This window comes from Limanda limanda, chromosome 17, assembly GCF_963576545.1.
Source record: "Limanda limanda chromosome 17, fLimLim1.1, whole genome shotgun sequence".
Taxonomy (NCBI): Eukaryota; Metazoa; Chordata; class Actinopteri; order Pleuronectiformes; family Pleuronectidae; genus Limanda; species Limanda limanda.
The window spans coordinates 15,851,971-15,996,149 of record NC_083652.1 but is presented as its reverse complement, the minus strand read 5'-3'; the positions used below and the strand labels follow the sequence as shown (position 1 = coordinate 15,996,149).

Sequence of the window (144,179 nt, the reverse complement as noted above, 5' to 3'; positions counted from 1 at the left end):
TTCTAGCCCAGTGGTTTACAAAAGGGGGTCGGGACCCCCACAAGGAGAAATGACACGTGCCTGAGGGGTTCCAAGTTAATTAACAGGAAGAGAACACACAAAAACAAATCTCTGCTACACAACCTCTTGTTCTTTGGAATGGTTTCCAGACTTTTCCTCTCGTTTTTTCAAAGTGCTCCCAGATTCTTCACGCCTAGTAGCACATTGAAATGCAACAAGGACGAAGCTAAATTATGTGTTTGGATCTTAGGCTGAATATTTTAAAATGCAAAGTTAGTTCTTTCGCCTGAACTTCTTCCCCTTTGTTCAGTGGTTGAAGTTCGCTGCACCCTCAGAGATCAAGAAACCTTAAACTGTGTCTGAATGATAACAGACCCATGGGTGTGTTTGCACGATTCTGGGCAAAAATGAGAATCAGAGTTTTTCCCAACCTGGAGTTTAAATCATGAGCAAATGATCCTGATGATCAGATTTGTGTATTCTGACACATTTTTGTTGTTTCCTGTGAGCTTTCTCTTCCCTAACATGCACTCGTCATGTTTTGATGCAGTTTGGGAAGACGTTGGAAGCCCTTGGTTCGAGGCAGCAGATCTTGCTGCTAATGCAAACACAGCAGGTTTTTCTTTACACATCGAAATGAGATCGCACGGAGCTGTGACTGAAGATTGATCTTAATACGATTTATCCCGCTGCTCTACCAGGGGGAACAATGGCAATTTGATTCCTCCTGGAGAACCTGCCTCTCGTTAAACCGCGGGGTAGCTTCATTTCCCTGAACTATATCCTTCTCTTTTTTAAGATGCATGGTTCTGACGTCTGTGTGGGAGTTGTGTGGTGCTGTGGAAACCAGGTACAAAATTCAATCTTGAATTTATTAAGTTATTATGAATCACTCACCAGAACATGGGGGCTGTTTTTCATTAATTATGGGAATGTGCTTTAGGCTACTTTAGGCCTCTCTTTGACTTCCACTCTAATTAGAGATGGACCATATGTTTCAAGGACACTCGGCTCTGTGCTGCCATGATATGAGGCGCAGAGAAACATGCTGGATTTGACAGCCGGAAACTCCACTGCACAAAGTCAGAAACCTGCTCTGTCCAATCAGAGAATGACCTTTCAAGACAAAGGGAAGAGAAAGGTCACGTTAAAAATCGAACCACCATCATTATGGCAGCTTATACTATGTCCATCAGTTCCTCCATCACACCAGTTAAGACCCTGTAAACATTCCAGCTGCAGGAGCAAACCCTGGCAACGGTCCCTTATGACAACTTGGTCATGAAACCTGGAATCAGGCTCACAGCTCCCTCACTTTCATTCCTTCAAGTCTGTCTTTAAAAAAGCAACACTGACAATTTGCACTCATCCTTAAAAGGAAACTGTTTTCTCCAATTTAACCAGGTGCAGCGAGCAGAGTAAAATCTTCCTGAGAGATTGAAGCAAAGCCCTGGGTCGGATAAACAAAGCAGCGGGAGGGCAACATCAAATCGATAGGTCGAGACAGGTCAGGAGTCAGTGGGGACTGTGAGAGTCAGGTTAGGTCAGAGCCGAGAGCAGTTTGTTTAACAGTGCACATGGTTCCATCCCGGATCACTCGTTTACTTTCTGCAGTTGCTGGAGAGACTGTTTGAAAGACTCATTCTGCACTCGAAAACTAAAGAGAAGTGCAAGTTTGGTCGATTGAGCTTAAGTTTTGAAATGTTTCAGAGTCCATTTTGAAAAAAGATATGAGTGCATTCCGATTCTGTGCTGCTATTCAGGAGAGATTTTCTGACAGTCGCCACGGAAACAAACAAGGCCGCCGGATCGTTTCAGGGCACGAGTTGAAAGCCATCGCCAGAAGGTGTTTCGTTCACAGATGCATTAGCCGCTGATATCAAGGAGTGGGCACTGACTTCTTTCAGTTTGCATTTCCTTCCACCGCACTCCTGGTATTGTGTGTGTGGGGGGGTCATGACCCCTGAGCCAGAGCTACCTCTCCCACCCGAGATCAGACGCACACAGTGGGCCACGCACCCTGACCACACCACCTTACATAACACACACTGATGCCCGCTCACACAGACACACAGTGAGTCACCAGCGCACAGGGTTGCCATGGCGCTCGGGGAAGTGAGGAGAAAAACAAATGGACCGATCATACTTTTTCAAAGTTAAACTTATTCCTGACCTGGCACATTTGTCTTGCTCCTGTCGGCTTGTTTTTTTCCCCCCAACTTGGGTTTGCATCAAATATTCATCAGGAACTTAACTTGTACGGGCGGACGTCCCACCACAGTCACTGGAGAACCAGACAAATGCTAATATTGTTGAATCTTGTTCTGGGAATAAAGCAACTCTGCAGAAGCTGGACTCTAATATCTATCACTTAAATGAATTACCCACTCTTTCTAAACGTATGCCTGTATGACAGTAAAATCTGAACAAAAGGTTAACTCTGGAGACCTGTGCAACTTATTTAATTCTTGTAAAACTCAACCCTTATTGCAACATGAATTGCTTTGAATAAATAAACATGAAATTAATGCATAGTTTAATCTCTGAGGCACAAAGCTGTCAAGCCTCTGTGATTCATCGCGTGGGAAACATGGTAATCTGTCCAAGAGAAGAGATATTTCACAGTGGACCAAAAAAGCAAATCAATTGTCCTTCCCTTTCTACAGCCGACGATCGGCCCAAAATCATATTAGTCAATATCCATAAATATCACAATAAAGTAACATGATTATTTCTTTACTGTAAGAATTTGCACAACGCATGAGCATTAGATCAGTGTATATTGGACTTTTTTCATACTACCATTTATGAAAATTATATTGCAACAATTCTTGACATGAGTTAATTGCAAAAGACCTAAGTCACACAGAATTAAAAACTAAAACACATTTAGAATAAATAAAAACAGAAAAAGTATTATATACAGTGTACGTGTCTGCAGGTCTACAGTTTTAGGAGCTTTGCCATCAAAATAAAACAACTTTTCAAAGATAACAGATGAAGTGCAGTGCATTGGGAATGTTTTGCTTAATCCTCCTCAGTGAGAGAAGTCCATGACCCCACTCCATGTCTTGGAAAAGGACAGATGGCAGAGATGAGTAGCTGCAGCTGCACGAGCGTCCACCGGTTGATGACGAAACACAGACACTGTGCATGCAACACAAAGTGGCTGCAACACATCTGGACCATCTCACACCAGCAGCTCCACATATTGTTATATACACACCGTGAACCCTCCAGTGTCCACACTCGCACTGCCAGGTTCTCCGGTGCCAGCTCAGTTTGTCCGATAATGTCGAACCTTCAGCGAGTTGAGACACTGGCCAGTTTGACTTTGCAGAAATGTGCAGTGTTGCATTTTGAATCCCGGCCAGGTGCTTTGCTTTGATCCCGGCACAGAGGCTTACAAGAGGCAGAGTGGCAGTGGCACCTGTGAGGCGCGTTGAGTTGGGATTGACGGCTCCTGAGCTCCAGGCGTGTCTCCCGTGCAGGCAGGCAGCGAAGCCTCAGAAACCGACACTACATTCCCGCATTAAGTTGGAAATAACGTTGAAGCATTTTGTGCTGAGAGCTATATTAAATTAGCCGTGCTGAGGCTGAGACTATTGAGTTTTTACAGCAGCTGCATATAAAATGAGCAGGGGAGAAACTTCACACTTTCATATTTAGAGCCTGCATTATAAAAACTCGTCTGTGCCATGTGCCCGGGTACGTCAGTAATCGTTACTGTCCGAGCAACTGCATTGCTTGTAATAGGAATGCATTTGACATTAAGATCTTTTGTGGTGCACACTCACATTCCAAAACGGCAAAGTACTTTTTGTAAGTGTCCACTTTATAGAAGATGCTGTTCTGCCGGGTCCTCAGCTTTTCCAAAAGCATTCTGGATGCAGGGCGAACAGGGCTTTTAAAGAGTAAATATAGAGGCAGTGTTTTATGTGCCTGTAGAGCACCTGCAGGCTGTCGGTGAAGATGTACTGCAGGAGAATATGGCAATGCCCTCTACAGTCTACTGGGAGTATCCAGCTTTTAGCATTCGCACGAATATCCAAGAACTTTTAAGTGATGGAATTCCGGTTGTGCAGCTATAAACTGCAAAAGTGAGCGTCTCTCGCTCTCTCTCTGAACTCCTGATGTGATTGAAGTTCTTGTTGAGCAAATGCACAAAGCAGCATACAATAACATGGGCACACCAATGGAATCCTGCTCCTGTGTTTACATGGTCTAAATCCTGCAGGAAATGATGCTAACAGTGGAAAAGTGAATGTATATCCACAAGCAGCGACATCAAAAATGAAAGAAAAGGGGAGTGGAGGAGTGAGGAAAGAAGGAAGGACAGGTAAGAGAAGAGGAGCGGCTGTGAAAAAAAGTGAGGCTGCCCAACGATGAGGGATTTCCAGCCGACCTTGTGTAATACTGAGATATTTCCTATTGACCACCGAGGGCCCAGAGATCAGTGAAACATTACCTTTAACGGACAAACACTGGTTCCCCCGGCTGCTCCGGTCGATGGCCACTGATCCTCCTCCTTGACTGGTTGTTACGGCCATTACTGGTGTTGTCTCCATCGATCACTGGAGAGCTGTGTGTCCTGGTCCCAGCAGACAATGTATGTTCTGTGTCGCAGGTCTGCCGTCCTTCACCTTCTCCATGACTCCCACACGTCTGAGGGTCAATTACAATACACAGACGACGACAGGGACTCAATAACAATCAACGGCAAGAGAATATTAAAAAACTACTATTGACTGTATTATTTATATAGCATTGTTTTGTTTCTATAGCCAGAACAACATTATTTTGATTGTTTTTGTAATTTTAAGATATCTCTCACTTCCTCCTCTTCTTTCTTCTCATTCCCTTATTAAGAGTTAAAGAACCACGACAATCAAATCAGACGCTTGTGCACTGTGTAAGCTGCAGAAGAATCACTGTGCATTTATCAGTTTCTCTCAACTGACTCCGGAAGCACGTTGTTCAAAGATGGTCGCTGACGTGATGCGATGAGAAGGCTGACGGGGGGGGAGCCATGCCCTCGCCCACTCGCACGCCTGTGACCCAGCAGAGCACGGCACCCTGGGTAATGAGGGAGAACATTTATCCTTTAAAGCATCGAAGTTACCGGATGAAATTACTTCAACAAACACTTTGGCTTAGATTTCGAGTCTGTTTTCAAACTCTTCACCCACATACGGATGTGTTCGAGTTCAAAGAAGAAGAAAGTGCAGTCTTCTGAGACCGGAGGGCTTTGTGCTGGGATGGATTTAAAAGTAGGAAGAGCGGAGCCAGTGCTTCTGAAAAGTCCCCACTGGCTTCACAGACCTGTGGTTGTATCAGAGATGTCTATATTTCAGAGAATACCTGCGAATGTCTGTTGAGAAAAGAAAAGTATCACTTAATAACGACTATTTTACTTCATAGTGTGAATCCTATTGTTGTAAAAATCATACTATAATAGGATGTAGTGCTTCAATTAAATTAATGAAGAATGACTCTGCAATGTCATTTTCGGGGTGGATTACATAACCACCACATTCTTAAACCTGAATTAGGATTAATCTTTTAATAGAATATGAAACAGGGAGGTGTGTTTTGCTCAGGTAAACCCTGTGTTGATACAGCAGCCCTGCACAAACACCTCCTCGTCCATAATCCTTTTGAATACCACATTACACTGCGCCTGTGGAAACATTTTTGCAAACATCTTTAAGACAATAACCTGGAATGATTAATGAAGCTGAACCAATGATAATAAATTAGTTGTTCACTGTTGTTTCAAGCTAATGAACCACTGCAGAAAGCGAAAGAAGACATGACTAATGAGCGAAGGGAGAGACGAGGTCAACAGAGAAGCATCCGCTGCCAAGCTGAGGATTAAATGTGTCGCTAAAACAATCTCATGTGGCAAAATACTTCTTTCCAGATGTTTTAATATCCTTTAAAAGCTTTCATCAAGACAAACCCTGCCCGTCAGACTGGAGCTTTCAGGGATGCACATCACATATGAAGGCAGTGATGAGTAAGCACGGCCAAATCCAGCATCAGCACTCTCCGCAGGTACAGTACCTATGAGCCCCATTAGGACACATTACATAACAAACACTAAGTCAACTCTCAGCAGAGCGTTTCTGTCTCCTTCCCCTCAGCGCTTCTCAGAAGTCCTGAGCAGGAGGAGGAGACTGCAGCAGCTGCTGAGCTGCACTCATTCACCTCGGAGATCACCTCCCACAAAAAGAGGAGAACTCCTATTTGTTCAGTGGGAAGAGAAGTGTTTATAAGAAACGAGGAGACTGTTAAAATGTGTGATGCACGGCTGACTGTGGTTTGGAACAGGTCCACTTGTCTCGACGGACATTTCTGTCCCTTTCTGCTCGGGTCTGCCTCGCCGGTGACGGATTAAAGCTCGCACACATTGATTATGGTAAATGCTGTCATCGTGTTTATAGGACAAACGGTGAATGCAGGAACGCAACTTTTAAACAAATGAAACTCATGAGTCAAAGTCAAACAGGGAAGGACAAAACTGTGATTTCAGTTTTTCTTAAAAGAACTTGTGAGGAATCCAGAAACTCTTCAAGTTATCTGACGTCTCTAACTGTTTGCCTGACTGAGCCTGGATGATGGATTTTCTTTGACTGAAACTCTCTTTATATTTGCAAGAAAATGCACTTTCCTAGTTTTTGGTTTCATATAGAAACTAAAGCAGACTGAATGATATACAGTGGCAGAGACATCTCACAAATGTTCGCAACGGAAACAAAAAAATCCCCAACACAAAAAAATCCATACAAGACAAAAATTCACAAAGCTAAAATCAATCAAAAAGTCCCCTAAAAAACAGAATTTTCTCAAAAACTTCAAAAACTCAATCATGACATAGAGCCTACCTAAACATTTTAGAAAAATAAAAAGCCCAGAACATGATAAAAATAATCCAATCTGACAAAGGGATTTATGATATGTCTTATTCTGAATCATTCATAGTGACTTGGCAAAGCTATTTTATTCATCATGGACAACGATTTCCTAAAAGTGTTTTTATTCTCCGATTTATGAGGAAAGTAAACGATTTTAAAGATTTAAAAAATGAAACTTTTAGCAGCCTGATGGAGACGCACTGTAAAGGCCTGAGAGGCGACAAGCTGAATCCGGTTTGAGGGTTCGGGGGGGGGGGGGGACACAGAATACCTGATGGGATATAAGTGGGAAGTTGGAAGTGGAGACTCCTCTGTTGACTTGTTTGCTCATCATCCATCAACAAGACAATGAATAGAGAAAAGGAGAAGGAGGTGGAGAGATAGAAGGGGGGGGGGCAATGAAATATTCAACAAAAAAGGAGGTTCTATTTTTAGAAGCAAGTGGTGGTGGTGGGGCTTCCGATTTATTATTGATGCTGCTGTGCAAGTGGGGGCTCTCTGGTTCATGCCTGAGAGAAGCCTGGTAGATGTGTGTGTGTGTGTGTGTGTGTGTGTGTGTGTGTGTGTGTGTGTGTGTGTGTGTGTGTGTGTCTCTGTGTGTGTCCCTGTGTGTGTGGTGTTAGCTGATCTCTGTGGGGACCGGTCATTCTATTTAACACAAAACACGAAAGCGCTAAAACAAAACGAGCCGGTTGTTAGATGGGAAAGAGACGAACATCACAGTGAAATCTGGGCAGCGCTGCCGCAGTCGTCGGAGCCGCTTCTCCTCCGAGAGAGAGGGAGAGAGAGAGAGAGAGAGAGAGAGAGGGAGAGACACATTGAGGGAGAGACAGAGAGAGAGAGAGAGAGAGAGAGAGTCGGTGCACAGAAATATTTGCCTGCACTTTTTGACACAGGTTTTATTATTCCACACAGATGCTAGGCTGGCTCTTCTCTGGCAGAGGTTCAGGGAGGGAGCCTTCATGTGGAGGCACTGATCCTGCACACACACGCACACACACGCACACATCCACACACTTCTAAGCAAGCTCGCTGAGTAACAAAGTTCAGAGTAGAGATGTGGGAAAATCTTTGAAGCGCTGATATATCCCTCGTCACGGGGCTCGCAGTGTTTATTAACACGTTGGCGATCAGCATCATCATCTGCCAGCTAAGGGATGAGTCATCTTCTTTCTGTCCATTAGAGGCTCACACTTTTATCTCGACGACTTTGTTTCCTTGCCACCGATGATCAGCTGTTAAGCTCGGGAAACACCGAACGCTTTTTAAGACAGTTTTTTAGACACGAATTCTGAGACGTACAGGTTGTAGCGACAAGTGAAAGGCTACAGAAAAGGCTTTGAAATTTCGGTGAAGTCTTGGTCAGCCAAGAGTTGGTTCCCCGAACACAGCGTCTGTTTTTCTCACTGCGCCTGTCTGCAATGTACAAACACAGTGAAAAACGTGATTCTAAACATGAGCTCCGTGAAATGTCTACACAACTGGGTCTGGACTTTCTCCAGAAGAGTCTCCTGAGTGTTTAGGTGAGGGTTGGCACAGAGTCGATATATTCCTCTGCATCTCCTACATGACTGGCTCCTCTTACGGATTTTGTTTGTTTCAAGGTCAGCAATGCACCCACTCGCTCTGGTGAATGATCTCCGCCTGTATTCTCACACAGGCTCATTCAAACATTCTCTCAAGTCTGGAGCCTGTGACTCTGGATCATTTCTGGATATTTGCAGATCATGCCTAAAGGCAGCTGAAGTGAAATATAACACGACTCGTCATATGGACAGAAAACATGGAGGTAAAGTTGGTTGACCTGCTTTTCCGATGTTTCCTCCTCGTACCACGACCAACTCACCGGAAATAAATGAAAGCGCAATAATCTTTTGATGTTTCGGCACATTTTGTGCTTCTCCCTTGCTCTAGCTTTGTGAAAGTACTTCCTCCTCCTTCCTCCTCATTGAGAGCCAGACCCAGTCCAGAGGGGCCAGTGGGTGCGTTCATAAATCGTTTCTCTTTCCATTCCAGGTTATTTAGTCGTAGAGTGCAAATTGGAACACAACAACATTTCTACATTTGCACAGTGTATTGCAGTTTACCGGGAAAAACATCCCGTCTGTCATGGAACAGAACAGAACGTGTCTCACTGTGACTGTACAGAGCATCAAAAGAACCAGAGTCTATGTAAATCTGAGTCGTGATGTCTGCAGCTCAGTTATGCCAAAAGTCAAAAAAGATATTTTATTCGTGCTGTGTTTATCTTCAGTTGCCCTCTACACAAACACACAACAACACACAAACACGCACATGGGACACCAGGGAGAGAGGGAGCAACCTTGATGTACTTAAAAAAAAAAAAAAAAATCAATACATCTTTTCCTGCGTGGCCTCATATAATCCTCTCCCACATTACATCACAGTAATATCCTCTGTGCCACTACAGTAATTCACTTCCAGTCTGGACTGGTCCGTGGCGTGCCTGCTGTACATCCCATGCAGCTGGAAGCCTTTAATGCCCACCATGCTTATGGATGTGGATTAATGAGCAGTGATCAAATGCAATCGTGAAGCTGCTGCATGTCCGACCCGAGCTTTTGGTTAATTGGATCTTTAATCTACAAATAGTTGTGTCGGGTCAAGTGATCGGACGGCAGAGTGCAGCGTACTTCATGGGAGAAGTTTGACAGCATCTTAGGTAAATTGTTGTAAATTGTTCAGAGAAACATTTAAAAAGTCCATGTTTCTCTCAGATACAGTTTCAGAACGTGACTGCGTGACTGCGGCTGCACGTCTCCATGGGGCCTCAACCCATGGAGTAGATTTAATTATAGAGGTGGGATTTTTTCACTTTCTACAACATTTGTAGATAGGGTTGGTATTTTATTGAATTTCTATGGAAATGAGGATATCTATATATAAAAAAAGGGAAATATGGTGTAGATTCATATCATTATCGGGATGTATCTGATCTCAGTACATGTGTATTCATGGTATATTCGCTCTCCGAGTGCCCTTGTAGTTTATTCCCTAAGGCGGTACCATTTATGGTCATGCTAGCAGCACAGTATTACTGACAGTCAGGTTGTTTGGCTGAGCTGTTGTGTTGTGTTGAACTGCATTAGATTGCACGGATTTGAAATAAATAAAGTGGAAACGGATTGATATGTGTCACGGTGGAGCAATGGGTAGCACGGTCCCCTCACAGCAAGAAGGTTGGTCTGAATCCTGATTCAGCAGAGGCCTTTGTGTGTGTCCTGTCATTGAGGGTTTTCTCCAGGTGCTCCCACAGTCTGAAGACATGCAGACTGAAGTTTAGGTAATCAGACAGAGGAAGCTGTGTTTGTTGTCTCTATATTTTCGACCCAGTGATGTTCTCTCCATGATGTACACTGCCGTTTGCCGTATGTCAGCTGGGATTACCTCCTGCATCACAACCCTTCAAGAACAAGCGTTAAGATAAATAAACAAATGAATAAATTATGTTTTATCATCACTCTCCTTTCACAGATAACTGCAAAAGCACCTTCTACAAAATGTACTTGAAACAACATTCTCAGTGTCTAAGGGTGTTTTTTACATTTGTAATTGTGTCAATAAATAAAAAGGGATATTCTCTCTACTGTGTGAGAGGGTTTGAATATTTTAAGAGTTTGTAAGGCATAACTTTTTCTTCTGCAACCTTAACTGTGTTTTTTTCTTTTCTCTCGCTCTCTCTTCTTGCTAGGCGTGATCCAGAATGTTGTCTTCCATCTCTCCTGCAGAGAGAAGGTGCCAGACAGTGGCCTTGAGCAAGTCAGTCACTCTCCTTTTGTGTTGCTCGGCAAGAGTACATCCCTTCATTAGACTGCACCCTCCTGACAGCTATTCATGCCTCCACGGCTCCTTTGACAAGCGAACGGTGCAACAAGCATGAGGCTCCCACCTACACAGTTCTCATGCCTGGCTGGCTTCTCATGTCACGATCATATAAAGTACACAACACTATAGATAGACCATATTGTTTGTATCAAAAGGCTAGTAAATAAAGTCAAACATACAAAACAACCCGCTGCTAACTGAAGGTGAAGAGAGACACAGATGACGCCAGAGTAAGTGGCCGGAAATGTACATTGCACTGTTCTGCATTTACATATCATTTGTACATTATACAGAACGCTCACCTAAATCTGTCACTTAACATGCAAAACAGAAAACCAATTGTGGATTATCCCGACGAAAAAATGGAAAACACTGTGCATGCAGTGTGGTGGTTTGGGTGTGTTGTTGAATAAAGATTCGCAGCAGCTACAGCATTTGTCAATTTGCTGTAAAGAATCATCACACGGTCTTTTACTAGAAGCAAGATTTCCTGTGGGGAGGCATCAAGAACTGTTTGATGTTAAGCAATAAATGTGAGCAGCGCAGAGACTGCGGTCAGCCTTCAGCAGCAGTGAAGGAATCTGAACCGAGATTGAAATCAAATCTGCACGGCCGTTTGTGATGTGAACCTGAGAGCCTCTGTCTGATATCTGATTCAAACATCGCTTCAGGTGCTGAAAGGCCTTGCTGCCGCTTGGATTCATCCCAAAAACAGCAGTCAAATGCAATTGCAAGGGCGATGAGGAGACAAAGAGAGATCGATGCGCTGTACACACCAAGTTCTCCTACTGATGGATAATAAAAATCTATTCGTTGCCTTCTGAAGGGCTTAGAACAGCATGCAGCAGTAATCCAGCAAGTAGGTACACTAATGAAAACTTCCTCTTTTTAAAGGACTTGCTTGTCCAGCTGACGTGAACTGGTCACATATTGTTGCACACGTGCAAAAATTATCATAAACTATCAGACAATATGACAAATCTATGGTAAAAGGTTAATTATAACTACCATGAAGTTTGAGGACTGGCAAAAGATGGAGACAGTTCCTCCCAAAACCCAAAGACTTTGGTTTCCTGGACCCTTCCCTGCTAGTTGGCATCGTTTACGTGATCATCTTCATCTCAGAGCTCCATCTAAGAACCCTGACCACATAGTGACGACGTCAAGAGTATTATCTCATTTAGCAATCCCTACCACAGCGACAGAAGGTATTATTAATACACAATTAATTTCACAAACTAAGTGGCACTTCTCATAATGATCCATGCGTATAATTGCAATCAGCGTTAGTTATTTTGACGATCACTCGTGTTTCCCTACTCTCTATGAGTTTAAAAGAAACTGACAATAGCCAGTAAGCTGCTAAATACATGCATTTGAAGTTAATATTAAAAAGCCAAGTCGACAACAGTGCAGGGAATAACGTATACATTTTAAAAAACGGCAAACAGAGCCACAGGAGAAATGGAGAAATAAGATTATTAAAGTAATAAAAACTGATCATCTATATAGTCCAAACATGCACATGAGAGCAGAGGCGCTGAGCAGGCTGTATAACGAGAAGCCAGTTTGTTTATTCACACACAAATATTGGGTCATAAAGCTTCCCATGAATATGCGAGTGTGTCGCAGATCGCTTGTATTTGACAGCGGACCAGATCAGAGGATTAAATGATGAATGAGTGAGTCGTAAAAAAGGATCTCAGTAGATTCAGAGATACTGTATCTGATCATCACTCACTCTGGGCAACAGGACGGACGGAAGGAAAGTAGAGAACCTCTCTGTGCGCATTGTTCCTCGTCGTCTCCTGCAGCCGCAGAACTCTGTCACATCAGCACCCGGAAAAAACGATCCCGATGTCAGATGATGCATTATATCAATTTCAGAGAGTTGCTCAGCTCGTGCAGCGGGAACAATAATTAAATCACAACCTTTAATAAAACATAAGGAAAGCAATCACACAGCGTGAAAAACTCCATCTGCAGACCAAGAGGGAAATAAAGAAAAGTGATGAGTAAAAATGTCTTTGTCTTAATTAGCCTCTCTGGGCTATTTCTTTTGCTCCGTGCTGCCTGACATTTTCTGCGCTCTAACCAGCCACTGCGCTCTAAAGTTCCAGTGACCCCAAAATGGCAGATCAGTTTCCTCCACTGGAATGGAGGGAATAATGTGGCCTCCTGCACAAAGAAGCAGCTTAATTAGGGTTTCGTTCATAGAAATGATGAAATACCTTCTAGTGATTATAAGACACAGTTTTGCCAGCGCTAACATGGAAATGGAAAATACTAGATTTCCGTGACCTTTTGGTTACTTGAGGAATACTAAAAATATTTTGACACTGCAGCTGCTCAGCTCGTTCTCTGTTATGATTAAACCAGCAGTGTTTAATGTGAATATTCTGGTACGTGTGTTCTTCCACAGAGAATTTATCTCCATGGTAATCATGCTCCTCTTATACATGCAAAAAAGAGTCAACAGTAATTTTCAATGTCAACCACAGGTAAATATTTGGATATTATTCAAAAAATGTCGATACCGATGCCAACATATCAATAGAGTTTTTGCTGTGTAGTTTCAAAACTTGGATCTTGATGACAAAAGTGCAGATCCAAATAAAAACCCAGATCTTGAGAAGTGGACTGTTGGGCCTTGGCGGGGGTTTGATCTCTCCAAGTTTCCTTCTACTTCTGTGTGTTACAGCAACTTGTTCTCTGTTTATGTTTTGGAGAAGAAGAGACAAATTTCCACTCTGGCAGACAGTAAAGAGTATCAAGTGATCAATGGTCAAAGTTAGACACCCAGCTCTAATTTAAAAATGCTCTTTGGTGCAGACATTCTCAAACTAAGAGGCTTTGGATGCTGTTTTCCTTCAAATGGCTCATATACCACTTTACAGCAGAAGGTGGTAGAAGTCTGGGAGAGAAAGTGAGCCGAGGCAGGACGCCAATATGTGAAATTACAACTATTGATTGCTGGTGCTGGAGAAAGCATTTCCACTGGGTTTGAATGCATTATTAAGGAGATGCTGCTCAACACAACAGGTGGAGAGCGGCCCAGTGGCCCAGCTCTAACAGAACCCCGACAATGCCGAGCGGAGGACCGACAGTGTGAGGTTAGTATCTCTGGTGTCACACATGTCTGGCACAATGACTATGACAACAAATAATCATTCCATCCAAACCTTATTATTATTTCATGCACTCCACAGCTAACAGCATTATAAATTCAACAGCTGTTGCGGCTTCTTTTTTTCGTCCTTTAAATCACAACATAACACAATAAGCATTGCAGGGTGAACTTGTGGCATCCAGAGGAAAATAAATATGTTAATTTAAGAGACTGGAAAGGCTGCAACACAACAATGTGCTTGGTGTGAGGAGAGGAGAGGAGAGGAGAGGAGAGGAGAGGAGAGGAGAGGAGAGGAGAGGAGAGGAGAGGAGAGGAGAGGAGAGGAGAGGAGAGGAGAGGAGAGGAGAGGAGAGGAGAGGAGAGGAGAGGAGAGGAGAGGAGAGGAGAGGAGAGGAGAGGAGAGGAGAGGAGAGGAGAGGAGAGGATGGAGGGTCGGACTAGTCGGGTGATGCAAAGTGGTACAGTTTGTTTCCAAGTGGTGAAGGTTGATCTACTTTAAGCGTACAGCTCTGAGACTTGTTTGTGTAGGAGGCAGTGAATAATGAATTTATAATGACAACCAGACTTAGGACATTTTGCTTCGCTCCTTTGGTCCCACCGGGTAGAAGATGTCTCGACTCATCTGCTTGTGTTTACTGTACAAACACAGAAGGATACATGAAATCACGAGATAATGAAAATATACTTTAGTTGTTTTTCTATTCTGATCATTATTGATAAAAAAATCGTTTGAGCTGAAGTTAATAATTTGAAAAAAGCCGTACTCGCATACCTTACTCTGCAAGTGAAAGCTAAGAGCACGACTTCATGTTGCATAACAAATCGAATAAAGTTCCAAGGTTTATTTTGTCGGTTTATATATTTTACCCAAGAGCTATGTAGGTAAAAGAAAGTGTTTTCCACATTTACTGCTCGTGCTGCTGTAAATGTTACTGCTGGATTTTCACAATATTGTATTCCTTTATGGTATCTCTCTGTCTTCTTGTTGTTGACCCTTGATCTGTATTTTCCTTCATGCTTCAATTCTTGTTTTCCTTGAAAACCGCAACAGATCTTCAGCAGCAACTGTGTTACAGAATCCGGGAACAGTTACGTCACCTAAATCCACTTTTTCTTATGATTTTCACGCCTCACTGAGAGATATTGTTTTCTCTGGTACCTGCAAGCTTCATTATATTTTTTCATAACATCAGAACAATTCACTAAAGCCCCCTCTCGCTCTTTTCATTCCTCTTAGATGCTGTTGCATCACTTGTACGAACACTAAATCCCACAAAAGGTTCAGAGGGCAAAAAAATAAAGAATAGGGAAATGCTTACAAGTTATGTCACATATTAAAACATTGTTTGCTTTACCTAATGCACTTTAAGCTGCTGCGTCAAGCTGATGTACTCACTTAAAATCAAAAAGCTGTTACGTTGTGATAGAGTAGAGTTGGATGAATAATTTCGTGGACATATGTGTTGTGTTGTTGAGAGCTTGATTCACTTTAACACTCTCACATGAACGTTTTGGTGGCTTATATTCATTCCCACTTATTAATGATATTGTACAGTAATACAGTGTATTATACAAGCTCTTGAATTTGAGGTCCTTCCTCCTGACGACACTTTACTCCTTCAGTGTTTACATCAGGCCTGCAAAAAGTCACCTGCAGCTATAAATCATTTCGCCTCAGGGAAGTACAGATGACAGTAAATATGTCATGAAAGATCTAATATCCGTTTGTCACATGCAGACTTTTGTCTGTCGCCCTCTGTACTTCAATTTTCAAAAGAAATCTATTTTACTTTGAGAGTCGATATGTTTGCATTACTTATTCAAAATGTTTTCATTTTATTTTCAACATTGACTGAATAAATAAGAGCAGAGTCGGCAACGAAAAAATAAATAAAGTAATAAAATAGTCCTCCCTGAATAATAGATAAGGTAAATTGCTTGGGGACAGATTATCATTTTAGAATCTGAATTATTGAGATGATTACTGCAGCGATGTGGAAAAACAAGAGTGGATCGCCACTGCAAGAGAGAGGGAATGAGGTGGACTGCTGGTGTGGTGGGGACCTGAATAAGTTTACACAGTCACATTATGTGGGTGTGAACCAGTTGTGCGATCTTCAAATTAAATGTATCATCAAATAAACAAAGGAAACAAAAGAGAACATTTTAAAGTGATGTAAAGACCGATGTGATCGGAGCTGTCCTTGGTGCTGAATCAGCAGGGACCACAAACTGCTGCAACTTCTGATCTGCCTTGAGTGTGTGTGCGTGTGTGTGTGTGTGTGTGTGTGTGTGTGTGTGTGTGCGTGTGTGTTTGTGTGCGTGTGTGTGTGTGTGTGTGTGTGTGTGTGTGTGTGTGTGTGTGTGTGTGTGTGTGTGTGTGCGTGCGTTTTCAGTGTGAGCAAAACGGCACAACACCACAGCTGGCTCTCTTGGCACCGCGTCACACAAGCCAACAAATCCGCGTTTTCCAGATGAATAATACAAAGCGAGAAATGACAAAAAGTCCAGGTGATCAAAGATTGAACGCGCGCGGAGCCTGGAAGCGCACAATTGGTTTCATCTCTTGAATGTGACGCCGCTTCAGGAGCCGCCTGAACATACCCCCACCCCCCCCTCCTCCCCCTCCCCCTCCCACCGTGATGCAGTGGAGCAGCTCTGCGCAGAACCTGGCTCGCTGTATAAAAGCGGCTGCGCTTCCACAGGCGGAGTACAACAAGAGGGCGAGAGCGCGAAGTCACAACGGCTCATCAGCCAAAAGCTAAAGAAAAACACGTCCCAGCACAGACGCCACCATGCAGGCCACGCACCAGGCGATCTGCTGGAGACTTTTCCTGTGTTGCTGCCTGTTTTTGCAGAGTTCCTCTCAGGACTTCGGCGGACAGACGCAGTTCATTTGCACCTCCGTGCCCAAGGATATGGACATATGCGCGGCCACGTTGCAGAACAGCGTGCCGGGAGACGACCTGAAGACCACGGTCATGCAGCTGCGGGAGACGGTTCTGCAGCAGAAGGAGACGATCATGAACCAGAAGGAGACGATCAGAGAACTCACCTCAAAGTTGGCCCGGTGCGAGAGCCAGAGCGGCGCCGAGGACGCGCGGCCCGGGGCCCGCAGGAAAGAACCTGGGAGCAAGAACACGATGGGGGACGTGTCGAGGGGCCCCGCGGAGACTTTGACGCAACTATCACAGACTTTACAGTCGCTGAAGCAGAGATTAGAGAATCTGGAGGTAGGGAGGCTGCTGCTGCTGCTGCTGAGGACGGTTTCAACTCTTTGGATGTCTGTGCGCAAAGCTCCGGCAGTCAAAACACCTGCTCCTTTGTTGACCAGTGAATAACACTAAAAACAACAACAATAATCAAATATAATAATTATAATAATTATTGAACTAGATGGTTTCAGTTTATGATTGCAAATACTTAGTTAAGAAAGAAAAACTAAAACAGAGAGGAGCAAATTAACTTTTCCCTCCAAAATAAAAGCTTATCCAGAATTATAACCACTCAAATTCCTTTGTACACTGAGCTAAATCCTCATCATCTCTCTCCTCCTGACAGCAATTCAGCAGAAGTAACAACTCGGTGCAGGCGAACAGCCTCAAAGACCTGCTGCAGAGTAAAATCGACGACCTGGAGAAGCAGGTGTTGTCCCGGGTGAACAACATCGAGGAGGGAAAACCCGGACTCCGGAATGAGACCGAGCAGCGTGGGAGAGTGGAGTCCACCCTCACGTCTCTCCACCAGAGGATCACAGACCTGGAGAAAGGTGGGTGTGTGCGGAGCGTTGTAGGTTGGGTGTAGTGATGGAAGGAATGCTTTGGGGACGATTTCTACCAGCGTGAGAGTCATAAAGAAGAGGCATCAAGGGCAGAAAATGAAAATACAAAACCTTATCCTATTTGGCTTTTAAGGCTGTTATGACCTTAGCAGATGGATTAATGTTTACTTATCCTCACAAAGCTGAACGTGTCCGGTATATTCTGGAGTTTCCTGCTCTGATTCATGCGGATTAAACCGTTTCAAACATGCAGTGTAAGGCCCATCCCTCCATTTGTGCCGTGAGCCATTTCAGAACTTGTGTGCTCTGGGTTTGGGAAACCTCTGATCTCCTGCAGCAAACAGCTCGCGTGGTGGTATAACAGGGAAGTGTGGACGGAGGAAGGACAAAAAACAAGAGAGGAAGGTTATCAACGTTACTATTACTCCTGTGATGGATTTAACATGGGAGATTAAAGCAAATCTGGAGCGTCAGGCTTGTGGATTTGTTGTGTAATATATAATTCCTATGTAAATCCCCTGGATGTGTGCGTTGGGAATGACATATCATAAGAATTTGAGGGGGGAAAAATGAGGAGAACACACATGCTGCATTCTGCAAAGTGGCTGAAGTCAACTGTGTTTTTTTCTTCTTCACAGGTCAAAGAGACAACAGGCCCCTGGATAAATTCCAGCTCACGTTCCCACTGAGAACCAACTACATGTACGCAAAAGTGAAGAAGAGTTTGCCGGAGATGTACGCCCTCACCGTGTGCATGTGGCTCAAGTCCAACGCGTCTCCTGGGGTGGGCACGCCTTTCTCCTATGCAGTTCCAGGTCAAGCCAACGAGCTGGTCCTCATCGAGTGGGGAAACAACCCGATGGAGATACTCATAAATGACAAGGTACGTCTGAAACATGAAGGGAGTTTTGCCCTGCAGTCATTTCAGTTCACTGTGGCAAATATTAACCTCCAGTCTCTTGTGTTTGAAACCACTCCAGGTTGCAAAGCTGCCGTTTCTTATCAATGACGGGAAGTGGCATCACATCTGCGTGACCTGGACAACTCGTGATGGCGTTTGGGAAGCGTTCCAAGATGGCGTCAAGAGGGGGAGTGGAGAGAACCTGGCTCCGTATCATCCAATCAAACCACAAGGCCTGCTGATCCTCGGTCAAGAGCAGGTAATCATCGGTTTCCAATGGGATCCTCTCTAAAGGAATGAGCTTTCAGCACAATGACACAGGATAAGATGTATTTTTCTTATATTACTCACTTACAAGCCTAAGATAAGGAACTAGCCCTAGGATATCACTTTGTTAAATTTAAGAGATCTATGCACGATACCGAAAATTACCCAAGCTGGAGTTATCGTCCCATTTGAATGTGAAATAAAAAATCCAATCCCCAACCATCCTTTACAGTAATTCATATAATATCTTTAATAATGTGATTAGACCTTTAACGGCAACTCATCAAGAATCCCAGTGATTTGACGACGCAAATTTCCTCATTTAATTTAATCAGTCAAAAAGAATCTTGATAATCCAAGAAGTAATTTCGTTCTATGCATGAAGCAGCCTTAGGGGAGGAAATCACATCATCCTTGATTAAATCCATTTGTCTCTACCACAGGACACGCTCGGGGGAGGATTTGACGCCACACAAGCCTTTGTCGGAGACCTGGCGAATTTTCACATCTGGGACCGGAAACTATCTGTGGGAGAGATTTATAATCTTGCGACTTGCAGCAGCAAAGCGCAAGTGGGCAATGTTTTCGCGTGGATGGAGACGAGCCTTGATATTTACGGAGGAGCCTCCAAGTGGACATTTGAAGCTTGTCGCCAGCTCAACTGAACTTGCGGGGGAAGAAGGAAGATCAATGCAGTTGTCAGAGCCACTGTTGTCCCAGCAACTAATTTGAAAGATCAGGAGACGTGTCAATTAATAGCATCTGGATTCGTTATAGATATTTGAAAGCATCATTTGTGGACACCTTGATAAGATTTTTACCAGATCCTCACTGGCGACGAGTCACTGGAAGAGGACGCTTGACACTGGCGTCTTGTGTTGCTCGAATGCACACCGGGCCTACTTGCGGTTTTGTTTTTGGAAGAGCAGCTGTTGTCTGTCCAGAGAGCAGAGGATGTTCCTCGGAGACAGAAGCAGCAGGCCGGCGTCAGAAGTACAGCAGGAGGTCGTGTAGTGTGTAGCACACGAATCGACAAAACGACTTGACTTCTCCGAACGTCTTTTCTGTCTCGACTGCCAGGGATTTTCACTGTGAAAAGGGACAAGGAGGACTTCTTTAACAAAAGGAACGTGATCGACCGAGAGGTTTTGAAGTGGACGACGTCGTTTCTCTCTCTCACTCTTCTTTCTCTACCACCACCTGCTTGACGTGATTTTTCGTGTAAAGAATGACGATGTATTTGTTGCCAACTCTCGAGCCTGAGTGCCTTGGGCTGTTGAAAAAAAAATCTCAGCACATTCATTATGATTTGCAGAGTGTTAGTGTTTATTTTTCCTGTAAATTATTTTTCAAAATAGGTCTTCTTGTAACACTTTGAATGAGGATGGCATAAGTTTGTTTAGTGTAAAATGCAATTCATCGATGGCAAAGGCGCATTTGGCAGATGTTCATACTTGGTAATGGTAATGTTCTCTGTACAGTAACAGCATGTCTTAACTTCTGTAAATGCTGCGTCAGCATCTATGATCTTTGCTTTTACCTTCCTACTTTTGGGTTGGGATTTTATACTGTATTGTTATATGCTTAAAGCATGGCAACACCAACAGATGAAAAAAAGTTCTAGTTTTTGTAATAAATTGTCATACTTGAATCATTAACAAGTGCAAACATATTCATTTATTCCCGGGAGACAGTCAGTTTAAGAGACGCCTCCCAAAACTTTACCAAAGAGGATTTAAATGAGATTTTGTACAGATGTTCTCCTGGTTGTGCTTTTCACGTTTGCCAATGGACCACAACCATTTGGCAGGATGGTTGGCCTATTATGGTTTCTTGAAATGGCTTGGTAAAACCCAAAAGAGTTTCAGTTAGTCACACAAGACAAATCCTCACAATTTGAAAGCTGGAATGATGATTGATTGAGGGATTGAATGCATGGTTACAGTGGTGGGTGAGGTGAAACCAATATAATCTCCTGTCCAGTCAACATTTTCTCGTAAGACCAGCCCACAGTACAATAGCAGATACTCAAGCCACACTTCTCAGAGATGGGAACCAAGAGTGCGGCTCAGGAGGCAGATGTAACAGAAAAGAATAAGAGTCTTTACTGTGGAAATAAACAGGGATATAACAATCAGGCATTAAGGTCAAATAACTATCAGGATGAAAGAAGGCAGGCAAAGAACAGAGAGCTGGAAAGATGCGGCAGAGAACAAATGTAAACAAGGTGTATGAAGAGCAAATGAGGTGCAGCAATGAGCATCCATTACTTTCAACTAGTCACTGAAATAAACCTGTGTATTTTAGATGTGACAAAAACATAGCAGAGAGAATGAAAAGAGCGAAGGACCAAATCTCAGGGGAAGTTCAAGAAAACATCTGCAGTCGTCAACAGAAACCCCGTCTGGTAAGGAGAGAAGACACACACACAACAATACACATGTGTACACAATATATTGTACACACACGGCATCAAGGTCACTGAAAAGACGGTGTTGAGGTCAAACATCTCAATCCATAAGGTTTCCCTGCTGCCGGTTTCAGACGATGCAGAGTCTCAACCTCCTCAGTCTGTTGTTGGTGAGGTTGTGTGGGACCACCGCAGTCGGGTCATGTGTCCCGCAAATTGGTTTCTATCCTCTTCATCTGAAGCAGCGGGATGTCTTCACATCAATCGGCTTTCTCCCCAGACACCAGACTAACTACAGTCATGCCAACAGCACAGCCATTACAGGCAGCTACTGTGACACACCTGGGCTTGTGTTTCAGTGCAGATACAGACACGCGGTGTAATTTCCTCCCGAGAGGCCACTGGAGGCTTCGTTAGGAATCGACTTCCTCACCCTTATCCACCCGACCCTGTTGACCTACAGATCACGTTCTGTCCAAATACTCTTTGCTTCTTGAACTGAATCTTACCCCAGATTTTGTCGGTGTATTTTTGGCACGGCCTGATAACAGTTGGCCTGTTGACCTCTCCCCAGCTTCCCAGAGCCCTAATTGGTCTGCGTCTGCTAGGAGGAAAGGTCAGGAATGAGGTTAATTTCCACACCACATCTGGCTTCTGTCTGTCGGAATCGCACATGACATGAACTCATAACATCCGGGTTATTGCTTGAAATTACTATTGAATTTGATTATGTTACCGTCCTTAAAGCAACAATATATAACTTTTACTGAGCAACAGCGCCCTCTGCAGCCACACCAGGTGGTGGAGAAAAACAGCAAAGACCATCAATCTCTTGCCAGAGCTCTGACAGCAAGGTCCCACTGAACTGACACAACCAAACAGGTGGAGATTCCTCATGATACCAGAAGAGCTGCAACTGCAACAGATCCACCAAACTCTTGATGGAATTTACCGCTTTGAATATTGAAGATAAACATTGGTTTCTATAAGGACTACTAAGCTTTACTACTCTTGAACTTGCTGGACCCAATTGTACAATTGTCAGTTGCACACTTGTCAGTGGCAGGTATACAAGGTGAAGAGTGGGAATAAAAGCGGCACCATCCTAACTATTCCAAATTAGCTTAGATCACAATCCCAAATCTACAGTGGAGAACAATGCTAATGGTTCCATTAGACAGACACAGCTGTTCATTGAGCTGAACAACACATATACAAATATTTAGTAAATATAAAGTTCCTCATATCCTCCACCTTTGTTTAGCATGCTAGCATATTACAATTTCCTTAGTATAAACAGCGATTCATCCTCTGGGGACCACGAACGTGTGTATTCACATATCCATCCATGAGTTGAGATATTTCACTGGAGTGAAACACGTGGTGGCGCTGAAGGAAGAGTGTCAGGGGTCTGCAAAGTCTAATTATAATCAAAATCTATATCTGCAAAACATTTCACGTCAATCATCAACAATTCATTGTCTCTCATCGGAAAACCATCTATTATGATGCAATGAGGATCACAGGGGAACTAAACTCTTATTTCACACATCAAAGATTCACAGGTGTTTGGGAGCAAGACAAAATTCCTTTGGGGTGAGAAGCACATAATCGAACATTTTCAAATTGTTAAAACAACACTTCTTTGAGGCAGCGTCATTTAGTTTGCATGCTACAAGTTTGAAAGTGGAAATCATCTGGGAGACGTGGGGTTGAAAAAAAGATAGTTAGTTAGACGTCTGAAGTCCGATCCTCATCTCTACTTAAGGTCAGTGGCTTGAGGATCAGGAATCACAACTTGTATAACACAACCAAATGACAACACCACCTCTGAATCTGCTGCTCTGATTAGGAACTTAACAGGAATGTAATTGTACAAAAGTGTAGTAAACTCAAGTTGCCCAACTCATTTAAACTGCTCTGAATACTAATATACCTTTTCTTACAACGCAAACAAAGGTAAACAGACAACAAGTCACTTAGAGACAATGTATCATGTTTTTAAAAGCCAAGGCAGAAGTGGTACAGAGGAAAAACATCCAAACGCTCATCAGAAGGATGATGAAAAATTCATGACAAGTGAATAAGAAAACAAACAAAAACTCAGTGGGCGTGAGAGAAACTAAGCTGTCCCACTGATGCTGAGAAATAACTGTTTTCGCTGAACAAATGTAATATTGACAGAGGCATTGTGTTGATAAATGATGTTGAAAGAAATGCATTTTTAATAGCGAAAGAGATTACGTGCACAAACAGGAAAAACCTAAAGTTCATCGTTATTGGATCATATTCTGCTCACTGCGAATAATCCGCTGGAATGTGTTTTTATCTTTCAGGATTCCTAGTGGATGAAAGCTCAGAGAGAGGAGCGAGGGGAATAGGATTTATAAGGTAATGGCTCAGATACAATCCAATATCACAGGTCTCCCACAAAACAAGTCTGTTTTTTTGTTTCATAATTTCACGTTGATTCTGATCCACTCATTCAACCTGCTCCTGAACTCATTTCACTCATTTGTTGCAATTTAAACGATTATAAATGGGATAATGTAGCAGAGTAATTGTCCGTTTTAAGTGTGTTTTAAAAGCTGCTGACGGCAGAAAGGAGAGAGGAGTTTGGAACAGATTATACATGAGGCCCACATCCATCCATACTTGTCCTTAATCTCAGAGCTGCTGTCGGGGCGGTGCTCAACTCTCCATGCCACAGAATGAATAACTGATTTCCTCCCGACACAGGAAATTCCCCTCGCAGAGTCTCACCCAACAAGCTCCTGTACAAATATATTCTTGTGGGAAATGGAAACACAAAAATCTGATCTTTTTGTCTTGAATCCTTCCTTCTTCGATGGGCAGGTTGTTTCAAATTGTTCCATCGCCGCTCGATTTTTAATCTGCTTTACACACATTATGAAATCGAGGGATGTGTACTGAGAAAACACAGCACCGCATCAGAGAAACCATATTTGTAGCTTAATCTAAATACATACTGTAGTTTTTAATTATTCCAGCCAGCCCTCAAACAATTGGCACCAGAGTCTTAAATCACGTCTCCTCCATGCTAGTGGATGGGACATGGACCAAACCAGTTCCTATCCCACTGATGTATACCTGTTTACTTTTCTAATAAGGTTTTAATTAGCTATTTGATGCTATGAAAACTGTGTGAAACATCAGGATTGACAGCTGAGACTGAATCATGATTGATGACGGGCGGTGGCACAGTCAATCCTTCTCCAAATCCACAAAGCCTTTGCAGACTTGATGGACAAACTCCCGACCCCTTCTGTATCCTGAGTGAGTGAAGCTTGTGCACGTTTCTCTCCAGACTCCACATCCAGCTCTCTCACTCGTGCTTAACCACAGAGCAGAGTGAAATCCTTTTTCTTTCTTTAATAAGAATTGGAAGCCACAACCTTGACTGCATATCTCCAGCAGCCATTAATAACTAAAACCTCTCAACAGTGCAACAGTCCGATATTATTACTCGACAAGGTAAAAGCTTTGAGTTGGAGCTTGTGTGGTCAGTTCATCTCGGAGCAGTTTCTCTTGTCCAGCGGCTGCTAGAGCAGATTAATGGCACAACACTTTTTGTTGGCCTTCCTTCTTCTGGCTTGGGGCCACACGATCTGCAGGTTGTTTCTTATTGCATCTGCTCACTAAGGAGAAGTTTGCATTATTCTCTCCAGTGATCGAGAGTATTTGGGAATACTGAAGAGAATGATTGTGTTTCACTGTATTAACAAAGATACCTACGTGCTGTGTAGTCTATGCATTTTAGACTTGGGTAAATTGAAAGTGGATTTTTGCATTTTTTTTTGCGGTATTTATTAATGCGCTTCCATAATATGTGATGGGAAGAGTAATGTGTTGAAGCCTCTCAAACACATTTGAAATACCCTGACGGTAACTACCACTTTACTGACATCAATAACTTTCACCATAAATCTGAGATGACATAAATGCTGCATAATTCTTCTCCTCTTCCTCCTTTATCTCCCTCTATCCCAGTCTTCCCCCCAAACTCTGTTTTGACAGTCTGCCAGGGCTGGGCTTTTGCCAGGACTGGGCTTTTTAATGCGTCTTGTGACAGAAGTAAGCCCGACAGGAATATTTTTCATGAAGAAGCCGCAATCCTCGCGGCCTCTGGGAAGAACGCCGGGGGCTGTTTTCCATAATCAGGTCAATCACAAACGGGCACCGCAGAGCCGTCCGCCCCTTTACTCCGCCCCCCCACTCTCCAGGTAGAGCAGAGTAAGGAGGTCTGCTACACAAGAGTCGTGATCTCCACTTGTACTGTTTGTGAAAAGATGGAAGTCAACAGCAGACTTGCTCATAGCACAATATTGCAAGTTGTGTTGAAGGATACAGTTTAATTTTAACTGCGTGACAAAAGGTGGCCGTGAAGTCAACCGTGATGCCGGCGAAGGACGGAATTTCTTGGTTTGCAATAAAACCGAGCTGCACAATACGAATCATAACGTTCCAGAGCTGTCAACAGTTTGCATTTGGTAGTGTGTATGTGTGTGTTTGTGTACGTGTTTGTGTGTGGGTATAAAATGAGTGGAAGGCTTAACAGCTCGAAAAATTCAAAGCATTAAAACGTTGGCGTCGGTTTCTCCTGCATAACAACTGAAGGTTGTGAGTCCTGCTATGTAAAGTAAAAGCAAACGTCTTTCAGATTGTTGAAAGCATCATGTCGGCAAAGTGTTTCTTTACAATGTGAAAGAGTGGAGGGGGTGTTAAAGGAGGTTTCAACACAATACTCCAAACTTCAAAATGCATTAAAAGGACTTTACAGCATCACATAAAGACAAAGACACTCGTACAGAAAGGGGATTTATTTATTGTTCCTATTGTCCACCTAACACAACAACCCCCACAGTTTTAGACAGTTTTTTGGCGATGGTCCCTGTGTAGGAAGTCAATGAAGCTCAGCGCTGTCACTTTTGGCAGTAACATTATTCTTAAACAAACTGCAAAGCTTATGCACTTAAAGTTCAAGGTGACTAAAAGCAATCAGGTATGGCACAGGTAAAAAAAATCGGATGGATCCGACATTTAAAACAACATTTGTTAAAAAGCTATACTTTGCTGGTGCCCGTCGATAAAATCCAAAAAATTAAAGTCATCTGGCAAAACTGCTCCTCTGTGCAGATGTAACAACTTACTACAGACATCCTGACATTGGCCTCTAAGCCTGGAGCTGAACAAAGACTTATTCAAGTCAAAGAATATTTCAGCTGGGAGGAAGAAAACAAGAGTTTACACACAAGATTGTCCAGATTTTTAAACAAACTGAAGGTCAAGCAGTCAGTGAAAAATCAAGGCTGTTAAGAAAACTTACAAGAAGACTAGAAAACTAAACATCTTGAACACACACAAAGAACAAAAAAAAAAAACCACCAAAGGAAACATCCAACAGTCTGAGCTCAGAAAAGATCAAGATCCAGCAGATCAGGTTTTTCAGTAATGACGACAATTTCATATCCATAGCTTTAAAAAGAGATGAAACAGGTGAAGGTATAATTTCCCACCAGGCTGAAGAAAGAAAGAAACCATGCGGCAGAAGAAAGGGAGTCCGCGAAGATGAAAGGAAAGCGAAGGAACAATGATGACAAAAGAAGGGAGTCTTACTCTAAAGCACATTCGCAGACCTTGACCTTGTTCACTATGGAGGGAGGTGGAGACTGAAACTGACAAAAACATTAAAAAACTGAAAGTGACACGTGGAGACGAGCTTCGCTAAAGAGATGAAGAAGAGCTGGAAGATTAGATCTCAGAAAAAGCACCAGATCCTAGAAAGAACATTTCTCATGTTCCCGTCATAATGTAAGACTGCTCTGTCACGAGGGGATTAGATGATATGAAAGGGTTTTTACAGAACCTGGGTGAGAGGCTGGAAGTCTGGTCTGTTCGTCAGGGGCAGGAAGGAGCCACGGAAATGCTCCATCGAGTCCAACAAGTGTTTTCTGATCTGGCAAAGATAGGAATTATAAAGTTGATCTTGACTTCGTTTTCAGTCGATGCTTCAACTGAGACGACCAAAGGACACGAGGAAGACATTTCACCTTTTTCGAGGGAAATCAAAAATCAAATGCATCAATCACACTCAATTGTCTCTGCTTACTCACACTGTTGAGAAGAGGAAGCAGACAGGCTGTGGCTCAGGAGGCAAAGCGGGTCATCCTCTGACCAGAAGGTCGTGGTTCGATCTCAGGCTCTTTCAGTGTGTGTGTCAAAGTCCTGCGTGTCGGCCCCTGGCCAAGACCCAGAACTTCAAATTGCCATGTGAGAGAAAAACTACAATAAATCTCCAGTCCTCAAGGTTTCACAAGCCACAGTGAAGTATTGCTACCTGTGTGATAGTATGTGAACAATAATTAAGCATAGGAGCATTAACACACAGGTATCAAGCTGTAAAGAAAAACACAACAAAATCATCACTGCAATGCATCATCATCCGTTTTACCCGCTGACAGCGACAGCTCAATCCTCCTTTACTTTCCTGTACAGATATTACAGGATTATTTCATCATCATTTCAATCCACACAAAGTAAACAACAGAACGAATAAACCACCTTTTTATTTCTGCAATTTATTAAACTAAGAACTGGGAGCGGATCAGTTGCTTCATTGATCAATACAAAATTAAAATAAACATCAGATATTTCTCTCCAGTGGGATGACAAGAAAATTAAAATACCCAACATGTGTTCTACCCACTGAAAGAAACACAACAAATACCAGCATCGCTAACCAGTGACCGTGATCAGTTATCTCTCCCTGTTACGATCTCAGCTGAACTCAGGTCATCTTGTTTTTTCAAAAAATGTCTGTTGACCTGATGCAACCGCCTCTGTCACGTTCACCGGGACACGAGCCACACAACGGGACTGCATCACCTCGCTGCATATCTCATGAATAATCCATGAGCTCAGAGGCAGAGGGAACAGCTCTGGGTTCTGTGCGAGAGAGTTTCACCACAAACTGTCAAAACACAGGTGTTTACGTGCACAGGAGGTGTGAGGAGCTGCACAACAGTAACACCCCCGGTTGTTTCAGTGTTTTTCGGTGGGGAGTTCAATTTAATTTCTCAAACTTGTCATCACAGACAAAGTGAGTCAGTGTGTTTGCTTGATACGGACAAACGTACAACCTGCTGATTATGTTTCATGTTTCATTTTCTAATTTTGTGGCGTAAAATACATAATTTGCACAAAATACACTTCATCCACAATTAGGGCAATGACCAATAATGATTTCTAACATGAGACGCACGATGCAGCAAGTGTTTCACAACGTTGAATTCTTATTTTTCATACACATGTGTACATATACTTACAAAGAATAAAGGGCATTACAAGAACAATACATGCTACAAGAAGTACTTCAATTGAAACCTGATACCTGATGCCCACACAGCATGTTTTTCATCATCTCAAAGAAAGATTATCAAAGTTTTGTAAAGAAAGAAAATCAGTAAATAGGGAGAAATGTGATAATTTCACACAGCCCGAGGCAATGTATTCAAAACCGCCCCCAACCACCAGTCACAAGTCAAAGATATTGAGTTTTCTATTATAAATGAAAAGAAAAACAGCAGATCCTCACATATGAGAAGCTGAAACAAGGAATACTGGGCAAAAAAAAATAGACTGTAAATGATTCATCGCTTTTTAAAATAGGTGCTGACTCATTTTCTGATTGATTGATCAGCAAAGCAGCTCGACCCTAATGTGCATCACACTCTTATAATGCTGACATCCCACAAGGAGTCTGTGGAGTTGTTCCTGAAGTATCACGTTCACAATGTGACGTCACAGAAACCGTGACCTTTGGATTTTGAGAACTGACTTCTAATGAGTTCATTGAGTCCAGTGTTTTTACTATAATTGAAGAAAGTCCCAGCATGTACATTCATCACCGATAGATTGACAGCTGCTCAGACAATAGATGCCACCCTCTCTAGAGTATAAAAATATGCCTTCACTAACAAAGTCTTTTCTGACAGGGAGACTACAATAGCACAGTCCTCTGGTTTACCTGCTGGAGAACATTCCTCTGGCAATGACTGGCCCATCTTCCCCCCCACATTCTGCAGCACCAGCCAGGTTCCCATTCCAACTCCCTGTAGCACACTTAATGAGCGACCTGCAGAGTGTGTGTGTGTGTGTGCGAGTGTGCATGTGTGTATATCACAACTTCAACTCTTTACAACTCTCCTCCGCCTCCTCCCACCCTTCAGCATTATTCCCTGGCTGCCTGCCCACACACACATTGTCCTCCTATGTGTGAAAACTCCCATCGTGCTGGGGTCTAACCAGGACAGAGACGGCCTGATTTAGAGGTAATGAGCGGTGAGCAGTGTAGGGGTTGGCTGACAGACCGACATCGTGACCCCTCCCTACGCCCTAACAGCCGGTATCAGCCTGATAGGTGATTTAGGTTTTTTAAATGCTGATGAATAAAGTGTCTGGCAAACTGAAACTGTAGAATATCTCACACCTTCATTTAATGAGCGACTTGTTCCAAAAAACTGAAAGTCAGGGTTCAAAATTAAAATCACAGTAAGCTTAAGGCGTTGATGTGATATGAATGAGAGTGCATTGTGGGAAAATGGCATCATTAACACTGAGGTGAAGCTGGCATCATGCAGACACACACAAACCCACAACAGGTAATTTAGTTTGTTGGTCTCGGCTGATGCTACAAACAAGCGACACTCAACACCAGCTGAAACTGAGAAGCTGCAGCTGAGTGATTACACAACATCTCTAATGCTAATGATGATTCACACCAGAGACTGTTTTCTCAGGGAGTACTGCTCCACAAAATATGTAAATGCTAGAAGGAGATGTGGAAGAGAGCTGTCTTCATTATTTTTCCCGATAGGTTGAAGTAGCAGTTGGGTCTATGAGTGAATGGTCTCTCTGCAAAAACTCACCCGTCCTTTTAAATACTACTTGAAGTTAGGATACAAAAAGATCCATTCAATCTGCAAAAAGAACGACGAGGTCATGTCAAGCTAATTGACACAGGAGACTGCAGTGCATGGAGGATCATCATAACACTAATGGAAAACAGCCATTACAGTGACTTCGACATAATCCCTGTTCAATTAACTGCAGCCAGCACAGAGAGCAGAAACATCTTCATCGACCCAGTGTCAAGTCTAATTGTGAGCTTTACTCGGTTTGTAAATGAGGTTCTTCTGCGACATAAAATCATGATCTGAATATATGTAATCTTCAGACAAATACACGCCATCTGCTCAGTACAATATTAAAGACAACTATGTGATTGTCAGGTCGACTGCGAGTGGAGGAGATAGAGAATAACCAGATTGTTTATGGCACCGCCAGAGAACAGAAGAGGAGAGATTCAAAAAAGCTCTATGTAGAATAAAAGGAGACAGGCATGCAATAGTGCTTTGGGAATGAGAGTAATTTACTCTCATTTACTTTATCTAACCTTTAAGCACATTAGAGATTGGCAGTATCCTTCAATAAAAGTCACACACTCAGTTTTTGCCCTTTCCAGTTGGAACCCGTCTGGGTCCTCCCTCCAAGGCAAGTAGCGGCTTCGTCAAGAAAATGTTAATAAAGTTGGGTTTCGTTAGAGACTGGCCTCAGGTTCCCCCGTGAGTTACTGTGTCGTGCTGAATATGGGATGTGGCTTTTGGACTGTGCAGGTTTCAGCGCAATTAGGTTCCCTGTGTGACAGGAGTAAAGACTGAGGGGGGGGGGGGGATACGTCCAGGACTAATGACCCAGAAAAAAAAATCATTTACTGAGGATGTGAGGGAGTGTACACGTCCATCTGGGCAGACATCCTGTAGCAGCGTAGTCCAATGAAGAGCATACTTTACCAGGCAGATTTCACCGAATCATGTTTCATATTCATGTGTGCATACGGTGTGTGTCCCTCAGCACAAGGTCACTTCCACTGCCAGCTAACTGCTGCATCCACAGCAGCACCCAGAGAACTTTATCAGGTCTCTCAGGAGCCACAGCTCGTCAGGAGCCAACAGCGGCCTGTCAATCAAACTGGAGCTGCAGTCCAGTGACGTTCTCTAGCTCCACTACACAAACTAAAGTTCTCATGTGTCTCTACGATATGCACTTGTCCACTGGCATCAGCATCAGGTAATCAGAAGTAGTGCTCAGTGAAAAATCAAATAAAAAAAGTCGTAAAACTATACGTAGCTTGAATAGTAAATCGACAAATAAAAATATTATTTCTAAAAATCTGTTAGTGGAAGGTTAATCTTGAAATCCATTCATCTTATCGGCTTTACACTTGACAAGTGTATTGTTTAGGGCCAAAGGAAGTGCAGTGTGGATTTCTGTTTGCGATTTGGATGAGTCAATTTTAATAACCTGTAAAAAAAGGCAGCCAGCGCTCTGTAGCAGTGGCGGCTGGGACTAATCAATGAAAGTGATATTGTTGATCACAGACTGATTCTCCAGTTCAGGGTTCTACACACTGGGTCGATCTTCACTGAGCTTTAATTAAACAGATGAACAGCTCTTTGTGCAGCAGCTGTGGCAAAGCTTCAGTCTTCAGCAGCTGGTTTCTACTTGTTACTCCGCTATAGGTCACTGTTACAGTTTCATGAAATAAAGCTGCAACAGGTATCACCACAGGCCAAGAAAACAGCTTGTTACAAACAGGCATGTTTAGAACAGCCACTGCACTAGTTCATAAAATCGTCAACATCTTCATATACTGTTATACGTCATTAAATCCTTTGTTCCAGATGCTCATATTTGTATATTTGCTCTTTGATGTCATAATCAATCTCAAGATGTCTACTTGGGCTCTGGAAACATGTGTTGAAACTTTTCTTTCTCAATACATATCATTTATCTCAGTATAACATAAAACATTCCACTTTATTACTGAAAACCCATGTTTGAATGATGACATGTGTGCAGAGAGCAAATAAATAGATGGATACGGCTCATTTACACCATCTGATTAAGTTCTAATTTAAGTTTGTTTTGACACATGGTGAGATTCTGCTGTTATTTAGCAAAGTGGAGGGTATTGTGATGAGTTTGCTTTCACTACAAGGGGAAGAATGAGTCCAACCCTAGCATTATACCTCCAGAGGGTCAGACTCATTTTAAAATTCTTATTGGCGAACGCATCAAACTTGGACAGTAACACTGGGTGAAATCCTGATGGGCCGAAGCACCAGTGGACTGTAAAGAATTCCATAACTTTTTTATCATCCCTGCAGAAAAGTCAGATAAATCGAAGTAGAACTTTCTCTCTCTAGTCCTGGGACGTAAAGAAGGATATGTCTGACCCCACAGTTTAAGTTTCTATAGATCCCCATGGTGTTCAACAAGAGAAATGGCCTGATGTGACGCATGTATTATTATTAGACCCAGATTAGATGCAGGGGAGATGTAGAGTAATTCTATCCACGGAGCCATCTGTGCTCCTCCAGCTGATCAATGAGACAGGATGCGATCTCCAGAGGGTTTGACTCATTGTTCCTTAGTCATCACACTATCAGCCACCAGGCTCAATAACAGCAGAACCTCAACCATATTTCATCTCGAGAACGAGGTGGAACTAAATCAGACTGTGTCAATGAGCCGTATCCATTGATTTATATGTTCTTTTGCACATTTTTCATCATTCAAACGTATGACTTACAAATTATGAGTATCAGGTTATAACAATATGGCAATTCATCACGTTAGAAGAAATAGTTCTTTATTATAATATTGTAACAAGATACATTGAAATGAAAGTATCTTGTAAATGTGATACTGATCTGTTTTTCTTTTCCCAATGTGGCACGCGCTCATTGGCACCAACCTTTGTTCAGAGGAAGAAGGTAAGGAAATGAAAGAACGCAGAAGTTAAGCTGCATATGAACTTTTTGCTTTAAACTGCTGAACTCTTTGTTACTTCTGTGGAACCTTCACATCAGAGTGTTAACTTTCCAAATCTCTCTTCAGGCTCACAGCTTTAGGTATAATTCACCCAGTCACATCGAAAAGCCAGCAGCTCTTCTCTCTCTGCCCGAATTGACCTGTGATTAATCTGGAAGGCCGAGGTAAAATGATAACAGGCGACATACAGGGAAACCAACCTATAAAACACAACACTTCATTTAGCTCATTGTTTTACTTATCATATACACGTCACTTGCTCTTGGAACTCCAGACCTGGAAACCTTTATTTTCTTTCATCAAGCCAAATGCAAAAATCCCTGAGTCGTTTTCCATTCAGAATTGAGGTTGAATAAGCAAACAAACCAGGTTATTGCTGCAAATCGAGTTTTCACCGGCTCAGAATCTTTCACAAAGGCTCCTCTACTCTGTGCAGCCCTCACCTCAACAAACTCATCCCCACCAGACTCATCTAATCCAAATGCTGCATCGCCTCAGATAGCTTTCTGTAACTGCCTCACTTTTGGCACAAGGGTTAGACAAGTTTAAAATCTTGTCACTGGAATACAAAGTCTTGAGAAAGACAGATGAGATCCTCACTAAAACTGCTTTTTGCTCTAAATATTCAGGTTTTCTCAGCTGCTGCCAGAGAAAAAAAAGATCAAGACATTCCCACAAAGACATTTTAACTTTGTGTTTAAGTCATTTTGACTAGAGTGTTTGCTAAATATGTCATATATCTGTAGGTAATATATAAAGAAATATGGCTGCTGCATTTCACTGACAGTTAAATGTTTAAGAAAATATGACAAAATTAAATAAACCTTCGCTGTGAGTGAGATTTAACAGTGACTCATGCCACTCACACCTGCTCCATGCTCCGATGAGTCAGTGTTGGGAATTCAAGTCTCTATTTCAGAGCATCTGATACAACAGCTGCTGAGGATATTGGATATATTAAATATATAACACTAAGTTGCTTTGCTACGCTTGTTATGTGACTCTGATCAAAATATTTGTCACTGACAGTTTGTAGCAGTTAAACTGTTTAGGACACACCGGAGTGTTATTTTAAATGATAAAAAAAAGTTACTCTGGTACAAAAACTGATGTGTCCTTGACTCTTAAATCTCCCAAACTCAAAATGTGTGTCGAATCGCCGTTGGGATTTGCCTGTCCACAAATATGTGGTGGTAACTAATCCTGTGTGCGATCTCGGCGGAGTGGTGATTTACGATAATCCCAGGACATTGGCTCTACCAGCAGGTCAGCATGTAGGAGCCAGGTTCTAATCCAAGGTCATTTTAAACGACTGTCCAAGCCCACCGTCATGTTACATAATATTCACTTTTTGGGTAGTATAGATTAAAAACCAGCCAGGATGGTGAGCATGGAGGATAAATCCATTCATTGCAAAGCTGATGAATAAAAAATAGAAACAAACTATTCCCGTTACTGTCTGAGTCAAATAACAGGAGGGAGCATGAAATAAAGATCAGAAGACTGTGTCGCGAGGAACAGACAAAGGAAAACCGTCATTACAAACATCAACAGACTGTTAAAAAACATTGTGGATAGAAATGCTTCCTTTTATTCCGACAAGAGGAGATCACAACATGACAAAGTGTAGAACAGTCAACGAAGAAAGGAACCTTCACCTCATTACTCCTTCAAGCAGCTTCTGCAAACTTACGTCCAGTAGTGATAACCTGAATCACAAGTGTTGTATAATATGTTTGTGGAAATCAGTTTTTACAGATCCTTCTCTCTCTCATCACCTGTTTTCTCCACATTTTAACCCTCAGCCTGTCGCTAATGAAACCACGCAATTGCTTCTACCCGAGCTTTGATGTGTGTAATTCAAAACGCTAACGAGATTGTGCCCCCGCTAACCCCCTGCTTCCTAACGGCTTATTCAATATTAAATTGCCCTGTGGCTGATTCAATTTTCAAAAGTTTCACAAATCACGTATATATATTTGCAAACAAACACGTCGGTGACACTATGCACTACGTCAACAGACGGTGCCGAGCAACGTGAGTACCATTCATTAAGATGAGAGCTGAGGCAGAACTGTTCCTATTGTAGGTTCGTCCTCAATAGTCACCTAATAGTGGCTTATACTGTAGCAGCATAAGAACAAATATGTGAAGATATACTTTGATATCAATATGGATATTATTTTAACACATGGATTAAATTATAATGGAGCATTACCTCCATCAAGGCCCTATAGTCCCCTTAAGTTTAATAAAGCTGCACTAATTTTCACACCCTCATAGATATGAGTCTTTTAAAAATGCTAGATATTTTTTCATCAAGATCCCTGTTGAAGAAAAAGAAATCATGTATCCTTTCACAAAGTTTCGTGGAAACCTGTAAATAAATAAACCCCTCTGGCAGAGGTAAACAATATCGAACACTAATTCATCTTCTGAGCTTTGGATGGACAGGTATTTTAGCTCCTATAAAAAGCTCATGATTTAACTATAGAACTCCACAAAGCACGGTGCTGTTGTGTTCCAAGTTCAACCGGCCATATGGGTGTCCTGTCACCTTCCCGGGACCTGGATTACCACATCAACACTCTGAATTTCTATATTTACACGTACGTGTGCCCCTCACTGTGCTTTATTCCCCGTCCCTACACTTCTGATAATCAGCCACAAAAGGGCTTGTTTTTCTCATGGTGATGATTGAAGAACAAAAAACTCAAAGGCTTTTCTTTCTCCACAATAAATGCAATTATTTCTAATTTAAAACAGGCCTTTACAAATGTGCCCGCTATGGACAAAGTGTTCAGGTTGGATCCCATCCCGACATCAAGCTCTCTGAATGCAAGCTTCACATTTCTATAAAACAGGACAGGGCCAAACACTTCACATTCAGACAAATGGCAGCGCAGCTCCAGGTGGAACACGTATAAAACAACTGGGCTAATAAACACTTCATTGGGCCCTTTATCAATTCAGAAAGTTGTGTCCCCTTTATGCCGCAACCTCTCTCTCCGCGTAACAAATTGTTGCCGAGGCTTAACAAATTAATCTAGTCTGCAGATGAGAGGCAGTTGGAACATCATGAATCACACCGCCACCCACTAAGGTACACACACACACAAATGTGGGCACACAGACACAGGAGGGTTTATAAACACACACACACACACACACACACACATAAAAAGAGCAATGGGGTGTCCTTGGGGAGAGGGCCAGCGTGGCTGTTGTGGCTCTCGTTCAATGGATGACTCAGTGCTCGTGAATACAATCCCATTCAGCTAAACTGATTAATTTATTTTACCTTTGAATGACACGGTTCATCAGTGTTGTTCCGATGCCTTGAGTGTTGATGAGGTGGGTAGAACCAACTGAGATCTGATCAGGGTTTACATATTTCCTGAGGGCGGCACGGTGGTTAGTATACTGTCGCCTCACAGCAAGAAGGTTCGCGGTATGAATCCTGGTTTGGCGTTTGGAGACTATCGGTAGCCCTGTGAGTCATAGACCCGATGACTGACTTGTCAAGACTGACTCACTGACTACAGAAGTGAGGAGGAAATGTATCCAAATGATTACTTAGGTGTCTGTGTGTGTGATCTTAATATGCTGAGCTGAACAAATCAATCTTGTTACCATAAAGAATATCCTTCATGTTTACTGCCTCATAGTAAAACATCCAAGCTCATACTGATCTTAATACGTCTTTTGATGGTGCTCAAAAGCGAATATTCATGTGCAGTGATGATAACACTTTGGTTCTAAAGCAAAGCTACTTCATGTAAACTTCACAGTATCCTCTAGTCTCTGCATGAGGGGGAATGTGGCTGGAATACTTGAGCTTAAACTGTTCCCGTTGCAACTGTAACCTGCTGGTTTCTCCAATAAGCCCGTAAGGAGGAATTTACAGTTTCTATCCATTTGTTTCCGTCTTCGAGAAACTATACAAGTCACAGTTCCTCATTTTCGACACTATCACTAACACGGCGTCTCCAATCTGGATGCCAATCTCAAGAGGTTTCCGATACTGCATTTATATTTGTCTGCATATACTTACAATCTGTTTGAGCCTGACTGGGTCGAGCAGAGCCTGATTGTCACCAGAAGGCTCCACTCTAAATTTACAGTTAGCCAGATTATCTTATATACACAGAAGTTAGAACATATGCTAAGATAAAACATTCAGAAGCAGCGACACTAGAGCTACAACTAATGAATATTTCCCGAAAGCCAACAAAACAAATTGAAATGGCCTTTTTATTAAGATAACAATTTACAATACAAAATCTGAATGATATTCAGTTTAACATATGAAAAAAAAAAGCATCTTTGACAGTTTTCAGAAAGTTCTATAAACAGCATCACCAGAGTTGAAGAAAACAGCCCATTCCAAACCGGTGAAACTAATCATTTTATCTCTATTGCATATGTAGCAGCTCTGACATTTTAACCTCAGAAAAGTCACAAAAGCAGAGTGATTGATTCACTGAATATATAACCACGGTTCACCTACACACGCACCCACACTGATCATCCACATTTATGGTAAATGAACATCAAGATGATTCATTGCCTTACATAAAACTTTAAGAGTGTTGTCGAGGAAGAGCTGAATTGACCTCCTTTCCTTTTTTCCAGCTGTCACTTTATCCAAAGTCTATTCAGACTCACAACCATTGTTCTTCTGTCACAAAAGGCTCTGATGCAATATTATTCTCTCCAGGCCCCTGAATGGAGAGGGTGGTGCTGACAGCTTTCATCTTTAAATCACTCACAGGCTCACTCCTTCTTACATACAAGAGCTGAAGACATCAGTGCTTCACGCTGCGGTTTGTGGTGGGAAACATCAAATATGCATTACTGACAACACCCATCTCATTTACGCTTTGATCAGGAGCAAACAGCGGCTTCGCTTCAGTCTCCTCCAAACACTGGAGCACAAACAAGTAAATTCAGTCCGGATATGAAGTGTGCGCTGGATACATCCATCGACTCCATAAACTCTCCTCTGGCAAATTATAAACATAATGTGGAGAACTCATTTCACTTTTCATCCAGTGGGGAATCTATTAAATGACTGAAAAGATGAAATGGTTCTCCATTAGGTCAACTGGATATTTAATTAGTCACAGAAAACTGAGGAAAATGAATGCAGCATCTTGGGTTGAATCCAAAAACTTGTACCAGTTGCAAGATGAATATTTGATGTTGCCGACATATCATCACATATCAGTGTGGGACTAGATAAAAGCTGAAACTGTGGTTTCAGGAATTTCTTTTTGAAGTTTAACTTTTATTGGTTGTTTACCCTTTTTAGCTTGGCCTCAAAAGCATAATGACTGTGCAGGCACCCTGCATACAGAAACAAAGTTTGACTTAAATTGGAGCAAATAATGAATCCAGATGTTTGTGTTATTCCTCTTTCACAGGAACGTGTCAAAAACATGCATTTATGGGAATTCAAACTTCTAAGTCTTTGTGTGGCAGGACTCCAACTTCCCCTCCTCACCACACTGCTGTTTTTTTTCCTCATTAAACCTGGCACTGGCGTAGAACAGTCATTTTATAAATCATAACCTTGACGCAGGCTCCATGAAAAGAAAAATTGTTCTGTCTAATCGCTTGTACTAAAGTTTATTACCTGACATTTCAGTCAAAAGACCTTCATCAACAAAGCTTAAAACAAGACCAGAATTTATGAGGAAGAGCTGCGACTATATACAACTTTTTTTTTTCTTACTCTTCCCTCTGAGTCACCATCTGTCCCCATTGTCAAGCGATCAACACAAACATCAGCGCTGTTAATTATACTGGCAGCCACAACATCAGGCTTTAATGCCATTAGCCCTCATCTGAGATCGAGCAGACAAAGCAGATGCCACCGGGGATTAGGATCAGTGGTTCGGTCAGAATCTGGCATTCAACAGACGCTCGCTTCCCTTCCTTTGCTCAGCTTTAAATCTTCATCCATTCCACAAAACCTGTCATCCTCCGCTGCGTTCCTGCACCACAGCATCCTGGAATAACCAGCCTCTTTATCTCTGCCTCGTGTTTCTGCCCTCATGCCTCCACGCTGCACACGACTCCCCTCTAACGATACCTGTGTAGAAATATACCAGCGCATTGTATCTGCACCAATTATACGAGATGGTAGGTGGATGACAATGGGTTTCTTTGGCGAGAGTTGGGGCCGGGGCCATTTCAGAGCATAGTTAGTGATGCTATTGAATGGTGGAATAGCACATTGATAGAGAGGCAAGGCACAGAGTGTGAAAACATAAAGAGGACCAGTGAGTCATGTAAGCCACATCTCACTCAGCGCTGCACAATGGTGTGTGTGGAGATTTTAGGCACAAGGACAGTGGTGGACAGTTAATTCAGCAGTTCATTGTGGACAGGAAATCAGTATAGTGATGAAAAGGAGACGAGGAATTAGTCGACCGAACAAATAAAGGAACCTTGACAGAGTGCACAATGACTTGGAAATGACAAACAACGTCAAGGATAGGAGTATAAGACAGGACATGACTGACAGCTGTATTATGGAAAATCCAATTTACTGGACACAGGTCTGGATGGTCAATCAATGTAACAGCAAGCTTTGCTTTCCTCCGTGGCAGCTCTCATATTCAGCCCAGTGTTAGTCATGCAGAGAGCTTCCCTCTGTGTCCTGTCACAGCCTCGTCCCACTGACCATCATAACATCGCCCGAGACCAGGACTGTGTGGAGCTGAGCCCCAGCCCTGCTCGCCTGTGATGCAGTGTTGAGGGAAAAACCCATTAATCCTCTTTGTTATGTTCTTTGTATCTGACAAAGACGATTGAGGGTGAAGAAAGAAGAAAAAAAGGGTAACACTTTGATGTACTGCCTACGATTTACAGTGTAATTTTACTGCATAAGTTTTGCTCCAATAAAATATTTTGCAGTTCCTACCGACGCTTAAAAGAAGTTTCAGTGGAAGAAAACAGGTCAATCGGGAGCAAGGCTGGAACAATTGGGCAATTTAGAGCAGAAAGTGTTTTGAGAAAACAACAGCAATGCTATATGGAATTTGTACAGTACCTATAGTATTTCAGTTAAGATAAATATAATAAAGAATAAGTGGCATACTTGGGGTGGCGAAAATAACTTTCTGGAAGGCACCAAGTTAGAGACTAGAGATGTTCAAAGACCATTTCTCCCTCCCCATCACCAACACTTGGGACTCAATAACCAATCAGATTTCAGTGCATTTAAAACGTCACATCTTACCTGAAGCACTTTATCAGCTAAATAAATATATCTAAATGAAAAAGTCTTGCATAAGGTAGATGTCGGCATATTGCCAAATTGCTGATATGTTAGCAGTCTCTGGATAACACTAGTTTTTCTTTGCCGCTCTAAAAAAAAACACGTATTATTGTCAGAACAGCACAACTACTGGAGCAGCGAAGAAAGAGTTATTCCTAGGAAGCTGCAATTTTATCTATGTGAAGCCAACATACTTTAAAGATCTGAAATCCGATCGGAATTTGCAGATTCTGTGATGTCAGTCCCCTGCCGGCATTGGCGCTGAAACATCTCTGGCAGAGATAAACCTTTTGGGGATTATTTAAATTGTAGGATTCAAACAAAGTAGAAATTAACTTTCAGTTTGAATTAGAAATGAGTTGAGCCGGAGGCCAAATCATTAATTTATTTCGTCTAATCAAAAGCAAATTTGTCAAACAGAAGAGATTAGAAAGAAGATATATAATAAACGCTTGCATTGTGTTTTTCCTGCAGTGTGGCCGGATGTGTTTGAATAACGCAGCCTGAGATTCTCTTGCTGATGTCTTCTTTGCAATAAGCAATCATGAATCAATCAATTTGTATTCGTGGAGCCCATATTCACAAATCATAATTTGTCTCATAAGGCTTATCCTCTGTTCCTAACTCTTAACAAGAGAAAGGAAAAAATACACAAAAAAATCCTATTAACAGTGCATTCGATGACGCATGTAACTGAGAACATCAACAACATAACAGTATTTATGACATTGATTAGATAAAACAATTAGTAACATAATGGAAAAGTGCGTCAATAAAACACGACAGCGGCAGCACGGAGTGTGATTGGCTCAGTGAGGAGCCGACGCGTGCAACACAGAAATCCTCTGTTCCCGTTAACAACAAACAACAGTTATGAAAGTGATATTTTTATACCCGACTGCAGTGATCTGAACAAGGAAGGTAAATAAAACAATGAGGTACGACCCAGCGGAACACAACAAGGAGATAATTGAGAAACACAGTCTGACGCTCGTGTTTCGATTGAGTAGAAATCTCTCAGCATCAGCCGAGACCTCACAGGTCTCTGGAAAACTGTTGAAACTGAAATGATGTGTGAGTGCTGCAGCCCCGAGAGCATGAGAATGATATCCTGCACTCACCTCCGGCAGAGGACTGTAATGAATTTTTATTGCTTTACACTGGCAATAACATAATGAATTGAGAGGAGATGTGAGCAGTTAAAACCCTAATTGACAATTTTCAAATGTGTCATAGATGTGGAAAAGGTGTAAGAGGGGTAGTCGAGTTAAATGATCACTGGATGAAAGGATCACATCCACCAGATCGCAGGTGGAACTGAGCTGTCAGCCGTGGGAGGCAACTTGACAAACAATTAAATGATCAGAACCAGTCTTTAACAGATTACAGATATTTCACCGAAATTTGCAGTTAAACACTATAAAGTCTTCCTCTGTGACTCTTCATCAACCTGAGATAGAAAATCCTCGTCTCTGCATATATCCAAGGCCTCAGACTCTTTAGTTACAACATCCCTTGCTGAATAATCCCGTCTCAGCCTGGAACCTTTGATCCAAAGGCAGAGAGGTAATGTAAAGTCAGACTTAATAAATTGTTTGATCCGGACATGGAGACTTCTTGATCGCAGCTGACACGACGATCTTTCTGATCGCATTCAAGCAAAGGGCTGAACAAAGGACCATCATCTTATGACACTGTATGATAGCAGTCGCTTTACAGGATATCACACAAGTTATAGTCTACCCAGGAGTGATAGAAAGACCTCAGAGCCTGATCTAAAATACAATTACCATTTTATTAGCACGTCATTGTGGTTTACAGGGGTTGTGAACCACTCAATCAGCTCCTCAAAGTGAAGGGACAGTGTTAAGGTCATCCTCTCATCACTGTGCCTTCTTCCTTTTCCATGTGTTTTTATGCAGAACAGCATATTTTAATGGTTCAAATCAAGGTTATCCACTCACATTACTCTCAATCAAAGACACATTTTTAAGCATGCAACACATTTTGTGCCCTGTTAAGTACCTAATAAACTGTGCAAGACGCACACTGCAACATTTGTAATTTGTCTTAATCTTAAAATGTGCATCGTTGTTTTGAGGATGCTCTCTTTAAACTGCCATTAAGAAATATTGCATTACTGATCTGTCTTGGCTGACAATGCCAGCTATAAAGTTGATATCCAGATTTACAACATATTAAGAAATGCAGATACAAAAATAACTTTGAAGTTTTTATTTTAGGTGGAATTTCCGAGGAAAATAACTAATGGAACGGAAAAGAAGTTAAGCTTTTTAAAAAGTGGTTGCACATGAATACAAATGAGGGAAATGTTTTTAAAATCTTAAGAGGAAGATTATTGGAGTAATGTTTCGGGAAATATTTTCAACCCAAGAGTCAAAATACACTTTAATTTATACATAATAAATCAGGTGCATCCAAAGAATTAATGCAAGCGCCCTTTCCTCTTCATATTAACTTCTTACCACTGCTCATACACCAATAATATTAAAGCAGCCATACACGATAAGAGATGCAAATCCCACAAGGATTCCTTGTTTAATGACATATGTAGACTGGTAATAAGCAAGTTATATTCACTGTATGCTTTAACTATGCTCATCATTCTATGCAATAATGTTCCTGCTGCTCGTTCATGTCTGCGTTGTCGTGGAAACAGAAGAAAAAGGAGCTTTAATATGGTTTTTGACAACAACATGGCCATGAGATGTCATTATTTAATCTTTAAACGTCCTCGTCGTTGTAAAAGAGTGTGACATTTGAGAGACATGATGTCAGTAATACAACATCCACAGCTTTCAGGAAGACAGCATGACGCATGGAGAACAGACGAGTTTAGAAGAGCAACTGTACCGAGCGGCTTCGTGATCAAGTAACAACAAAATTGAGGCTGAAATTGCCAAAGATTCATCCCCCTTGATAACCTGCTTCCCTCAGTCATGGCCCCATTCCCTATGAGAGAGAGTGCTGCGTGTGCAGATAGTCTGTGTTTGAAGTTGAGCATCACATAGTTAACAAAATTACTGGATCTGCAGTTTGTCTTGAAAAGTTGAAAATGGCTGCATCTGCGAGATTTACGTCCCAGAGCAAAACAGTAGGACGTCAGAGCAAAGATGCCGTCAGAGGCAAACAATGCATACTGAGCACGATGGTGGCAAAACGAACAGGTCAGCGTTCTTTACCTCGCTGTCACTCTCCCTTCCTCTCGGTCACAGTTAGATTCACAATCAGCTGCAAACAGGGAAATCCTACATGTGTCTGTGGCGGTCAAAACATCCTTAATGATTTTACTGTCTTGGGCAAGCAGGTGGGATTCAGCATAATCGCAAGCTTCGCTGTGCGCATTCACACAACAAGGACACACTCCTCTACTGCAGAGGTGTCTATTAAGACTCAAATTGTACCATGTCAGAGCCGTTACTTGGTCATTGATCACAACTCACACTGGGTTTAATGCACTTGTAACCTCAAGTCGCTAGTGTCCTCTAATGTCACATTATTGGGAAAAGGAGTTAAATTGATGTACACTATCATTATTTCAACCAGGTTCTTGGTGCTGTCGGCATATTTAACTGTAAATTGCCTTGGATTAAAGAGGCCATAAATCTTATGGGGGTACAGGGTGTTCCTTTAATGAACATCAGGACTTTATGTCTTCATTATTTTAATAATAAATACTTCAGGATATTTGTGTAGAGTGTCAGAGGCCCTTCATCTACAGAAAGACATTGTTCCATCATCTAAGCCGACAAGCACGGCCGTCATCAGAGAAGCTTTGTGCCAGCGGGCTACTGTTTGAAACTGTCCAAGCACATTTACCACCAGATTGCATCACTAGGATCAGTCATCAGGCGCAAGCTTTGTTATCGACAAGATCTGCTCCCTGAATCATATGATGTACTTCTGTTTCTGAAAATACCGTTTGCAGTTGACTCCTCTGTGATTTCACGTGAAGACATCCAAGGAAATCGGTCCACGTGAGATCGGAATAAACGCGGATGGTAAAGTCATGACGCAACCCCTGAGACAGCCAATTTACATCCACCTGGTTCCAGAGTATGACCACAACCTGGTCGTTTAGACGAATCCTCCTGACTTCATTGCATTGCCTGTCTTTGTTTTTAGGTGCTAATGTTCTGCACAAACAAAAGAGTTGACAATGCATTTCATTTCAACACAAACGGGATGTAGTGACGCCGAGGCAAGTGGCACAAATCGGCTCTCGCACTCTGGCTTTCATCCACACAGGATTGTGTGTCTTCGTGCAACAAGTATGTAATAGGATTAACAGATCACAGCAGAGAGATCCTTGGTCTAGAGCCTAAGCCAGTCTCGAAGGCAATTACAACCACAATGCCTTTGCAACAACACAGCAGGAGGCTGGACAGAGACATGCGAGGGAGTGATGTAAGAGCCTTCCTCGCATCACACCTTCCCTGTGACTGTCATCCTCCTGTGACTGCAGTGAGAAGAGATTGTTCATTTCAATATCCGAACAACAAACTGAAAGGAAACAAACAAGGTTAACGCGGACGCAGCGGCCTAAAGTCATTTTTGGCAACGTGATGACTTTCCCTAAGGCAAGTACAACAAGCAAACCTGTCAAGCTCCACATCTCATGTCGAACCCAACCAGCCATGAGCAGTACAGACACAAACTACATTTGGATCCAGCACAAACCAAACTCTAAATTCAAGCTGACAGACCTAAACTCACAGCAGCTCTGAATACCAGGGTAGAGCAATATGAAGTGTGGAGATTAATGGTTGCATACATCCCTTAAAAAAGTAGTTCAACATTTTAGATAGAGGCGTCATCATTATCTTGCTTAAGAGTATTGATACCACTGTCATGCATGTAGAATAAATATGTAGTTCAATCAGTTAGCTTAGCATAAGGTTGATATATTTGTTCTGGGCTGTTGCCTGACAGATTTATGGAGAACTTGATCAGGCATCATTCAGCCAATTGTGGATTTTACCCTATAACAGATTTTCAGGTCTGAAATTACCCAAATCTCCTTATATTTCCAAGATAAGGTCTTTGTCTGCGTCTTTTATGCTTATGGCTCCTCTGTTTCATAGTTAGATATTTGTATTTTTCCATTTTATTGTCGGTCACATGTCATCAACACCTCATATGTGAGCCCTGACACATTTATGGGGCTGGTAGGTAAAGTAAAATTCCCAGAACTCGGATATTTGTGTTTTTACATATATTGATTTATCGTTATAAATATTTCTGGAGTAAAGTGACTGTCTTTTGTTTATTGTAAAGAACCATTGGACAGAATCAGACTTGCGCTAGGCAATTTCTTTTTCCAATCTTTGTACTTGCTGTGGCTTCATATTTAATGGACAGAAGAAGACGAGTTGGTATCAACATGCCATCTCATCATCAGCCAGAAAGTATACTTCCCCAAAAGTTGAGCTATTGCTTCAACTCATGACGCAGCGTCAAACAATATGGGGCGGACCTTAATTGGCAAATACACAGAGAGCTCAACGCTGCTGCAGCTTCCCAATTTTTTAATAACCCGAGTCACAGGGAGTTACAGCCAGTATGGCTCTATCCATAACGGCTCTAATGTTGTGCACTCACACTGAAAATTATAATGAACTTACTGTCACCAGAGAATAGAGGTATCACTTTATGTTGAGAATAGTTAATGTTAATTTACACAGCTAGATGAAACAGGTAGTTCAAACCAGACAGGGTGACTCAAGGGCTACAGAGCAGACTGAGTGGTGCAGTGCCAGCACGCATCTAGGGATCGCTTATGGGCCTGGTCTACAGTAACTACCTCATAATGTTAGAGAGACAGAAAGAGAGAGCAGCGGATGCCAGTGCCAGAAAACATTTTCCACTTACACACACACACACACACACCAGTTTGGCTGAGTTTCATCTTGTACTCTCCCTCCCTGCATCTGTAAAGGGCTGCAGACAACAAGAAGCACACAGCAGACTTTTTGTGGGTAGTTTGCATCATTCTGCCTCTGTCATTTTTAAGTGGAGGACGCTTATGAATTTTAATACTCGAAACACAACACCTTTGTCAACGACTTCAGTCTTAAGATTAAATTGTCTTAAATTTAAATAAATCCATATTCGCCATGAACAGGAAGCAAGGTGTGGCCTATGAAAATGTCAGAAACTAGAAAAACAGGCTGTTACAATTTCCCAAAACCCAAAGTTATGTCTCTCACCAAGACAATGAATTGATGAGTAGATTGATAATAAATAATGATTTTTCTATTTTGATAGTCTTTTTTTTTTTTAAACATGCAAAACTACCAAATATTTTCCAATTCGAGGCGTTAAGAACGTTAAAATAAGTCAATTTCATTGCTTTTTCAAGAACCTGCTAGAAGGATTGCTAATTAAAGACACATTTGATCAGACAGATGATCCCTATAGATATATATTATATTACATTTTGTATTGTAGAGAACAAAGTGAAGAAGCAGATGTTCACATTTGAGATCCTGGAACCAGAGGATGTTTGGCTTTTTATTTTTAATGTTATTTTAACCACTTAAATTGTATTTGGCCCAATAAATAAATTGGCTAAATGTTGTAGGTTTCAAAAAATAGTCTTAATCACTGAACATGACATATGATTGAACTACAATATGATTTGGGTCAACAATATGTTGCCTGTCTTGAGATAGAGAAAGTCATAAACAGAACCAGCTGAGATAAACAGAAGCTATAGCACAGAAGACATTTGGGTTCATATACACAGCACAAGCTCAAGTGTTGGCAGCCAGCTTCCCTGACAAGTCACGCTCCAACCAAACACCGCCCACTATAGTCCCCTCTCTACAGAGTTGGACTCAATGGAGGCGAGATGACAGACACTCCCTTGAAAATCTACATTTGATTGCCCCACTCCTCTCTTCCCAAATCCTACCTTCTCTACCTTTGGCTCACTCTCTCCATCAGTCTACCTCTGTGTTTGCTCTCTCACGCTCTCTCTATTCTTTATTCAGCAAACACCCACATCACTCAAGTGTATGGGGGATTCCTGGCAGCCCCTCTGCCTGCCAATGAAACAAACTTGTGGGATGTGAGGGTTGGAAAGACTTGGCAGTGGAGACGAGCAAAGACAGAAGCCTTAAATGTGCCTTTAACTGTCCGAGATGCAAAAACACCAGGTAATCAGTACAGACTTCCACCTATAGGCTGTGTATTAGTACAGATGGATGACAGCTCACCGAAAGTGACGTGTGTCAATCATCATCTGGTGGGTTGCTGCTGCATGGGTTAAATATCATGTCTCTCCCATGTTAGTAGATGGGACATGAACCAAACTAAAATGTCAGAATGCACAGATTGTGGGATGAAGTGTCTATGAGCAATTGAATGCAGGTCAGCTGTGGAGAGGGAGGTGGAGAGGGACGTCCACCAACCAGAAGGTCGGTGGTTTAATCCCCGGCACCAACAGTCTGCATTTTTTGTGTGTCCTTGGGCAAGATAATTAACCACAAATTGCCGCCGCCGGCTGTGCCGACCATGTCTGAATGGTGCGCATCAGAAAAAGCCCTGTGTGTTGAAGCCCCGTAGGAATGTGTGTGTGAATGTGACTTGTGTTGTAAAGAGCTCTGCGAGGTCGATACGACTTGTGGGGGGGTGGGTTGGTGTGTTATTGAGTCACCTAATAAATAAAATCCATTTACCATTTTACACACATTTCTTCATCTTTCAATGTAAAATATAGAATAATGTGCCATGTGTCGGGGCGGACATTTTAACTCACAGGTGTAATTAAATGTACTAATGTGGGCTGTGTTCCATGTATGAGTCAGTCACTGAGCCGTGGAACAGGACAGCAGGGTCCCGACACCGGTGAAGCTAAATGGAGCGCGGCCCCTCGCTCATGGTTTTAAGTTCCACCCGAGGATTTCTTGCTTTGACGTGACAAAATGTCTGTCGTGGGAAAAAAGGCCTGAATTGTCATTAATCCAAATTTGGAGATTTCTCTGGATTCATCAAAATTTTCCTCCCGGCATAATGTATACATATCACATTCAACCTTCTGTCTTAACTTTTTTATTCAACAGAAATGGTAACAGATGTAATGTTCGTATATGGAAGAGCACTCTGCCTCAGAAGCAATTATTTCCACCTTTCACAGGAAGAACAACTTAATTATCTTTTGCATCAGTATCTGACATTGGTTTTTGAACAACCACATTTTTAGTTATAGAAATATTGTATTCCCGAAAAACTTGGATGGCTGCCATGTTACATCAGATATAAATATTCTAAATGTGTATTATTTCGTACACATCTTACCTGACACTATAATTTAGATTAAAGCAATATGGGTTTTGATCACGGTTGACTGGAAAGCATGACTGTGGGATGTGATGACTGATTGTTGTTTGTGAGGAGGTTTCGTGCAGGTCAAGTTGGATAAGCTTGGTATTCTGTCCAAACAGGCAAATGGATAAATAGGCTGCCACCGTAACATTTAAGGAGGGCAGGCCGATACAGACCTGCACAGCTCAGTGCCCATTTAGAGAAAGACGGGGATGGAAATGTCAACAACAGAAGTCAGTGAGCCAAGGAAATACAGGAGAAATAAAAGCACGCTGGTCCTTGGGAACCTGATGAAAACAACATTTGACTTAAGCAGAGCCTTGACAGTTCACTGCAAATGAGGGCAGTGCTCAGAAAATTGGCCTAAATTGAAGCTAGATAAATGGTCTTTCCTGTTGCAGAGAAAAAAAAAATCAATGTTTGAAGATGTGAAGGAAAGCACGAGGCATCAGAGATAAACAGACGTGACTGTATCTATTTGTCTGTGGACATATTAATCAGGCCCAGCGGTACATCAAGTTAGAAAATGAATTTCAACCCCGGCCGATATGAGATTAGTTAAATAGACAGGTCCACAACTCAGATGGAGGGGGCATTAAATGTTTACTGATTTTCAGGTTGCACACAACACGGTGAGAACGAGACCTTGATTTAAGCTTCACATTGGTGCACCCGAACAATCCCGCACAAAGTTTCTCTTGCAAGCGTGTCAAGTCTCCTAAAAATAATTTAGTGCACTCTATTACAGAGCTCCTTTTCAATTAGAGGGAAGGTCAGGATTGTCAGATGGAAGAAAATGAAACACGGTCCTTAGGTTTTTAATGAGTGTCCACATACAGTGAGACTCTTCAACCTTATGTCTAATGAGAATTTTTTTACTGTGATCAAATCAAGTAAGGAAAGAAGCCATTTCCGTGCAATATTTGAGAGGTAGAGGGAAGAAATGGGAAGATATAGTTTTGTGAGTTTTATTATCATTCAACCTTGGCTTCTGAGAAAAGGAGTTGGGTCTTTCAAGTCGATTCAAAGGATGTGATGCATGAATAGTTCAGTTTTAAGTGCAACCTCTCTCTCTGTCTTTTTCGCCATGAATGAGATGTAAATACCAAAAAAAAGAAACCCAACCGAAATCAGCCCCATGTTGACAATCCCCCTGTCTGAGTCTGGTATTTCTGAGACGAAGATTTTTCATTATCATGAACTATTCCCAGTGAAGCCTGGGATGTTTATATCTGAAACAAGACAGACTTATTTCAGCTGCATATTATCACCGCAGCCCGTCTCTCTGCCCACTGAGCTCGCCAAAGAATTAAGAGATCTAGTGTTCCTGGTTGCAGTATTATTCAAAATGTGATTTTAATTTGACTGCTTCTCCAGACTTAGATATCACCGGTGTGGTTGTAAAAATTCGGTCGGCCTGGAGCTTACGAGGCCGGTAAGAGTTTCTCACAGAGATGTGGTGGGGATTTAATCTCCGGGTCTGTTTCTTTGGAGACAAATTCCACATGATCTCCTTCTCATAATATCTGATGATCAGTGCAACCAAGGAATAATAAGACGTTGAAATGTTGAAAATGTTGGCTGCAGAGCAAAACAGTGATACTAGAGGGAAGTAATTTATGTTTCATAATAAAGTTTTATTTCTAAAAGATAGTTTGAAATATTAAAGTCGTTAGCCACATGATTAACAACACCGTAGAATCCTAACATAGACGTGTCTCTCGAGTCATTTAACTATTTTCTATTCTGGTTCTTTTGAGGAAAAGAGATCCAAAGAGGTTCCGTGTGTCCCAGTATCCCATTTATTTCTCAACATATATTTACCCTTTTGGTTCGAGGTAAAATAACTGATACTGGTAATATAAAACAACACTATGCAAAAATTAGGGTTTGCCATTAGATTGCATTCACATTCATGGTCCCCAGAAGATGACTTTGGCTAAATAGCCTACACATTGAAAAAAAACATTTCCCATCAACCTTAGCTTTACTTTGTGATTAGTGCTGCAAATATCCGCATGCCAACGTACCAAACTATGATTAGTAAACATGGTAAATGTAATATGATATAATATTAAGGAGGATTCACTAACAGACCTATATAATGACCTTGTTTTAAAAAGTCTATGAAGGTCACTAACATCAGCCTTAAACCATGCAACTGCTCAGAAAGCATGTGAGGCAGGCATATCATAGGAATGATGTGCTGCTATTTATGTGTCTTGGGAGGTGATTAGACCACACTGAGTAACTCGGAAAATAAGCCCCTGGCAAAAAAATACACTTCCTCTTTCTAACTACTCTGACGCACGAGCAGGAAGTCGGGCTCCCGTTCACCAGCCACACAGAAAACACAATCCACCTGGCCTTGTGTAGGAATAAACAGCAACATTACACGAGTTTGCGAGACACTACAAAATGAAAAACACATAACACAGGAAATTCAATTACTCTTTAGCTGGAAGCATCAGATAGGTTTATGAAAATTAAAGTTTTATGTAAATCAGTTGTCTGCCTGGCCCTGTGGCGGATCACAAGGGGGCTGCACGATATTGCATTCAAATTAGCTGCCTCGGAAAACTCAACAGCTCCGCCTAACAAGCCCAAAAACAACATTACATGGAAACTAGAGAGTGCCCTGCATATTTAATAGAGATTTCTTATTATCTCCTCTCTCTTTAACACCTCACCTATTGCTATAAAAGATCTCTAACAACCAGTCTCCATGATTATGTTATTATTGTCATTCGTCGTTTTTATCAAAATTTCGGGACAAAAGACACATTCTGGAGGATACGTGACTAGTACTTTATGTGTTAATTTCTTTATTTAAAAAACAATTCTTAGAAGAGCAGAAAATGTGTTAATGTAAAACTGCATGTTATGAGAACACTGCAGAGCTGAGAGCAGCTCCAGTCGCAGAGTGCCCTGACATCTTGTGGACAATGAGAGCAACTTCAGGGATAGAAGATAAATGTATTATACAGGTTTCACTTTCATTCAATCTAATCTATAATCTGCATTTCAATTCATTTATTAAACATTTAGGAACATGTACCTAACTAAAAATCTTATATTTAATTTGTTTCTTATACTGTACACAAACACAAAACAAACGTAAACTAACAAAGTCCTTCATCGCAAGCACAGGGAAATACTGTTACATGATTCTGCAGAAACTAAAGCATCAGAGAAACTTCACTCGGCTCTGATCTAAATTACAAACAACATAAGGGAATATCAGTCACATGTCATTCAGTCCTGGGGAATTCTAGCTTAGGGGCAGATACTGGTTGGATGCTACCTTGAGATGGAGCTGGTGTGTGATTGGCTAGAGGAAGTAGTGGCAGCACTGAGCTGTGAGAAACCACTATGAGACGATTCCAGACTGGTCATGGATCCCCTGGAAATAACAGACGATAAATAATAATTTTTAGATTGCAATTAATTGATATTAAAATGTCACCATGTGTACAGTATTGTAAGTATAAAAGAGGCTCTATGGTTTAATGAAACTGACCTGAAGTCGTGGGACGCCAGCACCTCGGTGTAGAACATTATCTTGCACTTGTGGGAGGAGACCTGCAGGGAGGCCAGGACGTCATCCACACGAGGCAGGCTGGAGGCGTTGCACGCCGGCGAGCTGTGGAAACGCCACTGGAGGATGTAGAAACCCGGCCAGCGCGTTACGTGCGAGCCCTGTTTGAACAGACGGAAGCTGCAGGATTAATTTGCAATGATAGAGGTTTAACAACTTAGACAAAAAAAAGACAAGAGTGCAGAGTCCACGGTCCTCCCTCGCACCTGTACGCTCTCTCCCTCCCTGCAGGTGAGCGCTTTCTCCACCAGGCTGTAGTCCTGGCCCAGCACCCAGTTCCTGTCTATCAGCTGGGCATTGACGGCCCCGAGGGACGCGATGCCGTGGGCTCCTAGCGCGTCTTTCTTCTGCGGCTGAGGGGCCCACTTGGAGTGATAGATGTGGAAAATCACATCTCCTTTGCACACGTCAAAGTCCCAGGTGATGACGGAGGACGCCTCTGTGATCTCGATCAGCATCTGCAGGGGGGGGGATGTAAGGAGATTAGAAACAAGGAGCAGCGGACAGGGGGCCATTAATCATGTTTCTCTTTGGCTATAAGCATGCAATGTGGATTTGTACCATATGGTGGTGCCAGATTCCACAACATAAAAATGCAGCATACAGAGAAAGTGGAATTGTGAAGAAATACTTTTGTCTTAACATGATAGAGATCACACACACACACACGTCTCAAAGATGGCGTCTGTGATACATATGGATCAGGAAGCTGAGACTGTACCTCATATGGAGCTCCCTTGAAGACGCTAGCGCTCTTATAGATGGAGTCGGTCAACAGGCGGTTCTCCTCACTCTCCAGCTCCTCTGCGGTCCGGTACAGGGATTTGGGGACCGTGCTTCCTTCAGGGATCTCACACTAGAGAATGACAACACAAACGTTACACACAACTCCCATTAATCTATGTTTACATCTGTCTAAAGACACCGATTGACCCAAAGGCAGTAACTTGATATTCATGCTGGTTATCATTTAATTGTTTAGCTGTAACACACATTATTTATCTATATTTGTTTTGAATCCTAGATGTCAACATGCTGAGGAATAGACTTCACCATGCAGTCTCCTCCCAAGAAGTCAGGGATGATCTCTCTGTCGATGTAATCCACCAAGCCTCCTGGACCCTGGTAGTCATTTCCAGCATAAACAAGGAACTTCTTACGAGTGTTCTCGTCGATCAAGGGGCTGACCTAGAAACCAGACACAGGAACAGCAGCAGGTTCACTCATTGTCAAATGTAAAATAATAATACAGGATAGTATAAAATAATCCAATAACATACCTTAGAGCAGGAAGGTTTAACTAACTCTGAACTGAACCCCCTTCATTTAAATTTAAATTCTACTTTATACTTAAAAACCCGCTCCACATTTAAATATAATAAATTAAATACTGTTGAAACAAGTGAAGACTTAATGCAACTTATGAATAATGAAAAACTACATTTAGTCCAGTTTAAAATGTTATTCTTTAAAAACGCCAAGCATAAAACACCATCTCACTTATGCACTCATCCTCACTCAGAAATATCATGCTCACCAATTCTATAATAACCAATTCTATAATAACTATGACCAAAATGTCCGATCAGTGTATGTTTAAAGCTTTAAACAGTTTGATGTCAGATGAAGGTTTCAGAGCAGGGTCACTTCTAACTGTCCATAGACCCAAAGGATAAAGGCTTTTTTTCTGAGCTAATGACTGATCATGGCAGTAACGTTAGCAGCGGCAGGTCTCGGTTAACAAACTGAGGGGTTTTGATCTTCTCCCGCAAACAGAAACCTCTGCAGATCAATGCGTTCTCCTCTGTGCTCTGATGTGGATTGTGTAAACGAGGAAAGAGGCTCAGCAAGAGGGAAAGAAAACCTCTGAGCGAGAAGTTAATGTTCAAAGAGCGAGTCTCAGAGTTAAAAAAACTAAAATACCCCCCAGTTAACAACTTCACAGCCCATTCTTCGAGCGCTTACACTATGCTTCAACTGTTTTTACTGTGTATACTTGTCTTTATTTCTCTGCTGAATGCTATAACTACACTACAGTCTATACTGCTGCGTATTGCAATCACAATATGCCCCATGGGGATCAGGAGAATCTCTGCATAGCACAGAGCAATAACTATCCTCATTCTGTGATGTTGTTTTTCTCTGTTTCTCCTTCATACTAATGACGTATTCTCATGAAAAACAAGTGTGGAAGTTATTCTCACCAGCGTCCAGAGCACTGGAAAAACTCGAGGCGCCCTCAGTATGAGGAGGCGACCCAGGGTCTCAGGATAGTTGGCCTCCACCACCTCGATGATTCTGAGCAGAGCCTTGACGCCCGGTCGCCACAGGTGACGCATGTTGAGACCCTCCAGATCCACCAGGCAAGTCCAACAGCTGAGCAACATGTTAACACAGACATTGCATAACTATTAATACGATAAAAGCAGGCGACTAACCAAACACAGACAAAGGGCAGATCAATATTTAGGCACCTGATAGGTCGGCCGAAGACTCTGGTGTTTTCTTCACAGCGCCTCAGTCCCTCTTCATTGATGGAAAGGACCTGAGTCACAGTTGTAATGTAAAAGGCATTAATACAACTTAAAACATCTGAAAATAAATTTACTGTGTTAATGTCTGTATTGAGTAGGGCTGTAATAATTCTCAGTTCAGACCTCGATTTCTGTTCCACAGTTTGGTTTACACCTCATGTTAATTTTGTCATAACTAAAGAAGTAAAAACTGCACCTGCAGCGGTGGTAGTGGGTTGGGGAATTTCCTACATCTCAAATTGGAGGCTGTGGTTGTTTGTGTCCAGGTTTCGGCGCCAGTTTCAGAAATGTTACAGCCCTAAAGCTGAAGCATTGACTTGTGCATGTGTTCATATCACCTGTCTGAGAAGCACCTCCTCTCCCAAGGCTCGTACCAGACCCTTTGTGTCCATTTGACCCAGACGCAGGATGTACAGAGGACGGCCCTCTAAGACACACGCCACACGCAGACATGGGTCATCATGTGCACACACAAATTCAATGATTGCACAAAAGAGTAAAATAAATCTGACTCTCACTAATGTTTAGCACCTGCTGTTGCCGAGCTTGTGTTCAACAGGTTCAAACATTCACAGGACACTTCCTGGGTTCACATCCTGCCTCTCACCAGGTGAGCTGAGCTGTTAAAAGCAAGGGCTCATTTACAAACATGGGAGCTCTGGCAGATGGTGCTCCGACTTCATCGTCAATAATTAACAGCCCATTTCAACCCATGGAGACTTTTCTACAATTTCACTGTGGCAGTAAGTAGAGAGGTATAGAGGAGATGTTACGGATACAACAGGCCAGTTCAGGCAGTACCTCTGTCATGGTGGTGCCAGCCTCCAGTGTAATATTCCTGAAGCAGTTGTGGCCGCTCCCACGTGTCCAACAAGAAATCCACCTGATGCTGTTTCCTCCAGGTGAGAGACTGACACAGGAACTCCCTGGCCCTGTCCAGGTTGAAATCTCTGGCTCTCAGGAAGCGCAGCACATGCTGATCCTTTGGAATCTACACACAAAAAGACACGGGTCAAAATGTCTCAATGCAAAGTGTTTGGTTAAGAATGAACCTTTCAGGCAATGACTGCTTATTTTCTATTTGCAATCAGCATTATATCTGCAAAGATCAATACTTTATTTACTGTGGCAGCAGGAGCAAAGCAGAAATCTAGCTTAGGTGAAAGTCTAGAAATATTAGGTATAAAAAATTGATGTGTGCATGTGTGTGTGTGTCTGTCTGACCTTGCCCTTGTGGGTTTCCTGGAGCCACAGGCGCAGTCGAATAAGACAGCTCTCCTGCAGAGGCGTTAAATCACCTAGGTAACGTCTGATGTAGTCAGCATCCAACTTGTCTATGGGCAAAAAAACACAGTGTAAAGATAGCACATATTGAATGTTTCAGATGGAGACATCAGGAGCTATTCGCTGCATTTTCAGCCAGAGATTTCAGTGAACCACAAAAGAGAATGTTGCTGGGGGCACTTAGCAACAAGCACGTTTTCAAAAGCTCCAGCTACGGCTTGAAAAGTCTCTGAAGCTTGGTCCTGTTTGCTGCTCTTCACACTCGGGTTCTTTGCAACGTGCAATGTGTTTTTAAGCCGAGAGGAGATGTGGTGTTTTTGCAAATCACTATTGTGTAACCAGAGATGTGAGATCTCACAACCAGCCACAGGCTTTTCAATTCACAAGGACAAACATGAATTCTGTTTTTTCTTTTTAAATATTAGATTTATCACATTAAACCAGCTTTTTACTTTTTTACTAAAACTGTTTCAGAAACAGACTTTTTGAATGAAAGGATGAGGTGAGAACTGACAGGAGTTAAGAAAGGAAAGTTGTAGCTTCTTCAGGAGCTTTCACAACTTCCTCCTTTGGTCAGTATCTTCTGACTTTCAAGTTTAGTCTCAACCAAAATAACCTCAAACACAGTCCAGATCAACGGATCAAAATTTAATCTGGATCAAACTGGACCAGGGTTTGGGTTTATTTGCAGAATGAACATATTTTGGGGGATGGTTCGGACAGAAATTGGCACAGCATTAAACAATAGAAAAAGAAAAAGAATCACAAGCAGCTCAGTTTGTCTGTAGTCTTCACTACGGATGATATAATGTTTAAACAGCTTACAGGTGTGAAAATGCCTTTAGTAAAGATCTGTACTGTGAAGCAGTCATTGGAAACAAAGGCACAGTTCACACACAATGTTTACTCTGCTCCTTTGAGTTGTGTGGTGGCTGCTACTCTGTACTTAATTGGGACTAGTGAGAAACCACTGACCATCAGGAGAGCCAGACTGCAGCTCTGTGGGACCGGCTGGGTCCTTGCTGGGCAGCCCATGCTTGGCACTGTTCACTGGGATGGCTCTGGGAATAGAAGGGGTTGGCAGCAGGAGCCTGGCCGCTGCAGTCCCAGTGACAACAGGGGGGGTCCAACGAGGTATGTGAGTTACTCCTTCATCCTCCAGCTCTTTGAGGAAGTACTCAATTATTTCTTTACCCTAAAACATAAAGAGATGAAACTAGATTAATAATGTGGAAGATAGACAAATACTGAAATGCAACTCTTTACCAGGTGTATACATTTTCTGCGCAAGGACACAAACCTTTTTAATGCTAGCAGCATACTGTTTCATCGCTATCTTCTCTGCTGAGCTCTCGAAGCCAAAGAAGGACTTCATATCCAGACTAGCTGTCTGTTCGAAGCAGGTCCACTCCTCATTTTCTGGATGAACCTGTGGAAGACAAAAAATAATCCGTTAAGGGGCACAGCAAAACCGTGTTGCACAAAAACAATAATACAAAGAAATAAAACTTCTCTCATTCCAACAACTTTCTTTTACTGTTTGAGAAACTCACCGTGTATTTGCAGCTCTCGTGGACGAGGACTCTGCTGGAAAAGGTCTCGTTGGTGACATCGATGTGGAGCGTCCTGTCCCTGCGGTTCAGAGTGTTCTTTTGGATAAAGTACAGGTAGTCTACACCGGCAATCTACACGCAAAAAAAGAAATATATATTCATGGTTTGTACCAGGTTATTTAAACATTATGATTATGTCATGGTGTTGCACAGTGAAAGGTCGGAAGAGAGTTACTCTTTTAAGTAGTCGGGGAGCATCAATGTCGATGGTGCAGCGCCTCTCTGTGACCAGCGTGGATCCGTCCTCACTCTGGTTTTCACTGAAGACTTTACTGTCCACAAACACCGGGATCAAGTGGCAATTTGGGAATCTCCTTACATAGGCCTGAGAATGAGAAATACCTCACACATTAAATATACTAAACACATACTTGGTTATATTTTGCTTTCCCTGGCTGAGTTCACTCCACTTTTTGTTCTGCTCATTATGAGACAGCTCACTGGTCGGGGAGTAAATATGTTTTGTAATGATCCCACTACAAGGTCTGTTGTATTTGAAATGAGAGTAAATGTCTGAATAGAGCAGAGATTTAAAGCCCATCATCCCTGCATCGGGTAAGGGTGCATTTAACAGTTTATGTAAATGCATATCACTGTTTGTGCATCTGCGGCAGGCGACAGTTACTTCAAGTTTTATTGCTCACAGCATATTGTGTGACCGTCTGCTCAGGGAAGATTCACCACGGGTTCACCTGTCAATATTGACCGAGCGGCTGAGCAGGCGTTTCAGGATGTGCAAAAACAGTCATCAGTGTGTGCAACTAGCAGAAGGATACATTTTACTGATAAACTATTGACGAGTATCTGAGGGGAGGGAAGGAGCTAGACCATTACAACAGGAACAGCTGCCTGTTTAATGTTTTAGCAACAAATGACTTCACCACAGGGTGGGAAACTACTGAAAATACTCTCCAGGAACTCTGAGCCCTAGATATAGCAAACAATGACAACCCCTCAATTGGTGCGTGTGGAATAAATCAGCCCGAGACTCAAACTGTTTTAAAAGTGCAAAGATCTCAACTGATCCTCGTGGATTCAAGGCACAAGAGAACAGAATTTAGAGGAGATTTCCTCCCGAAGTTCACACTGAAGACGTGATCTTTCAGCGAGACACGCCTCCGACATGCACACATCCCAACAGACGTGTGTGAAATGTTTCCTCGCTAAACTAAAATTCAGAGCGACTCTGCCAAGGCCCAGAAGTCCCCTTGTGAAACCACATTTAAATTCACTACATTGACCAGATTGCACACACACTCGTTAATATCAGTCCCCTAAACATGCCGGACTTTTTTGCCATCAAGATCCATAAATGATTCTCTGGGAATCTATAGCAATCTTAAAGAAAGTAAAAAGAATTCCTGGACCCCTCCCCTCTCGTCCTCACCTTCTTCTCAACCCCATACAACATTCTTCCACCAAGTTTCGTGGAAATCAGTTAAATGGTTTTTTTTGTAATCTCGCTTACAAACAAACAAACCCACAAAGAAACAGACAGGGGCGAAGACATAACCTCCACGGCTAAGACAATAAGCAATATTTTCTGGTGGTGTGGAAAAGACACACAGCACAAAAAGTAGGTTTCATTTATGGCAGACGTAAGAAGCATTATTTAATCATGAAGAGCAGAACTCGAACTGTCTGAGCCCCTTGAAGACTGTTTGAGTTAAACATCACTATCAGTCAGACAGTTTCCACTGTTCACACCATTATATTTTACATTAGCGAAACAATATGAGTCTACCTGTGTCGGTCATGTGAAAAATGGGAAAGTGTGTCTGCACAAACACAAATTGAATGTGTTGTGATACTGTGACACCCAGGATCATCCTGCAGACGTGTCAAGAAGCAGACAGCAGTGATGTCCATGTTTCAGAAGACATCCTGGACAATGATTAGAGCCGTGAATAATAACTGGATCAACAGAGGAGCTAATGAGCAGGCTCCCAGATGAATGGGAGCAGAGGAGGTGAACGACTCTTCACTGGAGTCTCCCCTTTATGCTGCTGAGGTCTGAATCTTTTCATAAGAGCCGTTATTCACTTTTCACAAAAGATTTATTTCAGGGTTTTTTTCAATATGACGAGATGCAGTCAGCATTTTAATCAAGAGATGATTCAGGGGAAAGAAGCTCGTTTGGATGTGGACTCGGCCTATGTTGCGGAGGAGATAGTGCCCCGGCAGCAGCATTAGCCTATCTGGACATGTTGCATAAGTGTTCTGCTTAATGTGTAACTGCACAGAGCAGGAAACAGGAGCAGGAGCAGATTGTACAAGTGGGTCTCGGAGTCCCAGCTGACATCGGCTGATAGATTCCGTTCAATCTAACCTATGCCTGTGTGTCTTTGGACCGTGGGAGGAAGCTGTGTACCCGGATGAAAACAACCCACACAGACATGGGGTGAACATCCAAACTCCACGCAGAAAGACCCCGGTTCAACTGAAACAATTAAACCAAAATAAATCAACTACTCCTGACCTCTCAATAATCATCACATGACGTCAGACAAACAACACACAAGGTGTAATGAGTTACAAAGATGTAAAAATATCCAACTGTGAGCCAGTTAAATAAGCATACAGAGTGGTCAGCCTGGCTCGGAATTAGTGGAAACTTTCTAGAAAAGTTTTGTAAGTAGTTTCCTCAACATGTGCACTACCTGCAGATTCCTCCTCCAACCACAACAACAAGAGAGAGACGTTTCTATCTCTATGTTCTGTCCAGTCACTCATCACAGCAGCTGTGGCAGGCGAGCGTATATTGAGTAGAAGACAGACGGCCCCTGGGAGGCCACACATTTTATATTTTGTTTACTGAAAGTGTCTGGATCTCTCTCTGGAACCCAGTGAAACCTCAAATATTCAGGAAAATTCCAAAAGTGAACAGGAGTCAAAGCCACAATGGCTTTATATTGAAGATGCACCTTATCTGCACTTGACTTATGTAAGGTCCCATAAGGTCATAACAGCCATGTCCACTGTCTCCTGTCTTATTAGGTAAGAGATAAAACAGAAAGAATTCTCTGGAACACAAACAGTGATACTCACCGCCATGATTAGCTCAAACGGGTGTTTGTAGACCCGCACCGGGGACTGGTATTCCTGCACCATGGTAAAAGTTCAGTCAACCTGCAGCTGGAAGACTACAGACACAAAAACAGGACACGGCTAAATAAAACAAAAACATCCGGGAGGCATGACAGCAGTTTACATGGGTTATTGTAAGTGTGCAGAACATCAGCTGAGAGGAGTGACACTCATGTGCCCCTCATTTGGGCTGACTCTGCATTCAGCTGCTTTTCGGGAAGGCCCTTATGAGGTTGTTATTCTGACTCCTCTGTGTTCATGTGCTTTGAATTAGGTTGGGAAAAAAAACTTGCTGTGTTAAGAGCGTGTTATTCAGCTACATCTGCTGCTATTTCTACTGCTGTTTGATGCAGCCTGTAGATTAACATTACTTTCAATAAAGTACTTGACTGCGCACTATGTTGTTTTACTTATAAGTTGAGAACTTATATTTTTACACCAGGGATCAAAGAGAAACTATATGTTAATCCTGTCTACGTTCTGCACATATGGCAGATCTGACAATAATGTTGAATTTGACTTTAAAAAACACCCTCACTCCACTTTCTGCATTAAGGCTGGATAATGAGAACAAAACCCACATCAAAATAAACACGACATATAAGTTGAAAACAGGAATTATGACGATAAATGTCACAAAGTTTAAAACTGATTGAACCGAGTGAACGTTGTCCTAGAAATCAATTTTGTAACCTTGTTGACACAATGAGTAAACAAAGTAAAATATCGATAAATATGTTGAACCTTTAAAGTATCTATACAAATCCCAATAGATACATTATCAATAACTTTTGTTTTATTACTTTAGTACTAATTTGAATGAAGGGATCGGGTGCCACATGCAAATCAGGTATTTAAAAACGTCTGCTCATTAATTACAAAACCATCTGCGTTGCCTAATAATGCATTGGCTAAAACGGTTCATGTGACAAAAGTATCATATTTGACAAACTCAGATAAAAAGCTGCTATTCGGGGTTAGTTTTCAAAATGCGTAAAGTAGTTTATGAGTAATCTTTACAACTCGTGTTACAAAACTGTCCAGTTGGAGACTCTATTTTCCGATTGTTCCGCCAGTACGTGAACGCACATCGTCTCCACATTAAGCTTTTAACTAAAAAAGAAAGTGAACATCGTAGAAAGAGAAGAAGAAGAAGAAGCAGAAGAAAGACAAGAAGAAGAAGATGGAGAAAAGTTAACGTATTAACAGTCAGTGTCATGAAGTAACGTGAATAGCTAACATCAGATCAGTTTGTTCCAGAGTGAAACACACAGGCGACAGCGGCGAGCCCAGGCCCGAGCGGAGCGACCACACGGATCCTTACGTGAGAGTTCGATCCCGGCGGGTGGATCTATTCGTCCTCGCAGCTCCTTGTCTCCTCCATGTCGCGTAAGTGGACAAACTTTCTATTGTCTCATCGTCAACAACAGATTAAAAAGTCCATCCGGAGCCGGTCCGTCCTCCACTGTCACGCAGTGTTAGCTCCGCCCCCGCTGTCACGCAAACAGGAAGTCAGCGTAAACCCACATTTAAATAAAAAGTTAGACTTTTTTTTTTAAACAACGATATTGATATATGAGGGATATATTTAAATTTTGAATTCACTTTTAAATCTACATTTTGATTTAAATATTTATTTATAAAAGTATAAAGTGCAGCAGAGTCATACAGTCTGAGGTCAGGACGGAAGGGGGCGCTGTGGCTGAAGTGACAGTGGATTATATAAAAAAGGTTTTACGTTTAATCCCTTATATATAGTCTGTGGTTTAATCACAAGTTTGAGATTCTACGATTTCAATATAGATGCTTTTAACAGTTGAGAATCTATTGCTTCTTAATCTGCTTTAGTTTGTTTGATGATTATGTTAATGACCATAATTATTTTATTTTCTGTCTTCTTGACTCTTTTGTGTTTCCTTGCTTTGCCGCACTTGTAAATCACTTTGGCTCGACTGCAGTTGTTTTTATATGAATAAATCTGACTTTAGCAGCCATGCAAATAATAATGAATTATGTCTTTTGGTTTGAGATACTATTTATATTGCACTTATTTGAGACAACAAAGGAAGGAGGCCCAAGCGGTCAGGCCTCACTGTCGGTGTGTATAAATATATCTGTGCTGGATAATTTATTGTCTTTTTCTGCAGTGTTCATCCGATGCATATTGCTTTTTGTTGGTCACAAAGTTCACAATTGTTTTTTAATATTCATCCAATTCTTAGTCCGACTGAGCCATCACCATGCGCTGTCACAGAACTGTGTGGTTAGTATTACAACTTTGTGCATGTTATTTTCTTGCAAACTGGTCGATTGTTGATTGTTATGCTATGTCCTCCACATAATACCCCTGTGGTAAATACTGTTTGACAGTTATGCAAATCCAGTTGAGACATTTTATCTTGGCATTTTACTTTGCATCTTCTCTTTACAACCTCAACATTGGCTGTTCCAGCGATTTTCAGTTGGTCCCACATGAAAACTCTTGAAGCAGCATCTGGAGCTGGGGGGGTTTCAAAGCTTCTGCATCTGGCAGCTGACAAAAGGTAGAGGAGTCCAGCGGGGGAGATCCTGAGAGGGGGCGTATGAAGTTCAGATAAGCTTCTCTTTCTTAATCAGCCTCAGGCATAAAGAATAATGTTATGACGAAGCTCCTCTCAACAACTGCATGCACAGGCATTGGGATGAAATGGTTCTGCCTGCACAGTCATTCTCATTAGATAGAACAAAGAGATGAAGGTTTTCTCACCAAAGGCTTTGCTTTGTGAGTTGTGGCAACCTTTGTGTTGATTTGGTTTTTAAAGTTCTGGCTCTCAGCATGGAGCTGCGATATAAGTCAAACAAAATCCAATTCAATCATAAGTAGACAGAAATGATTTGGCAAACATGTTGAAAAGTGAGTGAAGCCCCAGATCCTTCTCTGCAGGCCTTTCTGAGACATGTCCTCCTTTTCCTGAGTGGGTGTTTCTGGTTGTTTTCACCGTGGTTATGTAATTCAGGGTGGCAAGCGAATTTGATACTGTAATCATGATCAAGGGCCATAGAAAACATCTTTGACTCTGTTATGACAAAAGTGATTTACTTTGATTTACTTTGAAATTCATATCCTGCCTTTTCTCACCGCTTAGTCATCTTATCCTGAGGATATTACAAAGTGAAGAAGAAGAAGTTTACTTGCATTTTTCTTCACCTATAAAACAAGTAAATGCAATTAATGGTAATAAATAAATATAGTGAAGGATGCAATACGCTCGGAAAGTATTCAGACCCCTTCACATTTTGTATTTTGCAGCTATATACTACAATCCCCAAAATAACTATTTAGTCCTTCTGGAAGTCATTATAGGTTATTGAATGTAGATTGATGGGGGATATTTTATTTTTTTATTTCAGCATAAAGCTGCAACATAACAAAATGTGAAAAAAGTGCTAGTTTCTGAATTATTTCTGCACTGTAACACTCCCAAAGGAAAGATCTTTAATCTTTGCTAATGAATTGTTGATGTGTAGATTTGCCAGCTGGTCAGATGAGACACTGCACACACATCACATAAATGTCAAACTACAAGGAGTAAGTGAGGGTGTCCGTGATGCAACTCGTGCACGCTCCTCAGAAGGAACATTTTTATTTTGAGTGCAGGTTAGAGAGGATGGCAGATGTAGTAATGTCAGGTTAAACACCATTAACATGCCACATCATGACTGACCTCTCACATTCACAGCTTTTCTCCTCCTGGCCCAAAGGGAGATGTTGTTCATTAACTGTCCACTTGAGGTCCTCAGTCATTTACGTATAAGACGAAGATGAGGCAGATCAGCAGTATAATGTAATGCTTTGCATGCTACAATTAGGGGTTAAATTAGGTAAGTAAAAAGGAATGCCACAGTTAAAAGACTGAAATATTGGAGTTATCATTCGAGGATACACTTTCGGAGCCTGAGGACAGTTCCTTCCCTGCAGTTGGAAGTCCTTGCCGTAAGGCTGGGATCAAGCTGAAACTCCAGACTGAAGCTTCTTCTCTTGGGCTTCGCGTGCTTGAGAACAACCTGCAGACGGCTCGGATTTAAAATTCACAGCACCTCCAGTGTGTTTCTGAAGCGCCATGTAGTTCAGACACTGTGGTTTTCAGGTAAGGTGCAGACTTCTGGGCCGCAGGAGAGGTGAGTTAAAGCCTGTCCACGGAATGAAGGTCAAAGTAAATATTACAAAAACTTTTCTGAGCATTTGAACATACTTGGCCAACTTGATTTCGGAGTGAGTCATCCGGTCTGCACACTTACACAAGCCCGACGCCTTTTTAAACCAAGGCTCGTGAATAAGTGCTACAGGAATAAAAGATTATTTATTTATATAAGTGTTTCATCAATATAGCTATAATACAGAAATTGAAAGTACAGCAGCAGATAACAGGATCTACATAGTACATGAATAGAATCTGCCTGTATTAGTTATACATGCATACTGTATAAGCTGTCTGAGCATCAAGGATTATTCTTTTGATTGGATATTTTATTGAAGTGGAAAGAAATTGTGTAACTATTTAATTCAACTGGTACAATATAAATGTGATGTTTAAGATATTATTCTGCTTGAGTTTTTTTTTTTTTTTAACAGGGAAACGATTTCCTCCACCCCCACACACTAACCCTGTGTATTAGCACCATTATATTTTGCTCAGTACTCTCATGAATCCACTCTGAAGGAAAAACCAAGCAGGCAAAGTAAAACATATGAACAAAAGGTGAGTTTTTAACCCTCTGTGCTGTTTTTCAAGACGTTTATGCAGCGGATCCCTGTCAGCTCTGGATGTACAGTACAAAGAGAAATGACTGAGATGAGCAGCAGAAAGAAGTTCTCATTGTCTTAATTGAGGCAACAAATTTGTACAATGACAGGTTTATTTTTACTTCACACCCATCTGGAATATCAAAGGAACTGCGGTGGTGTATTCGGTCTGGGGCGATATACCCGTCTCCCAGGATGCAGCGTGACTGCTGCCCCTTGTTGTCACCTTGAAGCCTTCCTGAGCACAGCGTCAGACATGCAGCTGTCCACACCATCAGCACGGTCACAGTCTGGAAGAACCACGGCACCGCACACACACACACAGAGGCTAATGAAACACATCCCCTCCCTCCCCCACTGTAAAACCCCACATCAAACAGTGACAGCTTCCAGTATGCGCCTAAGGATCGAGTTTGAAACAGAGTGACATGAGGTGTGATTTATGAAATCCCATGCCTCTCATCTGAGAAAGAAAAATAGATTTCTTTTTGAGTGCTGAATACTTCTTCAAAGAAACATCAAGCAGTGCAGGGAAATTAAAGATCCCTGTAAGATGGAAAATCATGTTATGGCCTATAGGAGGTATAGTAATCGGAGAGCAATACATCCCAAACTGGAATTAAACAGGGTATGGAGAACAAGAAGCAGACCCAACAGACATAGATCCTAAATCATGCTTCTTCAAGCCAAACTGATATATTAGCTCAGGATGCAGAGACCATAAGGATGCCAGGACCATGACCCAAAACAAAAAGGAAGTCCCTGCAAAATCCATGTCAGGTTCAGCCTGGTACAACTGCTGCAAAGCCACGAGATCCAGATGTTTATTTTGTACACACTTATAAATATCAGCCCATTAAACATGCTTGAGGTTCCTCATTAAGATTCATTAATTAATCTCTGAGAAATCAAGGAAAATGTTGAAAAACTCACATTAAAGAGAGATAAAAAAACATTTCTGGATCCGACCCCAATCCAAAATTGTATGTTTACTTTCCTGACCAATACTTCCAGTATGTTGCATGGTAATCCGTCCTGTAATCCTTCTCTAATCTTGTTCACAAACATACAAATCAACCAACAAACCCACAGGGAGGTTTAGTTTCACCCAGAAGTGCTCACACATGTTTGTGGGTGACACACATACAGTACATCACTACAATAGATGTCTGTACTACTTTACGACTTTAGAGAATATGGCAACATTTCAAAGTTGAAATGATTTTTCCAGCTCCATAGAATGCGACAAAAAGCCAACGGCTAATGGAGCAATGCTAAAATGTGTTGTACAGGTGTTAGCTGTAATTATAGATGTGGTGTGCAGATCCATTTACAGAGTTGGCAGCTGCAGTCAGTTTTGCTTCAGGTGTAATGATGATCTCAGGATCGTTAATTAATAAATCTATAATGTGGCGGTCGTCTGAAATGAAGATGGATTGCAACGCTCTACATCTGAGGCCCAACGTGACAAATCACTCGTCCTACGATCCGCTCAGAATCCGTCATCGTGATGTATGCTACCCGCGCCCTTTCATATTCAACTGAGGAGGATGCTGGAGTGAACCAGGTCCCAGAAGATTTAAAGATTATCATCATCGTATCCGTCATCTTGGCTCTGTTGTTACATCACGGAGGGGACTCTGTATTCTTCAGGGTCGGGGACTTTTATGGAGAGTTTCCAGAAAATACCATACATAACAAATGCATCTGTCTGTTGTCAGCAGCTGGTTAGCTTAGCTTAGCATAATGATTGGCACCAGCTAGCCATGACTCCATCTAAAGTTCACTTATTCCAATGTTGCATTTATTTTTTGCTGTTTGTTTAATCTGTACAAACAGTTGAAAGCAACTTGTGGTCTTACAGGGGATTATGTGGCAGACTGTTACTTACTTGACGGGAGGCCAGAGCAAGAAGACGGGAGCTCGGTCAGGAAGTGGTGAAGCACAGAGTCCAGACACCACAGCGTCTGGAAAACAAACTGAACTTTGAGAAAATACAGTGTTTGTAGTTTCCTCGATCATCATTGGAAGATTAGCTGCCTGGAATCTGGACAGCTGAGGTTTTCATGACGAACATTTTGAGATGATGGAGCAGGAAAAGCACAGATGTTACACACAACATCAGCAATGTCTCTATTCAGTCTGTAGCCTTGGGGCCTTTATATTTAAATACTTTATATTTACATCGGAGGGTGGGTCCTCTCTACAGAGGCAGCTATGTTCTTTACAGTCATCCGGACTTGAGTATTTATGACAACTGAAGGCTGCCACAGGTTCTCTTTCCTGTTTGGAATGGGAGTGTGATGTGAGGGGTGTTCAACTGCAACATTCAACTTCACCACTAGATGTCACTCAATTCTATACACAGAACCTTTAATTGTAAACATTTTTAGTAAATTAAGTCCAACATTTGATTAAACTTGACTTTCAACCTTGAATTTAATACCATTTATTCTTCTGTAGAGTGTTTAAGAGCAGGTTCAGCTGGGCACTGACCATCGGTAAGGTTTCACAGCCTCCTTGTTCAGAGGTGACGCTACAAAAAAGAGAGAACAAGAAGCAGTTCAGAGGTTTTTCTTCAGCTCTGAGGTCGTCTGTAAGGACTCACCCTGTTGCCAGAGGTAACGTGCTGTCAGATAACAGTGCTGACGTGTAATTAGCGTGCTCTGACAAGCCAGGCAGCAGCTGTGTGCGTCGGTGCAGGCGGAGGCCTTAACCAGCTCGATCAGAGTGGGAGATTACAACAGGGAGATGTGACAGTAACATGCCAGCCTAAGTTATTTGTTCACCCCGATGTCACTCAAACACTGAACGCTGAGCTGATAGAACGACCTGTTATCAAACACACACACACAGTCTCACACACACACACACAACTTCATTTTAGAGTCACTTTGTATTCCGTGAAGAATAATTATCAGGCCATTATGGAGATCTAACAGCTCAGGGAACAATTCTCTATAATTACATTGTCAACCTGTATGAAATGATTTGCCTGTGCAGGTGGCTTAAGTGATTGGAAGGAGAAACTTCTGCGGCGTCTTTAATTGGATTTCTCAAAATAGTTATAGAGCGTGCTTATCAATTATGAGAAATACCGGCAAGATAATTATTTCCCTCTTGAAGAAATAATCGGTATTGACAGAAAAAAATGATTCGTAGAGATCATAGAACATCATTCAGGTCAGTGTCAAGGGATTAGGTAACAACAAACACAACGCTTTCCTCAACCCTTGAATGAGTCCGGGTATTAAACCGCAGCAACAGGCAGGAAGTCAAGGGAATTGATCAGCTGTGTTGAATCATTTATCAAACATCATCTTTTACCTGCTTGGTTTGAGCTGAGGGTTCGTCTGAAGTGTTTCAGGAAGCAAGAGCATCGTTAATCAGGGGTAAACATATTAATGATGCACCACAGAGGATGGGAGTGTTGGCACTCGCCCATTTCTCAGTCAGGAGACGTCGTCTGTGACACCGGCCGTGCAAGAGAGGCAAAGATGATGTGATAATGATGTGTCGTGTGTTTTTTTTCTTGAAGCTAAAAATAAAAACAACTCCAAAGAACAAACTCTTTACAAACCTTTCCTCTTATTAGGGCCACACACACACTTCACATAGGGAAATCCATGAAATCCATCTTCTGGAGGAATCCACTATCAGGCCTTTCTGTCTATGAAAAGAACAATCTGGTTAATTCTCTTCTGTCCCAACATTTTCTTTAGTACCAGGTCGAACGGTTCATTTGTTCGCAATTAGGGATTTTTAATCAATGTGAAAGTACAATCAATATCTGTATATAAAGAGGGATGACATGTCTCCACTTCCTCCCACTATCCAAGAATGAAGCCAAACTATCCAATATACGAGCACTGCCATCTTGTGCTTTTGGAGCCACTCGATCAATCATGAGCCAGCCCTCAGCTGTCAATCATGATGTTTCACCCCATTTTTATAGCATCAAATAACTAATTAAAACTAAAGTTAGCAGAAGAATCAACACTTGGAAATAGATGTGTGAGAAGAACTACAGTCTTTGAGAAGATGTGTAGACTTCTGAGTTAAGTCTCATCTCCTAACATGGGGGAGGAGAGGATTATGACCTATACTGCACCAGGTGGCAAACAAAACAAAATACTTTGGCTTCACTTTTATGGAGCTATCATGTCATCCATCTTCATTTATATATCTGTGAGACAAAAATTCATAGAAGTTTAATAACTGGACCTCCGGCGCAGTTGATTACTTGGAACTTGCAGACCGGCCACATACAGTCTCCTCCACTTCTCCGCGGCCCCCCCTCACATCCCCTATCAATCCATCGTTCCCTGAATAACTCATGAGAACATGCAGCCTGCTGGCTGTAGAGCCGCATGACACTTTAGATCTCTCTAAAAACTTTAACATCAAGGTCGTAACAACACTGATCCGAGAAAACATGTTTTTCACTGATTCCCACTTGAGAGCGCTGCCCTCTTACCGCCTATCCCTGGTATGAAGTTCGTAGGGGAACACTTTGAAGTCGCCTTGATAAAAATCATACACATGCTGCTTTTTTGCCTTTCCATCTTCTCTCCTCCTCTTCACTCTTTCCAGACTCCTTCTCAGCCCCCCCGCCTCTATCCCTTCACCCGTGATTCCTTTTTTTTAACCTTCTTTCCAACCATTTGTCTTCTCCTCTCTCCCTCCGGTTCACTTTCTCTGCAGGACGGTTGGTCGTTTTTCACCTCTCTCCCCTACATCCAATTCCTCTCACGCCTTCTTCACTTCTATTCCAGCTTGACAGCTCACTCAGATCAGCAGGGCAGATGGTCTGGTTACGGGGGATGAGGATCACCCTGTGCAGCCCCACCTCTCGCAGGCTTCTACATTGTCAGGCCTGACTCCCCCACAGCCTCCCACTTCCACCTATAAGAAACCACTGACAGCCAGTCCCTCTCTTCAGACATGAACTGCCTTTTCTTAAACACAGACGAGTGTGGTGGATTGGTCCCTCCGTCTCCAGTGGGCTTCACCCTCAGCTCTATACTCTGTGATAGAGCGTGAGGCAGTGAGACAGGGGAGACGGATGCAGCATGGATGTCTCTAGCTGCGGCTGCCAGCTGGCACTGTGAGCCACGGACGAGGATGACTCAGTAACTGTGGAGTAGCCTCTTGATTTCTCATTGTGCTGCCACCCTGGACATTCATTACTGAAGAAATGAATGCAGATGGGTGTGTTTGTTTACTGTACTGCCTGGAGGACACAACTCTGTGAGCATGGGGCTGGAAAAATAAGAAAATGAACATGAACACACATCAACAACAGTTTACCAGGACTTGTATAACTTAAACCTTCTGGCTGGAGGAAAAAGTTGAACTTCGGTGGAAGCATTTCAGAATACTGATACAAAATGCATCGCTACCCTGGAGAATGTATATAAAGATGATGGATGATACGTCTTCATTTCCTCCCACTGTACAGAAATGAATCTGAAATATCCTGGATGTGAGTCTGCACAGCAGGGATCAGGGGATGGAGCCACAGCCGTGAAGTCTCACTGAAACGTTAACTTGACATATCCCTATTTTTATTGCATCCAATAACTCATTTAATCCAAACTTTAAAATTTACACTTGAACATACATCATTGTGATAAAAACTGCAATGACAGAAACCATCCTTAGAGAAAAAGATTAGTTTGACTCACACTTTGACCATTAAATTTGGTCCATGTCTCATCCACTGCCAGCCACCAGGGGGCAACCAAGTTGCTTTGGCTCCACTTTTTGGGGAAACTGTCCTTTATCTTTATAAACAATCTGTGCAGACCTTGGCACTCGGTCAATGCTCGGGGGGGAAAAAAGGATTTCACTTCATATCAGTTTTATCAAGAGTTAGATGGGGGGGGGGGTCTAAACTATCTTTATAACTGTCTTGTAATTTATTTTATTGAGCATTTTACACGGCACTGGTATTTAAACACTAATTTATTTTACCTGCATTCTTCTAAACCTCACCTCGTTTTGTCTGTTTTGAAAAGTGCTCTATAAATAAAGATGATTATTATTACATTATTATAGTCGAGAGGATAAATACCACTGCCACATCTTTCAGCAGCTGGTTATCTTAGTCTAGTTATCATAGCTTGTGTGAGTGTGTGTAATGGTTCTTTTCTGGAGGCATTAGGCTGAAGAATCAAACAGAGATTTGATATTCACTCTTCTTGCTCTGCCTCCTCACTCCTACCTGCGACGCCTCCGGTTCAGTTGGCTTCACTGTGGCAGAGAGCAAAGTCTTATCATCCTCCGGGCAGAGCTCTCTTTAAGAGGTGAGCAATCCGTTATCTCAGGTGCTACATGCACATCAGATCCTGCGAAAACAGGCACACGCACCTCGAGCCAAGTTTCCATTCAGCTTATTCACTTTGTTAAATTTAGCGGACGCATTAGTTAGCTCCGCGTCGGCAGATCCATTCACATTCACCGATGGGTCTGGTGGCCATTTTCCATTTCTTAGGAGTGTTATTAATGTTCGTACAATAAAAGGCCTCTGGATGCATTAGACGTAGTCAGAGCAACAAAGTGTGTGATGTGCCAAATAAACTTTTACCCAATCTTGAAGGTTGTGAGGAAAATACATTATTTCTCATCAACAAATACTCTAAGTGCAGCTTGTTTGTTCTATTGTCAAGTTTGTGAATAGCGGATCTAACAGAGCCCTCCACAACGAGAGGAGCCATCTTTGAAGGGTTCTGGTCCGTCTCTGTTATGTTCTTTATTGGTGTTGGTTTGTTGGTTTGTCAGCAGGATTGTAAAGAACTATCAAATGAATTTCCTTGAAATCGAGTTGAGGGGGAGGGAAATAAAAAGAAGATCAACCCACAGATAAACGGGCGGATCCAGGATTTTATTTTTCATTTTCTTTAACATGGCGAGATGAGGAAATAGAAAAGGATTCAATTAAAGCAGCAGAGCTAAGAGTGAAACTATGAATAATTATATGTATTATCTGTTGCTCTTTGCATTATTATTCATAATTTGATCCTTTAGTTTTCTTCTTATTAAAATGAGTGCTTTGGCAACACATGTGAATGTCATATATAATGAGCTATCAAACATGTTTATATAACCACATATTTGCAACTGCAATAGCTGTCATGAAACATTTTTAAGCTGCAACATATGTATTTAAAATGTGTAATTACCAACCTGCTGCACCAGAGTATATATATTTGTGTGTGTGTGTGTGTGTGTGTGTGTGTGTGTGTGTGTGTGTCTGTGCGTGTGTGTGTGTGTGTGTGTGTGTGTGTGTGTGTGTGTCTGTGCGTGTGTGTATATAAATAAAACTTGAAAAGGTCACTTAGACTGACTCATATTTCTTCCTTTCTGCAGGTCTCCATGTCTCTGTGAAGCAGAGAGTGTTTTTTAGATTACATCCTATTATTATGGAGAGAGGTGTCTATACAGTATGCAGACACAAGGAGCAGGACACAGAGTCATTATGTGTTATGCATTTATCACTATGGGAGGCAGCGAGAGTAGAAGGAAGCTCGACTTAGCTGTATCGCCAACACTAAAGAGACACCGCCTGCTCATGGAGGAGATAAGGTGAGGACTGAGATTTAAAAAAGAGTCAGAAACAGGAGCAATAATGTGGATGAACTGGGGGGAAAAGTGAGTAAGAGGAAGAAGGTTATTGGCGAGAAGGTGAGAAGAATGAAGGTGCCTCCATGCGCGTGCAGGAAAAGCCATTAATCCTGGTCTGTGTGACCTCTCTCTTTGGAAAAATTGGCCTGACACACCATGAATCAAAGTGTGTCCTGGTCTCTGTCTAATTCACCGGTGAAGAAAACACACTTTCACACAGCTGGGAGACTCACTTCTCAACAGTCACAGACACAAGTGGACTGTGTAAAGGATTTTTCAACCATTGTGTAACTTAAAGTCTGACTTGGGTATGAAACATTTATGAATTCAGACAAGAAGACAATTCAAAAATTAAAAACCAAAGGTAACTATTGCGGCAATTCAAAGTTGGTCTGTAATCGGGTGGATGTCGACAAAACAAACAAAAACAAATCTCTGGTCCACTCCATCGCCATGAAGAAAATAGAGCTTCTGGCATTTTTTAACATTGTAATGATTTTCTTTAGTGCTTGAAAGGGAATTTACTTTGTTCCTTTACATCTGAGTGCACAATACCAGGCACAAGGGGAAGAATATGTTGAAACTTAGTCTGACAGGATTTGGTTAAAATTATGTTTCATAGGCCCGATGACTGACAGTTGGTAGCATGTTCAGCTAAAGACCGGTTACTAAATATCATATTTCTCTGGTTTAAGCTAGTGAACTGACAGAGACGGGAAATAGAGCAACCTTTGAATGTTGTAGAGCGGAAACATGAGTGAGCTCGTTTCTCTGTGTGTGGCTGAATAGGAAAAGGCTCCAGATGTAGATGGGAAGCTTTAGTGAAAAGAAACGTATCATTGGAAAAACTCAGGCAGTGTATGCATTATTATTTTTTCAGAGGCTTTGCTCAAGACCTCAATCCTCGACATAATAGCTCGGACGGACACAAAGCCTTTGTGACTTCTGCTACCACACACAGACAGTCTCTTTCCCTTTGGTTTCTCACAATGAAAAGAAAGTTTAATATTACTTCAGAGATTATAAAGTGCAAGAGAGAAACGTGCATATTGTGAAATGGACTTTTCCATCAGTCAAAGAGACGCTCGCGCCGTCATTTATTGAAAACGGGCAAATTCCAATTCTGTCTACGGAGGACGTCTCATTAAAATCTTCTTATCTTAGCGGCGGGTTTCAGCTTCAGTGGAGCAGCAGCTGCCATGATAATGACTTTGGTGACATTTCAGCATTTATGTGCACATTACAATATCCATCTGTATAGGTCATTTAAAATAAATCAATAAAGTCAGAGAATTTACCTAATAGAATTTTTAAATTAAATATATAGTCACTTTATAATAGTGTGAATCATTTCTGTTTTGTCAAAAGCCACAGTTATGCATGGGTGGTATCATGTTTTTCATAATTTCATACATTGCACTGGGGTATACGTCTGATATCAATTCCACAGTCACGTCTTTTTTTGGATTACATTGAATCGACTGAAGCTAATAAATGTCGCTAGCAGAGCAAACTGATCGGACTACGTTACACTTCTATCTCCAAATAATTTGGCAATAGTTATTCTACATCATTCAACCTACAGTATTAATACTTTAAATTATGGTGTAATGTTTTTGTACCAACACTGTACCAGGACAGTACAGGCCATTATTTATATTTGAGTATTACTAAGGATGTTACAGATTCTACAAAAAACTAACCTCAAAATTATTTAAAGTTTTACCCGAGTTCCTTTGGATACAGTTCAGAAGGAGAAGAACACCTGCACACAGACCAAACACCAATGTTGTCTCCTCCCTCTGTCACACTTAAAATGCAAACATTTATCACCTAATTATTCAAAATGTGTTGCATGTCCCCATTTAACCAAATCTGCTGCAGCACATCCAGGTTCTAAAATTATATTCAAATGTAAGTACGGAAGAAATATGAAAAAAAGCCAAAGTGTGTTATGCGCTTGCACAAGAGATTGTAAGAGTTCATTATTTGATCTGTTATTTTCCCATCACTCAATGTTCAAAACGAGAATTGAATGCCGAGTTTGTGGATGTGCTGCCCAGCTTCTTTCACCAGGCTGCACCTTGAGCAAGTCCTGAATACAACTTGAAAAATGTAGACTAAATCTTAACTCAATGTGGAAGTTTGTTGTGATTTTACAGGCAAATTAATAGTTAATTACATACACGTGTTTGTTTTCATAGAAATAATAGGATCAATATATGGCAGTTGGTAAGAGAGGGTCTGAGTGGTCCATTAGTAAATATGGAAACAATCCGACTGCCTCATAATCACGTTGCAGATCTTGGCGTTCGACCAGGACTGGTTTTGGCCAGAATCCCAACGTTAACACCGAACCAATGTTTGCTGGGTTATTTGACATGAGGAGAATGTGAACCTGCGAAACTTCCTGCCAGTATTAATAGGAACAGCAACAAATAATTTTACAATTCCAGGGAGCTGTGTTCACAGTCATTCTGCAGCTCATCTCTGTGTAGAAGGTCAAAGCCTGTTTCTGTAATTTAAAAAACAAATGTTTGCTATTCAAGAAAATATCTTGCAATCTTGCAATCTAGCAATTTGCAGTAATCAACCCAAACGCTATTGTCATCTCATATCCATAAATTGCTTTACACTCTAATGAGGCCGAAGCAGCATCGTATGAATATAAATCAGTCCAAGAGAAATAGTTTCAATATTATCCTGCATTTGTGAAATTGACCGTAAAAGATTAATGATGTCTGACACTTTGAGTCGTACTTTTTCAAATGCAATGAATTATAATAATTTCCACCCATGACACCACGTTTTCCCCTTCCCCTTTTTTATTAAACAACACTTGTTGTAATGTACAAATCTATTCATTACAGCACATGTAAAATAGTACATCTCAGCATGGTGTAAATGGCTTTGGGTGCATCTTGTACAAATATCCAAACTCTACTATGACACTGCAGGTTTTCACACGACACGGAGCAGACACACTTTGTGATATTCAAGCATTTGGCAACTTTTTTTCTGACGTAATCAAAGCTTCCCTTTTGATTGCTCAGGATTTATTTTAATTATCTAACCGATCCATCGAAAGACACCCTCCATCATGACTTTTTGTGGTGACTGCTTCAAACCCACCAAAGTACAATCATGCAGTTTCCCTGAGAGGTTGATACCACTTCACCTACTTTGGCAGCCGGTCCCATAGGTCAGAGGTAAGGAAGTAGATTCATACAGTTCTTTAACCACACACTCTGGTGGTCAGAGACAGCATCCTGGGTCTCGCCAGGAGCTAGAAAGGTGTCTCCGTCCAATGCTCCTCCTCTGGTCATAGGCAGTCCCTGCACAGCGCCACCTGGCCGACACGATAGTCCCTACAGGGGCACAGGCGCTGGTATTTGGCCCCAGAGCCGGCGCAGCTGAACAGCAGCGGGTCCTGCTGCAGGCCACATTCAGCGTGCTCTGCCGAGAAGGCTGGGAGGAGGTGGTTCATCTCCGTCTCCAGTGCCTCACACTGGAAATCCAGCCTGGACACAGAGACACAAGAGAAAGGACCCGATGTCACATTTATTGTTTTCACATTTAAAGGGTGTTAATTGTTATTCCATCAACACAACACACTGCTATGTTTAATATGCATGTAAGCAGGAGTCCCAGAGGGCAGCAGGGAGTATTCTGCTAATAAATTTAATATTTATGGTACAGTGTTGCCTCTAAGACCTCAAGGGAAATATTACAGGGAAAAGAGTGAGCTGGTGTTTTCTACTTTTGAAATTGGAGGTGCAAATGAAACATAAAACTGTGAGGAGGGAACGTTAGTTAAATTTATGACTTGCAGGGCGAACTCCTCGAGATGTTACATCAAATTTTTAAGATTTTAATGTATTTTTAAAAAGGCTAAAGCATAAAGCTGATATTTCAGAATTAATCCTCACATTCAAACACTGCATTTGAGACAAGTAGTGAAATAAACAATATCTGCATCTTCCAAATGTACAAAGCTGTGTTTGTCATGTAAGAATTATATAAAAACATCATGTTTTATCACCACTTGTTTTTACAACCCTCCTGATACTTGCTGATGAATTCCAGTTCTGTCACAATAAGAAATAAAAACTAGACATGGCTATTTTTTTCTGTAGCTGTTATGTCAGTAGGAGTTAAGGACGACATAAAAAAGTTAATGTGCACAGTCATTTAGCAAATTATCCAAATGGAGAAACATCTTACGCGCTGAAGGCCTCCTTAATGTTGATGAAACGATACAAGGCCGGTTCACAGATTAGTCCTACGCTCTCACACGCCTGAACACATGACCGGCCCTCCAGCGAAGCCAGAAGTCGCAGTGCGCTAAGGGGGGGCCAGGACTCGTAGGAGCTGGAGTTGGAGGCCCAGGTCAGGAGGCTGGAGTTGGGCAGGAGGGTGAAGGGGCTTGGGGGGCCGCCCAGCCACGTGCTCGACGAGTTCCCCGGAGGGAACGGAGCTTCAGGTGAACAAAAGTCCTGCAGGTGACAAAAGATCAAATGGCCCATATCAGTTATAACTTAAGTGTCATTTCTTGGCTGAGGTCAAATCAGCACCGAGCTCCGATGCAGATCTGTGACTTCAGCTCAGACACACGGTCTCTGGGCGGCTAACACAGGAAATAATGAAGGAACGGTTACAGCACAGAGGTGCTTATCAGAACTGACAAGTCCTCTCGACAATCTTCCAGGACGAAAATGATATGAATGCGGTTAGACCGCCCAATAATAAATGATGTTTGGAGGCAAAATTAGGCTCCGGTGAAAGCCAAGATTAGATTCCTCCTCCAGCTGGAGCTATTCATAAGAGCCAGGTAATAACATTTCTCTGACTTGTCCCTCTGGCCTCCAGACCCGTTTATTAAACAGGCTCCTCGTGCCTGCAGGCAATAACCAGGCTTCCAATCTCTCCATCACCTCCACTTCTCAACAGAGATCTCTCACACACACACACACACACACACAGACACACACGCATGCACACACACAGACACACACAGCTCGTCATGAACAGCATGGAGGTTTGGAAATGTCGCTATTTGTAAATGTATCATTTTTTATTCCATAAATTGTCTTTATCTTTGCTTTTGAGTTGGATTTGAGTGTGAGGTTTGATTTGTTTTAAATCTCCATGAGTTCATATCATTGTCACTGTTGACAGGTTTCACCTTTTTGACCATTGAACCATATCATAACTTCTGATGAGTCAGAAAATGTCAATTCCTGATCAGACGGAAAATAAAAAAGGCCAAGTTTAATAAGATTACCCTAATGAAAATGGATGGAGGTGAGAGCGAGGAAGAGAGATTCTGTCGCCAAGTAGAAAAACGAGGATGTGACATGTGAGCGACTTGTGAAGTTGGACACAAAATTGGAAAAGTCCGAGATGGGGAAAGAGAAGGTTACTGACGACTGGAAGGAAATAAAGGGAGAGGAGTCTGATTGGGAGTCTGACCTTGTACACGCTGGACGGTCAGTCACAGTCACAGTCAGACACGGGAGGCTGAGTGTGTGTGTGTGTGTGTGTGTGTGTGTGTGTGTGTGTGTGTGTCTGTTTGTGTGTATGTGTGTTTCTGATAGCAGGGGAGAGATTGTGTCAGAGCAGCAGCTATAACACATTCCCAATGCCAGACACTATAGCAACCATCACAACATGGGGGATGTGAAAGAGGATGACAACATCTATCCAAATATATATTTGTAAAAGTGTGTGTATACAAAACAATATTTGTTTTATCTGTCTGCTTGGAGCATCATATGGACATTTGAGTCTATGTGATAATCTATTACTGTTTTTGATTTAGCCACATCTCCTGATAAAGCCCAGTTTGCTCTGATTGGCCACTGACCCCTCTGTTAGACAGATAACTGTTTTGAACGCATGTAGGAAAGTTGGCCTACGCTCCAGCTTTACCTGGCTTTGTTAGTAGGCCGTGCAAGACTAGTCATTGGGCATGCATTCTGCAAATGTGTCACGTGAGATAATTTTGCCTCGGATATATTGGCCGGCTTTGGTCTTTTTAACTGTACAGACCTTTTACATTGGGTCCACAAAAACCTATATAACACTAGAGGAAAGAGAAGCATCACATGTTTCCCTCGAGGACAGAAGGGTGTGTGCAAAAGAGCTGTTTTATTTTTTTAGCTACAATTTTACATTCATACACACAGGATGTCTTGAAATCTGTGAAAAGTTGAATTGAAAAGGCTGAAATGAACAGGATCATAAATGCAATGCTTCAAGGTCAGGCAGGACGAGCTGTGGTTGGAAGTATATCCAGTCATCATGGACATTCAAATGTGGAGCTAAAAAACTATTTTTCTGACCTTTACTTTTCCTGAGGCAGAATTTGTGTCTAATTTGTTGCAGAGGTTTTAATTTATTCGGAGCTTCCTGAAATCAACACAGGGTAAAAACTTCTCATTCTCCGTCTTCCATTCAAACTCTCAGAGTTAACGCTTCCTCACTCACTCAACCTCTGCCTCAGCATCAGGTTTACTACAGTAAAAGACAATTTATTGTAACTAGGATGTTGCAATACATAACGTTTGGTATTAACAGGTGAGAGAAGCCAGGAATCTACCAACTGCACCTGAGAATGTCTGGTCCGCACCAGCAAGAGTCAAGAGAAGCAGGTAAACAACATAGAAGAAAGTGATCTGAACTCAGGAGGAACCAACACAGCTACAAGTAGTAGTGATAACATGTTCAATGCAAACTATCAACAACTTCTAACACACCTGAGAGTTGAGGACAGTAGGTGTAGTAACCAATGAGAGTAGAGACACAATCTGCAGCTTAAATTTGATTAACAAATCGTTTCGGCGTCATATCGTACAATTGACGCCTTGATCATGTTATTCTCGCTAATGATTTGAATTTTTGACTTTGACTGATTCTAGTTTCAACACCCACCTGCTTCTGAATGTAGGCATGGACTCTCTCAAGCATCCCCTCACAGGTGTACTCGTACGGCAGGAACGGCTCCACCTGCACACACAGATGTCCCCACAGATGAAGACACAGCAAGAGGGGGGGGAAAGAGTCCACAGAACCAAGCCATTGTAATTACAGGAGCCGCCAATTCTGACAGTTAATCAAAGTTGACATATTCATTAGTGTGATTGTGAGAGGCTTATATCATGCCACAAGCCTCACATTAAAATCAATGACCCAATGCATCAAACGGGACAGCTTTGAAAATTGATTTAATTATTTTTAGTGAGGACTCCATCAATATGTCAACAATGGAGAAAGCTGAAGGCGGACTGCGGGCCGTCCTGCGCGGAGGAGGCGGGGTTTTGGTGCATTCTGGGTCAGGCTGATGGTTTTCGGCCGTTAAGACCCGTCACTCACTCGTCGTCTGATTTTTTATCACACAGAGGATTCAAATCCTGAGAAAACCCTGACGATAGCTCACTAAAAAGTGGAGGAAACACGACTCTCTTATGGTACAAGTTGATGTCTCAGGAGACAAATTAACGATAATAAGTGGATTTTAAACCTATTGTGTTTTGACGCCATCAGTCACTATGAAAAGTATCAGGACAGGAAGCGTTCAGTGAGGATCCCTGCAGCAGGATCCCCTCTGAGTGTCTCCCATGGAAGCTGAAGTGAGATCTCCTTGTTTACCATCAGGCCACTAAAGCATTCAGGCTTTTAAACTGATAAATGGTCCCTTTTAGTGTTGTGTTCCTTTTAGCATTCCCGTATTACTTTATTCCATCTGAGTTTAATGAAATGTATCTGGCACTTCATCAGCTATTCTGCACTGCAATTTGCCTTTCGGGCATCTTCATATAATAGATTCCGAGAGTGGGAGAGAGAAAACAGCCTCTTAGGCGGTGATTTGAATGCAGCGGTGGAAAACATTTTTAAAGTGACTGCGCAATTCATGACTGTATCGCTGGGCCACCGAAAAAGATGACGTTCATCATTTCATGTCATCTGTGATGTCGGGAGCAGCCAAGTCCAGGAACAGACAGAAAAAAAGCCGGGGGTGAGTAGTTAGGAGTTTAAAATAAAAACACACAATACAGGGTAATAAAGAATAATAACCCTGAGAGTAAGATCACAGGGAGAAAACACTTTGGTTTAAAAATGTTTAAAAAATATAGAAAATTAACGATTAATCCATCAACTAGGATTTAGTGTTGATCATCAATTTCTTCTTCTTTCATGGTGCGCTGTTTGCCAAAATATATTTAGACAGAACCAGGTCAACATGTCCTTCTGTTTCAGCTCTTTATGCTAAGCTAAACTCAAATCCACTGCACCCACATATCACCCAACTCCAGTTGAAAAAGGAAATATCTCCCAAAATGTCACTTTTCCCTTTTTAAATCCTTACATGAATCAAATACACATGGACTCTGCAGGTACGCTTGTCAGGATCATAGAAAATGAAAGCTTCCTCCTATTTGATTTAAATGTAAGTTGAAACTTGCTCAGTCTGTTTGATCCGTATTGTATCTCCTCTACACACTAAGTATTTCAGCAGTGCCACAGCTACTTCATTTTATTTCTATCAGCAGGAAACACAAGGTCTATTAACACACCTGGCAGAAAGAGGCACGCATGCATCTGCGGCGGCGCGTTGTTCAGGTGACAGATTGAACGCAGCGTGATCGATTAATACCATCATCTGCAGACAACTCTCACCGACTGGCCTCTGGAACGCTGCCACGTGAAACCCAGGTGCGGGCACAGTTTACCTCCTGAGCTGCTCGATATCTCAAGCAATTAGCAGTGCAGAGAGCGGAGAGGGCGCCGGCTAAGCATTTTCCTCTGGATGTCGTGATTAAGAGCTCTATTAACGGCTGAGGGCTTCAAAAGTAGGTCGGGCGGCGTGAAGTGTGAATCTAAAGAGCGAATTATGCTCTCACCTATCTTATTATGCAGCAGTGTGAAGTGAACGGTGGTATAGAGGGATACAATTATGTGAGAGTTTGGAGGACAAACATTAAAACAAGTTGTCGTACATCGCTGTCCATGATCTCACGAATGGTTGCATCAAACTCTTCGGTGTTGTTGAAGTCGACAGTGATGACGTGCGGCCGGCCGATGTACTGCTCTGCGTAGGGATGCTGAGACGACACCTGAGGGAGGCAGACACGGGAAATGTTCACTGTCGATACAAAACAACCTGACAGCAACTTGAGTCAAGACCAAATACATGTGTTGGGTGCTTGTTGGAAATGAATCTGCTGGCAGAAAATAAAACTAGTGCATTCTGTAATAATGTGGTTCACCCCCCAAATTAGGTTTCAGGTTTATTTGTCATATGTGAGTTAACACAGCGTCAAAAGTACAATGAAAAGTGTTGGATGAGAAGGAGAAGTCAGCTCAGTTGTGCAATTAGAGCAACACTTGTTTTTCAATAAAACAAAGTAAAAATATGTAAATATAAAAGTCAAATACAACACTGTAAAACTATACACATTCGAGGATGCAAGTGTAACATTGGAAGAATTCCACAAACAGGTAGATAAACAGATGAGGACTATTGGACGTGAACTGACTCTGAATCTAGAAGCCTGATGATAAAAGCTGCTCTTGAATCTTGTACCATGTGCAGCCCGGCTCCATTTCACATTTTAAAGTGCTCACCATTCCTGTGGTTAAGATTAGAAGATGAGTGGATGTACCTTCCTGGAGGTGGGCTTCCCTCTGAAGAAGTCGTGATTGAGGGAGCTGTGGGGGGGATTAAACTTGGGCTGCAGGAAGATGCAGCCGTTGGCGATGGCTTCCAGGGGGGCGGGACCTTCGTATGGAAAACCAAATCCAATGAAAAGCTTGACAGGAAAAAAAAAAGGAGGAGGAGATCATCAGCATGAACACTGAGCTGCTCATATCCAGGTCAACACTTGCACGAGGCTTATTTCAACTCTTCAAAAGACTCTTCATTATGAAGCAGAACTGTTAAATGCAAACACTTGAGTATTTTCTGAGCCTGTGAAAGCTTCAGTGAAGATCCCACCTTGGCCTTTCTGAGGAGCTGCTGTAGCTCCTGCTGAGGCAGAAGACCGTGGTTCTTCACAAAAGCCGGAACCTCTGGTGGTCGCTGTGTCTCGTAGTAAACCGTCCCATGGATCTCCATGTAGCGGTGCAGAACGGCCAGGAACTTTTCCTTTCCCTTCAGAGACACACAGGAGAGAAGGAGTTAAACAGGCACTGCACAGTAATGAATCACTGCAAGCACTGGTACAAAGGAGGAATTCAAATTATTCAGCCCAACAATTCACTATCGGTTAGTTTGCCAAGGTTTTCAAGACTGTTCCCCTCAATTAACTTTTGGACTTGTCACTGGGTAAAGATATTGGAATTCTCTGTAGCAGTGTTAGGCCGTTTATGTTGTTTTGAAATCTAACATATCCACAGACAGTTGTATGTCATAAGTAAGTCAATTCGTCGATACATCTGTTAAAGATGAGTTGTAAAATGAATGTATCGCTAATGCCTCCCTGAGACTGAAAACCAGTTTGGCCGCTTGCCTAATTTGATGCTGGTTAAAGTCTTGCACATTGTTATGACACCATTGTCAGGTGACCCTCTTTAGCTGTAGATTCATGGCCACTTATGTTGCAGAGCTTTTAGTAAAATGACAAACTATGTGCAAGTTGTCTCTCTGCACTGGAACAAAACACAACCTCTGGAAGTGAGGTTAAAGGCCCATTGTTAAGTGGCGGGAATACTCACATCAGAATACATTTCACACGGCGTACATAGGGCCGGTAAAATGATAACAGAATACTTATAAAGTTTTATATTTCATTGTTAGTAATGGTGCATTAAAGAGATACTGCAAACTTAAATCTGATTTTTGAACTATAAACTCAACTAAAGTCTGCTTCAATTAAATGATTGCATTTAATTTAAGCTAAATATCTCTCGACTGTACAGGCAATAATTCTGTGGATGCTGCGTGTGCATTAATTCGTTTTTTTCATTTGGATTTATTCTAACCTTTGTTTAAAAGTGCTTTAAGTAAGTTTCTCTACCACCAAACAGGGTTTCTTGCCAAGAACATGTAGTAGTGATGGTTGCTTATCACTTAGCCATCGTATAGCAATGTAATAGCAAACACCTCCAGCCCCTTGTTTCTTACACAATGTCACTGACTCCTCCTAAACCACCAACACAACTCTGACCGGTTCAACTGATTTAACAGAATTTCACACAACCTCTTCACAAAGAGCGAAGCAGAGAAGCCCAGAGGTGGCGTGAGGGCAAGAAAATCACTTTGACCCGAGCTTAAGTCGTCAATGGAAATGAGGCGAGCAGATCTAATGAGCTGAGGCTGCTGTTGTTGGCGCTTACATCATCATCTTACTAACTGGTCACCGTCCAGCACCTGCATGTGAAGTTATAATAAAGGAATGAAATCAATCCCGCCTCCATCTGCTGTGTTTTCACGTGGAGACAATTAGCTTGAGTCATTTCGCTGAGGTTGTTCATCTCGAAAATTGTTTCTTGGGGATTTTATGAATTATTTACTGAGCTGATATCTTTAAGGCATAAAGCATTAATAAATGTCATCTGACTGTTTCTCCTCATTTTTCATCTTCGGCCGTTTTAATGTCTCCGAGCAACGTGTAGATTAAATCACACTTTCTCTTATTCAAGTAGTAATTGTAAAATCTTTTTCAGGGGAACCAGTCTTGCATTAATGCAAATTGTATTTAAATATAAATATTTCCATAGAAAATGGAAGTATGACAAATCTTCTTAACGTCATCCCATCATTAATTTAAAACTTAATTTACATGACTTCAATGGGTAATTCTTTTTAGTAGCAGATGGAAACTTAAGCTGCTATGTATAAATTAATTTCCTCAAACTGAAGTGGAACATAATTTTTTTAGTTTTGGTGTTTGGAGAATCGATAATGTCAGTGAGAAGCAGGAAGTACTTACTTGAAGCTGTGTGGATTATAGGGGGGGCAGAAGTAGAGGAAAAGAGAAAGGAACATGAAGTGTTAGTCGTAGAAGAGGCGGCTCTCAAGGAGGAAGGGGGATTGGGGGGGGAGAAGGGGGGTGTGTTGTCGACGACTGGATTTCACATGGCAAAGTTTCAGACGTGCAAACATTACATCGAAGCTCAGGTTGTCCCGAGAAAACAGGGCAGCTGAAGAGTGTGGGAACAAAGCTGTTCGACGGAGGTAAACCTTGGGAGCCGGCAGCACACTTCACAGTTTAAGAGCGAGAGGAAAACTTGCCCTCGTAGCTCCGAGCGAAGATTTACTCCAAACAAAAGCAATCGTTCCTCTACCATCACACACACGATGGATTCCTGGGGGAGTTTTTGGAAAGTGTAATATCCAGTGGGTGTTTCACAGCCGGATTTGTGATATTCAAAGGTTCTGCAAACGCTGCTTTTATCACATTCAAATCAATTTTCTACAGCGTCGATAAAGATCTATAGAGGTAAAGCCGTGGAAAAATGCAAATATGTGATGAGCCCACTCACGGTCAAACAATCGGCCCTTCTCACACATTAGAAACATGCTTCATATAAAGATGTTGCAGAGGTCACTGTGTGATACTGACCTTCCACATGCTGATCTCTTTACCGTACACGACAGCCATATTCTTAACCTTGTTCCTCTGAATGTTCGGTCGCTCCGTCTCATTCAGCTCCTCGGCCACAAAACCCATAAAAGAGTTGTCTGGAGTGTGGGCTGCCAAGGACAAACAGAGCAATTGGCAACACAGCGTTACAAGTCCAATTTCATGTCGGAAAAAACAAGAAAAAAAACTGATTAGACTCAGGTGGCTGTTGTTGGAGACACGGAGCGCTGTGAACGGAGAGAATACTGAACAAAGAGGAGGGCGAGAAGAATCTTGCGATGCCGAATTTGATAACTTCCCTCTCATTATCCAAAAGTGAAGCCAATTATCCCGGCAGTCTGCACAGTGGAGATGTTGCCACGGTTACATGCGCTCAACCGATCGTGAGTCAGCTGTCAATCAGGAGGTTTCACCCCATTTTCATAGCATCAAACAAATAATATATAATAAATATACCGACTACTTCAAATGATGGAAACGATCTTTCAGAAAAATGTATGTGACGTGTTTTTTACTTTTAACCTTGGCTCATGTTCCATCCCTTAACATGGAGGAGGCAGTATTTATGATAAAGACTGCAGTCAGCCACCAGGGGGCAATTGAGAGACTTTGGCTTCACTTTTGGGGAGCTCCTATGTCGTCCATCTTTAGATACAGTCTGTAGGTGGAACCCGAACCACTGCATTTGCTGCTTTCCACACAACAAGCTTACTATCTGATCAATGTAAATAAGATGAATATAAATAAACTTATATATACCTCACATAGAATCAAAAAAATACACAATGTCTCTCCACAGCGTTCCAGCAATGAGGCGAATCATCTTTACAAGTGAAGCTGCCTCTGCTCCATCTTCTTTGTTGTAGTTTGAAAGGAAACAGAATTATGGATCGCAGCTTTAATGTGCCGCAGCTTTCAGGACACAGAACAACACAGAACAACACTGGCAGCGGATGTCGGCCACGCCAGGGAGCTGTCAAGTGGGACGGCCAAAGTAACCGTTGTCTTTTCCCAGTCAATGTTCTAACCTGAGATGAAAGCTGACATCTCCCTCTGTGTTGTGCTGTGTGATGACAGGAAGCAGTTTGGACGTTGCGTCATTTAATTGTAGACAAGTACAAACAGCTGAAGTTTCATCAATTTCATCAATTGTGCGGTGAATGTGCTGGTGTTGTTGTGTGTGAGGCCGCTGGTGCTTGGCCACAGTCGGCGGGTTTAAGCATCTGTGCAGTCGCAGCTGTTTCTGAACGAGTTCTGTGGCGCTGGTGCCCCGAAGCCTCATCTGCGACGGCCTGAGGACTCGGTTCAATCTGTTCACTCTCAGTCACACGGATACACAGGTTCCTCCACCACACACACAGAAGAGCTCAAAACACCTCGTACAATCATAGGTGAGAATTAAAAAGTGCAGCCTCAATCCCGTAGAGAGAGAAAAATCAAAGTGGACCTACGGAACATGGTCATGTACTGCTGGCCGTGCAGGTTCCAGTAGCCCCAGTTGGTCCTGTAGCCGTGCAGGGTGGCGTACTCCTCGTGGTTGTAAGCCGGCTCGGTGCCGAAGGTGTCGATCACTCGCACGCGGCACCTGGAGGACGAAATAAGAAAAGAGGCCGAGCTGAAATTAGAACAAAGTTGTGTCGTGCTTTCAAATCAAACAGTTTCGCCTGAATTAGAAGAACTAAGAAAGTGAAAAATAATCCCATTAGTTTGCTTTATGAGACCAAAGGTAGCACATCCACGCACAATAACAACAATCGTACGTATTAACACACAGACAGTTAGATCCTGGATGACGGCCGTGTGAAAAATATATATCCTCAACTTGAGTTATGGGGGATAATGTCAGGGCTATAACAGTATCTTGTTGTCACAGTGGTTTGTAAAACTGTCAGTGGTGATGGATCCATGTGCTGTGCCGGTCTCTCCTCACTGAGCAGCTCGGACTCGGGCCTCAAGGTGAGACGAGCCAGGTTTTAAATCACAGCCTTGTTTCACAGGCGTCACAGGGCGCCGCTGGATCAGAGCATGACACCACCTGAGGTGAAAGTGAGTCAAACAACATGAATAAATGTTGAACTCTTTCGTTGATGAACTGGAAAACGCTGGATATCAAGGCAACGCTCCAACAGGGATTAAATAACACTGCTTCCACTGCATCCACATTAGAGGATCTCAAAAAGAAACTACTTCCCTTGACCAGTTTGAGCGAATTCGTAAAGAACATTTCGCTGCAGTGAACATTAACACAGGCGAAGTCACAAAATCCATCGATGTAATCCAATCTGAGAAGATTTATCAACGCCCTGCATCTTGAATCAGTGTCAGGGCAGAGATGGAAATGAAACCCTGTCCCTCTTCGACAGCTGAGGAGCGTCCCCCGATCCGTTGACAGTCGACTCACACTGACTGGAACCAGCGGAGGATTTCCCCTCTGCCCTGCCAGGGGAGTGTTTTAGAGAATTAAAGAATCAGGATGTATTATTGTGAAAGTGCCTGCTGCTCAGTTATTTACCAAATGTAGCATCCTCCTCTTCTTCTTATGCTTTGGTTTTTAAGTGAAGGATGCTAGCTGTGATACAGCAGCACCCATCATCTAAAAACTGTAATACACCCATGATGATTATCATTATCTTTGCATTACTGTTATACTTCCCCTTTGCATGAATCTATTTTCCTCTGCAGGGAAGAACGAGTGCATTAAAAGATGTTTGCATAGGTCTTGCCTTTTTTGGATAAAATAAAGTTTGCACACTGTGAAAGCCGAGATGGAACAAAACATTCTACCAACCAGTAACTGTCTTTAATTATTAGAGATCAGCGCCTCCAGCTAAGTTAACTCTCTCTATGTGATGCAAATAAACTGGAAAGGACATAAGGTCAAACATCTGCTCCTGGTTCATTGATCAGTTTGTAAAGAAGCCAAATTAAATTCCTCCTAAAGGGAGACCTTGAGGGAGAGAGAGAGAGAGAGTTGGTGGCCCGGTGACCACCACTTTGAAACGCCTGCAGCTCAATAAGCCAATGAGGACAAGGCTGATGCATCTCATCAGAAACGCAATTATTGATAAAGCAGAATGGACACAACAAAGACACAGAAATGGGTTAACAAACAGAAAGTACAATTGATAACGAGAGGAGAGACAAGGACTGACTTTTGCTTCCTCAGTGACAGACCCAAGTGCTGCTTCATTTGCTGCAGGCCGTGATAGTCGGTGTAGATGAGGTCAAAGGGCAGAGGTCCAGTCAGGGGGCAGCTTCCTCGTCCTGGGGGGACACCCAAAAACCTGCACACACACAGGTCAGACATGATACATGAAAATACAGCATAATCAGAAAGAAGAGATTCATAAATCAATCCATGATCTAAAACGGAGCTGGAGCCAATTAATGCTGACGTTGGCTGAGAGGCAAGGTTCAGCCTGGACAGGTGGTCAGAGCAAACAAACAAGACCCGTCTCTCATTAACCCATAACCCCAATCTGCATGTCTTTGGACTGCGGGAGGAAGCCAGAGACTGACAGAGAGTGGGAGAACATGCAAGCTCCACACAGAAAGGACTGCACCACTGTGAAGAGAGAAGAGAGGAAGAACGCAGATAGAAAACAAGAAGAAAAGGAAAATGTCACTCGTCGAATCATCTCAACAGGAGAATGAACGTTTGCAATGAAATCTTATGTCGTATATTCGTTAGAGTAGATCATTTTGGTGTGTGTTCAAAACATAATGACAGGCTTACGTTTATGATACCTGCCTTCTGGACTCTCAGACATTCTCAGAGAGTCCTCCAGGTGTTTACTTTAGAAGTTCTCTCCCTTTTTGAAATGATCCTTGACTTTGGGAATGACCTCTGACTAGCTAATGGATGGGTGTAGAAGGAATGTTCTTGACCAATGTGTCTTTATGTTCGGACACAAAAACATGTCTTTCTTTAGTCAGAAATCCCATGATCTAATGAAGTCATGGGCGGAACCAAACTCTTTCTATAAATGTGTGTAAGACCACGGCTGGTCAGATTTCACTATTTGGCCTGGGTGATTTCTACGAGTTCTAGAGCTCGTCCTGACCTGTGAAACTTCTGTGTAATAAACATTATTATACTTGTTAGTACTGGGTCCGCGTTTCCTTTCCTTCATCATCAACTTCTACAACAAATATCGACATCTCGGCTGACCAGAAATACACTTCACTTACACAAAGACTTAAACTACTGTAAGATACTTCCCTCCGTCACAATGCAAACAGCGGATCAGGAGAGGAATTAATTTCAAAGGGACGGCTCCAGTGCGGTCCCTCTGAAGTGTGTAAGAGGGTGCACGTATGAATCGGGGACGATTTGGAGAGAGAGGGAGGAGAAGACAGGGAGAACGAAAGCACCCGATTGCATCGTGAGGCGTCTCATCGGCCGCAGCGAGACGACAGCGGAGCCGTTCAACCACGCAACCCAGGATTCAACGCTATACCGGGCAGCGAAGCCTGAGGAGTCACACGGCACGTTCATTAACCACACGTCTCTCAGATGCAGAGCGACTCGTGGTTGGTCTCAGGATGTATTCCTGCAGAATCTGCCTCTGTCAGCAAACCGTCTCAGCACCAACATAACACTGCTTAGAGGGGAAAACACAATAGTGCTGTCTTTCCTGCTCTGGAGCGTTGTTGGCTCTTTTTTAGAGAATGTTAATAAACAACTAACTGAATGAGCTGTGATTAAAACAAGGCTGCTGTGCACTGTATATTAAAAAAGTGTGTATATTGCTGTGCATATTGTGCCCTGCATCCTGCTCACAGGGCACACACGACAGTTTTATTCTTTGTGTATTTATTGCATAGATTCAATTTCGGAGGATGTAAGTCAAAGCCTGAATTTAGTTCCCTTTTTGCTGGGCTATGTTCCGTTCAGGGAACAAGTCCGGCTTGATCAGTCTCGATATCGACTGCTGCCTGAATGAAAAACAATAATCTCACAGGAGCAGTTATAAAAAAGGGCTTTGTCCCCCCCCCCCCCCCCCGCCCAAAAAAAATAAAAGAGGAAGCGATAAGAGGAAATGCAAATGTGTTGTCGGCTATGACAAAGTACAGTGAGGCTTCAGCGTGCTTTGCTTTCAGCCCGGATCAAGGTAGCACTTTGTTAGTGAAAAGCACAATCAAGCGTGTCTGTTTTCATTCCAAGAGAAGGAAGTGCTGTGTCAAACTTCAGAGGTTATTAGAAGCCGCTCGGCTCAGCAGAGGAAGTGTGAGTGGATGTGCAGCCGTGTAAAATACGATGCGCGCTGCATGTACTTTGCTGTGCGTCAACAGATAATGTGACGTGGAACATTTTGAGACAGATTGTGGAGCAGAACATTTCATAAATTTAGTTCTGTACAAAACAGCGAACACTAAAACATAAATCTGTACGTGTGAGGCAGTGTATTCGTTTCTCATTGCTTCTTCAAGACTAAACCAACTCTACCATCGTTATAACCACAACTGCAACAAAAGGACCAGATTTTTTGCAAGAGAAAAGGACTGGTCCTTTTAAATCAGAGAAAAGATTATACAAAATGGGAAGTGTCTGTGAAAGAGTTTATGTAAAAAAGACAATATTTTCAACATAAACTACACATAAACATATTAAACATTAATATTAAAGTGACTAATTGCAAAGAAGACCGTAAAAGATGGCACAGGGAAGGAATACGAAAAAAAACACAGAAACACACAACCCACAATTTACACACACACACACTATTACAATGTTACTATTTGATACATTTCAAACAAATTGCTGTTTTATGTTTTCAATTGATGTATAATTTTGATTTGTCCACCGGCGACAATTAAAGTTGATTTGAATTTGGATATAGCAAAATAGAAATCCTTATGTGGTGAACATGTGGCGATGCAGAGTAAAAATAGCGTTCAGGCACATTCAGATCTGTGTCGTAGCATCGACCACTTGTGATTGGATCACTCAGGATGGATGTTGATCACCTGGTGTGAGCTGTGACTTAGTGATACTCAAACCTTTACCCTTCATCCCACCCACAGTTATTCTCTGGTGTTCTCTCATTCTTAGTCGCCAACAACTTATTGAATCTCAGCAGGTCGTCACACTGCAGCCATGAGGCAGAAGCAGATCCAAACCCTGTTCCCCTGAGAAGGAGGAGGCTTGTCACACACACACACACACACACACACACACACACACATACCTGCAAAACAAGAGACTATTGATCTTCCTTTGGACAGTGAACGTATTCAGTCAGCACTGCAGCCTTGTGGAAACAGGCATGGCGGCCAGTTCCCCGACAATATAAGGGCTAATGAGGGAGAGTGAGTCAGCCAGCGGTGCTTTAAGCTGCGGTCTCATCCCTCAGAAGTACACACCCGGGCAATTTAGTGCTTACACAAACAACAGGGCTTCAGGTATTTGTGTTCGCTGTAGTGTGTGTGTGTGTGGAATGCAGCCAGGTGGACTTCAGTGTGGTCCAGTCAACCTCATCTGAGCCCTAACGCAGTTCAGTAAGTTCACAAGAAAGTAAACTTTATTTGTATGGATCACAAAGCGCTTGACAAAATGGGAGAAATAGGCATAACGAAATAAAGTTTAAAGATCAAACCCAACACTGATTATGCAAATTTCCCATTTTACAATTTAAAGACACACCCTTAAATTAACTTGTCCACACTAAACATTTCCTCTGCTGTGTACGTGTGTTATTTTAATAGCATGTGTGTGCAGAAATGAGCACGCCTTGTGTGTTTCATAAATGTGTCTGTTGGATTTAACTGTGTGGGTTTAAGTTAAGAATTATTGCCTTACTGGTTTAATGCTGACGTGCACTAACGTGTGAGCAGATGTATTCCAGTGACCGAACGTGACTCGGCTCCTCGCACCTCCACTGAAGGTGCTGCTGCCTGCAGGTTTAATTGGATATATGCAAATCCACAGAAACTTTAAGGGAAGAGTAAAGGGATTAAAGAGCATTAGGTGCCAAAGGTGGGGAAACGGGAGGAAACACACACACACAAACACACACACACACACACACACACACACACACACACACAGCATAGACACAAACAAATCTATCTCCTTGACTCCATATCCTTCTCGGGAGCACACAGAAGATTAAAAGGATAAGGCTGGAATTATCTGATCTTTCTATCATTACCAACAAATCCAACGAGAAGCTAAAACTAACTAAGTTCAATCAGCTTATACCTCCATGATAAATATCTCAATCAGAATCGGAAAAAACAGATAAAAAAATCTCACACCTTTAGATATGTGACAATCTTGTTAATTATGATGAACACAGCGTATGCAGTTTAGTCTGAAATGATAAAAATGCAGAAGAACAAAAGTTCAACCCATTCTGCTGTACTGTTGCACCTGTTTTTACAACATGGTCACAAACTCAGACGACACACACACACACACACACACACACACACACACACACACACACACACACACACTGCTTCTAAAATCATCACACACGTCCAAAATCTCGGACATGAACGTCAGAGCCATCACACTCTCGGCACTCAGGACTGCAAACGACACAGCCCACCTCCTGTATCACCACTTAACACCACTACCACCACCACCATCACCACCACCACCACCACCACCACTTCCACCCGGACGGAGGTACAGGACGTTTAAATGGAGAAGGGCCTGTTTCCGCAGGAGCTTTGTTCCTTCTGCCATTACAGCACCTAACAAACTGCCAACTGTGAATGTTACCTGTACATGAGGGTTTATGGTCTATGTTTTATACGTCATGTGTTGTACTCTGCTACCTCATCTGTGTAGACATGTGATAACAAATTTCCCGTTGGGCACAATAAAGTCCACATCACACTTCCTGTTCTCATTAAAATTAAGTAACGTGTCGCCCAATGCAACTTCTTGCTCCTAAATGTGTCTTTTAATCGGTTTTGGATGACACTGAATTTGGCAGAGAGGCTTATGTTGGATCAGAGGTTGGCATACACACTCCGAATTACCAAGTAAAATAAATTCAACTTTATTAACTATTCATTCAAAAACATTAAAACACAATAGCTCTGTTTTAATGACCCTGCTAAGATCACAGAGAGAATGAATAAAAACATTTCCAGCGGGCACACTGTCCTGTTCTGTCACGGCTGCCCACAGGCACCATGGCAACTCACCAGTTTGGGGGGGGAACAGGGAGAAACAGGGAGAGCCTCACTCCACAGCCGCCACCGCATTCCCTCCGAGAGGAAGAACGCAAATATCCAACAGGGAGGGGAATTGGCTGTGGAAGATTTCCAGGCTCATATTAGGCGGCTGAGGCTGGTGCAGGGCTCGCAGCGTGAGGAGAATGACATGGGCAGAGAGGAGGGATGTACGTGTGTGTGTGTGTGTGTGTGTGTGTGTGTGTGTGTGTGTGTGTGTGTGTGTGTGTGTCTGTGTGTGTGTAGACGGCCTGGCACAGGGAGCAGGGTCTGGCATGCTAATCCAATACATAGGACAGCAGGATAGTGGTAGAAGACAAAAAACTCACACGCTGTAACTGCCATGATCACATGAAGCTGCTGTTCCACTTTGATGTGCACGCTCCCGTCTCACTGTACAAACAGAGCACATGGGAAACGCTGTCTCCCTTTGTGTCGTCCAGCTTTGTACACGGGTGAAAAGTAACTCATTATTCTCTGGTTTCATTCAAAAAATTGAAAGATAACTGCATTTACGGGTAAAAACATCAATAACACAACCATCGGGGGGAAAAATCTGATTTTACAGTTTGCTTTTGCACCCGTTCGTTTGTGAGTTTTCTCCGTTTTTCTCTTCCTTCTCTTTCTGGAGGCACTTTCTGAGCCGCCAACATCACAAGAGGACCTTATTTTCTTAAGCTGTGGTAAATCGTGTCCTTATGCTGCAGCAAAAAACAATTTGTGTGTGTGTGTGTGTATGTGTATGTGTGTGTAGGGACATAACATCTGAGTGAAGCCTGATTCGAATCTCTCTGGTGTGGCAGCGTATTGCCGTGTGAAGCGTGAAGTGGAGCGTATAATCAAATTGTGTAAATGAGCCATATTCCGCAGTGTTTTCTGTTCTGTATTAAAAAGGTTATTGCTGCCACAACAGATAGAAAAAAAATGGTTAATATCGAGTAATAAAGTGGAGAGTGTGTAAGTCATGTTACAACAAGATATTTTAATGTTCTTTCAACCTACAGAATGTACCGGGGCTACAACTAAAGGTTGTGAGAGAGATTCTGCTGTTATTGAGCACAGAGGAGGATATTTTATTTAAGTATTCACACTCTGAAAATCGACCTCAACCCGACGTCGGCAGTGTAATGAATCTCTTTGTTGGTGCATCGGGTGCAAAAAAAAACACTTTTGATATCAACTTTCTTTTGTAAACTGCATAACGCCTGCACGCGCTCACCTGTCATCAGGCTCGGTTTGTGAATCTCAGACAAGTTTGACCCCCAATCACACGTTTCTTAAATTGTTTCTTTAAGTTCCTCGATCACACGATTCAACGCTCGTCTGCGACAGAGAAACACAGAGGAATTGCCCTAGGGGTTGTGTTAACGTGCTCTGTCAAGTGCAGCAGTGAAGACGGTTCATACAGAGACGCCGTCGGCAAAGCTTCTACGCAAAGGCAGCGCTCGGATGCTGGAGAAACGTGGAACTGCATCAGTGTGGGACAGAAACACAGGGAGACGGAGTTTGAGCTTGAGGTGGTACTGATGGTGAATCAAAAATACCGGGTGTCTTCAGATTATTTGTGGCTGACAACACGACTAAGTGTGTGCACACAATGCCTCTCCGCTCTGCTGACAGAACTCCCTGTACCTGACAGCCCCCCCGACTCCCCTCTCATAGCTCCCCCGCCTCCGTTTCCTCGCTCCTCAGGTGTTGAGGTGTCATGCTCCGTCGCTGGCTAATTACCCATGTCGCACTGGGAGGAGATGAGGGGGGGGATCCCAAAGCGGAAGTAACAGCTGTCTACGCCGCATTGCAAACTGCCGTTGGGGGGGGGTGGTGATCCCTCTCCTCGGAGTGCGACAAGTGCCAGTGTTACTGACAGAAATGATGTCTAAGCCTCCAGAGACTCCACCTCGATTACAGTAAATCCAGGAGAGATGAGAGACAGAGACTTTACCACTTCTCTTGTTCTTTTATTACCGACACTCGGCTTCTGAGTGGAAATCAGTCTTTTACTTTTCACTTCACGAACCCGGCTTCCTGTCAAACAAGTTCACGTCTCGAACCTCGAATCCCCCTGCAGGCAACGGAAGGTTTCGGAGAAGTCGTGAATGAATAATGCTTGTAGTCTCGGATTGTACACACGCAGTGAATAATGCAGACGGTGGAAATCAATCATGTCTCACCGTGAATCGCTCTCAAATGTCGTTCTTGAATTATTTCCATCGGATAAAATGTGTGTTAGGAAATACAAATTTTCAAACTGGCTCCGATGATTAAATATGGATTCGTTTTGAATTTTTCCAGCATTCATGGCACCATCAGGGCTGTTTTGAATTTTACAGCTTAGAATTACCCACATTTCTTGCACCACCAGAGGCGATGTTCCTCGAGACCGTAAAAACCAGCTCTGCTCCCAGTTCATCAATGCACCTGTTGTATCTTTATCAAGGTGTAGTGGGTAACTGCGTCATAATCATTTTCCTAAATGTGACATGTCAAGGTAAGTGATATCTCATGTTCTGATAAAATCTAGAGGATTTACATGGACAGCTGGGCCGTCCGCTGCACACAAGGCTCTATGTAAATCCCCCAGTCCTCTATGTAAAACACTTACATCCTCATAGTATAACTTACTACACATGAGAAGTTTATAGTGTGGTGTTCATACCCACTTGCATTCATGTGCATTTGCTAGTTGTACATAAGAAAATTGAGGTGGATGGAAACCAACACTTCATATATTTGTGTTATGTTGTTTGTAGGAAAAGTTTTAGACGAATAAAGTGTAGCTGGTTGATGGAGATTGATGTAAAAAAAAACAGGAAAATAACTGCAAATGTACCATTATTACAATTAAATAACTACAATAGGTCCATGGAGCTATAATTGGTGCATCCCTTGAGGATATCTTGCAGCAGTGTGTGGAGAGACAGAAAAGACTAATGCTTTTGTCCAGAGAGGAGAAGCTGCAGGGAAGGTGAGCTGGGATCTGACTGTGAGGAAGCAATGTGCTAGAGCAGCTGATTCGTCAAAGCAGGACTGCGAAGGGGAGACGCCAGCCGGAGTGTTTACTCACTGAAGCCACCAGAGAGTCTCAGCGCTGCCAATTAGAGCCAATTATGTGATGCAAACTAAGAGTCTAGCTGCTCTCAGACATGCACTGAACTCTGCAGTTCTTCTGTATTTTTCTCCAGAGGAGGTGCACGTGTGGACGCCAATTTCCGAGTGTGACATTCTCACATTCTCTGCAGACTTTCTCCGCCTGACCTCCTAGTTTAATGTCCTTGGAAATCCAGGAAGATCCGAGAGCAAGCGAGGCGGATCGATGATGCTACTAACGCGTGAGAGAGACGCACTAGTCATGGCTCCACCAGGACACTTTGCCTCAGCAGCGTTTTAAATTTTACAGCTTAGAATTAGATGAGAGGCGGTGGACTAGTGGCAGAAACTTGGACTATGGGAAGAAAAGGTCTCTGGTTCGACTCCATGGAGAAACAACAAAAAGACGAACCTGGATTGATCTGTCCAAAAATCCAAGAGGATTCTCCTTACCCTGTCTAGTGCCCCTGAGCAAGGCACCTTACTCCCCCAACATCTGCTCCCCGGGCGCCGTACATGGCTGCCCACTGCTCTGTGTGTCCTGCACCAGATGGTTTAAAAGCAGAGGTTAAATTTCCCTCCTTGCATGAGTGTGCTTGTGCATGTCTGCGCATGTGTTTGGGACAAATAAATGTATCTTAATCTTAATGTATCTTTATCAGGGTTTACAGTGGGTAACTGTGTCATAATCATTTTCCTAAATGTGATACGTCAAGGTGAGTAATAACTCATGTTTGACAAAGATCTGTAGATTCGAGCCAACACGGGTGTCTGTGTGTTGTAAAGAATATCCCGTGATACGTCACTTCCTGCCTCCGCCTGCTGCACCCGGCTGCTCCCCATCTCGCTTTAATGAACATGAGGATTCGTTGCTGTTGTGAACGCGTCCTTGCAAACTCTGAATAAACTGCGTAGCCAATTCTATGGATTTTTACCCGTAGGTCATGTCTGAAAACAGCTTATGATTCCCGCTGTAGCCGAGCTCCCAGTGCGGCTAATTTTCGGAGGAAAGCATTAAACACATCAACAATTCCTGTCCACACAAGAACCGCAGCCGCTTCTTTCACAAAGCCTGGGTGGGAAAGTGAAGAGCAGAAAATGTAAATAGATCCGAGCCTGGGGGAATCTGTGGGAGCACAACCCACATAACGATCTGTCAATTTAATGGCACGTGGGAGAGGAAGAGGAAGGGATGTAGAGAAGTGTTCCCTCGCCTCTTTTCATTAACAGTCACAGAGAAGGGGTTTATGGATGTTTGGCATGTGCCATTAACGGGGACAATATTTAGGACGGCCATTAAAAAGACGGGGGATATAAACACTGGGCTGTGTCTTGAGAGGCTAAAAGCAAAGGACGGAATACAATCATATATATAGATACTTATATTCAATACTTTACATATACAGCTTTTATTCTTCAAGGCCAAACCTTTCATTTCCTCAAGAATAGAGGGAAATATCAGCCTAAATGGACACTCTTAGATAGATCTCTGCTGTCTATAAATTCAAACACCACACACACACACACACACACACACACACACACACACACACACACACACACACACACACACGCACACACACACAGTACGGTATAGACATTAATCTACTGGAGAGTACAACCCCTAACCTTGGCTGATGTTTCTCTGTGACTCAGAAACTTCTCCAGTTTTCGAACACGCTCCCCAGGTAGCCCGACCGCGTTGATTCAATACTCCATGACACCAATTAGTGGGGTAAATAACAGCAGGGCCCGCGGAAGAATTCCTCCCGCGCCATCCTCCCCACCTCACTGGTGTCCACAGCTTGTTCTTATCAAAGCTGCTTTTCTCAACAGCCGGGAATCTCAGATCAAAGTGCAGCTCTAACTCATCAATGCCCCTTACCTCATTCCCTACAGTGATGGATACAGCTGCTCAATAACAAGCACACATTATCATCTGCTGCAGCTCCACAGAAACCCACTGAGCGGAAAGGAATCAACGGCAAATCAGGTCTTGTGCACGTGAGGCCTGAGCAGGAAGATCACGGCACGAGAAAACATCCAGGCTGAGACTGCACCAACCTGCGGTGACAGTGAACAGTCTTACATTTTTAGATGGAACCTTTTCCTATGTCTGACTGGAAGACACGTTGTGCATGTTTGTGTGTGTGTGTGTCTGCTGGTATATGGACTTGGGTTTGTGGTGAGGAGCGACGAGCACCTTATCTCAAACAGAAGGACGTGCACAGGCTGTAGAGATGCTGTCGAGCCCTCAGGTTGATGCGGCACTCGGCAGGAGAGAGAGAGATAGCGCAACTGTGTGTGGCGAAAGGTGATGGGAAACAGCGTGGGGGGGCAAAAGTGCTGCGATTTTGCAGAGCGTCCAGAAAAAACATTTTCACTCGAAGAGAAAGATGGTTCCTGCACGTATTCCCCAACATTACCTCACAGAGCTGTGTCTTGTGCCACCAGCTTCAGAGTAATGTGAGAAAATAACAGAATCGGAGAGGAAAGGGTCCAACCTACCCGTGAAGTTCCTTGAGAGAAACCGAGATCTTGAGGTTGTGCCCCAGCACGTGCAGGACGGTGAGGATGTCGGCCCATTGCACCATCTCGCCCAGCGGACCCCCCTTCAGCACTTTGGGACTGAAAACGTCCCCGGACTCCTCCGTCAGGAAGCCCACGTGGACGAGAATCTGAATTCAAGGGGAATAAAACAAAAGTCAAGGCAAGAGAAGAGAAGAGTGGAGCAAGAAGCAACAACATGTGTGAGAGGTTCATCAATCTGAGGTTTTTTCTCTTCCATCTCCAGCCTGCGTGGTGAATCATTGAGATCTCATGAAAGCAATTTTCTCAATATGCTTAGATCGCAATATTTGTCATGGATCAGTGATCTCAGATATTTAAAAATTATTGACTTTCTACCAATGCAGACCCAAAGAAACTAAACCATCTGTGCACGGAGTTGAAAAGTGACCTGTTGAGGGCTAATTGATATGCAGAGCGACAGGCAAGCGCTTTAATTGCTGATGGGGGGAAGATAGAAAGTTCTCAGCTATTAACCACATAATAAAATTACATTTTTCAACAGATGGAAGCAATTTTTACTCAGTTACTTTAGTCTTAAAAACTTTAATAGACCACAGATTTATTTAGCTATTTGTAACAGTGAGTGATAACTGACTAACAACACCTGTGTGAGGAGACACGCTTTGCTTTAACTTACCATCTAACAAACCTTGTTTTCAGATTTATTCTATACTGTCTTCCTGAATCAATTCATGAAAATCCTTGAGGAGACCAACAGACCCCCAGGCTACAGCCTCGTTTCTAAAAATGTAATGGGGTTTCACAAGGTTTCAAATGGATGCTTTTTTTGACTTACAGTTAGAAATGTCTCAATGGCAGTTTTTAAGTTTTCAAACTGATACCATATGTTTGCAGGTCAAAAAACAAGATGATGGAATGTGGTGACTTAATTCAGGGTCAAAGTAAACATAAAGATAATCATCATGAAGTAATTTTATCCAAGCAGATAGTCATAGAGGAAGGAGATCTGGGGCAATTGTCTGTGACAGATCACTGATGCGAACGCTTGAGGGAAAGATTTCATTTTCCGAAGCTGAAAAAGGATTCGCTAAGAGTGAGGTGCACTGAGAGGAGAGAGACAGGAGCAGAAAGAACAGGTTGGCCAGAGATGTTCCATAAAACATCTGCTCTTCTCTACAGATCAGTCTATTTCTGTTTCCCAACAGGACTCCGAGTGGCAGTGATGGAGGCCGTGGCCGCAGGGCCTGGTTAATGGACAAAAACCATTACTGTCAAACACACAGTTACAATAAACACTGCCTGCTCCACCGGGGGGAGGGAGCAGGCCTCTGGGAAGAGCGTAATGTTATTAACACATTTATCCAAGTGTAAACTGGCCGTTGAAAGAAACTGATAACACATTTGAATATGTCACATAAAGTGAACTTGTTTGCAAAAAGCAGAACAGAAAGAATTTCCTTAATTTCTCATGGAGCAGATTGAGGAAGGTAAAGACACCTTCGGACCACATTTAACTGTGCTTTATCTATTTGATGCTCTACACATGCACGTACAGAATGTAAATGTGTAAATTAAAAGGGTCAGAGACGAGTGAAGCATCAACACAAACCTGTGAAATGTGCCAGATTGGCTTATTTCTTGTTTTTATATATATATCCATGTCCATATTTCTTGCTGTGCAGTCCTGGTCTTCAACATGTGTTAAATACACTCAACACTATGTTGCTTATGTTTCTTATTGTGTGTCTGGAAAGCAGCTTCTGTTAAATGTAGCCCACAGCTCATCACATTTGTGCTACATTTTAAATCCGAAGATAATCAGATATATTGTTACATTATGTTTTTCAGATCGTCTGATTCTTGTGAGCACGATCGCCTTGAAAGAAGTTTCATTGGATTTGGTACAAATGCTCAAATGAACAGATTATATTTTGTAGTTTGAAGCTCAGGTTCACTGTGACTTCATGAAACACAAAACATGTTTATGGACTTGTGATTTAATTAAATCTGACACAAAGGTCAGTGTGAGCCCACAATAACCCTTTTTCCTCAACACCTTGAGAGAATCAAGGTTCAAGTTTGGGACAAACATTCACATCATGGGACATGGACCAAACAAAGAGTCAAAGACACATTCACTTTTTTTCTTAGAGGGTTTCTGCCATGTTAGGTATCTCTTATCACACCAATGTTCATCCAAGTCCTTATTTTTCCAGTAACTTTGGTTATAATTCGTTATTTCTAGTGCTCCCAACGACTGAGTCACGATGGCAGCGTTTGTATCTGGGATCTTTTGGCTTCATTTCTGGACAGTTGGAGGAAGTGGAGACATCTTTATATAAATGTGTTCAGGACCGACAATCATGACTATCGTCTGCATATGGCAAATAGAATACAAGGAATCATAATGTCTCCTCCATACAGGCATGGATCTCAAATACTTAGAAGCTAAATCCTGGCCTCACTTAACCAGACATGCGTTCGACTGTCGGACAGCTGCCCTGTAGGAACGAACATCTAAGATTAGTTCCACTTCTGGCTCAACTGCACGTTCCCCTTTGACTAACATGACAGCTACACTGACCTGGTTATTTTTCTGTAATGCTCCATGAAATGTGATCCAGGCGATAAAAGTGATTTTGCAGTCACCTATTTTCTACCATATTCAAATGTCTGTGGATTTGAAAGTGAATTTAATAACCGGCTGACACTGACTGAGTTATTACCTCTGTGGTGTGGACCCAGGCTGAAAAGCAAAGAGGCCTGCTGGCATCACACAGGCAGCCACAGATGACGGTTCCAACAATTCGCTGTTTCATTAACACATGAAAACAGCCACAAAAATAACTCTGCAATCCAAGGATGAAAGCAAAGCAGCTTGGAACACTGAGCTGGCGCAGGGATGTGGGTGTTCTGCTCAGTTACGATTTTTAACATGAAAGAAAATGGTGCTTTACTGTGCATGTTCTGAATATACAGTCCGAATATCAAGGATATAAACTTGATTTTTGTTGTTTGCGTTAAAGTTTGAGTATCTTGCACATGGAAGAATCCAGCGTTTGCAGCCATTTCATCAGTGGTCTGATCCAGCAGGGAGTTGTTAGACATCCCTGTAAATGTCAGGTGAGCGAGTGCACCGGAGCCAATCAGGACCTGCGATTACTCTCCATCATTTTCTACTTATTTCTTCAAGTGGACAAACTGTGATCCTGCACTGATTCACAAAGAGGAGCCAAAGATTAAAGAGGAAAATGCTAGTCTGGCCTGGATCAGTGGTTTCAGCCTTATATGTTGGGATTTAAAGTCTGTGGTGGAACTGTGTGAACCAGAAACATCCTGCGCCAGGATTCTACAGACTAAACAGATGGATTTTCATCAAATGAAGGCCGTAAGAATATGTCTCCAGTGTTGTGGGGGGGTGAAAAAACAAGAAAACAAAATCTCTTGAAACAACGAGAAGCCTTTTCACTGGTTAGTGCCTCTGCTGCCTGTCAACCACCACACTTTGAAAAGATGAAACCCAAACAGATTCTCATCCCGCACTTTCATCCTCGGCTGTGTGCAGATGTAACTCTGGGTGTGAAGCTGCCTCATATTCACCGTTTTCTTCTCCCTCCAGAGATTGCGAAGCTTGTCGTCCAAGCGGCGTGCGGCAGAAGCCCACTGCGCCGCCAGCATGCGGATGCGTCTCTTCATGAAGCTCAGAGATTCCTTCCCCGTGCCCAGCTGCTCCAGCAGAGTCCCGATGTCGGACTGGAAAACAGCCTGGTGGACGGGAGCAAGACAAATTACTGGAAAGTATCAAGAGGGCAGAAAAGAGATTATCCGATCTGATTTCGTAACCTCAGCCGAGAACGTTAGGTTTTTGTCTGTGTTTTTTTGGGGTGTGGATCCTTTTATTTCTCAGAGAATAATTCATGGATCTCGATGAAAAGAATCACGTTTAGGAGACTGGTATTTATGCAATTTGATGCAGATCCAAATAAAAATCCAGATCTAGTTGATTTAAATGTTGTTTTCACAAGGGGACTGTTGGGCCTTGATGGAGGTTTGTGCTCTATCGAGTGTTCTGCAGAACTCTTGCACCAGAAACTATAATACCAGGCAGGATTCATACCTTGACCTAAAGCAGAAGGGTGCAGGACACTAGAAAAATATACGTTGTAAGGCTGTTTTCTGCAAGTGGAGCTATTTTCATTTGAGGTGTTGGAGCGTGTGCTGTCCTGTCTCGTTATCGGCTGGTGCCTTGGGCGAGGCCTCTCTAACAGGCTGCCTGAGGGATTCCTGGATCATCCTCATAAATAGTCTGCTCTCATTTTGAATCTCCTCCTCTGCCCACTATGATCACAGTATCACACTCCCAATACCGGCATGTGAGTGTCAATCAATGGAGTGAGTGGATGGGGAAAAGCCCAGAAGACTTAAACATATACGGAAGAGACACACGGAAAAACACACAACTGTCTCTCTCAGACACACATCGACTGTGCAACGATTCTCTCCAAGACAATCAATATGCAGCTCTGCGCTGTAGTCGCACAATGTGGGTGAAATATTGCCCTGCAAAGCAACTTGTGTATGGCACAGCACAAAATGCAGCGTGCCCAGGGGAAGCCTCCGGATTAGTATCATTGAATACAAGCTGGCAATTAGGGCCCGGCGGTGGAGCTGCCGAACAAATTTGCATCAGGGCCTGTTGTGCCGGCTGTACATTACTCTGAGGAGAAGAGCAGGGGAGGGAGGAGGCAACCGGCGGCTGAGACCTTGAGGAGTGATTATGAGCACAAAGCAGCGTGTGTTAATGCAGAGAATCCAAAAGATTAAATGTTGAAAAACAGCGATGAAAACTGGGACAGACAGCAAACACCCAGTGAGAGATAAGGTAGAGTGGGAGGTTCAGTTACTGCCAGAAGCGAGTGATGAAGAGAACCTGACAGTGAATCTTGTGTACTTAGATAATAGTTTAAAAACCCTGTGTCGCTGCAGTGTGTGGCAAAAGAAAACAAACAGCTTTATTCACACATTTTCATCCAAAACTCGGTCACGTCATATTTTCACTGCTTACAGCTGGACATGAGTCATCTGCCTGCAAAGACTCTGACTTAGACATATCATAGTATAATCTAGTATCATATTATAGTATTCTGTCTGCAGTGTAAGGTGTATATTATGTACGTATGTGTGTTTATTGCATCTAATTTTTATTCTATTCTATTTAGTACATCCACTTGCTGTCTTGTTTATCTGGTTTTGACCATCCACTGCTTTAACAAGTGAATTTCCCCAGCATGGGATCAAAAACTTTTATTTAATCTTATCTCATCTCATCTCATCAAGTGGATAGTGCTGCTGGATAATGTCTCTGCAGTGTTTTCTCTACAATCTAAATTGAAGTGTTGTGTTACCTGTGTCTTGGGCAGAGGCTTCAGGGTGGGCGTGGCGGTCTGGTTCCTCCAGGCCAGCGGGGGGCAGAACCACTCGACTTCACTCAGGTAGATGAGGAAGGAGCAGTCGGAGCCGTCCACACCGTAGAAGGCGTAGCACGGATCCGAGGTCCAACGGGCGCGCATCCACTGGAGAGACCCAAACTGTTATCTCTCAAAAATGTGACCTAAAGTGCTTACATTGGTCGTTTTTCTCACTGTTATGTTATTTCTTGGATTATCCTCCGATGCGTCATATCTGTAGAATCTGCACAATGTAAGCTGAAAGGCTTTTTAAGTCAATCAACCATAAGAAATGACAGTAGTATTGAAATTGTGTTATAAATTACATAATTTGAAAAGAATTAGTACTTTTATGCTATCAGCTATTATGGTTTTTTATTTTATCTCCAACACCCAGTTCAGGCCTTGAGTTTCCGGTCTGGACCCATCTGCCCATTTTTTATTAACTACAGAACCATCTGGAACATCGTGAACACAAAAATCCTTCCGCAAAAGTCTTTAACCAGCTGTGAGTTGACCACCGGGGCCATGGACACACACACAAATTCTCCATCAGCAGCACACAAGGTAGAACAGTCTCTGATTTGCACATAATGCATGTGCAGGGTACATGAGACTGACGAGCATATTGATGGAGGCCTGCGTCATCCATAAACATGTTTGTGATAATAATAGACTGTGCTGCATGTGTGTATTTTTACTCTGTACATTCAGACCGTTTAGTTACTGCTCTTGAATATCGTACAGAAGGTGGATGTTTTTCTCACCTTTTGTCGTGATATCTTGAGTTCCCTCATTTCCAGGCAATTATCGAAAGAAACACACTTTACCTTATTCCTTTATACTTATACTGCACACGCGCTAATTTTTATGCTGCTATTTCTAACAAGGCGTTAAAAGCTGTAATTCACACAACATATCTGTAGAATGTGTGATTACAAAAATATGTTTCACCTTATCTCATTCCTCTTTGCTGTCACTTTTATACAGACATGTTTTGATGGTTTAAACTAGTTCTCCCAAGGAGCTTTTAAACATCCTCTTATCTTATCATAAGAAATGTATGTCGCACCAAGGTGAGTCATCAACAGAGGACATGGGGACGTTTGTTGTCGTGTGTGTTAGATTGTCGGGGCCAAAGTGAGATATGAAGACTTACATCCATCTTGCTGAGACAGTTTGGATAACGGGGATCTTTAGGAGTCTCACATTGTCCTAATGTCCCGTCCCTAACTGGAGAAAAGAGAAATGCAGGGTATTTATCAAAGGCATTAACACACAATCCCACAGACACACACACTAACACACACAGACACACACACACACACACCCACAGACACACACACACACACACACACAATACCACATAAGTTAGCCTCTGTCAAAAATAAGTCAAACACAAGGAGGAAAGTGAAGAGGTGTAATTCTGTCACACAAAACCAACCCCATAAAATTGATAGATGTAAATTACAGATAAACTGTATTAGCCTTTAAATGGTGATTAATACAAACTAAATGGTTAATATTGATTGATTGATTAAAAATGAATGCCCCTTAAAAGCCTGTCAACTCTGCTGGATGTGGAGATAGATAATTTGTGTGTGCAGGTGAACATCCTGTCGTTAAGGCTACTGAATATATCATGAAATCCATAGTTGAAATCCAGTGGCATCCCAAAGGACAGGAGGACGGGTTCTCGCTCCCTCTCTCTTCCACACAAGCGCCCTTTAAAACATCCGTAAAGATAGTTCCCTATTTGGCAGGTATGCAGGATTCAGCTGCTGCAGGGGAGTCCACCCAAAAATTCACATTCACATCAAGTTCGGATGGAAATCTGTTGCGTTTATATTCAGATGATTCGACCGTCCCTCTGGTGAAAATGAATAAATCTCTTTATGCCTATATTAATATAAGTTCCTTCCTTTTGGAGGAACAGGGACGATATGGAGAGTGAGGCTAAGAGGCTCTTACGAAACCCCGGGCTCCCCTGCTGAAAGGCCGAGCCTCTGATCTAACCCACAGGCTGGATTTACTATAGATAGATTGCATGAGTGTGATTCATAAAAATCATAATCTACTCCCCCTCTTCCCATCTCCCTCTGCAGCTCAGCCGACTCTCTCTCCACCTCCCTCCTCCCTCCATTTCTCCCCCTTGAAGCTCAGAGCGGCCGAGCCTAATTAAAGGAGCGGTTGCATCCTGCCGGGCGGCGAGGAGCACGCTCGCAGACAAATAATTGCCATCCATTCTGTCTGATTAGCATGATAACGGCCGACCTCTCGCAGTGAGAAGTGCCACCGCCCGCCGCCGTCAGGACGCCGCCGCGGGTTCGGGAGCGGCCCGCGTTCAAATGATATCAGACATTATGACAACAGACAAATTATCTCACACGCTTTAATGAGACTGTGAGCTGAACTGTTTTTACCGTCGTAAAGTGCAGTGTAGTGGATACAAGGGGGGAATTGAATTGTAAATTAAATTGTGCTGTCCGAAACTCTGCTCGGCGCCCGATAAAGAAATTGAGAATGAAGGCTAATAAAAAGAAAGCCGACAGTCTTGGATCCCATTAACGAGGCGGTAATTCATCACAGTGATTTAAACATCCTGCTGTCACGTGGTTATGCTATGTGGTGAAGATGGAGCACCGTGTGTGTGTCTGCTTGTGTGTCTGTGTTTGTGTGTGTGTGCATCAGAGCTCTTTTCTCCCTGAGACACAACACTGACTTGGTATTTGGACGGGTAATGTGCCGTGAATAACGTCTGTCATGTTCTATACGATCAACCAGCAAGTTGCATGTTCCACACGGATTGTGCATTCGAGCGGTCGACTGGATCCAGGCTCGACAGTCGTGGAGGAAAGTGGGAAAGTGTTTTTGGGATTGGAGGGATTGGAAAAGGACAGAGAGGATTCATCTGAGTGGCTGCAGCTGTAGGCTGTAGTTAGTATTCTAGTATTCTCCAGGTGTGTGACAGAGCAGTGGGAAGAAGGTGTGTGTGTGTGTGCGTGTGTGTGTGTGTGCGTGTGTGTGTGTGTGTGTGTGTGTGTGTGTATGTGTGTGTGTGTATGTGTGTGTGTGTGTGTCTATGTGCGTGCATGTGTGTCGTACCTCTGTTGCTGGCCATACTGCGCTGCAGGATCTGCTCCAACCTCACTGCCGTGTCAGACATGTTCTGGGCTATGGCTTGGATGCGCTCCACAAGCCCTATAGGCTGAATCCTGATCACACACACACAGACACACACACACAGAGACACACACACACACAGACACACAGCAAGTGAAAATCTAAAAATATTCCTGCAACACTCATCTTGTAGTTGACCTGAATTCTCTACAAACTGCAATCAGGCGTCTTCAAAAGAAAGAGGACGGTATATTTCTTTCACAACTTTCTTCCATCGTCCAACAGCCGTTTGCTTTGTTTTCCCTCCGTTTACAAAGTGGTGGAAGAAATGCTAATTGTACAGAACTTGAAGCGTGAAATGGAAAAAGCTTTTAAACAGTGACAGATAATTTATTTGTCGAGATGGAAAAGTGAGTCAGCATATTAAAGCCGGTCCTTGGGGAAGAAATAAGAACTGAAGTCAATTAAACTGTAAGCAAATGTGTTTCGCTGCACTTGACCTCTGTAAGCTGTCGGCAAAACAATGGAAGGGAGAGGAAGCAATATTTACACTGGAGAGAGAGAGAGAGAGAGAGAGAGAAAGAGAGAAAGCGAGAGAGAGAGAAGGAGGGATGAAACTCTGAGAGGTACAAAGGAAAGAGGATACGTGATAATGCAGGGTAACAGTGCCGAGAGATTGTGGAACGCTCCGGCACGACAAACAGAGAAACAGAAAATGTTCCGAAGCTTTGTTCAGTCCGGGATCCCAGTGCTGGTAAAAGTTTAATTTCACTCCGGAGCCTGTTTATCAAAACACTTTCCAGGACGTGCAGCTGTGCAGTGTCACCAGAAACAAACCCGTGACACATTAACCGCTCTGCAAGGTGAAAAAAAAAGCCATCTCAACAATCTGTGATGTTTCTGGGTAACAATGATCTGTCAAAGTAAAAGAGAGAGAGGTTTCCCAAGCTGCAGCACCTTAGGAAAAGCACCGCGACTGCCTACATTAATGCTAAATGGATTTATGCAATAAATTATAGAATTATCCCATAAAAAAAGAAAAAACACGTCTCCCTGCTGGAGTCCCGAAGAATGAAAGTCTGTATAAAAAGTCAGGTTGACCTGAATTAAAAAAAATCCACTGTGTGAGTAGTGGAGTGGAGTTAGTGCAACTCGTTATGGAACTAGTAGAAACACAAATACTGAACTAGGGATTATTTTCATTATTTTTTAAATATTGATATGGAACCATGAGTCTGAAATAAAGCTTAACTTAACTTAATTAAGTGATTGTGGAGATTGTCCATTGATACATTACTATTTATGATGTCATCAAAATGCAATCTTGTATCCATTCTGTGCCATTATTTGATGCCTCGACCAGCAGTGGACATGACAATATTATCAATAAAACAGGACATGATAGAATATTTACTTCGTTTTCACTGGACTAAATTGTTGTGTGTACAGGAGCATATAATTGTGCACGTGTCCTTGTCCTTGATAGATGAATACACTCAATTAAAGTTTGCCTCGTCCATAACGAAGAAGCAGGATCTTCCCTCATCTCCACAGCGAGCGCGTGCCAGCCGCTGAAATATTGATGGAGGTAAAAAAAACACATGTTTTCTGGATAAGCTCCATGTTCCTTGGGTCATTAATGAAAACCATATTCTACACCATCAAGGCCTCATTACAGAAGAAAATATTACTTTAATGAGTTGTTGAATTTCATATTCCACATCTTTAAAAAACAATCAATAAAAAAAGACCTCATCAGTAAGTGATGTGCAGTGTATACAAACATTATTTAACCGTTTACAGTAAGTGGAACTTCAGGAGTAAATTGGTGTTTTCCTGATAACCTGTGAGGTTGTGTAACACTGATCTAATCTCTGTTAGCATTTTATTATTTTATCTTTGTTTACCTGCTCTCTGTGTTTCCTCGTTGTGAATGTATGAGATGTAAGGATAGCGTTTCCTCAGTTATTGTTTTGCTCCGTGTGCGGATGAGGGCGGACGGCTGGTTCAGAGCCGAGAGTTTTTATCGCTTTTATTCTACGAAGCGTTTTGTGTTGCATCGTACAAACAAAGTCTGAAAGGTTTATTGATGATTGATTTTCATTGTAGAAACACATTAAGAAACCGGAGCTTGGCAGAGTCATTAAGGGAAACGAGTTTTATCAAAAATATTTCAATTATTTTTTAATATCACTGAAAATATCTTTTATTTCCTTCTATGAAAGAGAAATTCAATTATCAATGACACACTGAGACACAAAAATAAATGCTCCCCTCGAATTGATGTTTTTCTGTCATTGTAAAAATTCTTCTCAAATCTGACATTCAACAACAAAAGTACAAAATGAAAAATGTAACCCCAAATTTTTCCACATCACTGCCTGACTTTTTAGTTGTGTGCCGACAATGTTATAATCAAAACCATTATTAACGAACGGAAGTGCTGCCTTGGCCTGTTTTTACATGAAAACAAAGGGATATGACTTATTTTAATGAGCTCTCTTTTCATGTAGCGGCGTTATTGGAATTTATATTGCTCGTTAAACTGCTCTGAATATGTAAACCGAGGGAAACTCGCAAAAAACGAATGGCACGGTGGTTCTAGCCCAGATGCAGATCGAGCAGTAAAAAGTCTGAATGTATTTCTGTGTGTTTCTCAGGGGAAAAGCAATCTCACTGTTATATGTTGCGTAACTAAACATATTCCTAAACTGCAATTTCTTTTTGTTTCCGTGCGGTACCCAGAAACTGAGGAAGTGGGAAGTAGCCAAAACATTTCATTCTCCCCTGTGGACCAAGCAGGTCAGAGTAAATTAATTGCCAATTACACTGGGATACAAGTACAAACACAGATTATTGAACGGTGACACAACAGACAGACGATTGTTGTCCCACGCAGATTCATCCCATATGCTAAATGCTACATCCTAGGCAAGGTAAATACTTCTTTAACATTAATCCACCTAGACACAGTTTCTCTCCTGCCCGGTAATCACACACTAATCTTTGGGGTCGACCCCCCCCCGACCCTGAGCCGTGCAGCGCTTTTTAATTACCTGAGCGAGTTTAAACGAAGAAGTGTTGGTTTTAAAACTATTTGGCCTTTTCTCTCTGTTAACATTTCCACTTTCAGTCCCTGAGAGGCCAATTATATGATTGTTAGAACTATGTGACTGAGAGCATATCCACAGGGCACTTTCCAGAGAAAATTAAATTTCGGCGAGTGTTATATCAAATTGCAAATAGAAAACAATTATACGTGGAGCTTTGGCCACAGTACAAACCATTTTTGCCCCCAGGCTTGTGAAAGGCAGGATTCAGACCAAGTGCGACGCCGCATCTCTTCTGTCACTGTTCATTATTTGCAGCCATATTGTAAAATTGCTCTTATTTCTTATTGCAAAAACCTCTCGATGTATCATGAGAGGTTGATAATGTTATGTGTGCAGACTCTATTGCAGAGAGGTTTCCTGGCTGAGAGGACGAAGGAGGGAAAGAGGCAGAAACGCTTCCTCTCCTCAAACCCGGAGAAGGTGCGTGTATGGGGAAAGGTATGTTGCTATGGAAACCGTGGAGCACACGCACACAACCCTGGGCACCGTCAACTTGTCCAGCCAGACCCCTGCTCTCCCTTTTTGTTTTTTTCATGTGACAGACTCTTTCATTTCTCCGTCTGCCCAGGGAGTTTGGGATGCAGGGACGGAGTTTGTTCCAACACATATCTCCTCCAGCACCCGGCCTCCCCGGCACGCCGCCCTCTTCACAGCGTCTCCTCTGCTGGGACGCCCCCAGGCTCTCCACTTGGCCCGCTTCCTCTCTCCTCGCACTGAATCTCTCAGGTCTACCTCAGCCTCCATATTTTCATCTCGCCATCACTGTGCCTGGCGAACGAGACAGAGTGTTCTGCAGACCCGCGCCTCCTGCTCGTCCCTGACAGCCTTGAGCTACGGTTCCTTCTCCACCTGCTCCAGCTCCTTTTCAATCGATACTGACAACCCCGCAGTGACTTCCTCCGACGCCATAATAAAATTCTGCAGTTTTTACTTTTTAACACGAGCAAAACCAAACTCTGCGATTTTTAACCTGGAGCGTAGGTCTGTTAACGAACAGCGTTACTGGTGACGGGCATCACCAGAGCCATGACAGCTGGATCACATCTGTACAAGCACCTGGATATTTACCTCCAACAAACGGTACATGCTAATTTAAGTAATATTACAATACAGCTAGAACCAAGAGATTATTCAGATTATTTGCGAAGCCATATATTATAACAATATGTAGAATTTAGAATTCCCTGATTATTTTTCTGAATTGAAATGTAACGCTCACAGCTATTTGGTCGTCTAGTAGAAAAATTCATCTTAGTTCAGCAGTTAGAACCGTCACCAGTAAGTATAGGTTCCTGGTTTGAGTCCCGGTTTGGTCGTGTCCTCTCTTGGTGGAGTTTTCATCTCTCGGTCTGTGTGGGTTTTCTCCGAGGACTCCATCCTTCTTTCCAGACATGCAGACTGGGGTTATGTTAACTGGCGACTCTAAATTGACCATAGGTGGGTATGTGAGAGTAAATGGATGTTCAAAAATCCCTGCGAGCCTCAAAGGATAAACAGGAGAGATGATATGTGGATGGATGCTTTTCAGTTACATTTTACCACATCGACAGCAGATGGAACAGGACATAGAATCACAGCTTGTGGCTCCTGAGCTTGAGCTAAATTGCCTGCATGGAAAGTGTATCCAAATTCAAAATTACCCACTTTACTCTGCCTCTCTTCGTGTGTTTTTCAAAATTGTATACGAGACAGAGACGAGCTAAAACAGCGAGAGAGCCATTACTTTCCAAGAGCTCAGCCATTTCCCCACAAACCCGCTGCAATGCAATTTCCTGACAATCGTGCAGGTGATGAGCCGCCTCCCCCGCAAAACTCTCAGGGACAAACCCTAAGTGACGGCAGTTTGTCTGTCACATTGTGTCCAGCTGACAAACCGATGCCGTTAATAATCCTAATGAGCAACAAAGGAGATATTGAAATTAGAAGCTGTACCTGTCCAGTGCCGAGCTGAGCTCTTCCAGTCTCTGGCTGTCTGTGGTGTTTCCCAGTTTGGACAGCGTGTCCATCCTCTTCATGATGACCTCCAGCATGTCGCTGATTTTCCTCAGCACCCCCCGAGACTCTTGGCCCCCGAGCACTAAGAAGACACAGACAGATACTGTAAAACACAACCACTGTTATGAATGCAGATGGAGACGAAGAGGAGAAGGAACGAGAAGTGAGTTATAAATTAAATTAATGAGTAAGTTAATGAATTTGACATTTTTATGACATGGTACATCTTTTATATAATGACATTGGCTTTATATAATGTAGACCACAAAGCCACAGGCACAAAACAAACACAGCAATAAATAATTTTCTCTGAAATGATTTACTGTGCTCGCAGTTTAAAAGCACTGATATAGAAAACCAAGGCCACATTTGAAATCCCATTTATTTTATGCTCCATTTTACTGCTGGTTCACTTTAAAACATCATTCCAGCCGAGTTTCTATTTTATTTTCTCCTTCATTAGTAAACCAGCAGCTTGCCGGGGAACAGGCGCTCTCACAAAACAGAGGAGCGGGCAAATTAGTCCGACAGTATTGGTTTTGTCTTCCTGCTTCGCTCAAATTAATAACAACCTGGCCGGCGGTAAACCGGAATGATGCTGCTGGAGAAAACCCAGTCAATTACAGAGCCTGTAGCTACAGACAATAAGGTCACCGCAGGTTACAGACGCCATAGCCACCGTGTTGAGGTCCTGACCCGGCGCCGTCTTCTTTGATGGACACTAAATGCAGAGCGTAACTGCCCCAGAATTCAAAATCACCAAAAGCCTCCCATGCGTCTTCGCTGCAGAGTAAACACAATTAGCTTGTTGCCTCAGACAGAAGGTCCTCGTGCATTTTTGATGAAGTAGATGCGAAGAATCGAGATAAACAACGACGCTCTCGGGACCCGGGACTGGATTCGGGGTCCGCACCCCCGAGAAAAGTGTTAGAAACCCACAGCGGCCTCACGTCGTGCAAGTGAAAATAAAACCTCACCTCTCTGTGTTCCCCCATCAATTGCATTACGCTTTAGAAACTGCAATGTGTGCAGGCTCACTTCCCCTGTCAGGGTTCATTTGTCACTGCCCAGGCTAAAGCCACCTTCACTGAAGAAAATTCTATTACATCACCCGCAAATAAAATAAGGAGAGGGAGAAAATCTCCCATTTCTCTGGGTCCATGTGTGTATATTTGTTGAGGTTTAAAAATGGAAGAGAAGCACTCGGGAAGAAGAATTACAAACAAAGAAAGAAATTCAGTGTTATACTCCAGCTTTAAAGTGAATTGCCCAGATATTCCCCCAGATCTTTTTCCCTTTTATTGCCTGCTCATATTTTCTGCTCCCTCTTTGCACAGTTTCCGTCTTATCCAGAATATCTTCAGTGAAACTGGCCGGAAGATGAATAATTCAGCAGTTAGACAACACTTATTTTCCTCCAGACAGCAGAAAAAAAGGAGAGACTAAATGGATTTCAATTCACATTTGCACGTTTATATCCCCAGTTTAACAATACATTTAAAAAGATTGGCGATAGAAAAGGAGGTAAACAAGTACGGCACTGCAGGGCAACACATTAGTGTGCCGACCAAACCTGTTGCACTTCCACCGCCGTAAAACTTAATTTGTTTTTTTAGAATTGCTGTGTTACAAAAAGAAATTATTCGGGTTCGTGAAGTAGATTCGGGATATTTGCTTCGTCCAGAGGATCGTGATTCAGCCGCAGTGTATTTTCTGCAGTAAATCCAATCAAAGCCTCTGGGCTTTGGTGTGGGAAGAGCAACTCCACAGCAACGCTCCTCGTACACATTGTGCTGCTAAATCACTATAACTGCCACCGAGCACCCGTCCTACACACACAACACATCTTTACAAGCTTATTTGTTTACAATCGACTGTTCCTCGGGCCGGCTCTCGCCTCACTCCGGCCTCTCATGGGAAACATCGGCTAATGGACGGTCCGGCATGTCGCCGGCGCTGCGGCAGCATGTTGATAGCACCAGTGTGCTCCTCTGCGTGATCCCTCATCTGCTGGTTAATAAAGGGCCAATTTAACAGCAGCTAATCTCATTTAACGACTCAATTCCGGACGTGTCACAGCACAAATCGATATCATGAACAAATTCCAATTAAATCACCATTTGTATCGTCGGACGCTGCGTCCACGGTGCAACACTGACCAGCCAGCCGCCAACAGCTGCCCGCAGAGAGTCATCGGCTTCACAAATGCAGAAAACTGAGCTACAGATATTCAGTCCTCGAGACGGATGTTTGGACTGAAGACTGTGAAATAACCTTGAATGCAGTTAATGTTCCTCACACATTATTTTTCACTGAGGCTCAAGCTCTAAAGTTTAAAGCTTGAGCCTCAGTGAAAATGTTTACAGTCTAAACATTTGCTTTCGACTTCCAGTTCAGTCTCTCTAGGTCCTGATCAGACTGTGAATAAAGATGGACGACATGATGGCGCCCCCAAAAGTAAAGCCAAAGCATCTCATTCTCCTCCTCCTAATCTCCTCTGTGTTAGTGGACGGGACATGGACCCAAATAAAAAGCCAAACTATAAAAAGGATATTTATCATTTTAGGGATAGTTCTCACTGATGTTCAGTTTGGTTGTAATTAGTTATTTGATCCTATAAGAAACAGGGTTGTACACAGATTAATCCTGCTCCAGATGATCAAATGTTCTCAGGCGACTGGACTCGCTTGTGTTTCTTGAACACGTCCAAGTCCACTTCCATCTGCAGTCTATGGTCGCAGCCAGAGCTTCTTATCTCTGCTCTTTAACTGAAACCCAGTAATCTTAATGTTATTTCAAACACCACCTTTCCTCCCTCACCTGATCCCTGCACTTCCGCCGGCCTCTAAATCTCTCATCTGCTCTATAATACTGTTTAAACCTGAACCAGATTGTCTATTATCCAATTCCATTTTCAGCGCCCGGGCCTTCTTCCCTTTGTTGGCCGGCAGCTGCTCTTATCACTGACCTTTACCTTTTACCTAACCTGCTCTATTCTGTGCTGCTTTTTTTATCCTCCCCTGCCTCACTGAGCCACTGCAGCCGAATTTCTCTTCTTGACTGATAGATTAGTATTTTGCTAAGCTTCAGAAGTTCCCTGGTGTATATGAGGCTCATCCTTCAGGCGTTTCCACAGACTCTTCATCAGAGTCAATTATCTGTATATACGTCCAGGGTGTGAATGGCTATAAGTGTCCAACAGTGAGAGGTGGCGGTGCTTTTATTGATCCGTCTGTTTATGGATCACTTGAATATGGTCTCTCAACGCTGAATTCACCGATCGCAGATTAACACCCCCAGGGAAAAGTCAAAGGAAGAGAGTCTTTTTAAGAGAGGCTTTTATCCGGACGCTTCAATGGGGATACTTAATTTATAGAAAGCCAGAGTCAAGTCCCTTGACAAAAGAAAATATTGAATATTCACAAGGACAGCCTTTTGCGAAACAGATGAGTAAATGACCGTGAACACAGTGATATTAATGCTTCATGGACAAGTCTTTCATATTTCTGCAGCAAATACAATGTGTGAACAAAAACTGTCCCTCAATTCTGGCCAGTGATCTAATTTAAGCGTCTTCATGACAAAAATCGGGACGGACAAATCATGCAAACCACACGTTGCGTGATGCCTTATTCTTGTGCTCTTTAAACATGCAGCCCTGGGGGGGGCTTTAAAAAACGTGCCAGTGCATCTCAGTGCAACGGCTTTCTTGCCGCGTGTGGACTGAAGCACAGTATGATCTCAGAGGGAGGCAGTGAGCGTGGCGTCTCACTACACGGGGCTAATTCTACCAGCAGCTACTTCCACACTGGATGATACATGCATCTCATCACTTAGATAGGAGGTGCGTAACATCATTTATGTCCACTTGAAATATAATAACCTCCTGAACATAATTAACTATATTGCTTTAAACAGGAAGAACCTTTTTTTAAATGGCAGCACTTTCCAAACAGGTAGTCAGTGAATTACAAGGAGACGCTACCAGTGGAAGTATTAAAATTGTTTCCTTAAAGTATTGTACCTGAAACTATAGTTTACAGTAAAAGTACTGATGAGGCCGAATAAGCTGTGTCAGAGTTATGACACGATTGTACAAATACTTTTGATGCAGTAAATAACGCTATTGTTGTAGAGAAAATAATTCTATCTATAATAGAATAATTAATAATTTAATCTAAAGCAATTAGCAATAGTCAAGATAAAAAGTTCAACGATAGATTTAAATAGATTCCAGATAGAAAAGGAGCTAAAGGAGAAAAGGAGGTAAACAAGGTAATCAGTGCAGGCGAACACGTTGACATGTTTATATCAGTCGATATTGATAATTATCGTTGTAAATGTCACATCCTTATTTCTTTGAACTCTAAAGACTAAATGTTTGTTCCTGGGTGATGGTTGTGATTTGAAAGTATCACGTAGCCGTGCTTGAGTATTTGTTCTTTGTAACACTCTGCAAAACTGCAAAAACCACACAATATCACCTTGAGTAAAGCAAATGACCGAAACTCAGCCGGTAACAGAAAACTAAAAGACTCATGTGAGGCTACAGTGTCAAGGATTCATTATAAAAACACAAAACCTTCTCATTGATGCATTCACATATCCTGAGGAGACGTAGCATTAATGGAAGTACCCAAAATAAACAAATACAGCTGCTGTTGTTGGGATTAATACAGATGTTGAGCAGTATGGTCTCATTGTGTCCGAACTATAAAAGCTTAAACACTATTAGAGTCATTTTATTGAGGATTTACTGATGATTAAATTAAATTATTGGACTTAATTCTTTATTTTTCCTCCTTCAAAGGATGAACGTGAACAAGATATCCGGACACATTGTAACCATCCGAGTTTGTGATGACGTTTCAAGCACAAGGTGTAAGAACCAGACTTCAAAAATATTCATATTCATAAATATTCACTGTAAGAGATGTCGTTTTAGTTATTGGGCTTGCAGATTTGTGATATTTTGTTGATCCAGCATCTGATCTCTTTAAAATGTAAAACATAAACTCTGATACGAGTGGAAATACAGCCCCAGAAAATCTTCTATAAAGTGAAGTTTCTAAAATGTAAATACAACATTTCTATGCATCTTCGTACGTCAGCAAAACTATTGATTGTAGCAGCGTGTCACGTTTGATTTATATGCAGCGATCCCGGCTCCTCCCCACTGGCACCACTGAGAGCCAAATAAATTAATCCTGTCGTCCGTGATATGCACGCCGGCTGGTGAGTTTTCTTTCTGAGGGAGCTCGGGGTCAGACCTTTCCATCTCACCTGTCACCGGGATAAATTCCTTCTTTCCTTCCTGCTCTGAACTCTCACACTCGCACATGCACGGCTCGCCCTCTCCCTTTCTTCTCCCCTTCCCTAATTTCAAACATTCATTACAGGAAAGGTTGATTGAGATCGAGTTTCTCTCTTCGTTCTGGCAGCTTCGGGTTCGCTGCCAGATCCTGAAGCCATTAGAGCAGAAAACCTGCGTGGCTTATTCTGCAGCTCCGGCCTCATCGTGCCTGGCAGCTTGGAAAAGAAGAAACTACCTGCACTAATGAAAAAAGGACTTTGCTTCCTGTAGCTTCATTAAAACCGGAATCTATCTCAACTCTACTTCACGCTATCTAGATGCTGGCGAATACGTTTCTTTCAGAGGTAAAACATATTTTAATTTACATTTCTCAGTCAGACACAGTGTCTACCACTTTATGCTTATTAAAAACCATCATCACACGCTTTACCCAGAAACACCAGAGTGTGATTCTGCAGAGTGCCACAGCCTGCAACCTTCCTCCAGTCTTCAGTAGTTTGATTCTCTTTTATGTTCTAACCACCTCCGATTGTGCCAAACCATAAAAAAACGATAAAAACGTTAAATGCTAATATATTTCCCCCTGTTTTTTACACAGAAAGTTTTGCCCGAGTGCAAACTTTGCAAAATGAACAGAAAATGTGTGAGAAACCAATTGTCAGAATCGATTGGTGTCTCAGTTTGCAGCTCAGACAAAATAATACAACAGATCCTCAGAAAGATAATTTTCCTTTTCAGCAAAACATAGTTAGAGCACAATATCTAAATGAGCAGCGGCGTTGCTTGTGCATATATTACTGAAAGTTGTTTTTCCTCCATGATATCTACAGGAAATATGCATCATGATCATAATATTCATAACAACAATCAGTTAATTCAATTCTTAGCTTGTTGATTTTGTTTTGCAGAGGTTTCTCTAGAGGCAGCGACAGTTACCACACATTTCATCTCCAGTTATTCCTAACTACCGGTGAAGTTCAATCTGCACATACACCCAGCGGAGAGAGAGAGAGAGAGAGAGAGAGAGAGCACTTCTCCTTCCGGCAGATTACTGATCCCATTCTTCATTCAAACAAAGCTCCGGGGGTTCACAGCTTTGACAGACCTGCCGACGCCACGCCCTCCCTCAGAGTGATGTCAGGGGAGACTCATTTTCATGCATCGCCGAGTGAAGACTGCTGAGCCATGAAATACAAGAACGTTCTGTGAGTGACTGGTGGACAGGATGCTAAACAGGATGCTCGGCCTCTGTGATGGATTAAAACTGTGTGGACAAGACGGGTTTTTATTCGGATGGAACCCTGAAAACTGTCTCGAGCTGTTTAAACATGTGTCTTGTGAAGATGCATTCAGCGCGGCAGATATAATTGTAGCGGTAGGTGCAAAAGGTTTAAGACCGAATCAGGACGGCGTGTTTGAAGACTGATTCCTTCACAGCGGCGTGACGAGGCGAACCCGTTTCAAAGACTCCTTCAAATGCAGCTGACAAATGTTTTTTTTCCAACCGGAGCAACAAAGGCTCCAACAGGTGGATCCTCACCGGGGCCAAACTGTCCCAGGATCCATTACGTTCAATGACAAACTGTTTTTCAAAAGAGATAATGGCGACGATGTTTACGGCAATTCAAAATGTAAGTGACTCAACCGAACTACTTATCGTAAACATCGTAAAAAGGTTCTCGTAGCGTCTACAACACTGTTGCTAGGCGGCAACGGTAACAAGCTGGTGACACAAATAATAAAAAAAAATCCTCCTTGGCCAAACCGTCTCACTTTGGTTTGGCCCTTGCAATCTGCTCAGCCCACGGGACCACAAAGGAACTCGTCCACAAAGACCCCCCCGTCCTCTGAAGGAGGCGGCCCCCTGAATTTGGACACAGCAAACGTCCGTCTTCACAGTGAGACACAACATCTGTTTGCCCATAAAACACGTTTTCCACCACTCAGAGGTCGATGGTTCGAAAAGATTGAATGGCGAGCACATTAACATCGAGACGGTTCAGTGTTGCTCTGACCAGGAAATAAAGGCTGAAAACATCCTCGGCCTATTTTGCTCTTCGTGGCCAAGCTGCACTAGGATCTGTGTGGTACGAAGGGACACACACAGCGAAGGTGGTCTTCAAACAGCTTATTAGAAAGATACAGAGCAGCTCTGGAGCCTTTCAGATATCTGGGATCAAACACCTCTGCCTTTCATGCTTCCCTCTCCGGTAGAAACAGTTCCTCTGTCCCCCCCTCTCACTTCTTTTCCACATCATTAGCTTCCTGTACCTTCAAAAGGAAGTAATGAAGCAAAAGGCAGGCATTTTGAAAAATCTGGATACAGCTCAGTGTCCTGGCTGCTGGAGTGCGACACTCCACACAGTACACAAGCATCTATATATATACACGTGTGCAGAAAATGCAATGAAAAGTGTGTTTCAGAGCGTCGGTGCATGTGAGATGATGAAAATAAGAAGAAAACAAGTGAGCGAGACCGACAGAGAGAGAGAGAGAGGGATGACGAGGAAACTAATGGGGAGAGGTAAACGCAGATAGACGAGAGGAAAAACAGAAGGTTAGTCCATAATTTCACATTTTCCTGCACACCATTTGCTCTACAGGCGGCTGTCTCCATTCAGCAGGTGAGTAGGAGACGAGGTAGTGGCTCCTCTGCACACGGCCCTATTACCCTGTTCAAAACACTGCCAGTTTACAGGTGCTGCCTCTGCTTTTATGCGATTTTCACATTTTCTGCTTGGTCGGTGTTGCCCAACACACACACACACACACACATCAGCGTGAGTGACAATAATGGTGCAGGTGAACAAGTTATCTGCACACAGTGTCCAGCAGCAGCAGGATGGACGGATGGATGGACGGACGGACGGATGGATGGGTGTTGCACGCTGAGCACTATCGAAGGTGCTGCTCCGCTGAACAAACTCATCCCAGCTCATTCATTACGCCAGCTCCCCCCCCCCGTGCCACTAATCCTGATTCCCAAACATGCGCACGTACGGAAACACACTGTGGAGGAGAGTTTACACAGCCCGACTCCCCCCCGGTTGGCGGTAAGGCCGAGTTTAATGAGCTGGAGGCTGGATGCCTTCCCTCGCCTGGAGCCGGTGAGTGGTTAATTAATCAGACAGCTCTCTGGTCTCCTACCTCCTCCCTCCCCCCCCCTCCCTCCCTTCCTCCCTCGCAGCTTTGCATGTGCTGTTCCAGAAATGGGTGAGATCCCTTGAAATTGTCTCCCATGATGCCACCTGATGCTACACACTCACACACACACACACACACACACTCCCTGCCTTACTGCACTGATTTCCCCCCGATGAGTCGATATTAAATCTCCGAAGCACGATCACGACGTTATCTTCACGTCGTCACACAAACAAACAAGCGCCGGGCGACACACTGTTTGCTGATTGAGCCAGACTGCAGGACTCGACAGGGAGGAAATGATGTCGCCTCATTTGAATGGAGATGAATTCAGACCAGCGTAATGTTTTGCTATCACAAACAACCGGCGTCCTTGTGATTGAAAGACGCGTCACCGCTCAGGGTGTCGGCGGGTGTTGGTCGAAACAGCATGAAAACGCATTGTCAACATCGTGTTAGGCAGCGATAAAAAGGTGAGGGACGCTCGTCCAGCTCTGACCCCCCCCCCACATGGCTCGTGGTTGAGATGCACAGACACAAAGTGCAAACACGGACAACGTGTTGAGAAAGATACGTTTCTGTCCGGGATGTTGTCTCTGAAGTTTTTGATTTGTGGAGCTCCACGAGGGAGGACAACGTGAATATTAAAATAAGATTTGTGTAAATTTGTCAGACTGGTTATTAAAGGGACTCTTACCTTTGTTGCATTTTTACACTTTTTTTGGATAAGGTTAAATTGGTATTAATAAGGTAATGACACTCTAAAATGCAAGACAGACCCACCAGGAGTTAAAGCAAACAATTATTTCACTCGTAATATTTAGTGAAAACTTCAACCAATAAAATTCTTCGGACCGAAGGACCTTATTGGCCGACAGACCTGTCTGTTTGCTGCATGGAAACAGACAGGAAGCCCGTCTGCTTCTTGTGGCGCATTCGGGCCCGCGTCATCAAGGCGCGTCCTCAACTATAGGGTTTGTTTTGATTCCACGGCAGACAGTAGCGAGTAGCGAGTAGCGACCGTATCGACCGTAGCGACTGACGATGGCAGACCAAAGTGGTCCACGGCGTACTGAATCAGCCGCTCCCAGGGGGAAAAACAAAAGAAAAAACACCGCGGATGGGAACGAGGGGGTGGGGCATTGGAGGAAGGCGGGATGATTCGAATGTGCTGTAATTCTCAAATGCAACAAAGGTAAGAGTCCCTTTAAGGGACAACAAACCATGAGCACTTGTGCTTTGTGTTGATCCTAACTGTCACTTTAACACATCAGAACACATACAGCTTTCACTGCAGTAGCTTCCCTTGATACCAACATCTCCAGCAAAGGTTTATTATTAATAGTAAATGAATAATATATGAATAACAATATGGTACAAAATTCCCAAGATAAGGATGGCAATAACAATTATTATTTTTTATTCCATTAACTTATAAGTGGCTCCTTTTCCGCTTTTCTGCAGCAATCAAAGTGAATTAAAATGAAAAGTCAATACATACAATTTCTACAGCGTCCCGGGTTTTTTGTCCATGACTTACAAACCATCTGTCTATGCAAAGACTGTGTCGAAACACTTTTGCTTCCCTGTCTGATGTGTGATGTGTGTGTCCTGCAGCGTAACAGAGGACAGACGGTCTGGTTGTTCAGAGGTTCATCCAACAGCAACGCAATGAGCCAGAATACGAGAAGAAAAGAACCAGACGGAGGCTTCACATGACGGAGGAGCAGCACAGGCTCCGGAATCCAACCCCACAGAGACGCTTTGAGATGTATTGGACAGAAGGTGCAAGAGCAACAACACACAACATTTATCTTCTGCAAAGGTTGGGACAAATAATATTTGAAATTGCAAAACCCCTAATTTCTTAAACACTATGGAACTTTGAATTGTTGGTTATAACGTTTGACCAGCATGACTTGATAAATTCCGTGTATCTGCACATTCACCTACAGACTCAACCTGATCAACATTATCTTATATCATACAATTCCTGTTAATACTGTAATATTCCATTTATATTTCTACTGTTCAGATCTTATTTGTTTACATTTTCACTTTAATATGCACAATACTCTGCACTTTTACTGCCTTTTTTGCACTTCCGGTTAGACGCTAAACTGCATTTCGTTGTATATGTACCTGTACTGTGCAATGACAATAAAGTTGAATCTAATCTAATCTAATATAAAGACAAATTCAACTCAGCCTCCACCATTTCCAGCCTCTACACTCACAGTGAGTTTACGTGGGTCGGAACGAGGTCATGTGGACACTGAGCAGGGATGAGAGTAGGCGTTTAAAGAAAAAAAAAAGTAGAGGTGCAGATGAGAGAGGAGAGAAGCCTCTCCAGGCGACAGCTCCCCCCCCAGACGCACTCCTGATGAGCAAAATGAGCAGGTCTGGGATCCAACTGGTGGCAATCAAGGGAGCCCCAGCAGGCTCCCAGCATGTTCCCGGCCTGTTCATTACCAGTGCATGCAGCGGAGTCGCAGGCGAGCGAGCAGCAGCTTACCTTCGGCTCGTACTGTGAACGGGGAATCTCCGGGTCGCTTGGCCGAGAACTGGCCCCCGAGAGAGGTCATTAGAAAGCACAGGCTGAAGAAGCCAATTCCCACCACGAAGATCCTGCAGGAGCGGGTGGGGCAGAAACAAGAGGAGGAACAGAAGAACAAGAGACAAGGTTAAAGCTCACGAGATGGGAACAAATAATAAATGGACAGACGAGGATAAGAAAGTAGAAGACATTTCACAGAGGAGCAGGAGAGCTGTTTGAGATCAGATCACTCTGAGCCCTTTGAGAAGCTCCGTGAAGCGTGAACCATGTGGACGTACTAACTTCATATATCGCCCCAATCAACCCACAGAGATGCATTGTGTAGCTTCTAGACTGTGTCGTCTCAAATGAACCACCACATGGATGGGTTGTGTGCACCACACTGTGCTCAGTGAGCAAATATCCAAAACAAAAGCATTGGATTACGGGCGAGTGGCTGCACATTGGGGAGAGCGGTAAACACCCAACACAACATCCCTCCAGTCTGAAAGGCCTCATCCAAAGTCTTTGGACCGAATAGTTGGAAACAGGCTCGTCTCGCTGCTCCAGGACTCACGCTGAGGAACTGTTTGGAAAGGACAGGTTGTCACAGACCACATCTTAGCGAGTTCTGGAGTTTTCACAAAGCCACAGAATTGACAGCAGAGAGGCTGCAGCTCAGTGAGGAATAGAACTATTTATATATAAATGATGTACACAGGGATGAGGGGAACCTGGGGTTTGGTGAGCAGGGAAGCGTGCAGCGCCTTGTGAGGAAACACCTGTGAGTCAAAGGTGAGACATCTCTGTGCAGCAGACAGGTTTCCTGAGTGGCATTTTGAATCAGGTATGGAGCCTTTATTCACCCAGAAGGATGCAAAACATCTGGAAACCTCACGCCTGACAGACTGACTCCCTGCCTCCCTGACTCCCTGCCTCCCTGCCTCCTTGCCTTCCTGCCTCCCTGCCTCTCTGAACCTGTGCCTCCCTGTCTGTGTCCCTACCTGTTTGTCTGTCTGTATGCCTCCTTGCCTGCCTCCTTGCCTCCTTGCCTCCTTGCCTCCTTGCCTCCTTGCCTGGCTCCCTGCCTCCCTGCCTCCCTGCCTCCCTGCCTCCCTCCTTGCCTGCCTCCCTGCCTCTCTGTCTCCCTCCCTGACTCCCTGCCTCATTGCCTGCCTGACTCCCTGCCTCCCTCCCTCTCTGCCTCCCTGACTCCTTGCCTGCATCCTTGCCTGACTCCCTGACTCCCTGCCTCCCTCCCTCCCTGACTCCCTGCCTCCCTCCCTCTCTGCCTCCCTGACTCCTTGCCTGCATCCTTGCCTGACTCCCTGACTCCCTCCCTCCCTGCCTCCCTGACTCCCTGCCTCCTTGCCTGCCTCCCTCCTTGCCTCCCTACCTGTCTGGCTGTCTGTATGCCTCCTTGCCTCTCTGAACCTGTGTCTCCCTGCCTGCCTCCTTGTCTCCTTGCCTCCTTGCCTCATTGCCTGCCTGACTCCCTCCGTGCCTCCCTCCCTCCCTTCCTCCTTGGCTGATGTGCATCCTATCTGGTCAAAGTTTTAATGAGGTTGTATCTGCTCCTCCAGCTGCTGCTGTTGAAACTTCTGTCTGCTTAGTGGAACATTAATTGTGTATCCAGTTGTCCCAATTAACATCGACGCTGTGACCGTGGGAGAGTGGCTCTCATAAGGAGAATAATCATATTCACATACAGCCATGTTATTGCTGCATTAAATATTTACACGGTGGCTTCATAAAGAGCTTGGCAGTTCAGCTGTTTTTTTTAATTCCAGTTTCATTTCTCATGATATCACAGCAATAATAAAGAAGATTGTGTTGTTGCATGAGAGCAATAAACTCAACACATCTACAGTCATCACGTTGAATTGAAGTGAACAGTAGGAAATGTGTGTATCAGAAGCAGGAGACTCTTACCTGAACAGTTTGAAAGTGAGGAGACATCTCCTCACCATAATGGAAAGGTGGCCGCCGCTCGGGATCATTCCGCGCACACGTACAAAGCGCAGGTTCCCGGTGTCATTGTGCAAGTCTGAGTTACAAGCGGCGTCACAAGCAGAACTTTACAACCGGAGGAGGAGGAGGAGGCTGAGGAGGAGCGAGTAACTTCCCACCCGGGGCTGCTGAGGCTCCGGGAGCAAGTTGAGGTTGAAGCCCGCCGGTGCGTCCTGCAGCCTGAGGCTCGAGGACAAGGATCCTGAGGAGGGAAATACAAATATCGATCTGTTGTCCTTCGATCTGATTCTGATCGTATCCGTAATCCGGTTAAAGGTCCAGGAGACGCAGCCACGCACAGGAGCGCTCGGGTGCTGGATCCATCTGAGCGGACGGAGCAGCGACTGGTGCCTTTATGAGCAGATCTGTGGCTGGTGTGTGTTCACTAACAGCGCCACCTACCGTTAGAGTTGAGGTGTTTTTCTGTGTATAAAACAGAGAACAGCACGTACATGAGGAAACAGACAAATACAAGATGCATATTCAAAAGATATACATATAAAACGGATATATGGTTTAAGTGAGTCATTGCAAATGAATGAAAACAGATTTTTAAAACAAGGCTCAAAACTTTTACTCACAAGTGCCTTATGAGCTTTATATTATACAGTTCCATCCATTATATTTGTGTCAATAGGGCCCGAGCACTGACAGACAGTGAGCCCTATTATTTTATTTTTTTTCAGGCAAAGGGCGTGGCAAAATGTCTCAACGGTGCCCCGAGACCCCTGGAACGTGTTCACATTGACCTATCTTCACAAAAATTGATACACAGGTGAATCATGACCAGAAAAACAAAAAAGTCTGTAGATGCAATTCAAAAAACGCAACAGGAAGCCTGCTGTAACGCATTTAGTGGCCATTTTGGACATATTCCTCATTTTTACTTTGAGGTACTTGTCCCTGGGCTTACATCAGATCGATTTCAAATTGAGATGATATTTGACCGGCTCAGCATCAAAGGATTCATGGTCGATGTATGTACAGAACATCATGTTTTAATAGCCAGAACATCGTGTTTTCATGGCGTGTTTTGTTGTGTTTTTCCAATTGCACCTAAGACTTTGTTGTTTGTCTGGTCATGATACACCTGTATATTGATTTTTGTGAAGACCGGTCAATGTGAACACGTACCAGGGGTCTCGGGGGCACCGTTGAGCCATTTTGCGACCCCCTTTAAAAATTCCTTTAGAATACGTAAATTTTCACCACTTACTAACTTTCTGCAAATTTTGGTAAGAAGTTGAGCATGTTAAAGCCCTCAAAAAGTCAATTCATTTGCCTGAAGAAGAAGAAGAAGAAGAAGAAGAAGAAGAAGAAGAAGAAGAAGAAGAAGAAGAAGAAGAAGAAGAAGAAGAAGAAGAAGAAGAAGAAGAAGAAGAAGAAGAAGAAGAAGAAGAAGAAGAAGAAGAAGAATTAAAAACAATAATAATAAATAAACAAAACAATATTTGAATTTATTAATTGGTATGAATGAGGTGATCAGCTGATACAGAATGACTGATGCTCGTGTGTTTCTCAAACAATCTTTGACCTCTCGCTGGAATTCGACATGTTTGTTCATTTTTGCTTGAAAATAAATATCAAAGTAAATTTTCACCATTTTCTAACTTTCTGCAAATTTTGGTAAGAAGTTGAGCATGGTAAAGCCCTCAAAAAGCCAATTCATTTGCCTGAATAATAATAATAATAATAATAAAAATACCCACCTTGTTTCTTCTGTCAGTCAGTAAGGGCAAGCTCAAATCGTGGCAGCTGAGGTCGTAGAGGCACTTCTGGTGTGAACAGAAACTGCAACACTGCCTTATGTAAAGTCAGTGTGGCAACAAAGGCAATTGCCTCTGATGCCACATTGACTTTGTTGCCTCTGAGGCAGCCACCATTGATTCCACACTGTTTAACATTCATAAGAACATTTAAAATGAACTTATTGTTTCTCCTTCAACTTCAATATATTTTGTATGAGTTGGGAACTTCTATGGCGTAAAAGCGTCAGTGCATATACTAGACAAATGACAAACGTAGCTGTACACAACAAACAGTTACTGACCTACTTCTTTTGAACCAAGTTGTATGCTCATTTCTTCAGTATTCATATGAATTCAGTTAACTGACAATGACTCCATGGACACTAATATTGATACAGGCAGGTTTATCCTGTTAAGAATAAAGTGAAAATACTATTCTTACTGATATTGAAGCAAACTGTTTTTTATACTTTCCTGGCTTACCATTTATTTCAAGCACATCTCCACAAGGGCTTCCGAGTACAACTTGAATAATTTGAAAAATGTTGCTGCTGATGACAGATAGACATTAAAAATGCCCCCTATTATTTTTGAGTAATTTGTGCAAATGCAAATCATAAGTAAATTTTCACCACTTTCTAACTTTCTGCAAATTTTGGTAAGAAGTTGAGCATGGTAAAGCCCTCAAAAAGCCAATTCATTTGCCTGAATAATAATAATAATAATAATAAAGAAATAATAATCCTTACAATTTCAATAGGGTCTCACCAGACACCTTTGATGTCTGTGCTCGGGCCCTAATAATAATCCTTACAATTTCAATAGGGTCTCACCTGACACCTTTGATGTCAGTGCTCGGGCCCTAATAATCCTTACAATAACAATAGGGTCCTCCCTGACCTTTGATCAGTGCTCGGGCCCTAATGAGTGTCATCACAACAAGATGGAGATACAAACTGCCTCAAAGATCATTATGTAAGGTGACGTCTTTCTCTCTCTCTCTCTCAGACATTGAGTTTAGTGTCCTATCACCACCAAACTTCTGTCTCGTGATCAGAGTCTAAGCCTGAACAGCTCTATGTGTCAATATTTCCTCAGTCATTATTTATTTTTTTCAGGCAAAATGCATGCAACGCTTCAAAATGCATGTGCTCGGGCCCGCTCAGTGCTGCTTTGCAGTCCTAGAAATTTATATTATATTTGTTACTTGTTCTTTTACCCCATTTCATCTTTTATCCTACTTTTTATAATAATTTATTTTGCTTTTAATTTGGTCTCCGTGTTCTTTTTAAATGTCACTGTACCTTGACTCTCTCTCAATGGATATGAAACATCCTTTATAAATAAAATAACTGATAAAGTGAGTAATATTATTAACTGGTTAAGACAATAAGACAAATGTTAACAGTCCTTGTATATATATATTAATCCTCTAGATTAATGGCAGTGAATAATTGGTTGTGAATGATCTGGAGCCGCATGAATCTGATCTGGAGACAGATTCATTTAATCTCTGGTCCGAACACTAAGATGGAAAAGTCTATGTTCACATTCAGCTCCATTATTAAATCTCATGTTGAAGTTCAATAATGGAGCTTTGAGGTGTCAGGACACATTTCAGCACCGCGGACAGCTCCTGTCAGACCCAGTAGCTCAACAGCGACACCTAGCGGACTGAAGGAGGAACAGACTCAGGTGAATGCTCAGTACAAAGGTAACATGAGCTCATTTGTTTCGATTTATACCCTCGTTATAATCTGAAATATTAGTTTATATGACGAATAAATAGTTGATAATCGGATTCGTCTTCATTTAAATGCACATCTCATTCTTTTACTTCACTTTATTTTATGTAATTATTGAGTAAATCCAATACTGCTATGTTATATAAAGCAAAATAAAATATTTAACAAATTTCAAATATCAACAAATCAAAAGAAACAATAATGCAACCAAACCAGAATACAGCAGAATGTCTATGAGGGAAGAAAAACAGAGGTTCAGTCGTGTGTTTGCCTCTCGGATGAAAAAGTATTGTATTAGACTAAAAGGATAAAATCGGACACAGCCATTAGTCTCTTAGTTCTTGTTGTCTTTTATTATTTTAATGAAGACAAGAAAGTGCCTTGACCTCATCGACTCACAAAAAAAGTAACACAAACAAACTTTCAGTATCGACTGCAAGTGGCAGCATCCTCTGTTGCCATGGTGACTGTGTTCAGTCTGTGATCACGGCTATATTTTCCTTGGCCCGCAGCCGAACCCAGACTGGCTCCGCTGACGTTACAATACACCACCGGTCCGATCCCGTCTGTTTACTTTAAAATGACACCATGACTGCTTTTCAAATTCAACGAGAGTTAAAACGGGACAGAAAGCAGAATATATGTGTGTATATGTTTGACCGCACAAAGAAACTCACACAATATGAATTTCATTTGGAAGCTATGTCGAAGCTCTGGCTGCACATATGAGCAAAACAAACCTCTCAGCCATAAGTGAGTGTTCATAGGATGTGAGAGGAGACTTCAGAATGCATTTGATTAGCGGATGCCAGCTTAACCAGGGACACGATCACCAACAACATCCTCTCAGGTTGGTTTGTACTTTAAGTCTCTTCCATTTATTTCCTTTTTTCTATTCTTCTCACCCATCTCCGGTCCTAAGTGGTTCTGCTCGTCTATTTTTTCTCTCTTTTCATTATTTTTCCTCCTTGTTTTTATCATTTCCTGCTTCTCCGGCTTCGTCTCGACCTCTTCACCTCTATATCGTCCTTGCTATTTGTTGTTTCACTGCCTTTTCTATTCCACTGCCTTAATCTCTCTGTTGTTTCCTCCATCTGTAGATGTGTCTCTGGAGTATCGACTACCACCGCAGTTTCTCTCTCTCTCCCTCCCACTGTTTGGTTTGGACTCTCAGAGGCAGGACGCCCAAGGACAAAGAACTCCTTAAAGAAACGCTTTTATACTAATAAACACTGAATTTGTACAAAACAAGGAAACACACTCCGGGGAGAAGCACGGGCGGAGAATTCAGGCTTGTGTGTTGCAAAAACTGGTAGAAATTCAAATGCACTCGTAAGATCTTAGTGGGAATGAAGCCAATTCAATCACAGGGAGTATATGGAGATTTTACACTGAAAGGAATGTGTGAGGGAAACGTGGGACTGGAGCCTGAGCAACACACTTCACACAACTCACTTTCTTTCATGAACAACAAAAGACAAACACCTGATGTGTTTTCATGAGTAGAAGACACTTCTCGTCGTGATGTCTCACGGAAAAGACAACGGGGTGTATGAGAGATTCATGCAAGTAGCTCCGAGCAGCTTTGGATGTGGAGGTGCTTTCCTTTAAACCTACAGCGTCTTAGTGTGAGATCAAAATGAACCGTTTTAAAAGACCTGGGAACCAAATGAAAAACATTAGTTAGACGAGCCTCCTGCTGTGTAAAGAAGGTGATGTTGAAGATCAAGTGGATCCAGGCTTCATAAAATGTATCTTAGCAGAACTGAACTCTGTCATTTTCAAGTGTTTCGGCACAAAACTGCAGAAAACACTGAATGAACATGAAGAGCTGCTCTCAGGTTTATTTGTCAACGCAGCAGTAAATGCAAATAACATGAAAAGCACTTGTGAAGTTTGTGGGACTGCACCCGTGTTCTGGGCCTCCATGTTGTTCTATTTGTCCATCATCACTGCTGGGAGAACTAAAACCAAGCTTGGATCTTTCACTCATTTGATCAGAGGGAACTTTCCATCCGATCACTTCTCTCACTCAGACGTCATGTTCTGCTCCTGTCTGTTTTACCCCTGTGAGGAAGATGAGGCTTGAGGAAGGAGCCCGACACCGGAACGCAAACAAAACTGTCTTCACCAAACTTTTTTTGTTCCTCATCATGCCTTCCCCCACATGTGTTTGTCTTTATCATTGCAGTTCCTCTGTCCTCCACCACTTCCTTCTCGCTTCCTGTTTTTGCACTTCCTGTCTGAGCTTCTCCCCCTGGCCTGGTCCTCGTCAGTCCACCAGGGGTCCTCGGTGTGTGGGCCTTGTGGTTTCTTCCTGCCTGGATCTGCTGCCCCTCCCGTTCCTGTCTGAGTTTAGAGACCCACATCTTTTAGTGAGGTTGTGCATCATTAGTTTCAAGGTTGGATGATTCACCTGCAGGCCTGTCGCAGCCTGCTGCAGGTTCATCAGCCCACTCCTGACAACTTACTCTTTCTCCCTGCCTGGGCAAGAAAATAAACTTTCCCACCATGAAGTTAGCAAACAGTATTTGTGTGTGTAGATTTTAAGATATCTTAAAGAGTTGTTTTTGTGAGAAAGTTGTAGGCCTAGGCATGTTCACTCATCTCTATGGCAACTTAGACTATAGAACCGAAAGGCATGCTTTTTTTCTAGTCTTTATTAGTCATGTCATATCTTTATGTTAAATCTATATATATATATAGAATAATAAATACAGTGCACCACATGAAACACATTACTTCACATCACTATTGAAAATGCTTTTGAAATGGGATCGTTGTTATTATTATCTGCATATTCTTTGGATGACACTGTGATAATTACCCACATGCACAGTTTGATACAGATTGGAATTTACACTAGTTATCAAGCTGGGAATAATACATTTGACTTTTCTGGGCAGTTATACTCAGTGGTTTATACCTATTTGGGTTCCTTTTGACCCAAAGTCCAAACTAAGGACATACAAAATGTAGTGTCTCCACTTTCTAAATCAACTTGTCTGACTAATATTAATGATTATACTGAGCCTGCTCATGTGACCTGGCTCCTCACGTCACATATTTCTCTGAAGACAGAAAATAAAATGATTGCGCAATACCACCACTGAGTATACTGACAGGAAACTCTTACTTTCGGTTCTTTTATATGAAGCTGAGAAATAATGCCACAAACTCAACTGAACTTCATGTGTAGCAGCAGAAAAGACAAGACAACTTTATCACATTTTAATCTATTTAGGACTAAATAACAATAATGTGTTCTGTCAGAAATAAGTGTGAGACTGAGAAAAAGTAAAAAGAGTCAATCAACAACATCAATCCCTGTGTGTTGAAACTGGTGTGTCTCAGCAGTGATTCATTCCAGGGACAAGTCAGCTCATGTTCACGTGTGAACCTGACACCACGGGACCTGAAGCTTCTCTCCAGGACTCGCGGAATCTTTTTCTCTTCAATAGGTGGTGTTGAGCTCCAGCTCCTCAGATGAAGAAACTTTAGAAACACAGAAGCACTCCGTTGTTCACTGTGAGTTGTGGAGAATATCAGGGTGAGTACAGACGACACTTGTACAGCAGCTCCCTCTGTAGTTTGGCTCTGATCCGGTTCATGCAACGTGATAGATATTGATTGTGCTGCAGGTCAAAGTGATGAGTCTCTGCTCCGCCGCGAGGACACGCAACGCCCTGGGCTGGGTTTCAATTATCTGGTTCACTTCAGGTGTCATCTCTGGTGAGACACTGTTCTGTGCATAAACTACATGGTTTGTAGAGTGAAGAGGTTGCAGCTTATCAGGATGTTTGGGAAATATGACAGGACACAGTTTTATGATTTAAGAAAAAAAGACAAGTTGTGGTTTCTCTTTTTAGTCTCAACTTTATGACATGATGTTTCACCTCGCTTTTTTTATCAATAGAAATATCTTATTAAAACGCACCTGTAAAGTGATCACTTGAACATACACGTGTGATAAGAAACTACCTAAAATGACAGATATCATCTTCAAGAAAAAGGTACAGAACTTTTTTTTAATTTGGTCCATGTCCCATCCACTAACATGGAGGAAGCAGCATCACCTATACCACAGTCAGCCACCAGAAGCAATCAAGAGCATGTAATCTATCTATATTTACTGAGCATAGGTGAGTGGTATTGATCAGATCGGTCAGACTATTCCTCTAAGATGATCGTTAAATCTATTTTGTCCACCCATAGTCTAATCCATCACCGAATAAGGACAAAAACACAGAATATTATCATTGGATTATTCAGATGATATTAACCAAACGTAGGTTAAACAAACACTAACTGAATATTTCGCCCGTTTCCTGCTTTTTCACCATTTCAGGCAGTACAGCTGTGGATCTGCAGGTCAAACCCAAACCCCAGGTGGAGGCAAAGTGTGGAACAAACCTGACGCTGACATGTGAAGCCAACTCTGACGTTAAATTTGCAATTAAATTATTTTCCTGGACGTATGAAACTAAAGTTCTGTGTCGACATGAAAAACACCAGCCTGAGCCTGGGGTCCTGTGTGAGCTCTCTGACCACACACTCACTCTCACTCTGCTCGACGTGATGCCGCACAACAAGGGCAAGTACCTCTGCAAGATACATTCCAATGTGGGAACAGGTCAGGACTCCACTCTGGTCACAGTACAAGGTGAGATGGATTTTAATTCGTTTTTTTTTTTTAAATTTCTGTTTCTTCTTTCTTTCTAAGAGTCTTTGATTTTTTTACAGGTTGTCTCGAAAGATCTGGTTTCTCCACCAATGAGTCTCGTGCTGAGTGCTGGTTCGCTGGAGTCTATCCCAGCGGCGGCGTCCACTGGTTCCAGGGAGGCGTCAACTTAACGGACTCAGCGAGGACATGGGAAGAGGAGGACGGACGAGGACGGTTCAAGGTCATGAGTCACTTAAACGTGGATAAAGGAAACACTAGCCAGCCCTACAACTGCTCACTGTGGATACCGACTGACGGGAAGTATCTCCGGAGTCATCAGATAACTATTGCGAAGGAGACAAAGTCGTCCGGAAGCTCGGTCGCGCTGCAGGGGATCTGTGTTGTGGTTTGGTTGGTTTCTTTTCTTGACTGCATTTGGAAAAGTTGAAATATGACTTAAGTACAAGGTCAAGTTAGTTTATTAGTGCAGCACATTTCTACAACACGGCAAATCAAAGCGCTTTGCATGAAATATAAAAGGAGTAAATACAAAAAATAAGCATTTACAAAAGAAATAAAAAATAAAAAATACATTTATCTGCAGAGGAGGGAGTGAGTTGATTTGTGGTCTTCTTCCAATCAAATCTGCACAACTGGAAGTGAACACTCAAACCAAATCATCCACTTGATGGCAGCAGAACATCGGCCGCAGATCAGAAACAGGAGCAGGGGGAGAGGGTGTGAGACTGAACGACTAGAGAGACTCAGAACATTGACTGAAACCACTGTTTTGCAGATGTGCTTTTTTTCACATTGGATTTCAGATAAATTTATTTGTATTTTCTGCTCACTTGAACCCAAAAATTATCATCTAAATTTCTTCCTGCTGGCCAGAAAGTGGCAGCACATTATGTGGACTCACAGCAAGAAGGTTCCCAGTTAGAATTGGGGATTACACTGGAGACTCTAAATGAGTGTGTGTGGTGTGTGTCTTGGGTGGTGGTGGGGGTTTGTACTTCAACTTTATTTCTTTACACAGAATGCAATAAATAAAACTGTTTGCAGATTGGACTCATGAGGTGCAGTATCATATGTCCCTTCTTGCCTGGGGCCCCAAATTCCCTTGACACGCCCCTGCACGTGGGAACAAAGGTGATGGCGGAGCGAAGCTGTCTCACTGATCCCAGTCTGTCTGCTGTGCTAAGCTAACAGGTTGCTTCATGTTTACTGTCTGAATTAGTGAGGTGTTGCGCAACTGGTATCCAAGCACAAAAAATCAATATACCATAATAATCAGTCAAAGCGATTTTCCTCAGTTTCATTATGTTTCATTTAAGTCCCCTGTTTTCAGAAATTGAACTTTTATCCACAGAACCATAATTATGTGAATAACTTTCTTCCTGTTTTATCTGTGAATGTGTCTGAAGTGGTGAAATGTGTCGTTAGATCCAAGTGTCCTGTGTAGGCGTCTCATTTACAAACACATTAGCACTGACACACAACAATGCATATATTATCTTAGAGATTTTGTTTTTTTTTGCTTACTATTTGGGATCATATGAAATAAGTGAGGTCCATGCATTTAATCAGGTCCCAGTTTAATGTTACTGCAGCCGACAGTAAACAATGGATCCTCATCTGATTCAGAGATGAGCTCTAGCAAAATCCTTTGGGCGCAGAAGCTACACGATTGATTTCTGTTATTCAGATACAGCCCTGTTGCCATGGAGAAGTGCAGCTGCCGAGGCTTCGTCTTAAGACAATATATCAGCTTTTCTCTTATGTGTTGCACCTTTTACAGCTTACGACTGAATGAGTCCTTCTGAAAGACCAGTAATTAGATCAGGTCGGCATTGAGAGGCACTCGCTCCATTTCCTCAGAGGTCAAATCAGAGTTTATTATCCGGGGATTCATTCATGTGCCTTCATCTGCAGAAGTGTGTATCGTGGTCAGGGTGCATCGAGTTCCTGGAGACATACACAGGCGGAGCTATTTTCATACATGGCACCTATCCTATTCATTCATAATGACATATGGCTTTAGCAGCAGCAGGTTCGCTTTATCTTTTGACTGCAAATAAAGATGAACGACATGACAGCTCCTCAAAACTGGAGCTGGCTGCAGCATAGGTGTTTCCTATCTTCTCCAGGTTAGTTGATGGGAAATTGATCAAACACTAATTACTATTTCTTTCACTTTATATTTAGTTCTTATCACACTGATTAAGTATTGATTTTTTCCGGTAAGTTGGGTTTTATTGCGTCATCCATCTTTATATACAGTCTGTGGTTGAAATAAGTTAAGACAATGTTAGGACAATGGGAGACAATCGAGTCAAACTTACTGTGAGGTCACACACATTTATACAGTTCCACGCAGATGCAAATCTTTGTTGTTGCATTTACAATCATAATGCACATCATCTAATTTAATAAGGAGGAAAACAACATTTTCACTTTTTTATTAGACTCATTGGTCGGTGCAAATGGAGACTCACGATCCCAGACCTCTCACATGTTCAGAATCCAGATGTTGTTTGCTCTATTCTACATCTGTTCTTCTTATGTGAAACAAATTCTTCACAATCATCTCAATACCAGTTGATCAGAGCCGCACACGCTGCTGCAGTGGTGAGTTTTGATCACACGATAAGGTCACAGGACTGAGTTCACATCGCTTCTTTGCACACGAGCATAAATTGGATTCACAGAAAAACGCACTTATGTGCATCACTCAGTGGAACGGAGACATACACTTGAAGAGAGACATGAGATCGAGGCAGACTTGAATCTTCTGGTTTATAAGCTTTGCTGGATATGTTGAATTGGAAATGTTTCAAAAACGTATGTCTGATAGACAAAACACGTAAGGAGTACAAAGAGTAACATCTATTGGGTCATATTGAACATGATGAACACGTCTGATTTATTCATGACATTTTTTGAGGCGAGAAGAGAAATGAATTTTCCACCATTTGCACGCAAGCGCTTTATTATGTCCTTCAGTTGTTCAAACACATTTGTAAAGCTTTGGGATACGTAAAAAATCTTTAACCTAAGTTGAAACATGTTCAGCTCCCATGGGTTCTTCCTTCCATTGACTGTATATGAGCACATCACCCTCAAGATTCTGTCTGAACCCCACAGACTGAATAAAGAGGACGACGTACTTCCTCGACTTGTGCAGAAGTGAATATCGTTATATACACGCTGTCCAGGTCCTAACGTGTATTTTTACTCATTAGTTTGGTCCGTGTCGCATCCACCAACATGGAGGAGGAGGGATTATAGTGCAGCCAGCCACCAGGGGGTGATCTAGATGCAGTCATGTCGTCCATCTTAATATTCAAATACATCCTCTGAACAAAGAGTTACATTATTTGTTTTTGCTTTGGAAAGAGATAAGTTGCGGCCAAATTCCATTCAGCGGTTTTGTTGTCCGGGTTCTGCTGCATCTCACACTGCTACGTTTTACTGAGACAGTTAATTAGAACAGGAACATTTCAACATTATCCAGTCAAATTCCCGCTAAAAGGCTCCTGAGTTTCAGTAACCTAAAAGTCAATGACGTGCTTTAATCATTTTCATGGCTCTTAAGTACCCCTGTTGCATTAATGTGCTCTGATTCAAGTAAACACGTCACCGTTGCACTTCAGCAGCCTTCGTGAAACAGAATCAACATTTGTGAATCACGGCGAGGGTTTGGGCCCTGGAGTGGGCGAGCGACCTGCAATCAGAAAATGTTTTTAATTGACAGAAAAATTGACCCCTGCCGCACGAGCTCCATCAAAGGAGTCAGACATCAAAAAAAAAATTGAACAGTTATATAAGCTTCCAATTATTTTATATAACTGCGATGGCTCCGGCTCCTCCTCCTCTTCGCTCCGACGCTGCAGCCTTCTTCCATGTGCGGATACTGAGCACATCACATAGAGTACATGACTGCACTCAACACATGCACACACGTCCACAGCCGTGTGGAAGAAGTGGCGGCGATGGCAACAGTGATGAAAAGGACATCCTCCGAGCTGCTGCATTCAAAAGCATTGACTTCTTTTGAATGAAACTGTGAAATGTCTGCCACTCACATCAGACAGCGATGATAGAGAACAATGGAAGTTGGCTTGCCAGGTCTAAGAATGTCCAACAAGGTGTATTTAAAAACAAATCTGTTCAACTGTCACTTTTCTGTCTCTAAAAATACGACGTTATGATCCCATTTTTTTTTTTTAATATGACATTTCTTCACCTTTCTTTGCACTTTGGATGTTTCAGGATGTTATGATGTCGTTTCAGGTGTAATGGGGATAGATTGTGTTATGTATGATGCGATGTAACGCATGTTGAACGTTGTGATTATTCCTGGTATGGATTTGAAAAAGCACAGGCGTTGCCAAGGTAACAACACATTCATCTTTATTTCATCTCAGGGCCCATTGATGGACATTCTATATTCAAATCGCACATTATTCACGCTTGATTAAACAGCTCAGGGGCATTGTAATGAATTTTAAATATAATCTCAAACAATTTATTACATTCGACTCCTCCACAGAACTAAAAGCAGAGTGGTGACAGAGTGGGAAAGTAAGAGAGTGACACAAAGGCAATGTCAAATCAAGGTGACAGCTCGGAGCTTTAGGAAAACAGCCGTAAAACAATGATTAATATCAATATTTCACCATCTTTATGGAATTTTAATGCACAAGTGACACTTCTCCTGAGTGACACCATCAGATAAGGAGCAGATGTGGACTCGACCCACTGGGATCTACAGTCGTCTTATCGGTGGACTACATTATACTCCATTATCTCACTACATTACACAGTCAAACAAAGCCTCAGGGTCGTGTCCCTCGGAACTCAAACAGGGAAACTGATCACTGTGCCCTCATGATACTCCAGAGGTTTCACACTTCTGCTGGAGATGAGTGTGTGTGTGTGTGTGTGTGTGTGTGTGTTTACATTTGCAGTCTAAAGCTGGAGAATCAGGTGAGAGTTCAGCTTGAATAGTATGTCAAACCAGAACCATCAAGATTTCCATCACAAATTAATAAAATAATATAAATGATAACAAAAAATGTGAATAACAAAAAACATCATGAAGTAAATAAACTATTGATTAGTCACCAAAGTGCTGCTGATTGTGGGAACTGTTTCTCTATACATTTTAAGGTGCGGACCTTATTATGGTTAGAGATAAGTGCCTCACAAACAGTTATTATTAAATGAAATTCCGTTCAATGATAATAATAGGATTATTATTTTAAGATGATCTTTTCTAAAAAAACTATATCAGATATTGGCATTTTTCCTAATGGCACTTTATTGATTTATTGCACTTTCATTTTGTTGCCGCTCCAGTGAACAGAAGCTTCTTCAGGCGCAGGGATCATATGAAAACTGACAGTGTGATGATGCATCTCTATAATAATAATAACATTTTTACATATTTTTTGACCAGGAACTCTTTGCTAAATCTGCATTTTTTTGGAGCTTGCTCACTGAGGAGGCAGAGATTATGTGAATGGCTGAAAGGTGACAGGCTGGCGATAACATCTTTGTCGTAACATGTGACATTACAAAACCAAATATGGCAACTAAAGCATCACTGAGAAGAAAAATGAACACGTGTTTGTGTATCTCGCTCATCCTGAGTGTTGACCCACTGATGCAAATTTCTCTAAGGTCGCTGGTTGCCTGTAGTCATGCACAGCGCTTGAAGAATGCATTCACCTTGACGAAGGACTTGAGAGGAACAATTGAAACCCGGGGCCTTCAGAACAAAACATGTGAGGATGCATTTATCTCGCACTGGGCAGACGATGCTGGGAGATGGAAACAAACGCAGTTGAACCTTTCCCCTGAGAACCCATTATTCAACTTTACTCCAGGGCAGCTTGTTGTGTAAGTTGTTATTTGATGACTGTGGTGAGAGGATCAATTATATAACTTCAAATTTCATGTAAAATGCGGGTCTAGTCAGTTAAGGGTCATTAAAGTTTGATTTTGTCCTTCACGTAATTGTTGGTTTATTGTTGAACCCTCAGCAGATGTAGAGCAGAAGGAAAATGTGGTTGTGTTTGCTCAATATACGTGAAAATGAAACGTATATGAGAAGAATCCCTTTGCGTCGCTCAGGCCTTCGTGTCCCACGGTGTCACGGTGACCTACTGACCCAGGAAATGAATTTCACTTCACAGGATGTTCCAGATGTGAAGGTCAGGTGGGTGTTTGTGGGTGTGTTTGAAACATCCTCACAGATTCACCCATCCACGAATCTTAATCTCTATATATGACACTTGGTTCAGATCTTATTCATTTGTAAGTATGATTAATTCTAAACATCATCATTAAAAACTCTCATGTGTGGGGAAGAGCTCACCTTCCGTTAGACTGTCTATTGGTGACACAGCCAATAATTACCTCCACTGGGGAGGTTATGTTTTAATTTCTGTTTATCTACTACTGAAGAGTAGTTATTCCAGATTAGCATAAGGAATCATAAACAAAATTACATTTTCTAAATCCCATCCCATATTTTAATCCTGGTTCTTTTTCTCTGTAATAAACAACGAGCTCGGCCACTGCTGTTCATCAATAGGTCTTTATAACCTGAGGGCGAAATCTTTCTGCGTCTGCTTCGGTGGGGAAATATGTGTAAAAGTTTGAAATGTAAAATTGATTTATAACAATTTTAAATGCATGCTCCGAGAAAAAGTAAGCAAATCGATTCAGTCAACGAATGTAATTGCATATTTTCACCCTAGAGTGACTCTGATAAAACCACAATTTGGAAAAATCCAGTTGAATCCCCTCCCCCCCCCCCGAGTCTCCATCTCCAACAATCGATAACAGTACAATCCTGCTCGGTCAGGCAGAGACAGCAGCGCTCGGCCAAACAACAGAAACAGCTACTTTGAAAAATAATGAGAGTGGAGGTGCACAGACGTGTCTTGTTAAGTTTAACACAGAAACTCCTTCTTACTACACCTATATGGGAAACAAAAGAAAATCATTGTCAGAAGTCAGTGATTCAGCTAGAAACTTCAACGCAAATTATAAGCTTCTTGCTACAGTTTGTTTCTGATGCTTCAAATGACCCAGAGCCACAGTGATGAGCACTGAGAAGTCCACGGTGTCTGCAGCGCTCGGTGAGGACAGTTCAGCTTCATGAGGTCAGAGGCTGAAATGAAGACAGAACTTGAATCTATCATCTCTACCACATAAATATAAACGGTTACATATATTCTTAAGGGGCGTTTGGACGACCTGCAGGAGTGATTGTGAGGTGTACACACTGATTAAAGGCTTTTAGCACAGTACATTTAACTGTAAAACCAACAGCAGCTATACGGGGAGAATCACATATCTCCAAATCTCAACATTTTTTTCATTAAAAAATATGATCCAGTTAGTGTTCCTGTGTATTGACTGAGAGAATGATGCTGTTCTTAAACAAAACACACACATCATCACATGCTTTTCTTTGGCGAGCTCAGGGAAGATGTATAAAATAAGCGTCTCCAGAGAAAATGTATTTAACGCATATAAGAAAAGATGTGAACCAAAGTAGTTGTTATAATTGGTGACTGCTGGCTTTATATTGTCTTTACAAATGCAGGAAAAGTATCACAGTATCATCTCTTTCTCTACCTGCTGAAACACGTACAGCAGGTTTTCCACTCCCCACCACACATCTCCAGACTGTACGGTTTACACTGTGTGTGTTTACCGAAGGTCCAGTCAGCGATGAGGAGAGGGACACTGAACATCAGACATACTCCACTCAATGCCAGAATAAACACCGTAGAAAACATGTAGATGTAGAAAACAAGCATTTCTTATCTTCATCTCGAGTCTTTAAACTCATCCTAATGCTTCTTCAAACAGAGAGAGCTCTGCAGTGTGCAGCGTGGCGTAGTGACACTAACCACGGCTGTATGCCCCCCCCCTTCACTGCCCCCCCTCTCATCATCCAGGCCATGATGTTCCAGAGGCGAGGGACAGTGTGTTGACCTGCTGCCGACAACAAGGGAGGAGGCCACACACTCGGCAGAAGGTCCCAAAGCCGAGGACTGAAAAGGACGGATTAAGACAAACTATGAGAAATTAGCAGGCTGGTGTTAGTGGGTTAGTGAGTTCTCTGCTCTGTGCTTGTTGTTGACATGTTATTGGATATTAGCATCCTCAAAATGAGATGGGTTTGATTACGATATATTAAAAACAAGGTTAGAAATATATAAAATAAAAGTTGTCATTATCAGCTGTTCTGGGCTTTTCTCAGTTGAAACCTTCCATCGAGGATCCAGCTGTGAAGCAGCAGCTGCTCGTGGAACTTGTGTCTGTTCCTGTTTAAAAGTATTCACACAGCTTCAGTCTCCACGGGAGAGAATCCATGGGTCCCTGTCCCAGGCCATTATGCACACGTCATGCTGTTTCTCATGCCAGACGGATGATGGTGCGGCATCAGACCCTTGGTGTCACATCAACGTCATGTTGGGTTTCTGGGTCAAACTCGACACCAGCGTAAAGTTCACATGATTTGAGGGCACACAAGACGAAGACGAAGAAAATGACTCATGTGTGACTAACACTCCCTCACTGATAATTATCAGGAACTGTTTGTTTTGCACTGGGCAAACTTTACCTCTTCCAAATATAAACTGCTGGGTACATACTGGTAAAACCACAGTGTGACTGTTCGTCTGCCTCCAGGGACAATGAACCAAGACATGAGTGACACACGGGCCGGGCTGCCACTCAAATCAACACACACCTAGATAAACACACAAAACCCACACCACACTTTTATCATGAATACACACGTAACTGTCTCAGCCGGGTTCTGTGTGCCAACGTCTGCAGACTGCACCGACCGATGCTCACGTACCTGCACCCGCTTATCAAACACTGTTGTGTAAATGTCATCAGGTGCCACCTCCTGAAAGTAGAACTAGACGTGGAGCTTTTCTCAGGAACCTGAAGGGAAGTGTAAACAGAACACACACAGCCCTCTCTTCTTTCAGGACTTTAATGAGACGCTGCTGAGCCGTGCGCAGAAATCTGAACTTATCGCTAAAGCAAACAGGGTCCGGAGAGGGTTTGCTTTCTCTGTGAGTGATAACAGACTTTGTGCTCAGAGAACAGGCCGTTCTTACAGTAATCAAATATAGACTAACACCTCGGAGCCGGTGGGAACAGCTCAGTGCTGCACAACAGTCCAGGAACAACCAGCTGCTGGAGAAGCTCTTGACAGGTTCTTTGGATTTGCTAATTTCTTTAAATTCAAGGGTCCAGACCAACTGGCACTGCACTGCCATCCCTGGAGTCACACTGCTATTTAAAAATGTAAACCACAAATGAATGCTAGATCAATGGGCTCATGTTTGTCTGATAAAAATGAATACAATTCAATGGCTTTAAAAAATGTACAGCAAAAGTGGTGAGGTGATAGCATGGCATTAAAAACGGCCCTCATCAATGTGTATATATCAACAATGGATCAATTTGTTGTCTGTAATGTGACAGTGGTCGTCCCATAGTGAAGAACCTAGAGATTGTCTCCTGCTCTGATAGATGGAAAGTTCTAGTTCAAGATAAACAAAAATAAAT

The 144,179-nt window shown here is 42.5% G+C and overlaps 3 protein-coding genes across 4 annotated transcripts; 1 reads left to right on the top strand and 2 right to left on the bottom strand.

Moving 5' to 3' along the window:
• The first annotated feature begins 16,688 nt into the window (after positions 1-16,688).
• Positions 16,689-19,507, top strand: nptx1l (neuronal pentraxin 1 like). Its single transcript, XM_061090644.1, has 5 exons — positions 16,689-17,126; positions 17,455-17,662; positions 18,313-18,557; positions 18,655-18,834; positions 19,286-19,507. The coding sequence occupies exons 1-5, from the start codon at positions 16,689-16,691 to the stop codon at positions 19,505-19,507; spliced, it is 1,293 nt and encodes a 430-aa protein (XP_060946627.1).
• Positions 19,508-51,607: 32,100 nt separating this feature from the next.
• Positions 51,608-62,402, bottom strand: LOC133022617 (SEC14-like protein 1). The gene is made up of 16 exons (XM_061089460.1): positions 62,246-62,402; positions 60,883-60,977; positions 58,010-58,159; positions 57,775-57,906; positions 57,522-57,650; positions 57,197-57,416; positions 56,162-56,271; positions 55,739-55,928; positions 55,276-55,364; positions 54,878-54,948; positions 54,608-54,779; positions 53,457-53,591; positions 53,125-53,259; positions 52,610-52,861; positions 52,326-52,504; positions 51,608-52,208 (listed from the first exon to the last, which is right to left on the bottom strand). Exons 2-16 carry the CDS (start codon positions 60,943-60,945, stop codon positions 52,106-52,108), a joined length of 2,130 nt encoding a protein of 709 aa, XP_060945443.1. The 5' UTR covers positions 60,946-60,977; positions 62,246-62,402; the 3' UTR covers positions 51,608-52,105.
• A 14,250-nt stretch (positions 62,403-76,652) lies between these two features.
• LOC133023394 (alpha-1,6-mannosylglycoprotein 6-beta-N-acetylglucosaminyltransferase B) lies at positions 76,653-126,398 on the bottom strand. 2 transcript variants are annotated; one of them, XM_061090418.1, is made up of 18 exons: positions 126,331-126,398; positions 124,378-124,490; positions 113,342-113,486; positions 108,279-108,388; positions 106,333-106,406; positions 105,132-105,299; positions 103,327-103,491; positions 99,703-99,872; positions 89,070-89,201; positions 87,369-87,502; positions 85,897-86,027; positions 85,264-85,269; positions 83,328-83,483; positions 82,996-83,142; positions 82,330-82,446; positions 80,264-80,338; positions 77,555-77,826; positions 76,653-76,851 (listed from the first exon to the last, which is right to left on the bottom strand). In XM_061090418.1, exons 1-18 carry the CDS (start codon positions 126,396-126,398, stop codon positions 76,653-76,655), a joined length of 2,382 nt encoding a protein of 793 aa, XP_060946401.1. The 2 variants fall into 2 exon arrangements, with proteins under 2 accessions (XP_060946401.1, XP_060946402.1); XM_061090419.1 differs by lacking the exon at positions 85,264-85,269 and having other exon boundaries at positions 126,331-126,368.
• Between the last annotated feature and the right edge of the window lie 17,781 nt (positions 126,399-144,179).

Excerpts from the sequence above, each read along its gene's own strand:
- LOC133022617 (XM_061089460.1), bottom strand. The coding sequence starts at position 60,945 with ATGGTGCAGGAATACCAGTCCCCGGTGCGGGTCTACAAACACCCGTTT. Across the intron at positions 56,272-57,196 it reads GCAGTCTGGCTCTCCTGATG|ACAAGTTGGATGCTGACTAC; the intron begins GTCAGTGGTTTC and ends TTTTGCCCATAG. Across the intron at positions 55,929-56,161 it reads AGGAAACCCACAAGGGCAAG|ATTCCAAAGGATCAGCATGT; the intron begins GTCAGACAGACA and ends TTTTGTGTGTAG.
- nptx1l (XM_061090644.1), top strand. The coding sequence starts at position 16,689 with ATGCAGGCCACGCACCAGGCGATCTGCTGGAGACTTTTCCTGTGTTGC. Across the intron at positions 17,127-17,454 it reads AGAGATTAGAGAATCTGGAG|CAATTCAGCAGAAGTAACAA; the intron begins GTAGGGAGGCTG and ends TCCTCCTGACAG. Across the intron at positions 18,558-18,654 it reads AGATACTCATAAATGACAAG|GTTGCAAAGCTGCCGTTTCT; the intron begins GTACGTCTGAAA and ends AAACCACTCCAG.
- LOC133023394 (XM_061090418.1), bottom strand. The coding sequence starts at position 126,398 with ATGATCCCGAGCGGCGGCCACCTTTCCATTATGGTGAGGAGATGTCTC. Across the intron at positions 86,028-87,368 it reads GCAGTACATGACCATGTTCC|CCCACACTCCAGACAACTCT; the intron begins GTAGGTCCACTT and ends TGTCCTTGGCAG. Across the intron at positions 83,143-83,327 it reads AGCTCCTCAGAAAGGCCAAG|CTTTTCATTGGATTTGGTTT; the intron begins GTGGGATCTTCA and ends TTTCCTGTCAAG.